The sequence below is a fragment of the Buteo buteo genome, chromosome Z (assembly GCF_964188355.1).
Source record: "Buteo buteo chromosome Z, bButBut1.hap1.1, whole genome shotgun sequence".
Classification (NCBI taxonomy): Eukaryota; Metazoa; Chordata; class Aves; order Accipitriformes; family Accipitridae; genus Buteo; species Buteo buteo.
This window is the reverse complement of record NC_134204.1, coordinates 50917495-51024166: the sequence shown is the minus strand read 5'-3', so window position 1 is coordinate 51024166 and position 106672 is coordinate 50917495. Positions and strand designations below refer to the sequence as shown.

At 40.0% G+C, this 106672-nt stretch overlaps 1 protein-coding gene and 1 long non-coding RNA gene across 11 annotated transcripts; one reads left to right on the top strand and one right to left on the bottom strand.

Moving 5' to 3' along the window:
- Positions 1-5896: 5896 nt before the first annotated feature.
- CDC42SE2 (CDC42 small effector 2) lies at positions 5897-91996 on the top strand. 10 transcript variants are annotated; one of them, XM_075021200.1, is made up of 8 exons: positions 5897-6248; positions 7185-7242; positions 22705-22777; positions 57536-57576; positions 59202-59520; positions 84898-84999; positions 89516-89633; positions 90075-91996. In XM_075021200.1, exons 5-7 carry the CDS (start codon positions 59467-59469, stop codon positions 89612-89614), a joined length of 255 nt encoding a protein of 84 aa, XP_074877301.1. In that variant the 5' UTR covers positions 5897-6248; positions 7185-7242; positions 22705-22777; positions 57536-57576; positions 59202-59466; the 3' UTR covers positions 89615-89633; positions 90075-91996. The 10 variants fall into 10 exon arrangements, with proteins under 10 accessions (XP_074877301.1, XP_074877302.1, XP_074877304.1 ...); XM_075021201.1 differs by lacking the exon at positions 57536-57576 and adding an exon at positions 43049-43127; XM_075021203.1 differs by lacking the exon at positions 22705-22777.
- On the bottom strand, positions 86556-106238 carry LOC142027298 (uncharacterized). Its single transcript, XR_012649076.1, has 3 exons — positions 106103-106238; positions 105011-105066; positions 86556-87159 (listed from the first exon to the last, which is right to left on the bottom strand). It is a non-coding gene; the product is annotated as an uncharacterized LOC142027298 (long non-coding RNA).
- Positions 106239-106672: the final 434 nt, after the last annotated feature.

Genomic DNA, 106672 nt, shown 5'->3' with positions numbered 1-106672 from the left:
ATCAAAAATACCAACAATGTATGAGTTGATGCAATTTACTGCCAGTTACATAAACAAGGAAGGCATCTTAATGGAGTGGCTGATGGCACAGCCAAACACTGCTGCAAGCAGGCTTTTAGTACTACCTATCCATCAGCTGAGTAAGATTCTGTTCACTGCTTAAAAGTAAATAATGAAATTAAACTAGCTACAATAAACACTGTACAGTGTAGGGAAAAATAACCAAAACAGTGGAAAAGATACACTGAAATTTATAAGGTGGAACTGAATATGGAAGCTCCTGGCATAAAGAAAAAAGACCCAGGCACACAAAGCACTGTGTTAGGAAGCTGAGCACACAAGGTAAAAAACTCGTCTCACTGAAGACAGTGGCGCATCTCCATTAAGTCATTCAAGTTCTAAGGTCAGCATCAGGTTGGGGTACTTCCCTGTGTTTAGGAACCAAGAAAATGTTTCATGAAGAGGACAGAATTCACCTTAGAAGCATAAAATATCCCTGATACTGGATACAGCATCCTGTTGTATTTTTTTAAAGTCAGAAATAGAATTATTCTGAAAGTATTAGGCATGGTGGTTTCCTGTTTATGGTCCTTGGGGGGGGGGGGGGGGGGGGCAGAGGCAAATGGGTTTGAACAGCTTGAAGTAAAAAAAAGCAATGGGGATTTATATTGTTACCAGATGAAGAGTTGCCATCTTGTCACTGTTCCTTGGTTAAACTGCCATGGTTCTGCTGCAGGGACAGGCAGGTTTATAGGAGTGAGAATGTGAGTCCACCTAATTTGCAGTTCAGAACAGGGCTGATATGGTTGCATTCAAAAAACAGCGAGTATAAATCTTTAATGGAAGTGGCAATCAAAAACTCCGAAAGAAAAAAGAAGATAATTAACTTACAGAACAAAAACAAGGAAGCAATGTCAGCCTTCAAAGTGCTGGCTGGATGCTAGGAAGGATGATCGTAAATGGTTCAGAGACCTAATAAGTCACTTACGCACAGCTCCCATTGACTTCAGAGGACTTTTTCCCAGATGAATAAAAGCTTCCTAGGAAAATACTTAAACCTAGCGAGCAGTACGAATGAGATAAGTCTGTAAAACTCTCTGTGCCCTTAGCAAGGCAGCTAGGACTACTAACAGCAATGATGAGAAAAATCAGATGTCACAGAGGATTCCAGGGGTTTTCCTCCCATTCCCAGACCATTCTACCCAGTTCCATAGTAGCATGTTGCAAAGCCTGTAAAACACAAAGCTTTTTACAGTTCCTAATGAAATGCCCCACCAATAAAACTATATTTTCATAAATAGGAAAATGAAGTTAATCCCTAGAGCTTCTGAAATAATAATGAAGTTTAAAAGTGTAGAATTATTTATTATTTGTATCACAATAGCAAGTAGAGAAGCCAAACAAATTGGGAGTTGCTTAATACCAGGCAATGTGCAAACAGAGCACAAACATAACAGAAATATGCAACCTAAACAGACCAGACAGCCAGAGGGTGAGAGAGGAAACAGAGATGCATGTTAAATAATTACGACTTTCCAAAGCCATGTACATGCACAGAATCAAAATTAAGGGAAGTTACAGAAAATATATTAGAAACGTAATTACCAGCCCTGGTTCTTGCAAGTGTAAAAAACCACCATTGTTTGTGGGGTTGCACTTCTGTCAGAAAATTATTATTTCTATTACTAGTACTATTATCTGAGAAAATCCCTCTGGATTTTCTTTTGGTGAGCTTCTTTTGTTCAAGGATCTTCTTTTTATCATGCAGAAAAACTCTGAGCTACTTTCCCAAGTTCAGGTCTTTACATGTTGAGTGAGAAGTGACTGAGTCAAGAGGACACGCATTCTTTTCCATTCTCCCCACACTTTCTTCGTGAGTGGTAAATCTGCCTCACGCTACTTGGTGAAAGAGCACTTCAGCTTGTGTTTCAGGTCTCTGGATCTAATTCAGAAAAAGACATATGCTACCTATAAAGCCATAAGGGAGCGGGTATGGTGCATCAGCTTCCACATGGACAGTTACCAGGCCATGTAGAGGGGCTTGTATCCAAAACGCATGCAGATTCAGAGAGTTTGCTGGGACTTCCAGGTGAAACTTCTGCTTGTTCTGGAAAAAGCAAGTTTTTCCCTTACCCAGACTCACTCACAGAGAAGAACCATTTAGAGAAAACACTGGAAAGTGAATATCCCCAGTAGCTTCCTCTTTTAGCAGAGAAGACAAGTAAGTAGCTAGCCTTTCTTCTCCACCTCCATCACCCCCACTCACTGGGCTGACTTCCTTTTAAAGCTGGTGGTTATGACTGGACTCACCTTCAGCCTTGGCCATGAACAGACCCCTCCTTCCTTGCAAATGACTGAGCAAAGCATAACACGTTGCCTCCTGTTAGCTGAGCCACATTAACGGACCATACTCCTGGTTCCTTGCCTGTGGCAACTGCAAAACAAACCACATTTGTCTAGGCTGCCGGGATGAAGGCACACAGTTGCCACAGGTAAGGAATGCAGTTATGGTCAGCTAACGCAGTTCAGTGAATAGCTACCTTAACCGCTTGTAATTGCTGGTCCACACCTTCACTGACTTGTATATGGCTACACTAGAAATAGAGGAATTCCATAGTGTTTATGAGTGTTATACACACACACTGCTATTTAATCACAGCTAACATGTTCATTTTATCGTTCATTTAAAAAAGGAGAACAACACATTGTTATATTTAGAATTATAAAGTAATTTTTCCCTTTTAAAAAGCAATCTCTTTTTTTCACAGACACCATCAAAGGCAGCAATGATGGATTTCTATTTGTGGTGTTTGATACGCCAACTAGCAAGCACCCTGGCCCACAGGGTGAGAAGAATACAATTTATCACCAAAGGTTCACATAAATATTGAGTTATTTCTGCCTGACCATTTTTTCATGCTTCGGCATGAGGCCCTGAGGACAGCGGGAGAGGAAAAAGTTTTTGAAAGATAACGTTCTTGCCTAACTTTGGATATGGAAGAAGTAATTAGTAAAAGTAGTCAGCAATACGGACAAGGCTGTCACTGAGGAAACAAATCAGGAGAATGGTCAGTATTTAGTCAGAAGGACACAAGAGAGATACTTGGAAAGAGGTAAAGACAGCGTGACTATGCTTTTGAGGAACTAACCATAATAAAGCAGAGTAAAATCTGTTGGTCAGAGCACAATCTGTTGGTCAGAGCACATTTGTCCAACTTAGTTCAAACTATTGAAGGCTTAGTTGAGTTTTTTTGCAAGCATGGCTGGCTCTGTACACAGTTTGTTCTCACAAACTACACGATTAGTACTTTGCTAGTAACTATGGCAGCTGAATACATACCATTGCTGCCAGAAGCAGCCTCACATGACTGTCTTCTGACATGTATTTGGCATGCGCTTTCATAAAGCAGATGAATCTCCTGACTCTGCTGCTGGACCTGGAGGGGTTGGCTTCTCACAGGTTCATGCTACTGGGCTACGCAACGTGCCTGTGGGCTCTTTAGTGTCCGTTGAGACACGTGGCAGGGGAGAGGCCTGAAACTCTGAAGATATACCGGAACCATCTAACACAGATGATTGTGGATGCATGCACTTGACACATTGTTGTCCCTTGAGAGGAATTTCTGTGTGGAACAGTTCAAACCGTGTGTTAGCACAGGGTCTGATGAAAATGCCACAACTCTTTAGAATACAGTGGTACTCCGAATGTGGACAGTCCTTCATGGGAATTGTTAATGTGTTAGCAGCTTTGGCCTAAGATTCCTGTGATGCTCCGGTGATTCACCTGCTCCTGCATGAAATTTGGCCAATAAAAGCTGGAAGTTCTTACTTACATCACATGTCTTAAATGCACAACACTGAAGCGACATGTTGCATGGTGTTCCCCTTCTTGGTTTGTACACTTACCAAACCAGGATAATGTTTCTGCAGAAGTTCTCTGTGTAAATATGCCTACTTGCAACATTTGCATTTAACAACACTTTTTTTTGCACAAGCTCAACAGAATTTCTGTTAGCGTGTCTTCTTCAATATTGCTTTGCTCCTTTGCCCAAGAATTTTTCAGGAGTGGAGTCCTGAGAAACAGAGCTTAAGAAAGAAAAGGAACTTGTGGTTAGATCTCTACCCAAACTTTGGATTAAATTTCTGTTTTTACCACACACTATATGTATGACCTGAGGCAAGAATACTGCCTCTTTATGCTGCAATTTCTCATCTGGAAAGCGGGGAGAATAATACTTTCTCTACATCACAGGGTTCTTGTGAAGTTAAGTCCCTTAACAGTAATGAGAAGCTTAAGCAGAATGGAAGCAACCACCACAGCTGTTCTTTGCAGGCATCAGATAAGGGTGTTCATCATCTAAACAAACGCAGCTGAAACACCACGGGCAGGGTGCTGGGCTGGAACTGGTTTCCAGTGCCCCTGTCCGTGCAAGGGGAGATCAGTGGCTGGGCATGCCTCACACGGTGTCCTTCTGAAGGCAAATTAGACATAACCACATCTGGTACCTCGGTGGGCACAATTAAAGACCTCCTAGAAAAATGTCCAAAATCGTAAAAACAAGAGTCTGGAAAAATAACAAAAATCAACCACATTGTCTTACTAACGACAAGAAATCTATATTGTTAATAAGTGTAAATGTCAGGGATTCATACAGACTAAGAGATCAAAAGGTTTTGAATTTTTTTTTTTTTAAATGCTTGATACCCTTCTCAGACTGTTTTATAGCTGTTTGTGGATTTAGGGACAGACCAGGAAATTTTCCACTCTACAACTGGTCCCTCCAGTCTCCTTCCCTGTGATACTGTCCAAATTCAGCTTACTGGCAACTCGTTAGCACTGCTGCATTTTCCATTTTAACCCATGCTGCTGAACCATGGGTGACGTGCAAATCCAGGACAAGCAGTGCACAGGTGAGATGGTGGAGGATGGCAGCCTCTCCCTGCGTGGAGAACTGCAGCTCGGCAGCACCAAGGTGTCACTGGGTAGAGCTGCCGGCCGTACTTTGCCACCCAGCCAGGAACACCTGAACTTGCACGTTTGTCATGTTTCACATTTGAGTCGTGCTTGCCACCTTTAGCTTTTTTCCCCCCTTTTTTTCTTTTTAAAAGACAATATACACCCAGTGGAATGGAAAGAGCTCCCTTCAAGAGCAGCAGTGGTGCCACAGCTATTTTGAATCAGTAAATCACTTATGGGAGTGACGAGCCATCACCTCTCAGCAAGGTCAGGTTCAGGTTGCTGTCACGGACTGAAGGGACTGCCGGGGGGGGACAGGGACGTAGGATGGGGAAGTTTACCAACGCGCAGAGGGGCTTGCTGCCGTTGACAGCCAGGGATCTGAAGCCAGAGCCCCGTCTCTTTTCTTGGAGGTCTGACCCCAACCGCACCAGCTTTCGTGACCCGCCTCCCACACCCCCTCAAGGCCTCTGCAACGACAGCACCGAATTTTGGGCAGCCGGCTACCGAACGGTCAGCCATTTGCGTTACCTGCCCCGGGGCGTGCCGTCTCCTCACGGAGGGAAGGCAGAAAACGCACCTGAGGAGGGGCGAGATGACCCCGCCGGCTGCGGAGGACTCTGGAGGCGCTGGCTTCGCCCGCCTCCGGACAGGGAGAGCCCATCCCGGGGACCACACCGCCGCCAGCCCGGCCCCCGCGGCCCGCTGGGGTTGCGCGATAAGGCCCGCCGTGGCTCCACGGTCGCCGCGCTCCGACCGCCTGACGGCAGCCGCCGCGCCCGGGCGGTCGGAGCGGGGCGGGCAGGGGGCGCTGCGGCGCCGGGCCCTGACGGCGGTTTGAAAGCGCGGCGGCGGCGCGGGCGGTACATCGGTAGGGCTGACGGGCAGCGGCAGCCGTCCTCGCCGCCGCCCGGCCTCCTTTGTCCCTCCCCTCCCCGGCGCGCCCAGCCCAGCCGGCAGCGCGGAGCGGGCCGGCCTGGGGATTCCCTCCCCGCGCCGCCGAGGTCGCCATCTTCACCCCCTACCTCGCTTCGGACCCTGCCGGCCGGGCTCCCGGGAGCGCGGGGCGGGGAGGGGGGGGCTGCGCCGCGCCCGCCCGCCCGCCCGCCAGCCCGCCCGCCAGCCCGCTGCATGTGACCGCCGGGCGGTAGCGGCCTCCTCCGCGGATCTCGTCTGCGTCCTCCTCCGCCCCCAGCGCGGCGGGGACTCGGCGCGGGGCGCCCGGCAGCGGGGGACGGAGGTGCCGGGGCGCGGCGGGCAGACAAAGGAGCGGGCGCCGCCGTGGGCAGCGGTGAGTGGCGGGGGTGCGGGGTCCCCGCCTGTCGCCGCCCCTCTTCCCCGGCGCGCCCGCCGGGCAGGTACCTGCCGGCGGGCCGGGCTGCGCCGCGGCCGCTCCCTTCCCCGGGGCGGGGGCGGGGGCGCGGGCGCCGGGACTCGGGCTGCTGCCGCTGCCGGCGGGGGTGGGGGCTGCCCATCTGCCGCCGCCGCCGCCGCCTGAGACCGCCGGTGTTTCCCGCACCGCCGACCCCGCGGCCGGGCAGTGGCGACCGAGGAGCCCGGGGGCCTGGGCTGGGCCGGGCGGGGCGTTGTGGGGGGGAGCCTCCGGCCCCGTCGCCGCGGGAGCGGGCAGCAGGGAGCGGGCAGCGGGGCTGGCCAGTGCCGCGGGCGCGGCAGGGATGCTCGGCGGTAATCCCGCCTGACACTCGGTCAGAAAGGAGCAAGCAACAGATTTTTTTTTTTTTTTTTGGGTGGGCGATAAGAAAAGGTGAGCAGGGTTTGGGGTTTTTTTATTGTTTGGTCGTCCCCCCCCCCTTGGCCAAGCGGGAGGGCAGGTGCTGCCGTGAGCAGGTGGGTGAGCGGCGGGAGCGGCCGGGCAGCGGGGCCTGGGCTCGGCCTGTGGAGGGCACAGGGCGTGGTGGCGTGCCGGGGATGCCGCGGAGCCGCCCCCCCCCCCGCCCCGGGCCGCCGCCACCCGTGTCCCTGACCGCCGTGGGGAGCCCCGGGGAGCGGCGTGAGGGGCGGAAGGCCGACCTGGGCGGGGGGTGGTGGTGGGCGCTGGGGTATAGCAGCTATGACTCTGTTGTGCATCCAGCGAGGGAGAGTCGTACGTAACACGGTGGTTTGAAATGTGGTGCTTGTCTTCTGGGTTAAGCGTTTGGTTTTCAGGCAGTTATTCAATGTGTGTAACCTTGTGCTCTTACCAAAACTGTAAATCTTACTTCCATAGGGCAGGGGAGCATAAGGTCCTGCGACTTGTAACTCTGATGTTGGATATGCATTAAACTGTAAGTCTTCTGATTTTGTTTTTGAAGTTGGATGGATGAATGGAGTATTTATTTCACGTTTGTGTGAGAAAAACTTCAGAAGTAGTTTAAATGAAACCCTGAACAGACTTTTCCCACACCCGTTGCACGTATATGCCTCCTGGACTGCAATAATTGATTAAAAAATAGAAAAGTAAAGAAAATCCGTAAAGCCTAGGGGGAGGGGTTACCTCAAGCTCTTTTTTAAGGGTTTTTTTTGGTGGTGGTTCTTACTTAATTCTCAAGGGCTGACAGTCAGATTTTAAGCTTAAATCAATGTATAGGGAACACCTGTAAGTGTAATACTAGTATGTTTCCTTATATTTAACTGAAGTAACTGAGGTTCGGTGGTGCTTTTTTCTTGCTCATATGGATTGTTTAGTCAATTTCCTTAGGTAATATGATTAATAATAGCTCAGTGAAGGTACAGATATGTTTCTCAAAGTTGTTTTTTATGTTGTTTAAATATAGATGCAATTTTGAAAGATGTAATAAAATACTAAATTTGTATAGTAATTATTTTTTTGAAGGGAGAAAGGGACTATTGTAATCGTAGAAAGTGATCAGGCAAATGATTGCAACCACTAATGAACTAAGTAGCAGCTCAAGTAAGCAATGAGATAATTCACTGTATAATTTTAGTATGTACATAAATTTAATTGTGTGTCAGTAGTTGCATCTGCTCTCTTAAATTCCCATTAGCTGGAGTGAGGAACTAGAATCTGGATATAGCTGTCCAGATATCTAAAATGAGTTTGCTAAGGGGTAATACTTTCTGGATGCTTTCTGGTTTGAGTAAAGGCTGGTATCCTTTCCGCAGCAGGGAATCAGTTATTCTATGTTCACGGAGCTTCCTAGTGAATTTTCTGTGTATCTAGACCAAAGTTGTATAGATAGGAAATTACAGTGTACGGTCTATAAAACATTATAATGCATTTGTACACCAGAGGAATGAAGAACTCTGAAACTGTTGTCTGAAACTGTTGTCCAGAAGTGTTACAGCTGTGTCATATGTTATCTTCGATTTAAGGGCTGTTTTGCTGAAAAGTAATTGACAATTTACTTACACTGTCATATAACCAGTCAAAATAAATTGTTTTGAAGCTTGCTAGTAGTTCTGACTTTATGAGGGTGTCAGCAGTTCCGTGACTTGCAGTGTGGTGGTCTGTGGGAAGCCTTGTGGACATCGTGGCTTGTCACGATAGGGAAAAGACAGTTAGAAATGTTTTGAACATCCCATCATAGTTTCTGCTGTCCAAAAAATAAGTTGAGTTCATTTAGAAACAGGAAGGGGAGAAGGGAAGTTGAGTGTGCATTCCAAATGGCTTTCTAAATATTTTATTGTGACTTTTTTTAACCTAGATATCACAGCTTTCATTGCAGTGATAAAACATTAACCCTAAAGCAGTGTTGAGAAATCAGGTCATGTCCCGTGGAATCAAGAAGTGTTGAACATCTCATTTCATATTTTTCACTAACAAGAAGCGCAATTGACACTCTTTTACGTTTCTGGAAGAAGTAATGGTTTGTGGTGGTGAAATGATGTTAATCAGCAGTTGCTGCTATAATTCATTGTCCACTGGGGAGGAGTCTGTGTAACACCTGGTAACTTGAGCCAGCCTTTTGGAGCAAACTTGCGCAAACCCTTTAGGTATTTGTGCCAGACCTTTTGACCCTCAAAGGTGGGGTGTGAAGGGGTTTCTTTTCAGTTAGGATTTCTTGCTAGGATTACAATACACTATAAGAAAAACACTTTTTCTTTAGGCTGTTGACATATGAATTACAAGGAAAACATATTTCATTCTGTGGTATATGACTGAGGTGGCAGTTACTTGGAGTTCAAGAAGTTTTTTCCAGCTATTAAGAATAGTGTTGAGACATTTGCTTTGCTTAATGTGATTTATAGACAAGCCTTCAGGCATGAAGCATAATGTGGAATTAAATTACTCAATACTGTAACAACAAAAAAAAAAAGTTACCGTACTTCCTGGATGTACCTTTCTTGCAGGTGGTTTTTTTGTTTGTCTCATTTTTGGTGAACTTAGCTTGTTGTGGAGTGGCAAATTATATGTAAGGTTAGAATACCATAGTGCTAAAGAAGGTCTCTTGCCAGTCTGTTTTGCAAACTCTGTCATGATTTGTGTTAGCTCTATGTGCAGAAACCCACTGGGTTCTGGTCAGTGTCACTAAGTACTTGTATAGAATTAAAATATGACTAACTTTCACTTACTTTTGAAGTAATACATTGACTATTCAACTAGCTTTCAGCAACTTAGTTGCAGCTCTTGATTACGCTTGACAACCTGAGTCCAGGAATGGAACAGCAATTTATCATCAAATTCATTACTGCAACACATGTTTTTACTAGATATGGTTCTAGCTAATATCAAAGATTGTCACCTTACATTAACATGCATCTGAATGACACAGTTATCTTTGGTCGCCACCTTACCTCTGGGTATCTGTTTCTCGCTGTATACCTCTGTGCGCTCAGATAGAGAAAAAGGGTGAAGACTTGTGTGGCCCTTCATAGAGCCTTGTTGTACCTTACTGTGTTGTACTCATTAAAATGTGTTTGCTAGTAACTACCGTATCTGTTTAATATTAGTCTTCTTGTGCATCCTAATCTTAATATTGGCCTGTAAAGCAAGTGACTGAGTTTTAAAAGAACTGGCGATGTTGTGAAAGTGTTAGTCACTGTTTTGATACCTCAAAAATCAGAGAAATGCTTTCTTATATATGCTGAAGGATTGTAGGGAATTGGCTGCTGTTTACTCCACAAATGTAGATGATACATATATGCCTGTTTTCTAATGCAATTTTATCAGTTCTTACAGTATACTTAGCAGGGTTAACATAAGGGAGTTTTTTTAATATCATAGCTTGCTGTAATACTGTTGCATTAAAAGTAGTGAAGCTAAGCGTACATGATGATGATTGCACAACTAAATGATTATTTTTTTTCCAGAACAAATTTTTTAATAGACTAAATGGAGATATATTAGAAAAGCAGGGACATGGCATTCCTTCCTGTAGCCAAGCCTGGGAGGAAAATAAAGGGGTGAGGGGGAGGAGGAATGCTTCCCTGAAGGATGCTGATCCTGAGATGGGTGGGTTGGATTCCTTTTTGTTTAAAAAAAGTCAGTAAATCTGAAGGCTTTTGAGTATTCACAGTCACTTAAAAGTTTCAGGATATTTTGATGAAGCAAGTCTGTCTTGCATGATTAGTGTCTCTTGTTTTATTGCATGATCCGTGATGATGTCAAGAAATAATGACAAATTCAAGGAACAAGCAACCTGAAACAAATGAAGGTGGGTAAGAGAGCAATCAAACAGCTGCACTGAACGTGTTGAAGCGGGGGCTTCACATAAAGAGCAGATCGAAGAGGAGGTTTAGCAGTGGGAGAGCTGGCTGTTACTAACAAAGAGACTATAGGAAGTTAGGCTGGTGTGTGTCCTATTGAGAAGGTCTGTTCTCAGTGCCTGTTACATAGCTGGATAACTCTGAGGACCCCTTTGGTCTCTTTCTAGTTCAATTTTTTGTGTGTGGTTATAAGTGGATGTGTGAGATGAAACTACTAGTCCAAGGGTAATTACTGTCCCAAGAAGAACAGAAGATTTCTCTTGATTGCTTCTCCTCAACTCCAAGAGGAAGAGGAGCTCTCTTGCCTGTAACGAAGGCACAGTTAATTAGCGCAGACCTAATTCAGAGCACTCTTCCATCTTCTTTGTCAGCGTCACATTAACAGAAGGGTTTAGGAGGGAGGTGTAAAGAGGAAGACATAAGGTGTCAATGCGATCATCAGCAGGTTTTGCAGGCTTCTTCCTGAAAACATGACTATACTATATTAACTTCCTCCTCTGATTTAGTTAGCTTTCTGTCCAATCAGATGGGTAATATTTGTCATGAGATGTCAGAGGGAGAACTGATACCTTCTCTCTGCATGTGCAGTAGTGCGTCAGAGTGGTACATGGGAGAAAGCAAGCTGCTGACAGTTGCATTGCCTGAAGAGCTAGGAACTATTCAGCTTGCTTCAAAGTTATGGTTAAGGCATATTCAACAAACAACTGAAATGGATCTCTGTGCATTGTGTTCAATGGATGACTTGCTTATTTGCTTGATGTTGAAACTATGGATCACGGTATAGGCCAACATCTAGTAATGTCAAAGGTCTATTGGATTGCAGTTACCTGAGCACTTGGTACTGTGGTTATTAGAAAACTGTCAGCTCAGTCCTTCACTGGACAGAGTTTGAATCCTCTCTGCACCATAAATTGTAGCAGAAGTGTCATGATGAGGTTTGTTTGCACCGTATAAACCATTGCCTCTACATTGGGGGAGAGGTGCTGGAGGGAAATTGCAATTCATCTTTAGCATAGTAAAGGAGAAACTTTCATCTAAGCAATAAGGGGCTCCTAACACTGGGAGAAGATTACGCACAGTGATGACCACTCCAATAATTTTTCACAGCAAAACTGTTACAGTACTTACAGTTGCACTTCAGACAAGCAAGGATAAAATATTGTAAGTATCTCTAACCATTTAGGCTAAAACAGAGAGCTATTTGTTTTATCAGTATATAAATCACAGTGCAAGGGCAAAATAATGCATGAGTCAATGGATTACAGACTGTGTTATTGTTTGCTGGGTATTTTGGGCTCTTGTGCTTTTTTACAAATTACTGTACAACTCAACATGTTTTTTTCTCACTGTACATGTCTTGAACTTTATCAGTTACTGCACAGAGTTCAGAAATGTTTTCTTAGGAAAAGTTTCTTTCCACAGAATAGAAAGTGTGTTGTCACCAAAGCCTTCCCAGTCAAAATCCCAGTTGTCCGCATAGAAAAAATAAGTGTGTGTATTGGGTTTGTGTGGGAAGGTTTTGGTAGCGGGGCAGGGGGATGGTTACAGGGTGGCTTCTGTGAGAAGCTGCTAGAAGCTTCCCCCATGTCCAACAGAGCCAATCCCAGCCAGCTCTAAGACGGACCCACCGCTGGCCAAGGCCGAGCCCATCAGCCATAGTGGTAGCGCCTCTGGGAGAACAGATTTAAGAAGGAAAAAAAAGTTGCAGGGAGCACAGAAACGGCAGCTGGAGAGAGGAGTGAGAACACGTAAGACAAACAACCCTGCAGACACCAAGGTCAGTGAAGAAGGAGGGGGAGGAGGTGCTCCAGGTGCCGGAGCAGAGATGCCCCTGCAGCCCGTGGTGAAGACCATGCGGAAGACCATGGTGAGGCAGGCTGTCCCCCTGCAGTCCATGGAGGTCCATGGTGGAGCAGATACCCACCTGCAGCCTGGGGAGGACCCCGTGCCGGAGCAGGGGGATGCCCGAAGGAGGCTGTGACCCTGTGGGAAGCCCACACTGGAGCAGGCTCCTGGCAGGACATGTGGAGAGAGAGGAACCCACCCTGGAGCAGGTTTTCTGGCAGGATCTGTGACCCCACAGGGGACCCACACTGAAGCAGTCTGTGCCTGAAGGACTGCAGCCCAGGGAAGGGACCCACGCTGGAGCAGTTTGTGAAGAACTGCAGCCCATGGGAAGGACCCGCGTTAGAGAAGTTCGTGCAGAACTGTCTCCCATGGGAGGGACCCCACATTGGAGCAGGGGAAGAACGTGAGGAGTCCTGCCCCTGAGGAGGAAGGAGCAGCAAAGACAACGTGTGATAAACTGACTGTAACCCCCATTCCCCATCCCCCTGCGCTGCTGGTGGGGTAGGTAGAGAATCTGGGAGTGAAGTTGTGCCTGGTGAAGAAGGGAGGGATGTTTTGAGATTTGGTTTTATTTCTCGTTACCCTACTCTGGTTGATTGTTAATAAATTGAGTTAATTTTCCCCAAGTTGAGTCTGTTTTGCCCATGACAGTAATTGGTGAGTGATCTCTTCTGTCCTTATTTTGACCCATGAGCCCTTTGTTATATTTTCTCTCTCCTGTCTGGCTGAGGAGGGGGGAGTGATAGAACGGTGTTGGTGGGCACCTGGCGTCCAGCCAGGGTTAACCCACCACAACGTGTCTGTCTTTTGAATGAAGTTGGTGATTTCTGTTTTAAAGTTGGTGCCTTTTTCGTCATAAAGTACAGGCTTATCGTTGTGGGGGCGTGGTATGCTTTTCCCTCACTTTCTTTTTGGAAGGGGATCTTCTGTCATCTTTCTTGCACTGACCCACTGAATTTGGAGACTGTTTAAATCTTGTGCAAAAATAGGACTTTCATAAATTGCAGTTGGCTTCCTCGTCAAAACAGTCATACTAGTAACTATTGAAATTTTACATGCAGAAAGTTCTTTGTTACATTTATTGGTTGCTTTTATTTTATGGCTTATGTTCAATAACTCTTGTGCTGACTGATAACATCTCTTTTAATTGGCCCGATGTGATGCAGCTATTCTCATCAAACACTATTTGTTAAAGGAATTCCACCTACTCCTTTAAAGCTTCCTGTGAACAACTTTTCATTTGAGATCAACTACCTATTTCCCCTCTTAACACTTCAAGTGAATGGTATCTTGCCCTGATTTTCTGTACTGAAATCCTTTTCTAATAAGCTGAGTTCTGCCTTAAGATAATAAAAATAAATTAAAGTTGATGTAAGAAAGTAGTTTGAAGTTAAGAGTAGTCCTGTTCACCTGAACTGCATAAACAGATTTTGAGATACAACAGAAACTTTTTTTCTGGCCAAAAGTATGTGTAAGTATTGCAGAAGCAGGAGTTCACCTGTTTTTTTATTTGTGGTGACATACCCAAGAAGTCAATCTATGGTGGACTGAAAGAAAGGTTTAGAAATACCTGTTTTAAGTAACCCCTAATTTTTAAGGGGAGGGAGCAGGGAGTGCTCTTCAAATAATTGCTTTAGTTTCGGTATTTCATGCACTCCGTGCTCATCAGATTTTTTACTTTTTTTTATTCTTCTCAAGCATATGGGGAGAATAATTTGTGGAGCTAATGGAAGACTTAAGTCAGCAGCTATGGTGCATTACTTTGTTTTCTTTTTATTTTTTTTGTCCTATCATCTTACATAGGTGATCTGCTCACAGTAGGAGCATGTATGTCACTGATCATGTCACTGCTACAGCCAGGGTTTGCTGTGTAATCAAGTCTTTTTATTTCATTGTTGAAATAGTGACTTACTTAACAGTGAAAGATAAATCTAGGTGTGTCCAGCTCTGTTACTTGACACAATTGTAACTTGTTTTCTGCTAAGCTGTCTGGTAGTAGGTAAAGCCTTGTGATGCTCTTGAAAAATGTTAGTTGGATTTAAGACTGTACTGAGGTGGATTCGAAGGGGCAGTATGTCAGTGCAGCCACTCTGTTGTGAAGCATGTGATTGACTCTAATCCAGTTTTTCCACATGGACCACCTTCCAGGTCCCGCCATGGCCAAGCTTCCTGTGAGGGCTCTAAAGAAGAGTCTGTAAATTCCTGGGCTGGTGCCTCTTCTTCACCCAGGCATGATTGTTAAGCGGTGCTTCCACTTACCACAGGCCTTTCCTGGGAAGTCAGTAGGAGTGGTAAGGGATGCCTTTCAATTTTAAGTGTGTCAAGTCAAACCCTGGCTACGATGAAGTTAGTGGTGAACCTTTCATTGAGATCCTAAATTTATTACAGTTGTGTCTGTGAAGAAAGTCAACTGCATCTCTGCAAGAATGCATTTGCAAGGGTAATATTGGTCATTACCTGCAGGCAGCATTTATGGTGAAGTCTTGCCCCTTGTATTTCTTCATTAGAATCATAATTGTGTTTAGTTGTATCCCAAGGTGCTTACAAATTAAAGTATGAGACATTATCACTAAATACAGGACAATACAGATACCAGAGTTTGTGGTGGATTTGCTTGTTTAAACCTATTGTTTGGTTGGAGCACAAAGAACCAAGAATTGTCATGGTGGCTCCCAGTCCTGTGCCCTCTATGTTGTCAGGATATCTATGTGTTCACAGTAAGATGATCCTCATTTCTTAAGATGATTTTTTTTCAAATTTCTGTTGAAAATTGTAATTAATAAAAGGAAACTGCATCAAGAGTGATCCTACTTGCGGGAAACTCGCAACAAGCATAGACCTGTTATATCCAAACGAGTGTCTATTTTAGTGAAATAGTATATAAATTAAGAATTCCTTTAAAGAAAATATGTTGTTCTGAAAGTGCCGCTTCCAGAGATAGCTACTCAAATGTTGACAGAGATAACGGGCGATTCTAGATTATGCTTTTTATACTGAATGTATGTGGTTTCTCTTCTAGAATCCTTAGACCTGGTTCCCTTTCTTTCAGGGACAGAAAGCATTAATGTAAAAGCTTTGTTGCTTTGTTTCTACTGGTTGAGGTCATATTAAGATATTTTTGTCAGTGCTCTTTTGTAAAGACAGCTTTACGAAACTATTTGTGGCTTCTTGTCGCTTTAAATGTAACTTAATTTGTGTTTGCATCTATTCAAAGATGCTGAGGGCATTTCAAATGCTGTACTGTTCCAAAATCTCAGGCAGCCAATTTTGCAAATCACCATGGTAATGTGTGTGTGTGTGTGTGGGAGGAAGGCTAAAGTTGGAATCTGCGTTAACAGAATCTGTTAATACAGTGTATGCTCAGTGCCACTAGCACTGCTTGTTCTTTGATGTAGATATATGTTCTTTGCTTAATTAAAACCAAAGTAATATGATGCAGCCAATAATGCTTACAGTCTGATTTTTAATCAGATTTTTTTGTGTGATTCTGAAACTAATCCACTAAAATAATCAGATATATGGGTAATCATTGAGTCTTCTTTCTGTTCAGAAAATGGCATATAAGAATCTTGTAATCCAGCAAAGAAACTTCAAAACGTCTTTGTTGCCTCTCTAAGAACTTATGAGTAGGCTTAAAAGTCAGTGTTTTACAACTAGAGCTACCCACCAAGGACAGTTACTACTGATAGCTGATGTCCTGGTGATTTCTGCCAAATCATTGTGAATGTTTAAGGTTCTTGGTTTTCGGTAAGCCTGTCTGGATGCTTTGGTACATGCAGTTGTTGCCTTAGACACAGAATTAGTTCTGAAGTGTAGTCAATGCTAGTTTAAATAAAAACAATAATTAAAAAAATAAAGATTTTTAAAAGGAACTATGTTCTGTTCTGGAGTGCTAAAACTGATTCCTAATAATTACCCTTATTTAGCCAGTGCTGAAGACTGATAAACTTATCAATTCCTATGAATTTATAGAGAGTCTGGCTATTGCTTTGTGTGGGGGACAGGACAAGTTAAACCTGACGTTTCTTGGCTCTTTACTGCTGTAGTCTAAGTAAACTGAAAAAAATGGGAGACTTGGATGAAGGATGATTTATTTTCCCCGTTACTATATTGATAGTCTTAAATTTTAATGAACTGCAGTAACTTACTAGTTTAAAAATACTGGCCCACTGCTATTGAGAATTACAGAGGCATTGATACTGGTTCAAAATGCAGACCAAGTTATAATGACTTTTGTGTCAGACGGCCTGAGAGAATGGGCTTCTTCACTCTCTCATCGCATAGATAAACGATCAAAAAACCACAAAGAGGGATGTGGAGTTGAAATGCTGTTGCTGCATCAGAGTTCAGATGTGTCAGGGGAGGCTGATGAGAGCTGCCTGTACCACTGGCAGAGCGGAGTAATCGGCCTGCCACGAACACGAACACTCAGTCGGGCTGTCCGGAACTTACACAGTCAGCCGTAGGTCTGAGACGCCCGTGTGTGCATTCACATCACTTGGTGTATTTTGTTTTTACAACGCTATTCACTTGTTAGATGCAATCTGTCATAGTAATAATGCTTATTACTGTGGTATTTTTTCTTCAAAATCCCAGGCCTCCTTTTGAGAGGCTAAGTGTCGGAAGTGATGACTTTAAAAATCCTTGCCTTAGGAAAACAAGTTACAGTTTTTCATGGCTGTTTTTGCAAAGGCTGAACTCGACTATGTAGGCAGTGGAGCGGTTTGTATAGCTAGTGACTTGCTAGGTTGTTACTTGGTTTGTTGAAGGAGATGTTTAATGTCCACCAACAGGATACCTCTGTTTCTAGCTCTTTAAAAGACAAAACTTCAGGGTTGATAGGACTTTAGGCAATGATCTATTGTAGTTTGGGTGGGTTTTTTTGTTCTGTTGATTACCTCAACCTGTCTACTCCTACAGGAGTAGAAGTCTAACCTGTCTTATCCTACAGGATTTGTAGTAGCACACAGGTTGATTGTCACCTTTGTGATTTAAAGCAGACAGCTAAGGGATTATTCATACTAGACTTTGAAGCAAAAATTTAAGTAAATGACATCCTTTATCTGATAAGTCAGTTAAGTTATTCATGTCAGGTTCTCAAAGTCTATGTTGGCACATATGAAAACAGAGTACCTGCTTCTGAAAAGCATTCTATTAAATGCACTTTCCTCCCACCAAAACCCCTGATGGTATTAGCCTCTTTCAGCCGTTTCCTTATGAATAAGGAAAGCCTTTATATACAGCAAAAGAGATCACAGTTAGATTTAGGTTGTATGGCAGTAAAATAATCTGAGAAAGAAGTATTAGCACACAGATAATTCTTCCTTCTCTTTATGAAAGGCTTAGCCTCTCAAACATTGTAATACATACAGAGTTTCTCCATACAAGAAAATCCAGTGTGTCTAATTGGAATTAAATATAAGATTTCACACCTTACATAGCTGAATTTCTGCACTCCCAGCCTCTGACCCAGGTATCTTTCAGTCTTCTCCTTAGTGTGTTCTTACAGTGTTGTCCATTCATCATCCAGTTAGACACACCTGTGTCACTGATGGGCCAAAGAATTTCATTAGAACAGAGAAGAAATAGGAAAGCTTGATGCCAGCACACATATACGTGACCTGGAGGTCAGCCTTCTATGTGTCTGACTCCTAGTAGTTTCAAGAGGATTATTTGCTTTTTTTCTTGGTGAGATTTCTGGACGCCAATGGAAGTAAATGCTAACATTATAAAATTGAAGTGTCTTAATCTTGCTGTCTTCTAAGGATCTCTCAAACAATGTTAGACATGGGGAGAAGGTATTCAGAGAGAAGTTCAAGTAGGCTACGGTCACTAGTCCTTTTCTAGGCTAAGCTGGTGAATGGAGATACCTTCCTCCTTCAGATGTATCTAAGCGTAAACTCCATCTCTACGTTGTCCTCTAAAGGACTCTAATTTTGAGAGTTACATCCCTCTGGTAGGAATGGGAGAAACTAAAATGACCTTTCATGATACTTTGTGCCTCAACTTACATTTAATGTTACATACCTTATGGCTTTTTTGCTTCCAAATATGCACAGCTTTGAACTCATTGACATTTATTAACTCCATTCACATTAATTATGGTTCTACTAAATGAAATGCTAAAATATGCTCTACTGGCTATCTGTAATTTTCAGTATGTATATGACTTTGCCATCGACTGGAATGGAGGGATGATTGTAAATCTGGGTGTATACACTATATATGTCTATAGAGAGATGAAAATTACTTAGCAGGTGCAAAACTAATCCTCGGTATTTTTTCCATTTCTTTTTTTAATGGCTTGCAAAAGGGTAAGTCAGATGTTCTAATGAAGATATTGAAACCCAATATAAAGTTTAGATTATTGTTTTCTTATGGTTAAACTGGTGAAACTGACGTTCAATGTCTGAATTTTTTTTTTGTAATGAAAAGGACTGACTGTTTGCAGGCTATTTAAGTCTTCATCTGTTGTCAACTCATGGCCTCTTTAGCTTAGAAAATACTTTTCCCTAAGACACAAATGCATTTTTAAAGCTTACACTTTACATGTATAGCATCTTCAATTTCTTTATCAAATTTCAACCTGTTCTGTGTAATTAGAAAACAACTTAGAAAATGTTATGGGGCTGCACTAATGATTTTCTCTCTGAATTTCACACACTCAATAATAGCATTAATTTTCTCAAGTCTGTTAATGCTTATGACACTTTTGTAGCTGCCCCATCAAAATAGACTTCTTTGGCATTTAGGTTCTCTAAAAGAATGTGTATCTCTTAGTAGAAGCACTGTACTAATAGATAGGTTTCACCTTTCTAAGGTAATCTGTATGTCATTTATCATATTGATTTGTACTTTATCTTCATTTTCATACATAAGTTTTATACCTAACTTCTCAAAGGCTAATATGACTTTTGAAGCTGTGATGGACTAAGTAAAATAAGAAATCATCTAAGCAGATGGTGTCAGGATAATGATGAAATTGCCTGCTAATGTTGCAACATTAGCAATTTCTTCTAACTGGTTAAATCAGTATTTTAATTATTATTTAGAAATACAGAAAGTATACTGAATTGTTAGCTCTGAAAGCAAGGCTTCAGACAAGCGTAAAGCTTCAAATTCTCATGCAAATGCTAACACTTAGACAATTGCTATTTATAACTGGCATTCTTAATGAATGACTGATGTGGGCAAGTGTGCAATAAGCTGTCCAAACTTTATAGAAAGGTTACAGCTTGATTAGCAGTATGCCTTGGCAGTACCTGCAAACAATCGTTCTTTCCAATCTGCTGGCTGGTACTCTATACCAGTTCATTTAATAGCCTTTCAAGCTAGAAGTCTACCATTTATAGAAGTGGTTTTGTGAATTAAATTGTCCATTAGTGTGTGGGTTTAGTCTACAGGCTTCATTCATCTGGGACTCTAAATAGCTGAGACACAATGACTTAGAACTACTCAACAGATCTCATTTGTGACTGACTTCTTAAAACGTTATTGTACAAGGATGGCTTTCATTGTTCTGTCCTGATGCTCTTAACAGCACAGCCCTAGATTTCTAATGCTACAGTTTAGGACAGTGCAATTCATTTATTTTCTACTTAGTCTGTTTTCCTTTAAGGAGAGGGGTAGAGGAAGGCATTTGGCTTTGAAGTTGTAAATATACATATTCTTATATCTTCTGTTACCTCATTTTTATAAATATTGTTACATACTGAAATGGCTTATGCAGAATTGCAGTCTCTACATGTTTTTAGGATGTTATGTGTGCTACTAATGTGTACTTTGTGCTAACATCTCATCATGGAGAATTATCTGTTTCCTCTCAGTGAAATTTACTAATACAAATCTTGCTCCGCTTTCATTTCAGTTGCATTGCATTTGAGTGAGGAGGTCCATGTTTAACTGCAGTTAAATTAGTTGCTTCTCCTGTCTATATATCAGATGTTGTCCACAGAGCCTTTAACTAGAAGGTAGCCAACTTTCAGTGACAATTCAGTTACAAAATTGACACCTACTCTAAAAATGCATGTTTTCCTTGCTGGCTTTAAGGATTTTATTTGCTTTGTTACTGAACTTGTTAGGCAACCAGTGCAGTGTCATGTGTTATAAGCTGGTTGTTCAGCTGTTTTGTCTGAGGAACAGCTTACTGTGATATGATTATTTTACCAGGGGAGAGAAAAATCATCAGAACTCTGCTTACAGGTATTCTGGGTATAGTCTATGTGGAGCTCAAGCATTATAATATTGAAATGTTTTCCTTCTGTACCTCTGCTGCTGTGTTGATAGCCTCCTGCTTTGCTCCAGCTAGATGTCCCTCCCATCTTTGGGACCTGTAGTTCTCTAGCCCTTCACCCAGTAACTGTACATCTCTTATGTAGTCTGTCAAGCTTATTGTTCCATCAATTAAAGTTTACTTTTGTGTCCTCTTCATTATTCTGGGGTAACTGAAGATAAACAAAGACTAAAAAGCTGTTGTCTTACTCCTCAGCCAAGGGAAGGAGACTCAAATCTCATTCTTTCCACAGACTCTCCTTGTGTCACTGTCAGGGCTATGTAGTCATCAAATGTTATTTTCACAAAGGCAGTTATAGCCAATTACTAATGCTGTTCCTCTTAGTAATCCACTGTTGTGAATTTTTTTGGTTTTGACCACCCAGGTTTCTATCCTAACAAAAGAGGTGATCAAAGCTTTCTGTCTCTTGACATGTAATGCTGTCCAGACAAGTTTCCTCCTTCCCTCTTTTCCTCCTCAGCATTCTTATCTTGATTTACCATTTTTCTGCATTTATAGTCTATTTTACCTGTTCTCATCTGCCTCAGCTCTTTGTTTCTAGTCCATAAATTTTCTGACAGTCTTTTCTGCAAACTACAGGGGTAAAGATAAAAAACCCCTTAATTTTACTTTTTAAATCTGGCTCATGTCAGTCTGAGAAAAAAAAAAACCAAAAAAACCCCCAGAAGACTCGGTTCCGTAGTATGTGAGCAAGGAAGGGCTGAAATGACAAACAAGCCCCCACAGAAAGTTGGCAAGCAAGTGTCTTGCCATGTAGTGTGAAAGATAAAACACTAGGGAGCTCAAGTGTAAAGAGAGTTTTTTTGTTTTTTAAAATAAAATCTACAAAACATTGCCCTACCTTACATAAGAGATGCATAAAATTTAATTTAGTACTCCTTTTACCTTATTTTACATGAACATTTGAAGAGTGAACTGGATTGTTTGAAGTTATCAGCTTTCCTTACATCTTCTGTCTGGTTTGAAGCCTGTTTCTGATAATATGAATGCTGTCTTGACAGTTTGCCATTACAGGTGGATGCTCTCTGAATACAGGGGTGTTCTGGTTTGTTGGGTTTGGGGTTTTTTTTTTTGAGTACAGGTTTATTACCAGTAAATAATTCGCTGCTACTTCAACAGCAGATTCTAGAGCAGTGATTCTTCTTGTCGCTCAGAGCCAGCTCTTATGAATGTATTTCCTTTCTGTTATTGCCTGCAGTACTTGTAATCCATCCTTCCTTTTACTGAGAACTGCTGAACTTGTTAGCAAATGTCAGGGACAATAATTCAGTAACAAACTTGTTTGCTAAACCTCACAGATGTCATGAGACTTAACTGCTTAGTTACACGTTTTTATTGGGCACTTAGTACAAACCAGTTATTTCCTGAACTACCTGCTTGTGATCTGAAGGCTGATCAGTAAGAAGGATTATCTAACTAATCTTGCACACAGAAGTGTTGGAATATACATCTGGTTCAGCACCTTTCCACCAGACCCTGTGAATATTAAGGTTTGACCCTAGCAAAGGGAGCAGCCCAAACTAAGTAGTTACTGCTTTTGAACCCATGCTCCTTATCTACTTCCTTTAACTATGTCATACATATATACAATTTATGTGTATATATACGTATATATTTTAAACAGTGTGTAGACATATTAGGATAAGAATAAAGAGGACCCGGGAGTGCACAAGTCAGTGAAGGTTTCTTCCAACACTGCAGTGAATAAGGCAGCCTCTAATCCTTGAATTAATTCACAAACTGCAGTAGCTCAGTTGTTCTGACATCTGTGGTGCTCTGCAAAGAAGAGTTGGAGAAACGCCAGACTCCCTCTTGGTAGCTGTTTTCTTTTCTTCCTGCTAACATGAAGTTATAATGCTCTTCGTTATAAATAATTTGCATTAGGAGCTGTAATAGATAGTTACTTAACACCATTTTTCCCTCCTTCCTTGCTCTCTAGAATTGGGGATCTCTTCAGTGAATAACTTGCTACTTAAAGAAAGGACTAGAGTAACTGAAGGTGTGAAATTCAGGTAGGCAATACTGTCTGTTTACTTTTCACTTTAAATGTTGAGCTAAACATAGATGACAGATCTATGAATATTCATTGTGGCACCAAAACCATCAAAGCATGATAGGGATTTTAACCTTAAGGAGATTGGATCTGGGTTCATGGCTATTCTCATGAATTCTAAGGAGCATTTCAAGTGCTTCCCTGGTGATGAGCCCCTGATAAGAAGTCCAGCAGAATTATGAGATGCAAATGTCCTTTGAGCTCATAATAAAAACAGATTGATTAATATTCATATCTAGTTCAGACTAACTTTGACAGGAGGTCCAGGTATTTTGTGACCCTCAATTAATTTAATGAATTATTTTTGACAGCATTAAATTGTCTTGTTGCCCCAACAGACTCTGGTATTCATGGTATGTGCTACTGCACATACTTTAGATTTTCTTCCCTAATTTTCTTAAAGTATATTCTTGATGGAATTGCTAATTACTTTGTCAATTTCACATTCCTATTCCTTTGTTTAAAGTAAGGCTTCTAAATAGATCTCCAATACCTAATTTTTCAGTAAGATGACAAAACTTCTTTGGTATTCTTTCATGGGTTTAATAATTTTACTTGCAATTTAGTATCAAATGCTACTGCTTATCCTGATTTGCTCAGCTTTGAAGGACCCATCCAGCTTGACATTACTACTTTCCAATCCCATCAAGTACACCTGCTTTGGTGTGGTGTTAAATTATGTAGATGAATGACCAGTGTTTTTAATCAGCTGAATTTGCCTCCAGCAAAATTCTTGGATAGATCTATTCCTATTTGACTTTAGTAAGTAATATAATCGTAGCTCATTTATGTAGGGTTAATATCTGTGAGTTACATGGAGTACTGACTTAACAGTTAAACCCTGAAATTGCTGCTGGTTTCTTATGAGCTCAGTTCTGTACAGCAACTTTAATTTTAGAAGCTTGTAAATTCTACTTTAATATTCTCTTTTACTGTTCCATATTTTACTGTCTGAAAATCCAAATGAACTGTGGAGAAGGACTCCGTTAGGTACAGTACTTTAGGAAGTGTGCATAAAAAACTCTTACACATGCTGCTTCCTCAGAAAGAGGTGTAACTTGTGGAACACATTGCATGATTCTCCACATTGAGAGCAAAGCCTGCAAAACACTATTTCATTTCTCAGGTACTACATAATAAAGATATTTCTATTTAACCTTATTCTTTGTGCTTCTGAGCACCATTCATGAAGTACGTAATTCAAGTAGCAGAGTTGATGCTTTACCCTAAAAATACTCCGAGTATGCTGCATTTCATTTAAATACTGGTAAATGGCTAACATGACATTTTCTGTTTCCTTCTTTCTCTCTCCCTTCCCCCATGTTCTTTTGACAAGTCTGAAGTGTTGCCAGTACGACCGACGATACTGGACATGTTTGGGCTTATCCTTCATGCTGTGCACTTACTTTCTATGAACACAAGTGGGTTTTTTCAGCTCTGATTTCACTATTACTTGTAAAATCTTTCTGCCAGAGAGCCTGGGGAAGGAAGAGTCTGCACATGAATTTACCCTGGAGAAGTATGTGACAAGGAGGTGGTTTTATTAGTAGCATGTGAAACTGGAAGTGTAAGTGGCATCCCGAAGTGGGATGAGGAGCTGCAGCCTCCTCTGCTGGCCCTGCGGTTCCTCCTCTGGCCTGCTTCTTGCTGCTATGCCTCAGGAGTATCCCCAGATATTTATATATCCACACTGTGAAAAAAATACTTCATTGCAGAATGAGAATGTGGTCTGGGCATGGGGAATCTCTGTCCTTGAGACTCTGTCAGGAGTGGGGAGAGAAGAAGGAAATGGTAATCCAATCAGGTAATTTTAAAATAAATAGAAAACCTACCAACTGAATAAAACCCCACAACCAAAAAACCCATGCTGTGGAGGTGGATGGAAGAGAGGGAAAAGAAGGCAGGCAGTTGGGTAGCAGATGTAGGGGTGATAAGGGCAGGTGAAAGATGGTGGTGCCTGTCTGAAGGAGGTGACTTAGACGAAAACAGGAGGAATATTGCAACTGGAGGAGAATAAGGGCTGTACTGCAAGCAGCAGGAGGGGGGCATGGGCATGGATAAGAGCTGATGCAGGAAGACCAAGTGGGGAGGAGACAGGACTTCTCCTGGAGCACTGGTGCCTGTCAGTGGTGATGCCCCCTGGAGCAGGGGGACACAGGGAGCAAAGAGAACTCCACAGTGCAAAAATCTGTGCATTTCATTCATGTGCCAGAAACAATTGAAGTGCAATGGGTGTTCCCAACCTGTTGGCTGCCCTTTCTGTACATGCTCCAGGAGCGTCTGCAGGAAGCTTCAATCACAGGTCAGGAAGTGCAGCCTTCCTGACTTGCCTCGCTGGCAGCTATGAAATTGGTGAGTGTAAAATCTCCATAAACATCTTACAGTATGTCCTATTCCAGCCTGAAAAAACCCCATTCTTGAAGTCTTAATATCTTTCTTCTTTTATCTTCAGTGTTTTGAGGTTCAAACTGGCAGTTTATAAGACAGTGATGCAGGACAGTGCACCAGGGCCATTCCCTGCCACCTCTTTATCTAAAACCCTGCAACTTTTCCCTCCCCTGTCCCCCTACAATTGTGTGGCTGGACCTGCATCTTCATTCACATAGCCAGTGTTTCTTGTCGCATGACTTTGACCATGTGGTGGGTGGATGTCCCTCCAGTCATGTGAAGGAGAAGGCATTAAGGCTTGTGGCTCTGCATCATAGTTAGTATATTCCTCATCTGGTCTCATGATACTCTGAAACATACACTTTCCAACTGCCTAGAGCAAACCCAGAACAATCTGAAAAAAAGACAAAAATGTGGTTTCCTTAACTTTTCTATTCTAGTATTGCTACTTATCACTTAATTCACTAAAGGTCTAGAATACTGGGGTGGGGGAAAAGGGGGAGGGGGAAATCTTCCTTTTGGAGGTAGTATCAAAATGGTAGGGAATTTTAGATAAATCCTTTTACACCAGTAAACAACTTGAGTTTGTCAAGGAAATGCTTCCTCCTTTCACATCTAGCACTAAAAGCTTCTGCAACACTTCTGCAATACACTCTTGCAGCCGGAAGTCAGCCTAAAATATTAGCAGACTACTCAGAAAAGCCTGCATAGCTTCAAAATCTGAAATATGTCTTTTTTGTTACCTTGCTTTTGTAGTGTATGGTTTTAAAATTTGGTTCATGGGCTGTCTTTTCTGAATAAGATTTTAATGGATTTTAGTTTCCTGTGTAAGGAAGTGTTTAGACTTCATCCACCACACTTTGATCAATTCTGTATCACTCTAATTTTCAATTTAATAATTGATTCATGAAGTTGGAGCAATAGCAAAAAGAGAAGTTTTAGTTCACTTATTTAATTGAAATTTAAATGGCCTGTTCACTTTAGGGCAAAGGAAAAAAATTCACAGAAGATGTTGGATTTTAACATTTTGTTTAGTGAAGGACTTTTGTTCTTCAGTTTAGCTTAACTTCTACCTGCAACTCCCGAGTTCTGATCATTGCATTAATCCTGTAGAATAACTCAAGTAATACCAGTGCAAAACTGTGCTCCTCGGTTACTGCATTTGAGATGCCCATTTACACAAATACATTTCATTCCTGCTGTCTCTTGCACCCTCTGTGTTTGTATCTGATTGTCCTCCACTTCCTTCATTGTTAAACTTGGGCCAAATCACTGGGGTGCAGCAGGATTGTGTGACTGATTCAGCTTCTTACATTGGTCTTCAAAAACAGTTTTGTGTTTTTCCTGAAACATTTTGTTTGCATTTTGAAGTAGAACACAGCTGATCCAATTGAATGATATCAATGCAGAAGTCCACAGCTTAACTTTAGCTGTCACTTTTCACAGTACAGTGGAACATGAGGAACAAAGTCGCTGAGGCTTTGTGCCAATGGAAACGGTAAACCAGAGGGAAGCTAGGAATCAAAGACTGTCAATAAGAATATTGCTGTCATGGAAGCCAACTTTCATTACACCTGTCTGTATGAAGAGAATAGTAAGCAAAACGTAGGATAGGAAAGTGTGTCAGGAATATTGGTTGGTGTTTAAATTGGACACTTAAACTTGTTTGCCCTCCTTTGTGGATAAGCCATCCTGCAGCATAATGGGGAAGTAAAGCATGAGGCCTGCAAAGAAATGCTAGGAATTACACCTGTGTGATGTTTAGTTACTGTAGTTTGAAATATTGAATATATACCCTGAGAGATCTTTCATTTTTGAGGTTTTATATTTAGACTTCTAACTAGCTATAGAATGTACTTTATAATGATATTTAAAGTATCTCTAACAGATTTGGAGGTTCTGTTCTTTAAGTTTGGGGGCTTTTTCTTTCTGGAAGTAGAGTCATATGCTGTCATCTTTTCCTCAAATTGGCTAAGCTTATGTACAGTGTGAAATATGGCATCCTGAAAAACCTATACATGCTTCCTGCCCTCTTAAACACACTCTGTACTTTGCAATCATATTTTTGTTTTTATTTGTAAATTTATGCAGTAAAAGAATCTGCCATTTTGTAATTAAGGCACAAAGCCTAAGAAGCCTAAGAGTGTAATTCTGGCTTTTACTACCATGAATAATCACGTCTCCACAGAAAATGCCCTAAGCCCACATGGTGCGTAACGCTCAGGACAGAGTGCTATCTGCAGTGAGAATGCCAAGGACGAATGTCCTGGAACAACTTGAATGCTGACATCCTATTTCCTGGGATAGCCCAGGCTGAGTGTTAAGAGTCCTTGTCATGAATTGTTTAGTGCTTACTGTCTGTCTTCTGTACATTAGATCCATAGTTACCCTCCGATGTGCAATGCCTATCCATTCAGAAAAGCTACCAGACAGTGTGCGTGTGTAACAGAGTCAAATTAGATTGCTATAGGTATCAAATAATTAAGGAATCCTATTCTACAGCATGAAATTACTTGAGATACTTAAAATCTAGTAAGTTAGGTAGCTCAGAGGCAGAGAAGAGCTCATATGAAGTCTAAGAATCTGATGTTTACAGCAGTCTGGATGCAGAAGTGAACACAAGTGGAGGAGATCTGTTTCCTTTACTATATCTAAATCTTGTTTTTGCATTCCAGGTAGAACTTCTAACCATGGCAACTGTCCATTTTCTTCAAAAGAAGGAAAAGGATAATATTCTTTCCTATATTAATGATCTAATATCAAGATGGAAAGAAGTAGTAATGAACAGATTTTTGCTAATGGCCCAATTTAACTTTCAGGTTAATCTTTGCCACAGAAAATACTCTTCCACTCTGATGTCTTCTTTTGGACCAACAGTTGCTACAGCACACTGAAGGCCATAGGATGGATTATTTTCTAGCTTTGTTTTTTAACTTTCTTTTCAGCTTACTGGGTACTGTCCTAATAGGAGAAGTACTTTAAGCTATGTCCCTTGAAGGAGGGATGTGTTCCAGTAAGCACTTATTCAGGACTTTGGCACATAGATTCAAAATACTGTCTTAAATCTTACTAACATTCAGCTTTGGAAACACAGATTTCACAGACATCTTGCTTCCTTTCTGTAGTTTCACAGACACCTAGTCTGCATGTTTACTCATGTCCAGAATTGTTGCAGTTTCGTTGAGCCATTTGGATGCTACCCTGTGTCCAGGAAAGACTGATCTAGTTTCTTGGAATATGCTTCATTCAAATCATATCGGACTTCTCACAAGACACCATTCTGTGATGTCATTTTCTTTTTCAAATATAATGAGCAAAGTAATTTCTTGCTGTTCCTGCCTCCTTAAGGATGAGCTAATAGCTGCAGCATTTTTCAAGAATCCAATTTCTTCTTTTGACTGAGGCAATTCAGAAGAAGCACATCTTGTCTTGCTGTCTTTCTCTGTATTGAAATGTATATCAGTCTTCAATCCTTCTAATCTTTCTTCACTCCCAGTTATTAATCCTGCCAGGAATGTTATCTGTTACTGAGTAAATTGGGGAGGAAGGGTAAGCAGGCCAATATTTCCATTATTCCTGTTGCATCATAGATCCATGCCTCTCTCTGGCTGGATTATGCATGACCGACCATTCTTTTGAGGCTGGTTTCTTAGACTTGATTCCAAGTATTTGTCAACAGTTATTCTATCAGTCATGTTGGGTCAACCAGCCTGAAGTATGAATCAAGTTCAGAGGCTGAACTGCATTTGCACATCCTGAGTATGTTGACTCATTAGTGCAGGAGTTTGAAGAACTGGAAGACTGGCCTCAAGCGGTAACTTCCTTAAATCCCATTGACCGGCAAAAGAGGAAAGCTGCTTTTGAATTGACTCAAAAATAGTGGTGGGGGAGTTGCAGTGGCTTCATTGGGGTTTTTGTTTGCTTTTTAATTAATGTGAGTGAACTAAAAAATGAGGATGGTAATGACAGCCTAGCCCCCTTTTTTAAAGCAGTCTTTTCCAGTTAGTACCAGTATTGTTGGGGAGGATGCTTTTACTGTGGTGATGTGGAAATGTGAAATACCCTCTCTTAAAGAGGAATGCATGGGTAATAGTTACTTGCTATACATGTATATGAAAAGATGTTAATTTCCTTATGCAGAAGAGGGAGTGGACACGTGGAGAAGCACTGTAATTAATTACTGGGGGGCAGGTGTGCCAGAGGAATTGTTTGAATTGTAAAATAGCAAGCCAAATCTAGTCGAGTAGAACCTGCTTCTCAAAAATCTGGCAGGCTTTGAGTGGAAACTGCTGGGTACTAGGCACTTCAGAAAATCTAACTACCTAACTTTCCATGTGTGTTTTGAGATGCTTCTAACATAAGGCTCCTAACTTGAGATGCCACAAGAGACTGGGGTACTACTATATTGAATATTTTCTGCCTTTCAATGGACTGGACTGTGACTTAACAAGTAAATGTGAAGCCACACTGTGACATCAATCCTTGTAGTCCCAGCTGATTTTAAAGTGCAGACCCCCAGACTAGTTTGTACACAGATGTTATCACTTGATTTATCTGTTGTAGGGAAAACATACTTATGGAAGATGGCTGAAATTACTCATTGTTAACAGAGTTGCCATAGAAGAAAAATATGTTTTACTGTCAAAATTTCATTATTTACCTTCAGATAAGCCACTCTAGAAAATTATTTTGTCAACAAGTGCTTTCCCATAAATACACTGGTTCCTTTGTTTCTGTACCCTCTTTCTTCTGCTCTCCATCTACCTCTTCAATATCTCCTGCACTATCTTTGCCTCTGGGTATTTAGGTATATTTCAGGAAAGCTTCTTAACGTAGTGGGTTATCTGTTGTGGTATCATTACAGGTGCTTTGTATCATTACAAGTGCTTTTGCTTCCCCTTTTTTCAATTTTTTTATTTGTTTAAAAACAAATCTCCTACCCCATTCTTTTATACTGTATGTAAGCTTCAGGGCTGTTTCATGATGTTTCATAGGTGCTTTTGCTCTGCTCTGCCTTGCTTCTCCTCTCCCTCTCTCCTTCCCCCAGTATAACACTATAACCTTTCCAGTTACCTTTCTGTCTCTTCCTGTTCCTTTCAGCCGCTTGTATCTCAAAATAGCTGTAGTGGTCATTACCATTGTGGTGATGCTGTTAGATTGACCCAGAATTTGAAGGCTGCTAGATAATGTTACATTATGTAGTCCTTTGTGGGGTGGCATGGGAGAAAACTGTAACTACTTCTGTTTTAAAAGCAGTGGAAAAAGTTCCTAGCTCTGCAAAAACTGACTGTAGTGCCATTTAAGGACAAGAGTTTGGTATGTGTTTCTAAGGTAGTAGTGGAGGCTCTTGGATGCTCTTTGTTAACTTAATATATTGCATTGCTGTGGCTAGTAACAGCATCAAATAGTAATAGGCATCAAATTCCCAAATGTAAAGCTTTGTTGCAGAAAAGTCTGACTTTGTTATATGTCCTGTAACAAAATGTACTGTAACAAAACATACTGTAACAAAAGTATGTGCTTGTTCCAGTCTCTAGAGATTGATATACTTTCATTTCCATATATGTTTAACAAAGTCACGTAGCATTTACTTACCGGAAGCCTCTACAGTAGAGAAGCACTGCAACTATTACTAATTTGGTATTTCAAACTGAGCTCGTGTGGAAGTGGTTTTTTGTTTGTTTCACTGCTTTTTTGCAGATAGCTGAGAATCCTCTAGAAGGAAGATACATTCACATATATCCAGAAATAATAGCTTGTTTTGCAGGAACAGATTATGTTCTGGGGACATGTTCAGTAACACATTTATTAATAACAAGCACTTATGAAAAGAAGAAACATCCATCACTTCACAAATTAAGAGCAGTAACTTCTCAGAAAATCTTCTGGAAGGCATTTCACTACTTCATTGTCCTGTTACTACTATTTGTACATTTTAGAAAGTTCATTTTTGAGATATTGTTGTTTCAGTATTACAGTAAAATAGGATATTCATCAACAAGTGGAAGAAAGTATTTTAGACTATTTTTTTTCAGAACTTCTGCAAAAATCCCAAACACTTTGTCTTTCCCCATCAAAGTACCAGTACAGAATTAATGAATGAAAGCTGATGACCAGTATGCACAGACTGTTATTACTGATGTTAACAGTGCTGTCTAAATTTGCAACTGTCTCTGATACTAGTATATTATAAAGGAAGTGAAATCAGCATTTGTTTTGAAGTGTTAGTCTCAAGTTGAGGGTGATAGCTTTGTGCACATCTCATTGAAGCAATTGGAATGCTTGAGATAGATATCTATATAAAAATATAATATACACACATACTAGTTAATTTCAAATGTTAAAAAATGGATGTACTAGTGACATAAAAAGAAGATTCACTGTCTTTTGACAAATATCAACATTATTCTCTACTTTGCATGTTCAAGAACTGCAGTTATTTCAGCACCACTGTGTGTTACTCTACCACTCCTCTGACTCTTACCCATCGTTATTCTTCAAGTTACTTCTGGCTTGTGAGCTGCTTAATGTGAAATACACGCGTTGTTTTATTTTATTTTTTTTCTTGGGCTCTAGCAAATGTATATCTTTAACACAAAATTGAAGTTCTTCCTACCAATTGTTCTACCATCCTAATTACAGAGCTATACAACAGGAGACGGAGAAAGGTATGAGATCAGGCTAGGTAAAAGAGTGAGTGGAATCAAGTATTAAAATACATAGTATTACAAGTAAGCATGGTACATGTACCTATTTTTGATCTTATTGTATTCCTACTTTAAATATTTATGGAATATTCACAAGGAAGAAAGCCCACAATTGTAGCTTAAGGCATCACAAATTCTGGATTAGAACTACAACTAACTTTCTGTTGCACTAAAAGTATTTGAATCTTGGCCCTCAAATAATACCAATTGTATTCTTCAGGATCTCTTTATTTAAACTCCTGACCATCTCTTCCCCTTCCATGCCCTCCCCCAGGTTATTAAATGCTTTACACAGAACTGAGACAGTTAACTGTAAGTGTGCTGATTTTTTCAAAATGTGGACTTTTAAAGAAATTCCCTTGCAGAAATTAGGCTTGTTCATCTCTGCCTTCCTTTGTGCCCATTCAGAAATAATCACATGGGGCTCAAAGACCTCAGCAGAAGTACCAAGAGGTAACATGCCAGGGTAGGTCGAACTTGTTTCTCAAAAGGTTACCGCAAAATAGACTAGACTGTCTGCATATGTCCTGTGTCAATACAGCACTAAAATATCATATTTCTGTCTATGGTCCTTCCAGTGTTAGATCACAGGTATCAGCTCATGGGGCAGGTAGCAGCCTTTTAGTTTCAGACTGTCATCATCTGCTGACTCCAAGAGTGCAGCAAGTGCATATCCTTGCCAGGACACTCTGGTAGTGTTATGGGAAGCAAATGCTGCAATTCTCTGTTGCCTTCTGTGGAGACTCGGGCTCCTCAGGGATGGCACAAATCCCAGATGTTTCCTCCACTGTTGCTAAAGAGATAGACCTTCAGGTACAGGACTGCTGATCTGGTAATGGAAAAACTAGCCAGAACTTTAGTTAAGGCCTAGAAAAACTGTGATTTCCTTTCCACCTCTTGCTGTGTAATAGTCTGACACCCTATGTGAGAATGCTTTTGTACCCTATGTACACTATGCATATGCTTATTAATGTAAAACTAATGATCACTTCAGGTTGCTTTCTGTGAAATCTCGGTTTCTGTTGTAAACTATTTATTTGCACATATGCTCAAAAAACATGTTTTGTGAGTTGCTACGTATTGGTACTCAGGGTTCTCACGGAGAGTTACTTTCTTTCTCTTCTCTATTCATTTTCTGCTGTTTAGAAATGAATTTTTTGCCCTGAGGAAGAGGAGTCCAAAGTGAAAACCAATTATTTTTGCCTGTTTTCTTGCCTCTGACACTAGAAATGCTAAACAACTTCTTTATAGGAAATTGTTGACAATATACTGGCATTTACAAGTGAGATGGTACCAAAACTAGTCCAAGAAACAATTAGTTTTTAATTATTTTGAAATTTTTTTTTTTTAATTTATTTATTTAGCTATATTTTCTGAGTGGAACCACTGCCCCTATCCCTCTCCACGAGTGGCACGACTGTGTAAACGTGTTCATAGAATGAATCCAGCTGTTAATGCCAATGAAGACTTAAATTAAGCCCTGGTAAGGCAGTTCAGCGTGAATGCACAGCGCTTCAGACCACAGTGTGCTGTGCCGATTTGGTCGTTGTGTCCTCTTCTGGTTTGTGCCTTCAATCTGTATGTCCCAGAAGAGGCCAGGACTTTTAAACACAACTCCTTCTGGAAGATTAGAAATATTGGGAGACTGTTCTTACTGTTTTTTTGGTTTTGTTTCGTTTTCTTTAAAAAAAAAAAAAAAAACCAAACCAAAACCAAACCCCATCTCACTAGTTCTTAAGTCGAACTGCAGTGTGAATGTCCATCAAGCCGCGAGTAAAGATGACTGGATCATAAATGAGCAGCTTCTGACAGACCCTTCCCTGGAGGGGAGCACCTGGGGGTCGGCAGGCGGCTTAGCCGGGGCACCCGTGCCTTCTGCAGCTCTTCATATGTAAATGGCACGACGGCGGGGAGGGGGGGCGGGCTGCCTGCCTGCTTTCTGGGGGGGGGAGAAAGGGAAATGCTCTATTCTGGCGGTGCTGTGCCAGCTCGCCGGAGCAGATAATGAAACCCTTTGTGCCCCCCTCCAACGACTTGCGCTTCGACGGGAACGGGCCGTGCAGCTGCAACCCTAGCAACAAGGGCCTGGGGGAAAGAATGAGGGCAGCTTCCCAAAGGAGGATGGCCGCAGTTGGAGATGAGCAAATTATACTGGTAGCATAGTATTTAGAAGAACCTGTGTGCCTGTTGTTCTTCGTAGGGTTTGTTTTTGGTTTTTTTTCTGGTTTTGATTTTAATCCTTAGACTGGAATCTGTCTATGTGGTTTTTTAATACGTAGGTAACTGAATGACTTAAGGCTTGCCAGTGTCGTTGCTTGTTACTTTTAACTCTGCCTTGGTTTGGGCTTTAGGAATTTCTTGTATTGAACATAACGCTGTAAGTTTATTCTCATAACAAGTGGTAAAAATTCGTGGGTTTTTTGGGTTTTGTTTTTTGTTTTTTTTTGTGATTTTTAGAGTCTTAACTTGATAGGGTATTTCCTGGAGAATTTACAGTGCTGTTAGTTAAAGAGCATGAAGGAATTTGATTCGAGCTGATTTCCGTAGTATAGATGCACATGTATTTTTGTGGTTTGAGATGAAGCAGTGGTTTGAGAAACTAATTTATTGTAAAAAATGTATATATATGTGTATATATATTCACAGGACTATTTGCGAGATTTGATTGGTGCTGCTTAAATGGCTATGTTTATTGTGACAGATGTTTTCAAGAGAAATTAATGTTAAATATTTCATTTGTAAGATGCGACAATCCAATCTATTTGCATGGGAAGTCCTGTGAATGAATTGGGGTAACACTACTGATGTGAATACAATAGGCTTCATTAATTACCCAGCTATGGATAGTGATTCACCAGCCACAGTTCTGGCTGCACGTCTGGGAGAGAGGCGTTTGTTTGAGGAGAAGACTGAATAGTGAATACCTTAAACCAAATGATCTGTGGCTGAGTGGCAGACAAAGAGGGCTTTGGAGAAGTGACTGATTATCCTGCGTGAAAGGATCGCAGCCATGTTGGCTGGCCTTCATGCTGCACCTTGTATGTGAGCCATTGCCCCTTCATTTGGGGAGAAAAGGGGGAAGTCAAATCCACTTAGGAAGCAAGTGCACCTTGCCGGTGCAGGCGCTATTACTGCATCATGCTTATTTAGTTACTCTAACGAAGAATGGTGATGTGGAAAGTTTGGTTATTTTAGTTCTGTTTTCCAGTATTTTGACAAATGCAGCAGCCATTTTCTGGCAAGATAGGTAGAGATCTTTGTTTGTTTTCTCTTCCACTTTCTTACCTCCTATACACAATCTCTAACATCTGTGCTACAAGCTGATAGTAAGTCAGAGCCCAGAGCAAATGAAGCAGCAGATGTGAGGATTCCTGGATGTTCTCTGATCAGGCCAATGTACTGACCTGGGGCAACGCCAAGCTGGGAGCATGTTCCCTTCCACTGACTCCGCTACACAGACAATGATGTCCTGCAGAGGAGCAGGGTGGAAAGCTAGAACAATGTGATCTTAAACTGTTCAAGCAAGATTTACTGGAGCGTGATAGTAGATGGGATGAGTTACTAATTTCTTGGCTTTCCTGTTTTTTCTTTTCCTCTTGTCTCACTTGTTCTGTATTCAGCCTGAGCAATGAAAGAGGACTGAAGGTGAAAGCTAGCAAGACCATGTTCCCTTGCTAGGTGTATTTGTTGACTTGCTTTAAAGTGCAAAGGGAAAGGTCTGGCACCTATAAAATATTTGGAGACACCTTGAGCCTTAAATTATAGAATTCTCTGCATTTTTGTGAGGGGTAGGGAGAATGAAAGAAATGTTTTGGGCTGCGATAGGATTTGAGGCTGTACTTAAATGCTAGATTTAACAACTGTATATGGGGTTCTTTGCAGAAGTTAGTAGTGAAAGCAAAGTTACAAATTTAAAGAGATTTGACACCCCCTTTAACAACGCTTTCCTTTATTTGAGAAAGATCAACCATAATGGAAAAATATGTTAAAGAGCAACTGTAACTTTTATCTAAAGGCATACTTCTTACATCTTAATCTTAATTTGCAGACAAAAATTGTTATCCCAGGCAAAGGAATTGGTGTGTAGTTTTGGTTATTTTGTTTCCAAATATACACATGATATCTTTGTCAGCAGATTCAAGGAAAATGTCCCTCACTGCACCTACACACAGAAAAGAGAAAACGAACAGTTGTGTGGCATTGGAGGAGATGTGATCTCATTCAAAATAAGGCAACTGTGTATGGTAAACTCAATTGTCACCTTACAACTGTTTGACAGTTTGGGCAAAGTAATTGCTACTTGCTTTTCATTTGAGTTGATTTACTTAAGTCTACACGCAGACTTGATTGTACCCTCCAGCAAAACCCTAGTGACTCATCTCCAGACCTTTCACTGGAAAGGATTACACAAATGAAGTACTATGATGTTATTAAATAATTTACAAAAAAAAACCAAAACACCACCCCCAAACCAAAAAAACTACCAAACAAACAAAATCAAACAGAACTAAGAGAAATGTGAAGGCAGAAGAGACCTTTCTCTTTTTTCCCTTGAACAGAGAGGATTCCACTGAATTTTACTGCTTAAATTTTCAGTGATAATGGAGTTTGCCAGCAGTTCCGTACTGTTCAGAAAGAATGCTCACCACAAAGTTTGCAAAGGTCATTATGAAGATATTTACCAATTGTATATACTTCAAAGCTATTACGATCTTTTCTTTAAAAGTGGCTGCAAAACTCCTTAGGAGTTCAAGGTAACTGGGGAAAGGAGCAGAAGTCTCCATAGGACTAAAGAAAATAGTGGATCTTCTCTCAAAATAAAAAAATCTGCCATTTTAGCTCTTTTGTAAAAGGCAGTGTGCTAGTTTGGGTTATTTTTATCTTTCCAAAACTTGTCTGTTTAATTCGTGTTTCTTGGTCATTTGCCACAGCAGTTCTTGAGAGAAAATGAAGCTGTTGTGCTATTTAGTGCTTTGTATCTCCAAATTGCGGTGACAAACATAGTCTCATTTAAAGGGAAGCATGTACCAGTGTCCATAGGCTTTCCTGACCCTGGCAGTAACAGAAAAGGTAGTGGATTTGTATGTTAGGAAATTTTAATGGTCTGTTATGTTTCTCCATAACAACACCTGGAGCCAGGATGGTCCTTCTGAATAGCTAATATATATTTACTTTGTGGTCTAGGGAACTAAGTATTCGCCAAGAGGAATAACTCTGATTAACTCAGTTTACCTGTCAAGAGTAGAATAAGACAACAGACGACGGAGAACAGAGTAGGTGGTGTTGGCAAAGCATTTTTTTTCAATCTTAAACTTGGAAGCATGTGATGTTAAATCTATCACGCGCTAAGCCTTGTAATTGACTTCACTGTCTGTGGCTTGTTCTGCAGTCTTCATCAGCATAGTTTAGAAAAGAGGTCTTGGAGAAGCCTGAGAGTCCTTCCGGATATGAAGAGCTGCAACGGTTGCTGCTGCCATTTTCCTTACAGCTTTGTCAAATGTGTTACAAAAAGACTGTCTGTTGCGTTGGCTGTCTGGAAAACTTCTGTAGTTGATCTTGAGTAAAGAAACTTGTATTTCCCTGTTTCAAGTGGGCAAATGGGTTTGATTGATGTGAGAAACGGTTGGGTCTTCATGCTTATAGAGGTTCTTACTCTGTGGCAGCAGCATTCTCTTCATAGCGAGGAGGCACAAGTACGGTACTTCATATTTGTTATTCAGGACCTTTCAAGTTTATCAGCAGAAGTATTGTATGTCTAGTGATTGTTTTGGCATGAGAAATAGCATGGTCAAAACACTCTTTATTTTTCAGGCTTCCATTAGGGTTTTCGTTTATGTCAGAAGGTTGGAAAGAAGAGGGCAGTATTTTGTGTGTGTGTTTTTGTTTCCCTTCCTTACCTGTTTGCAAGCAGGTAACTAACTAAAATAATGCAAGAGAGATTGCTTGGAGACAGTATGCCTCTGATCCATACCACAATTGCTGATACTATTTTCAAATGTGTTTTCTTGTAAATAATCTCATTTCTTCCCTTTCCCTTTCCTGCCTCTCAAGTAAGTTTTCCAGAGCTATAACTTTGTACTGAAAGTGTTCATTCAGTGTGGATAAGAAAATACTGTCATGTAATGTGACAGCGGAATTGAAGTGCCCCCAATGGGAAAAGGAATGTAACTTCATTGCTGTGCTGTCTAACAGTGAAAAGATTTTATTTCACAGGGCTAACATCTGCTCTAAGTAGATACTATGTTGACTGTTACAAAATGCAACATTTAGTGAATCTTTTTTCCTAACCATATGTGTGCATGGATGAGAGAAGTATAGATACACTTGAGGAAGGGATGAGAAAGCAAGAAGTAGGTGGGGCAATGTCTGAAGGCCATGCCAGGCTAGTGTGGAGACCTGGAGAACACAGGGCAGGAGCAGGAAGCACGGCCTCCTCTTTCAACAAAACTTCGTGGAATCTAAGTGTAAAAGAACTCAGTAGCAAGAAGCACCTAGATCAAATCACTTTGAAGGGCTGCTCTTCACCTTCATTATACGGAGGAGGTAGACTCACCACAAAAAGGTCACTTGGCTTGTTCTTTCTATTTTGTTTTCTAACTTTTGGCTCTTATCCCCACTGCCCCAGGATTTGATAGGCTTGCTTTGCAGTGCAGTACTGCAGGGAGAACAGAAGCAGGACAAAGTGGAAAAACACTAGAGGCTGAGCATCTGGCAGCTTGATGCACCTTGAGGGTGATTTGCTCTCTTTGTTTGAAACACTGGCAGAAAGATGAAAGTTGCACAAAACTTTAGCTAACACCAGTTTCAGCCCTAACAGCAGCATAATAGTGCAAGTATCTTGGGGGAAGCATTAAGGAGGAAGATGTTTACTAGTTTGGGGTTCACTTTTCCTAAATTCTTGATTCCTCCATCACTCCGGTATCTTTTATTCCTTTAAGATTTCAGCTGTACCAGGTAGATCATCCTACAGAAGCTAGATACATAGACAAGATGGACAGAATAGGTTTTTTTATTTTTTTAAAAAACAAATAAAATACATGCATAGCAAAAATGTCAAAGTAGATTGTGAAGTAGGAAAAACTTCTACAAAGCCTTGATGAATTTATTTAAAAAGAAACCAATATATTGTATGTCTTTACTTGGAATGTCGTACATAATGAAAATAATACTAAAACGCAAGTGATGTGTAATCTCCCCAGACATGCACACCTTCCAGATGCTTACTTTTACTGCTTCCTGTGTCTTGCCTTTTGCAAAGTGAGGAGGTTGAGAAAATGTTGTTTGACAAAGGGAGAAGGAAATTAAGGGGGAGAGAGAGGGATGGTAAAGTGTTAGTATAACTCTGAATCATACGGAAACAAAGGGGCATACATTTAAGACGTAGCTTGCTTAATCATCAGAATAACTTTCTAAGGGTACTAATGGATTCCCCATAATTTGTTTTCTTCAAGTGACATTTCAGTGCCTATTTTAAGAAAAGATCACAGAACAGACGAAAGGTTGAAGATCTTAGTTTTCTTTCAATTATGACATTAATGTCTCTGTGTAGAATATTGGATAATGACATTGTAGAGACCTCTTCAGACTGGAATAACCATCAGTCCATTTATCACCATTTCTGTTTGTATCTAAAAATTCTAAAGCAGGCCATCTTTGGTTTAGCTGGCATTTGTCTATACAACAAACTTTCGAACTTCAGGGTTTTTCCCACCCTGCCTTGGTTTACAAAAAAACCCCAAAAGATGACTGAAAATTTGGCTAAATACAAAACAGTAGAAGCATATTAGTGGCCACAAATCGACTAATGACTTAACTGTATATTTACTTGACTGGTTAAAATTAAGAATCTACTTTCAGCTTAATAGTGCTTGGCAAAGAACAACTGCGTAGAGAACAATTATGCAGAGAAATACAGTTTTTTGACATGGTGATGTATGAGAGAACAGATGCATTAGTAAACGGGATGTTGTTTCTCCAGGTAACTTCTGTAGGTCAGCATTAGTAAGTCACCTTTCTTTCCAAGCTATATTTTGTTTCTTTAGCTTATTTTTCTTGTGTAACTTTTCTCATCTGCAAGGCTTTTGCCTCTGAATTGTAGTCTCAAGCCTTAAGTATAAAGTCTGTATCTTGAGAAAAAGATAAGGTAGTTTAAAATCCTGTTATGTCATACAAAAATTCATTCAAAATAAAATATAAAATTCTAGTGATTTATGCAGACCTGTGTATTAATAAACATTAAGAAGTACAGTGTGATCTGGCACAGCTATAGTCCTGTGTTACCTAATTATAGCAAAGGCGGCAGATCTTCTGTCTCATATTTTTGGGATTATCTTTGCTTGGCACTTGTCTGGCAAGTAAACATTGATAAGTATAACAACTGCATATGTGATATATTAATGTTACCTAAAGAAAAGACTTGCTGTACCCATTAGGGATTTTTAAGAGTGTTGTATAATGATGTTTCGTCAAAGAACTGCTGAGTATATTGCAGAGCTTTTATAAATACACAAGATGAGGTTGACATAGGAGAAAAGAAACTACTAAAAGTACATACTTGATAGGTATCTGTCTGGGTTTCAGCTGGGATAGAGTTAATTTTCTTTCTAGTAGCTGGTATAGTGTTATGTCTTGGATTCAGTATGAGAATAATGTTGATAACACACTGATGATGTCAGTTGTTGCTAAGTAATGTCTAGACTAAAGTCAAGGATTTTTCAGTTTCTCGTACCGAGCCAGAAAGAAGGCTGGAGGGGCACAAGGGGTTGGGAGGGGACACAGCCGGGGCAGCTGACCCCAACTGGCTGAAGGGATGTTCCATACCATATGTCATCATGCCCAGTATATAAACTGGGGGGAGTTGGCCTAGTGGGGGTGGATTGCTGCTTGGGAACTAACTGGGCATCGGTCCGCGGGTGGTGAGCAAGTGCATTCTGCATCCCTTGTTTTGTGTATTGTAATTCTTTTATTAGTATTGTTTTATTATTATTGTTATTGTTATTATTATCATTATTATTTTCTTCCTTTTTTGTCCTCTTAAACTGTTCTTATCTCAACCCATGAGTTTTACTTTTCTTACCAATTCTCTCCCCCATCCCACTGGGTGGGGGGAGAAGTAAGTGAGCGGCTGCATGGTGCTTTGTTGCTGGCTGGGGTTAAACCACGACAGTATCATACTCTTAACTCTCCTTGTGGATACTATAATTTCACATGTCTAGTAGAGAAGTAGTATCTGTGGATACTGCAGCCACTGCAATATATTCATAATGTAGCTTATGACAGTCAGTCTTTCCCACCTAAAGAAGGATTAAAACTAGTTTTTCCTTGAAGTGATAATGTTAGGTGAGAAGCAACATGTTATATTACTGCCAGACCTGCAAAAACCCACTTTTTATGTTTATTCTGAGCAGCAAAATTGAAAAACTGAAAAGATTCCCTTTAAAAAGAATGTTGTGATTTCATCATCACATGGTCTGAATACATGACTTTATAGTTACATTGCTAGAATGCAATGAAAGCAGATATCAAGACAGATGTGCAGAGGTTTTTTAAAATTCATCACAGATTAAAAGTTATCAGCAGTGTATATTCAGTGATTTTTTTTTTTAAGGCAGACCATTCATGTCAACTTCAGAGTTCTGTGAGCAAAGTTCAGAAGTTCTGCTGAGAAACATACCTGTTGCTTTATATTAAAAGATACCATATTTTTATGTATTTCTTGTTCTTTGCAATGCCTGCTCATTAAAATGTAAAAGATTAACATACAGAATTCTAAAAACTAATAAACGTTTGTTGGCCAGTTTTGCAGGGCAGAGAGTTGCCCTCTGTCTTTGGCATCACGGAGCAGTTTCAATGTCCTAGCTCTGTGAGAAAATATACATTGAAATACATAAATGGTGGAAAGCATGTGCTTAGAACTAAGGTGAGTAAGAATATCCTTGGCTATCTTGAGTTATAAAATAATACTATCATTATCATTCAGTTTCCCACACATGTAAAGTGGAAGAGGTCAGAAGACTTCCTGAAAGTCAGACTGCTTGTGGCAAAGCCTATGCCTGCTATGAGCCTCCTAATTGTGTCGTCTTTTTTTTTTTTTTTGGTAACAAATTAAACTAATTCCTGTTAAATAGTTAGCAATACGATTCATGATAATGGGTTATACTCAGATATTTATATGTATGCATGATATCTTTTTACAGTAATTTCAATGAAGTCACTGTGGCACAAGATGAAGAGTTATGCCTGTGTTGGAATGCTGGGAGTATATTAAGTTCAGGAAAAAAAACTTGTAGTTCTTTTACCTGCTTGATAGCAGTTCTCAAAGTTTTTGCCAAGTCTTTAAATGGTTACTGAATCAATTTTATTTTTTTGGTAATGCAATTTTTTAACATATGTTAAAGACCTTTTGATTTCTTTCCCACAGAACATTTTAGAAAAATGGAATGGAAAAGATCTGCTTATTCATCTGTTAATTTCTTTGCCAAGATGTGGCTGTTCATGTGTGGAGTTTTCTTTTGTTTTTTTAACTAATGCTCTGTACAGTTTAGTACTACATGAGTCATGTGCTTGAACTTCCACCACTTGCCTACTGAGAGTGTTCTACAATTTAGAAAAAAAACAGGAAGTGTTTTTCTGATAATTGCCTTCCTTTTTTTCCGCTATAGCTTTTGCCGTTAAGCTATATACTCATTTAACTTGGGTTAAATTGATTAAATCTGTGTTAGAGTAGGAAGGACTCCTGGAGGCTGGGTGTCAGAGTACAGAAGTGCGGATTTGAAAACCTATCTTCAAAAGTATAATTACGCAGTTATATCAACAATGTGATTTGTGCTTTTGGGCATAATAACATTTTTTCTAATTAAAGTTGTGTTTTATGCTTCCATCTATCATCTGAAAGTGTAACCATGCAAATAAAAAACTGCCATGTTTGATAAATAAGATAGATTAGTTGATCTCATGTTTATTATTTGTAACTTAGCTTTGATTTTTCATTCATTGGTGAAACCACTGCACTGGTGTCTTAATGGCTTTCAGTGATTAAAAATACTGACTTAAACAGTAGGGGGCTTTCTAGCTGGCATCAACTAAACAAGAAATTCATGTCTGTCTTCAGCATAGGCACCTCTTCTTCCCCTCAGGGCAACAGAATCCTTCTGTGAAAGAAAAGTGTCATACAGAAGTGTCTGAGTTGGCTGTGTGCTCTGAGCTCCTCTTGAGGTAATACATACTAGTTATTGACAAATAAGTAAATGTTTTATAATAGCACTGTACCCATAAATGCATTTTATGCATGAAGTTCCTAGAATAAGAAGGTGAAAAAACAGATCCTTTAAGTCCAGATATTATTTGTTGTTGTTACAATAAGCTGGAAATAATTATTTTACTTTCAACATGATGCACCTTCAATTCCTTCATGCAAGATAGCAATACACTGCATTGTAGTCTGTATCTTAAAAACAAAGCTAGAGCTAGCTCTTGATGCCCAACTATCAACTGTGTACAGATCAATCCCCTTTTCCACAGAGATGCCCATGAAGGAGGTGAGGTACAGAGCATGTGAGGGGTGGGGGGGAGACATTTGGCAAGGGGCCATGCTCTGAGGTTAAGTGAGTCTGGGTCATGTCTATATGTGGAAGTTGCAGTAGCTAGTCCAGACTTGCTTTCCGTTGCCTGCTCAAGAATCCTGTCTGGTGTGGCTACCACTACTCTGCTTGTGAAAGTCAGCTCCCTCACCTACAGCCACGCTCGGCACCTCCTGAGGTGCCCACACGGGAAGTGGATTAAGTGCAGCACAATGATTATGTGTGAAATCACATCTTTGACAACTGAGCACCAACCTCTTCCTTCTGTAGACATAGTGTATGTGACAAATGGCAAATCTAGTTTCATATCCAGCATATTCTTGGTTGTGGGTTTTTTTTTCTTTCCAGCACAGGTTTTCTGATTTCTTTGTTAATAAGGTAGTTTGGTTTTAATATAATCCACAGATAAGAGACTTTCAAGGGCAGAATTCATAGTGTAGGAACATAACTGTAACTGAAAGCTAATAGGAAGTAAGCAGCAAATGCTGTCTGGCTTTGAGCTAAAGGATGAAATACCGTCATTTGAGGGTGGGGAGGATTGTGGTGTGGTTGTCTGGGGGATTTTTTTTGAGGGGTTAGGATTTTTGGGGAAGGTCTTGTGCTGTTGTGGTAGCTACTTGCTAACCCAGAGTAGAAGGCTCTCCAGTTGGTCATGAGAACCAAGCCTGGTACGCAGAGCTGGACAGCTTGTTAATTTTTGTTTGATGAAATCAGAACCTAGTTAAGACTCCAGATAACATAAGCACTGCAGTTGGCTGTGCATTCACATCTGTTTCTGAACACCTGGTAGCATGATACAAAGTACTGTTTTTCAAAAACCGCATTAAATTGAGAAGCAGATAGCTTTGCCACGAGTTGAGTTTTAGCGTACAAAAAACATCTTCTGCCCACAAGAAGGTTAACAATTAAACCAGTGACTGTGAAGGTAAATTGAGCAAAAAATGTCATGCCATTTAAATCTTCTTTATTGCCCTGGGTAAAAACACAGAGCAGATTTACAACTGTGTGTGCTCTTTGCTTTAGAATGGCTTATTTTTCATGCTGCAGTGTTCTCGCATGTAAAGCAAAACCATTTGCAGTGTAGCAGAGGTAGCATTGAAAGCTGCAGCACTGAGATTTCTGGGAGGAAATCTCTTTCCTTCCACTGGAAGGAAACCTTCTCTTTCCTATCCACTGGTTGGATAGATATTGGAGCCTGAAAGCTAGCCTCCTTTGATTCTTAATGCCTTTTGGTGTACTTTTTTTTTTTTTTTTCCCCTAAGCTTGTGCTTCTAGGAGGAAAAAATACTGTTCTGATTAATTTTCAATTAAGTCATTCACATTGAATAGCTGGCATGACTCTGCTTTGCAAATGTCATGTAGTAGTTCTGCCTCTAGTGAATGTAATTTTTATTGTGTGACATGAGCTTAGTCTAGAATGTATTGGGGAAAGAATAGGAATGGTGTTTGTAGTGCAAAACATGCTTAAGAGCAAATAAATAAAAAGCAGCATTTTTAAGGAAGACAATCAACATCTGATGCATGAGTCTGTCAAAGCCAGTGGCTGAAGCACTTTTGCAGTCAGAATAAATGAGTAAATGTGTTGCAGGTGAATCAGGTTTTTTTACTAGGGAGGAAAAGAAAACCTTAGTAATCTACTTATCCATCCGTTCCCTCCTTCAGCTTTTTAAAAAGCTCTCAGCTGTCTGCACTGGTGGGTACTTGCAGATGTGTGTAACATTAGTGAGGCCGTACCTGGGGGCTGGGAAGCTGAGTGAGGGTCCCTGACCTTGCACCCTGGGGAAGGTTGGTCTGCCTGCAGCAAACTGGATGCCTGGTGGCTGCTCCCACCTGCTGTCGTGCACCCTCGGCCAAGAAGCTGCTCCTTATCTTGCCAATTTACCTACTCATCTGTCTGTCATCTGCTGCTGTCACATAGCCCTAAGTCTTAAACAAACCAAACACTTCTATTTCACAGAAAACTTTAATCATTAAATAAACACAACTGGCAAGGTGGATGTCTTGAGGGTGGACAAGAGACCACCCTCTGAATCCAGATGTATCCTGACAAGTTTGGCTGTGTCCTTGAGGAACAAGTGAGAAGTGTCTGACCAGGTATACTGTCTCAGTCATCTCTTGCGCATTAGTGTAACACGTAGAAAATACTTCCTTTGCATCACGAAGAACAGAAAGGTCTTTAGTTTGAGAAATGTTTGTTTTTATTGCAATTCATTTCAAAAGGAGTGGTATTCTTGATTGTTTTTAGAAATTTGGGGGGGGGGGGGGGGTGTCTTTAAAAAAAAAACCCAAACTCAGAATTTACAAGAGCAGTTGTTGTGAAGCTTTTCTAAACACATTCTGTTAGCAGGCTGTTGGATAAGATTGGATAGTTTATCACATAGGATAATCTCTGCAATTTATCAATGAAAGTTCTTTAAATTGTTGGCAGACTGAATGTGCATCCAGAAAATCATATCCTATCTGTGATATGTCTGTTTTTTAAGAGGATGTATGGAAGTAAAATTTTTAACTACATGCTATACGGGTATTTTCTGTCTATTGTATGAGAATACAGTTTTGAATAGCTGTAGTTAATATAACCAGAAGTTCATTATGGAGTTCAAATAGTGTCATCCTGTGGTTATTTGGTGTCAGAGTATACTTCTCACATTGCCTATTTACTTCCTGATAGCGAGCCACTGACTAAGAATCAATGTACATAAAGTTTCTTTCATATTTAGTAGACAAGCATTGCTAGTTGTTTATGGTTTTGTCATCAGCTTTCAGTTTGGGGAGCTGAGATGAACTGGCTTAGCATTTACACGTATAAACAACTTATTTTAAAACTCCTTGGAAAAATAACTCTTAGCCTTGACACACCTTTATTCTAGGTTTTTCTGTTCACTGGATACCCATCAATGTAGGTAAGCCAAATGCTCCTGTATACATGGGTGTTCCATAGGAAAGCCAAACCATTTGAGATTTACAGTGGTTTTACATTGGCAATAAAACTCCAGGTGACTTAACCACCACTGAGATATGACCCGCAGGGCATTTTCCAAATGGGCATTTTTAGCAGTAATGTACTTGAACTTTTTGTGGGTACACAGGGAACACAATTCAGTGTTTCTTGGCAAGGTAGGCAGGTCATTTCTGAGGAGGCAATTTAGCTTCCTGTGTGTTCAGATTTCAGAACAGCAGTAACTGTTCTGCTGAGAATATGTACTTTGTTAAAATGTTTCTGGAACATTTTTAAACTCCCTTTTTTGTACAGCACTTTGTTTCTTAACTAGGTCAGTAATTCTGGTATCTCCATTGAAATTGCATTTCAGTGTTGGAGATCTGTGCACCATGTATTTTTCTGTTGGGCTGACTGTATGTATGCTTGGCTATTTTTCTACATCTGTTACAGTATAGTGTCTTTTGGTTTTAAAATTGCACATCTCTTTACCTGATTTCTTAAACTTTATTAACTTATAATTAAACTTTATTTGGTACAGTTGTTCATGTTGTCTAGTGTATAAAAAGACCTGTTGCAGGTGAATTAAGAGACATGGTTATGGGGTTAACTAAAATGGTTTATTAAGGATTAAACGATGATCAAATGATAATAAATGATAGAATGAAAACTAAATGGTAATCAATTAAGCAATAGTTGAATGGTAGTTAAGCAGTGATTTAACCCAACTTTCAAGAAGGGTCAGAAGGAAGACGGTGGTAATTAGAGGCCTGTCAGTCTCACTTCAGTGCCTGGTAAAATTATGGAGGTTATTCTGGGAGTTATTGAAAAACACTTCAGAGATGTTGAAGTCGTTGGTCATAGTCAGCATGGATTAACAAGGGGAAAGTCCTGCTTAACAAACTTAATTTCCTTTTATGACAAGGTCACCCATCTAGTTGACCAAGGGAAGCCAGCACATGGGGTTTTTGATTTTATCAAAGCTTTTGATATGGTCTCCCACAGTATTCTTCCGGACAAAATGTCCAGCATACAGCGAGCCAAGTCCATAATACATTGGGTGAACAATTGGCTGACGGGTCGGGCTCAAAGGGTTATAGTAAATGGGGTGACATCAGGCTGGCAGTCAGTTACTAGTGGGGTTCCCCAGGGCTCAATTTTAGGGCCAGTGCTCTTCAATGTTTTTATAAATGACCTGGACACGGGAGTCGAACATACATTAAGTAAGGTTGCCAATGATACTAAATAAGGAGGAGCTGTGGACTCCTTCGAGGGTAGAGAGGCCTTACAGAGAGACCTGGGTAGACTAGAGAGCTGGGCAATGACCAACTGTTTGAAATTTAACAAGAGCAACTGCTGGATTCTGCACCTGGGACGAGGTAATCCTGCCTATACAAACAAACTGGGGGGCAAGAGGCTTGAGAGCAGCCCTGCAGAAAGAGATCTGGGGGTTTGGGTTGACGGCAAGTTGCACAGGAGTCAACAGTGTGTCCTGGCAGCCAAAAGGGCCAGCCGTGTCCTGGGGTGCATCAAGCACAGCACAGCGAGCCGGTCGAGGGAGGAGGTTGCCCCACTCCACACTGCGCTGCTGCGGTCCCACCTCGAGTCCTGTGGGCAGTTGTGGGCACCTCAATATAAGAAGGACATCAAACTACTGGAGTGTGACCAGAGGATGGTGACCGAGATGGTGAAAGGTCTCGAGGGCAAGACTTACAAGGAGCGGCTGAGGTCACTGGGTTTGTTCAGCTTGGAGAAGAGAAGGCTGAGGGGTGACCTCATGAGAGTCTGCAACTGCCTCAAGGGGGGCAGTGGAGGAGGAGGCGCTGATCTCCTCTCCCTGGTGACCAGCAATAGGACACGAGGAGATGGAATGATGCTATGTCAGGGGAAGTTCAGATTGGACATTAGGAAAAGGTTCTTCAATGAGACACTGGAACAGGCTCCCCAGGGAAGTGGTCACAGCACCAAGTCTCTCAGAGCATCTTCAAGGAGTGTCTGGACGACACTCTTAGTCATATGGTTTAGTGCTAGGTAGGCCTGTGAAGAGCAGGGAGTTGGACTCGATGATCCTTATGGGTCTTTTCCAACTCAAGATACTGTATGATTCTATGATACTTTTACACCTAATGTAAAATGTTGTTTACCTCGTTACAGGTATCAGATGCTGGGTAAGGGGTCTCTCAGCCTTGAGAAGTAACCTTGAGAGGTGTCCCTGCTCAAGGGGGAGATGACTGCTGTGCAGCCTGCTGCTGTACAGGAGAGTTCAATGGGCTTGAGAGTGGGCTACAGATATTTATAGCGGAAACTGATTGACTTGTAGTCAAACCCTGCTTTGATGTATGTGCAGGTGTGCAGCTGTAGCAGTTTTACATTTGTCTAGTCCCAGGTCAGACTGGTACTGTTAGCTCCTGATAAGACATCGCCTGGATTCCTTAGTCCCTGTGAAGATATGGCCTCATACAGTTCTCACAGTTTGCACAGCGGGGCTAACTTCAGTCAGATCCCCTTATCAGTGATGCCAGAATGACAAGCAGGTGCATCCATCACAGATTTGCCTAACAACAAACTTGATCTGTATTTCCAACCAAAAAATTAATAAGCAAATATCTGTCATGAAATGAAAATCAGTGAGGATTTTCAAGATTTTGTTTGCAGTTAGATTTTTTTTTTCATACTCTTGCCTTTGTGGAGATAAACATTTTATCATTGTTTTGCAAAAGACATACAAGAGCTCTCTGTGGTCAAGTATTTCTTCCAAAGAGTAAATACTCAAATCCTACAGAATATTAAGGATCATTTGCAGTGATTCTCATCTTGGGGGAGGGTGAAGGAAAGAGGAATAATTCCTCTTAATTAATGTGCAGTATGTGAATCAAGCTGCAGTCTGAAGGTGGTCCCAAAATAGGATACTGAATTATAGGATTTCCTGTATGAAACAACCCTGTATAGGTACTGGTGTTATGGCTATTAACGAACTGTGTCTATATGTGAATATGCAGTGGCTTAGTGTGAACAATTGTAAAAAGAAAAAAAATCTCCTGAAGAGTTTTTCTGCATTTTTCTCCCCTCCCTATAGCTCATTCTGTTTTGAAAAAAGAGTGTTCCTTTCAGGAAGAAAAAAAAGTGCTGTTGACCTGAAAAATGTCATTTCATACTGACTGCAATGCTAATACATGAAATTTTTCTTTACCAGCTGACCCTAGAAACTTTTTTCCAGTTCATAGTTGTTCTCCTTAATACAGACTAGCTGTTTGAGGTTCATAGAGGTAAAAGCTTGTTAGCTTCTAGTTATTTTCGTACTTTCTGTATATAGCATGGTAACCTTAGCCATAGGAATGAAATACTTTGTGATTGCTGCAGTTACTGAATTATAGGTTGTGTGTGTGGCTTCATATGGACGTGTGCATGCACATGCAGTCATGGTATTTGGTAGGCTTCTTGTGTGTGGAAGTGAATAAGAGGGGTTATCTGTGCTGTGGAAGTCTAGAATCTCTGTGCATACTTCTTTCTTAGTAGTTCTATTTCAATTCATTGCTTTCTTTGCAATTGTTTAAGGATTATAGAATTAGGACGCTCTTCTGCATTATGGCATATTTAAATGATGATACATGAACCCAACTTCTTTGTTGCTCTGGTTATATTCAGATTTTCCTTTCCTTTAAGTGACTTAAGAAATGTCTGGAGGCAGAGGAAGGGAACCATCTCTTGCTGTATGCTGCTAGATAAAGAGGAAACCTGACTCTCCTGTCCAGGTGTCACTTCGTGCTGCATCTTACACAGTACTGTGCTAGCAGACCTCTGGCTTTTCATGGGAGAAGAGGAAAATGCCAGGCAATTTATCAGATCCACCCCCTTCCTTGTGCTCCGGTCTGAAAACACATGTAGCTATGGTAAGCATTTTTACATGTATGCATATTTCTGACTAGAGCATTCTTTTTGAGACTTGCTTTGTCAGCATACTGGTGCAGCTCCCTAAGCTTACCTTTAGAGTGAAATCTCAACAGGCCCAGTTAGCACTTGCCACCTCTCACTGGTTCTAAAACTTCTATGCTTCTGACTCTGTCATATGCGCCAGTAAAATCCTGCTTTTCCAGCCTAACTTGGGTGGTATTGCTTGTGTTTCTGCACCATTTTGTGTCTGAAGATGGACTTCCCATGAAATAAACCAAATATTTTAATATCTTGCTTTGAAGTGTCTCGTCAGGAAAAACTGACACCACTCCAGACTAGTCGTAGCCTAACGTAGACTTGCATTATGTGTGGTTGTAGTGTGAGTGTTGTTTAACTGAGCAACCACTAAATGTGGTAGAAGTTGAAGCCAGCAGATGTAATCTGTATTAAGCTGCATACTGGTCATTCAGGAGAATTAATTGGAGCACTGGAAGTACAATAGACTACACATTACAGTAGACTGTACTGCTACCTGGGAACTGGTGCACCTGAGAAGATGGACTGCATGAACTAATAGGTCTCTGCCTATAACTTCTGTAAGTACATACTCCAAACGTCCTAAATTCTATCTCTATTGTAGAGTGATCCACGTATCTCTGAAAATGTGATTTGTCTTTGCTTAAAGAAACTTAGGAACTTTTCTATCTCCCATGTGCATACATGCAGGTACACACACAGAGTTCAAGTTATCTAAAGCAGCTAATAATAGAGAAATTATAAAAGGGCTAGAGAATAAATATGAAGAAATGATAGGGCCTTAAATGCTAGCAGATGAAAAATATGCTGTTCTGTTGCACTTTGAATAGAAAACTATTGCTGTTTTGTTGCTTGCAAGCTACGGAACTGAAAGCCAAAGCAGAAGCATCAGCTCATGCTGCACTCTTCCTGTTTGAAACATCTCATCGCTGTGTGCCAAGGAAGGCTTGAACAGAGGTGATTCATCTGGCTTTTCAAACAGGCAAATGTGCACCCAAGCTAGTGTTACTGGGTGACTGATTGAACTTATCCAGTCCCACAAAATGTGATGCTGCTTTGCTTACTGTAATTGGTTTCATAATTGTTTCGTACTTGAGTGGGAGGTGAGGAAGTGATAGCAGTGATCTATTGAAGTACATTAAAATGTCTTTAGATACAATGGCAGACTTCTGATGCAAGGCTGTCTATCTTAAAATTATAAGTTAAAATCTGCAATAACAGTGTGCCATGTTGATTTTTTTGACATGAAACATTACTGGAATGGTGAGAGTTTGCCTCTGCAAACTCCTGACAGTGTTAATGGTCTTTTCTCCCCTTGTTGCCACTTATTCCTTTTCTCTATCTGAAACCTTCCTTGGAAATTGCTTTGGTGTATTAGCTTTCTGTGGAAAAAGGAATATTATAAATGCTGTGAATAATGCTTTTTTACCTATTGTCATACTAAAAAACAGGTAGTGGTCCCTTGAATATCTTGTATGGTCTGTCACATAGTTTGTCATGCGTATTTTTTTCCCCATAGACTATTCCATTCCTTTTAATGCTACCCTCGTTAAAATGATGGACTCTGGATGCTGATGTGGAACATTTCCTGTCATTACTTTAGACGTCATAAGAGGGGGCTCTTCAGGGAGGTTTTGTTTTTTTTGTTTTGGAGGTGGGTTTTTTTCCCTTCCATTCCTTATGGAAATGGTACCCTGTTCAGAGCCTGCCTTAGACCAATAGTTTGCCTTGTTTATTTTTTCTCTCTGACTGGTATTACCTATTAGAATTAACAAGGAGGTCAGCTGAGAAAAGTGTTCTTTTGTGTTACCTTTAATAGGGCTTGACAGTTAAGAAGGTAATGTTATTGCCCAATTAGAAATTTGACTAACAGGATTTTATTTTTTTTAATGTGAATGGACAGGCAATATGAAATCAGATTTCCTAAACCTAGGAGTGGCATCTCAAAGGCTTCTCACTTGTTCTTAACTGACTATTTTTGTAGGTAGGGCAAACTGTATTATGCCTAGACTATGTCTTTAGTAGGACAAAACATACTTATGTTGTCTTTGGTTTGTCTGCCTGTTATTTAGTAAATAAATTTGGACCATTAGTTTTCTGTTAGTCTGTTTATATTTTCATAGTGCAGAACTATTGGATATTCTATGCTGTGGTTTTCAGAGAAGTAGGTTCCTGTCTGCATATATGTGTGGGAAATATGATGAGCTATGTATGAGCTGTTTCAGAAAGCTGCGTTGAACCCATGTATATTGAAAGCAATTATTCGTTGAAGACATAGGAAGCTTTGAAATGTCAGTGCTGGAGAAAAGTTTACCTGCACTGCTCAGTCACTGACACAGTATTGCCTGTTAAACTTGGTTTGGTCCTGAAAAACTATGCTTTTGTGTTCCAAACTGGACACAGGGAATTTTAATGGGACCGGCGTAATACTGTCTCTTTAATTTGTTGGGTTTGTGCACAAAGTAATACGGACCTTTCAAGGGCTGGGCCACTTAGCTGAAATAATTAAATTTAACTGAATGACTAGAGAGTAAAACTCAGGCAATTGCAGGTGGGGGGTAAAAAAAAAGGGCAGGACACTTGTCAATGATAAAACAAATGTTTGAGCTTCACACTATCACGATGTTTTAAAGATGTTTAAAGGCTCTCTGCTTTAAGTGCCTAGTTGGCACTTGCAAACAACATGATTACTGTCACACTTGTGAGCTGTTCTTTCCTTGAGTAAATGGCCTGCTTTCCTGCCTTCACCTGCTTTACAGCTTCCTCTAATGCTGTCAGTGACCTAATATGAAAAGCCTAGTATTTTTCCTTACAGACTTGCTGTGGTTCCCTTCCTGTATCTTTTGCTGCCTTCCCATGTATTATCTCAGATGGGTACATTTGTTGTGGGGAAACCTGTGGTGGCTTCCTACAAACTGAAAACATAAACAAAAACTGGAGGTGTTTTGGTTCCAGTGAAAGATGAGATTGTTGCTAAAGCCAGACTCCATTCTATTAACAACAAGAAGAATTAAAAACAATCCATCTTCCTCCTTTAAGTAAGCCATAAGAATACCTTCATCCTATTCCACCATTTTCACTGTTCTTTGAAAATTTAATTCAGAAGTACTTGCATAATATGTAGTAGTTCATGGCTGTTAATTTGTGTTGAGCTTGATTTGAAGTACAATCTATTCCTAAGTTTCTTAAGTAAATACACTAATGAAAACCCCTTCAGTATAAATAAGGGCAAAAAAAAGAACTGACTCCCAAATGACCAATAATCCCAAAATAAAACCCTGTAATAAAATCTTATAAAAAACTTTAGTAATAATGTTCAAAACTGTATCATAAAGACATAAATAAAATACCTTTTTACAGAGTCAGGACCTATGCAGTCAGGGTTTGAAAGTGCACAGGAAAGTTGAACTCGAACTTTGAAGAAGCTTTTTAAATGTCTTGAAACTAAACCTGAAAGCACTTGCCGGGCGGGGGGCGGGGGGGGGCAGAATAGATATGGGAAAGTTGAGGAAGTGAAAAAGGGATTTCAGTCTTACTCAGCTTGTGTTGGTGGTGAATGTTGTCCTTCGTCTGGAAGAGTTACTTGCAGCTCAGGTTTCTCAGGATCTGAAAGTGCAAAAGATAATTGGTGCATTAAAAGCAGTGCCAAAGTCCCCAGAAGTCTCTGCTCTGGAGGGGGGAAGGGAGGAAGTGCTTCTCAAGTGCACTGCCCTGGTGAGATAAAGGTTGTGATACAAAATTCATGCGTGAAGGCAACTTTCCCTATAGATCAGGCTTGTTTAGAACCTCTCTTGCTTCTTGTACAGACTGTTTTAGTTCAAAAAATGAGGCTGGCAAGTGAGTAAACACTTCTGGCTTCCTTTGAGAGCTGGAGAGCATCTTCCAGTTTTGCTACAGCAGTAAGTGTATGGAAGCATGCACCAGTGCAACCTCTCTGCTGGTTTGGACACACCTTGATCCCATCCCCACCTCATTTCTTGCTGCCACTTGACTGTATCTGTGAAGCAGCAAGAGGCAATAGTACAGCTACAATAGAGATTTCAAGTGAAAAATATGAAAGAAGTCTTAAAAGTACACCCTGAAATGATTATTTTTCTACTTAGAGCTTGCAGGATTGAAACACATGATAGCTGTTCAGAGCCTTTAAGGCAAAAAAAACAAGAAAAGTATCTTTTATGGAATGATACTTCTGTATCAAGAATGATTGTAAACTACTTTCTTATAAAGTACTTGAGGCTAAAAAACTAATAGTAGTCCTGGTCGTGACTGCATACATGTGCATGTCATAGTACATCATGTCATGTCATGACATACCATGACATGGCATACTTAGTCATGACTTTGTGCGTGCTTCACTTTTTTTTTCCCTTCCCCGCCCTCCCCCCTTTCTCCTTAAATAGTAGTCTGAGCTTTAGAGCAAATCTAGTTAAATTCAGATGTTAACACCTGCAGTCATTTTCTTTCTTTTCCTGTGGTTTTATTTGCTTCAAGTAATTGTCAAAGAGTGTTGTTACCACACTTCCTGTTTGAAGCCATAGTGAACAGTATGCAGTCAAAGGATATAAAGGGTTCACCCTTAACAGGAACTTTTTATAGATGTTTTTTAAGAAAACCAGGCTGTTCTTAAGCTGTATAATTAATAAGTAGCTTTATTGTAATTGACCCTCCACAGCATGCAGCATATTCCTGTTTGGATCAGCTAAGGTAAATGCTCTCTAACCTGCTTTTTGCCAGTAAATGTGAAGAGCTTGGAGGGGAGATTGGTTTCTTTTTTTACCCTTCCTCCTTTCCTGCTCTGTTTATTTCCTGCAGAAAAGCTAATACTGCTTTAATAAGAAAAATTGCTGATAGTGTAAGAGAATGTGCTCCACCCCCACTATCCATTAATGCAGTGCTTGCAGTTACTGCCTTTATGACTGGTATTTAATGGTAAGTAGCAGTTTTGGGTTTTGCATTAGATCAGATACTGTGGAATAAACTTCAGAGTAATGAAAATTACCTTGCTGGTTTTCACTTTAAATTTTAAACATTGTATCCTTTTTAATATCTTCATTTCTTCATGCTACTTAAATTTTCTATAAATGGGATGAAATTGAAGTCCTACATAAGGTATGAAATCCTTAAAATGTCACAAAGTTGTTCAGCATGATAGTCTTGTGTGTTCTTGCAATGTGAATCACACACTCTAAAATAAGTTGCATTCAGAAGGTTTAAATGGGAAAAAACCAAATAGGTGTTTCACCATTCATCACTCTGATTAACTTTCCGGTTCAGGCAGAATAAGCGCCTTGTCTTTTTGGCATGAGCTATATGGTGTTCTGCCACTCTGAGCACCATAAACTGTGTAAAGAGTGAAAATGAGGAGTGACAAAGCTGTTGTCCTGGACTATGTTCTTCAGCCTCTGTCCTCTTCATCTGGCAAATGCAGCAACACTTTTGAACAGTGCCGTATTAAAAGCTTGAACCAATGACAAAGCAGACAACTAATTGTGAAGTATTGCACACGTTTCGGGACCTCATTAATTGCAGCTAGGTTTGGGGTGCAGTCCAGGCTTTGCAGGAACGCTTTCTCACCAGATTGCCAGTAGGCTGGTACGACATAATTACCTGACTGGTAGCTGTAGGTCAGTGTGGTGCTTTTTTCTTTCTTTCTTTATAGCTGATAATTTGGAAAAGAACAGCAGAATTTTCCTGTTTCAAACTTGTTCTTTAAACAAGCAACTAGTAGTGTAAGAGAAGTCCTAGTGTATTGCTGTTGACATCGCAGTGCTGATATGGCTTTTTGCCTTTGGTTTGATTGCTTTTTTTTCTTTCCGTTTTGGTGCAGCAGATTTATACCTGATCTTTTATGTTAACTTGGCCACTGTAAAAATCACTTGTTTAGCAGAGTGGGGGTGTAAAATTCCAGTGCTCTAACAAATACTGCTAAGCTTTTGTTTGCCTTTTAAGAAGTGCACTTACTGTCAGTTCTCTCCAGACTTACAATTATGTCCTCCCACCACCTTTTTTTTTTTTTTTAATTAAAATCAACAGATTGAAAGCCTGCTTGATACTGCTTGCAGAACCATGAAATGAAAGGCAAATGTGGCACTGTACAGGCTATAGAAGATAAAATAAATTAAGAATGAAGATGTCATCAGAGACTATTATTCACGATCTCTAGCTTGGCTTTGTTGTTCAGCAGCTTTTGATTTAAGGGGGGGGAAGTCAGTGTCAAAGAGAACTCTGTCCTGGAGGGCACAAGTCCTGCGTGTTGAGAGGCTGGGTGGAGAAAATCTTCTACATCCTTGAGTATTTTGTAACCAGGAAGAGCCTTCTAGGCTCACGGGATTTTGCACAAGCCCTTCGGGTTTGTTCCCAGGGCTTCAGCTCAACACAGCACTTAAGGCTGCAGCGAGCTGGAGGAGTGCGCCAGCTATCAGCAAACGAGGAGACGGATCGACGAGGAATTTCCCTGCCCTTTCCATGTGCGTCTGTCTTCTGTACACGGGTGTAACAGCAGGATGGAAGTTAACCCTCTGTGAGAACAAGAATTTAATATGTTAAATCTGGACTTTATCAAACAGATTGTGAGGGAGCAATAATATGAGTGTCAGAACTTCAGGAGCTGCAAATCAGAATATTGGGATACTTGCGCAGCAAGAGAAGCCCACCGCAATGTATCCATTTATAGCTCTGGCAGGTTACAATATATTAGACTTCAAAATGCTCTAACTTTGAGTACTTGCTTTCTCAGTTTCTCATAATCTGAGCAGCTAGCATTGGGGGACTATTGCTGCGTTTCAGAACAACTTGGAGCCCATCTTCTCAGAAGTAAAACCACCAAGTTTTACAGAGAGTTAAGCTGTGCAGTTACTGGACTAAAATTGCCAATTGTTACAGGCTTAACAGGAGTTAACCATGTTTTATTTCTAATTTTGTTACATATTGAATCAGACTTAGAAAAGAATTGTGTAGCATGCAAATTCTGAGACTGTAGAGAACAGTATTACCAAGCTTTTCTACGTTAGTCCAGCTCTTGTGATCTAAAGTTCATCAAACTTTCAGTAGCCAGAAGAATTAAGAAAATTATGTGAAGCTACCCAATTATGAAGTGAGAACTTCCTTAGAGACTTTTAAAGTTATTTTCATGTTTGAATTTCACACTGTTTGTTGATAATACCCATGTTTTATTGCAGCTTATTGACACATACATGGGATTTGGATGATCATCTTTGAGGTAGAAAAAAAATCTTCTTTTAAGTAGTTAAAATATGTCATATTAGCACTGTACTAAGACCCTTTTTCTGAAGTGTCTGACAAAAGAAAGCTTGTGTAGAAGAATTTTTGGAGTTTTCTTTCGTTTTTTCTTATCCTCAAGGTGTTCTGTTTAATGAAATTGCTTTGCTTTATATGGTGTTAGTGATAGGAGAAGATAGCAAAGCATTCCCCCCCCCTTCCTACTCTGATCTTTAGGCAAGAAATGCCACAAAAAGGCATATAAACTTAATTTAAACACTACTAGTAGCTTTTTCAAAGCTGGGAGAGACAAGTACTTTTACTGGGGTTTTGCTGTTTAGATGGTGTTACTGCAGCATGCATTTATTTCTTGAAGAGCCTCTGTTAGTCCCTGAAAAGGTAAGAAGTGGGACAGCTTCCCAGAGGGTTTTGACTTAGTATGGGGAAGGTGCTACTGTATTTCTTTATGTTGTATGTTGTAGCCAACAGTGCTGGAAAGTACCTGGCTAGTACTGGCTGCACAGTACAGTAACTTGGCATGTGTGTAGTAAGTGAGGGACCTCACTGTTTATGTGGTTAGCATGTAGAGAACTGATGAAGGCAGCAACTAAGTGGGACTGCTCTGCCACACAATGTGTGTGTATGGACATATACATATGTAGCTTATGTATCCCATGGAGTCTCCAAACCACTTCATACTGTGAGGAATTGCGTAACATGATGATGAATAGTTATGCACACATTTCTACGAATGAAGATGCAGTCGTGTATAGAATTATTAAGGTGTATGCATGTAAAAACTTCTGAGTACTCATTATCTTGCTTTCTCTGCAAGCAGAGTATGTGATAGATAGCAAGATAAATGGCCAGAGTGAAATCTCACAGGAATTTTTATTGCACTCTTATTGAAAGAAACCGGGTTAGAGATTAACCAATAAACGTTATTTTAGCAAAGGAATGGTTGGAATCTGGAGCCTCGGTTATTCCACATGAGGAATTCTAGAGGTTTAAAGAAACAGTTTCAAACTCTACAAATAATCTCCTATTTTGAAGCCAACTGTACATGAAGCAGGAGGGTAGAGAGAGTGGGAGAAAAATAGCTTGAGCTGACCAAGTCCAGCCATTTTGCAAATTTTCCATATACAGAAATTTACCTATTTGTTTCCTCAAAAGCATGCCTTTGCTTGGCAGCTATGCAACGGAGTTGGGGTTAAATACTATTTAAACCTCGTGATGTGAATGGACTGTGTAACTTTTCCATTGAGAAATATGAAGTGTCAGTAGGCACAATTTCCTAGGAAGTTTAAAGTGGTGTGTGTGCAATTTTCACTTTCTAAAATGACATTTGAAAGTTTGAAACAGATCAAACGGAGATGGCTGCTAAAAGATTGGACACCAGTTCTTGATATCACTTTATCTAACCAAAGCTGGAATGTAAGCCTCATGGATTTTTGGTATATGCCATTTTTGGTAGTCACCTTAGAAATAAGCATGTAACTTGTTTCCTAGTGTCTCTTCAGTCTATGGTTCAAGATATTACCAAGAAATCACTGGTGTAGGTGGTTGTCTGGGAGCATGAGATTCTGTATATTCTTTCTTTTTGATGTAATGTACTTTTGTTTTCAGGTTCACGCAGCGCTAGGGACCAAAGAAGCATACATAACATTTCTGTGGTGCTGGGACCAACCTTCTGAAAGAAGACTCTAAAATAACTTTTTGCCTTCAAGTTGTTTGTCCTGGGACTGACGTGTCTTTGGAGAAGAGCTCAACAGAGAAGAGATTTTAGCATTGGAACCATTATAAACCTATTTAAAAAACTGGCTACCTGGAGACAGATTTACAAAGGTTGAGTCCTGCTTTTCATCTGTGTTCCCACATCAGACTGTAAACAATGAGTGAGTTTTGGTTGTGTTTCAACTGCTGTATTGCAGAACAGCCTCAGCCTGTAAGTATGAATATTGGCACTGCTTTGGTTTTGTATAATTAACTACATCATCCACATTCTCAGGTTTTCTTAGGGCTTTTTAAACTAGTGCTGTTTGGCCAAGCTCAGTGAGAACTAAGGAATTAATTAACATCCTGGCTTAGTGGGGACAAAAAAATGTCTGTTCTAGACTGTTGTCACACAGATATTTTCCTGTCCTTAAGATCAAATCTATCCAAAGTCTTTGGAAAGAGCCTTTATTTGTTTGAATTGCAGAAGAGGTGAAAGGAAGGGAAGGGTGAGGAGGACCTAAACTATCATTCTAAAATAAGTAATTTTTGAGTAGAGATCTTTAAATGTCCTGAATTCTGTATGGTGTAAGGCCTGCCTTCAGATATGGCTGGACAATGATGAAGGAAGGAAATTACTCTGTTAAAAAGTCCAGAGTGAAATCCAGTTCTCCTCCACCTTAATGTAATTAAGGATTTCAGCCTTAATTGTTTTGTTAAATTTTAGATGAAACCTTAGGAGAGTGAAGGGATACCATAAATACTTTTTTTTTTTTTTAAAAATAGAATTTGGAATGGCTATTGTGTGAAAAAGTACATAGCAAACAGCTGGATGAAAGAACATTTCAAAGCATACGTAAGGAAGACAGAAAGTACAGAAATATTCTTGGGTTTCATATACTCTAAGTACTTTTAGAGTGTGTTCCGGAGTCCAGTGCTGTTGGGAGAAAGTCTGCCTGCATGAAGGTGGACTTAACCAGGAACATGGTTAGCACTGTGAGAAAAATCATTGTGTGGTATGGCATCCAGATCAAGCTAAATGAATGTATAGAAAGAACGGTCATCTTGCAAATACATGGAACAAAGCCCAGTTACTACTAAAGCATATGCTGGAATTACAGTGACTGAGAGAATCCCAGAGTTAATAGAGCAAACTCACATTAATGTGCTCACTTGATAATATTTGGCTTTAAGGAATCCAAAGGATTAAAAAAACAATAAATCTAATGTTAGGCATTGCCATTGCACAAAGCCTGAATGCCAGACTGATTCTTGGGTAACAACGCAAATATTAAAAGTGTGAGCGTTAATATTGCGAACAAATGAATGCAACTTTTATCTCACTCTTAGTTAAGTAGATTTGTGGGACATGAACTCTGAGATACCATCATGAGAAACTGCAATCCTCTCCTGTTGTTTGAATACCATGCAGTCCTTTAAAATGCTAGCCGTGTCCATATATAGCCAAAGTTATGTGCCTAGTTTCTAGAACATGTATTTCAATTAAAAGTAAGATATGCCTGTTAAAAATCTTAGAGACAGAAAATGGCATATTCTGTTTCTTTGCAAGAATCCTGAGGCTCAGTCCTCATAAAATCTTGACTCAAGCTTTATGATACAGTTAAGTTATTGCCAAGAAATACATGGTATGTTAATACAGCATGTAGTGATCTGTGGGTCATAACTCATGGAAAGGGTAGAAAACGTACTTCAAAAGTGGAGATAAGGGAAACAACCCATTTTTGTATGTTTCTCCCGATCTGGTGGTGTGCATTTGGTTAGAAAATTAAAACCATCCTTATGTTTAAGTAGCATGTTGCTAAGCATTGACCTAATTCCTCAAATCTGCCTTTCAAATATTGTGGGAGCCTTGCTTATTATGAAATGCCAATATTCTTCAGCATGCATCTCAGAAAAAAGAGTTGTGGGCCCTCCTTGGCATGTTTGACAATAGGCACTTAGTTGCTCTTCCCCTGCAGTTACTCTGCTCATTTTGCTGTGTTGTGTTGTACAGCTGTTGTTCTGCTATGCACTGTTGCAGTAAGTGGAGTATTTAATCAGGTAAATGTACATCTGAGTAAGTACAAGAATGTTTTTCCTCTGACAGGTAGCAAAGCATGTACTGTCAGTGTGAGCAAACTGATAAACCAGACAAGTGGTAAGGAAGCAGTTTTGCCCTGTCTCTGCAGGTGTTGTGTGATTGCATGTTTGGGAGACTTACATCCTGAAAAACATGCTAGTTTTTAGCCCCAAAATACTGGTACTTATTGCCCTGTTGTATCAAACGATAGGTGAAACATGCAAACTTGCGTAAAAGCTACTGGGCTATTCCCTACCATGCATTCAATCTGTCACTTTAGTCCACTTTCTCAGGAGAAATGCCTCATCTGCTGAGTTTCATCTCTTTCATGTGCTTTCTTTCATATTGCCTCCTGCATCTCAACTTCTTCATGGCCTGACTAACAGTGTCCCAGCCATGACTATCATGTTCAGCCATTACATATTCAGTGTGCTCCTTCTGTGGAAGGACTAACGTGGTCTTGTAGCAACAATAACAACCACCAGCCTCTTGGGATAAAGACCTTGAAAGCAGGACGTTACTTAATTTGCTACTTGTTCTGATCAATGCTTGAAATGTTCCTTTTCTTTTTAAACTTACATTCTCTGAAACATGATTTTTTCCTCATTATCTTTGTCAGGTGCTGATATCTGGGACACCTTTAATGTCATGGGTAGTGACATAAATTTTAAGCCTCTTCAGTAGAGAAGAAAATCATGGAACTTTTAGTAATTGCATGTTTCTGTGATATTTATAGCTTCCTTTGAGCTAAGGAGTTTTCCTCCTCTCTTGAAATCCAGCATGCAGGAACTGTCTCTGTAGCTTTCTTCAGGCAAAATTCTAGCATATTATAATGGGAATCTTCAGTACGGCATCTCTATTCTTTACAGCTATAGTGCACTTAAAATGAAAAATGCACTGATTGAGTCCTTTCAGTCAATTTTATAGAAGACTATTATTCAGACTGTACACAAAGGCATTTTCTAGGTTATTGCCAATACTCTGTAAGCCTTCCAGACTCACATACTGATGCATTCCAGTGTATTTTCATGGTTTGAACCATGTCTTTTTAGATAAGATTTGCAAACCTTATGGCAATAGGAACACATTACTTAGCTAATTTCACTGCCATTGCTTTGCTGATAGCATACCCCAAAGCAGAACAGTAACAATGTTGCCGTTATATATTAGTAGACTTTAAAAGGTTCCTTAATTAAAAGACAATATCAAGTTTTACCACCATCTTTTATTGAAATGTATCACAGCACAGCTTTTTGTCTTTTGTCAGTGCTAAATGGATGCACTGTGTTGCTGCAAAATAAAACATAGGCTTCTTGGAAAGCAGTGTTCTACTCTCTCTCCTAATGCTACTTTGGTTGCTAAATATTTCACTTGGTGTTCCCAAGACTGCAGTACTCACAATAAGATCATGGAAGGGGCATGTTTGAACATGGGTCTCTGTCCTTTTCTGAAATAAGATGATAAATGAAGAAATTGAGTATGCAAAGAAACAAAACTAAATAATGATACAGTTGAAGGAAGCATGTTTCTGATGGTGGCTTAGGTCTTACTTCGTAATAGCCTGGGGTCTTTACCATAGTAGAATGCAAACAAAAGCCAAGGGAAGATGTTCTCATATCAGCTTCTAGTTTTCTGTTGTCAGATTTGGATTGATAGTATATTTTAGCACAATGAAGTCTTCAGACAACTAGTTGCTTTCATATCTGTTTTCATGATACCAAGGAGGTGATACTAATCTCTTAATAACTATGTTCAGGTTTTCTTGGTTGTTTAAATAGCCTGAATTCAATCTCTTATGATCTGACCTAAACCTTTTTTTGTTTTGACAAGAGTAGCACTTTCTGTGACTGCACCAGGTTTCTTACACCTCCCACTGATAGCCTTTATAGGTTCTTTAAGCTGATCTTGCACTTCCCAGTGACAAGAGTCATCTTTCTTCCCACGCGTTCTGTGTGCTATCATCCCATCCACTGCTACGTTTCAGTAAACTCTGCCAAATCCCCACTACCAGATGCATTGCTTGGTAACAGAAGTTTAGAGAGCCTTTTATCTTGCAGGTTTTCAGAGAACATGTCCATGGTTTCTTTCTTAGGCTGAGCTCTCCGCCTACACCAGGAATCTGTTCTTTTCCTCCACTTTTTTTTTTCATGTTTTGTCCATTTTTAACTTGCAAAGTTAATTTTTGGTCTGAGAAGCCTTTGGTCGTGATCTGGTGCACTCCCACCTGGTTTTGGCCACTGCCCAGTACAGCTGAGCCCTTCAGTTTCCCTTGACCTTGCAGTAAAATTACTGCTCTGCTATAAAAGAATGAAAGTGCTCTCCTCCTTCTTGCACCAAGCTTTGTTCTCTAGTTAATTAGTTTCTGTTTTGTTGCTTGTCTCTTGTTTAGATTATTTCCATTTTGTATTTTGTCAAAGGGCTATTATGGTTTTGATGCATGCTATGCCATAAATGTTTGAAGTGGTTTAGAAAGTGAAGTTTCCTTCGTGTCTTTTTGCATGTATGAAAGAGGACTGACAGATCTGTATTTATAGTGGGGAGCCCCATCTTAAAATACAGGCAGAAAAAGCCCTGCACATATTGCTCTATTTATCAACTGAACTGAACGCTGAGTGCTACAGAAGGCATAAATGATCTTGACTCTGGTTACTTAAGGAAATTAACCACTGGTGGATATTGTCAGCTCTAGGTTTTTTTTTTTTCTGGCAAGGATACATCTACCACTGCAGCTCTTAAAAACTGGAACACAGTAATGATAATGAAGCATTCAGTATGCATAACAAATACAGAATAAATCACCCTCAGTAGGCAAATCAGGTGTTTGCTACTGAAAAAGTACTGGGCCAGGCTCCCTGTTCAGTACAGCAGTGCTGTGCAAGCACAGGTTCTGGCTCAAAATGACTAAAACTCAGGCTCTCTTACTCATTAAATTTGATCAGCCTACCACATTCAGTAAGGCTATGAAAGACTCAAGACGACTCTAGAGAGCCCTCAGATTTCAGAGGTGTCATACTGAGTTACGTATTGAGCTGCCTGTTCAGATGTTTCAAATTCCTTCTTTTTCCTATTCAGTGCTGTTGTAGAAGTAGCCTGAGGAAACACCTTATCAAAGGGGGCAGAGTTAAATAAGCAGCAAAATGCTTGGCTTTTATTTCTCAAACCTGATCTGTTTGTGCTGCTTTCAGCCTAATAAAGCTGCTTTAGATTTTTCTTTTATCTTTAAATTAGCCTCCACACATCTTAAAATATCTGTTCTGATGTTCAAGTATTAAAGCATTTACAAAGAAAACAAAGAAGGAAGTATTTTGTGTTTATGTATAAATACCTGAATGAAAATTAACTGAATATTTTGTGATCCTTTATTATGGCTGTGAAATCTTTAGGAGCTCTTAGCTCTATTGGTGCTATGTATTTAATATAACACTAGTTGATGGGATGGAAAATGGCTCTTTGGGGCGGTGGAAACAAGAATTATGCCATCTTTCTGTTGATGAGAATGTGTCTTGCCATTATCAACATATTTGAAGAAGGACATCATGTGCTTTTAACATCTACAGGCTCTACAGAGGTCAGGCTTTCTGCTTAAACATGGGGAGGAAGTAGATTGTACTCTTTGATCTGGAAACCAGTGTTAGAGCCCTTGAATTGCTTGTTTCTTTTAAATCTCCAAATTTTACAGTAAGAAGACATCTTCAAGAGCAAAACCCAGTATGAGTCACTGACAAAAGGAGCTACCACAAGAAATGGTTGATACTGCCTAGCAAAAGTTGACAGTTTTGCAGCCACCCATGGAGACTGTGCTGAAGCATTTCTGAAATTAACAAATCCAATGTAATTTTTGTCATGTTTTTTTAATGGAAGTTGAAGCTGCAAAGCCCTGATATTTTTGGTGTGCCTTAATTTTAATGCTTGGCAGTTCAGCTATTTTTTCCCCTGTTCTGCTTTTCATGTCAGAGCAGGGGAGATGGGCAAGCATGTAGGTTTAGGGGCATTTCTACTTGCCAACAGCTAGAGGCAGAGGTAACTTGGACATAGTATGAGAGATGTGCACTTTCACTGACTCTCTAGGGTAGTATGCTTTGTGTTAGTGAATAGAGAATTCAGTTGCCCCGAAGCTAAGTGTTCAACCTTTTACCTTTAACTGGTTTTGATATGAAAAGGACTATTGAGAGTAGAAGCTTCCTCTGCTGCTATCTTGCTGTATTTTTATTGTAACTTTTCTGTAATGGATCTGAGATACTCTGTTGGAGATAATTCTGAAGACCAATATGCAACTCTCAAAATACCCATTTTTAAATGGCTATTTTAATGATCTCTGCCTGCACTTACATTTTTACTTCCCAACAATAACTTTTCACAACGATGGAAATTTTCCTTTCTCAGACTGTTCCTCAAACCTTTGCTTCTGCAGTTCCTGTCATGACTCTTACTTATGCGTGAAACATGCATGATATCAAAGTTCCTGTTGAATTATAGCTATTCTTCATGTATTCTCAGAGATCCTGAAGTTATAAGGTACCCATTAAGCCATAGACTTTAATAAGTTATCACTTGCAATGATTTTTTCACTTTCCTCTTCAGAGTGGCTTAGCTGATCACTCTAAAATGCTGACTTTTGTAACTCTGGGTTAATATCCTGCCACGGAGTGAGGAGAATAGAAGAGTTGTGGTTGGGCACAAAAACTGAAGCTCTGAACTGCACTCTGATGCAGATTCAGGGAAGTAATGCCTTTCTGAACCTATTGGTTTTATTTTTGTTTTTCAAATAATTTTAGAGGGGTTTTTAGTTAGTTGGGTGTACCCTCAGGAGGGCTGTAGCTGAGAAAAGACATCGTCTCTTTTTGTGTTTTTTCCCTCAAACAAATGTGTGACACTGAGCAATCTGTTGACATGTCATGCTCGGGGAGTGACCTGACATCAAAAGGGAGAGGCTCATGTGGAATTTTTTTGAATAGTTTTAACCTATATTATCTCTCTTCTTGCAATTGTAAACTCAGCTTATTCAGTGCCAGAAAATAGTGTGAGTTTATAATATGCTGTCTTCAGCAGGCATAAGGTCTTTCATAATTATTTGTTTCTCTTGCTTGTGATATGATATTTTTCAGTGTGAATGTAACTACCTTTTGTGTTCTGCTTGATGGTTTATCCTAAAGGACTACCTAGCTCATAGTTTATATGTTTTGGTACTGGCATGCTCTCAAACCAGAGTATTTTAATTTTGCCTTATCTTTGGTAGGCCTGCATTATGGTTTAGGTGTTTCTAACCTGCACAAGATGGTTTCAGTTGGTAAGTGGCTGCCTTATCTCCAGAGACTGAGAAATAAATTGGGACCAAGTTGTGATTTTTCTTCTAAATTTGCCCAGACCAGCACTTATTTGCCGGCACAGCGTGGCACCTCATGCTCTACTGCTCTAGCATGGTAGTGCTGGCCAGCTGGAGCTCTCCAGACCTGGAGCAGAGGTGCAGAGCCCCTCACATCACCACGCACAGTGGGAAATACGCTTTCTTATTGCAGGCTGCCTTACCTCTGGTTTATGTCCGTCTCTCTGGGGGACAGCACAGAGCTTTGTAGTCTCACTTTGTTAAAAGAACTTGTGACCTTTTAAATTCTTCTACTTATTTAAAAACCAAAAACATTTCTGATGGGCAGGGACTGTGATGACAGCTGAGCGCAGGTGAACGCTATGGAAATTTGTGGCAGTCTCTTATTCTGGCATCAGACTGCTTTAAGCACAGGTTAAAGTCTTGCATCCACTGAAATTCCCAAGTTATGCCACTGACTTTGAGTTCAGTTTTCTTGCAGCTCAGGCCTGATTCATTTGTGAGGTCAGCATTGCTCTTCTTGTTTTACAGCTGGAAGATGCCAGGCAGGTAACTTGGGGAGCTGTATGGTAGTCCATTGGTGGCTTCAGAGCCTCTGACCTTAAATGAGGAAAGAACAGAAAAATTGTTTGGGGTATATAGGATGATGTGGTGAGTAGAGAAAAATGAATAGGATTCAGATAAAATGGAGGAAGACACTTGAACAGGATTGATGAATAGATGTTATTGGGGATTATGCCAGAATGATAGAATTTTAGAGGTGATGTCACATCAGTGTTTTCAAAAAGACAGTTGCATAAACTGTAGTTATTAATCCTTAGCTCATTATGTATATTTGCATAAAATTTGCCTTTTGGAGTGCTTTATCAGTTTTGTGAACCGAAAAGCTGATGCTATCAGGAGTTAAATTATCTAAAGAAAGAACACGTGGCTATGTTCAACTGGGAACTAAAGTTGTTTGTCAAGGGAGTGTATTATTTATGAAATGAAATTACTCTTATGACTCATCAAGTTCCTTTAAACCTAGGGGGCTTCCAAGCCAAGTCTACTTCAGGTAGTTTTCTTGAAACGCTTGAGTAAAATTAATATAGGACAACATGTTACTTAACTCTGTTTGGAACAAATGTTACTTCAAATACAGCTTGCCGTACTCAAGTTACTTAAAAACCATTTAGTTCCTAGGCTCTAGGATGATGGTGAAATAGTAGGTTACTGTTAAAAAGGGGTCAATAAATCCTGCTAGGCACATATTCCAAACAAATCTGCTAGGATATGCGAATGCACACCCATACACAAGTGTGTGCATGTATGTAACATACTGGATTGCTTCTGTTTCTGGTAGTGGCTTGGTGTTGCTGAACTTGTAAAGAGAAAAAAGAAATGCCAGTGCAAGAGTAGGTGTGCTGATCTACAGAATAGCAGGCAAAAGAGCCTACAGGGCCTTTTATTCTCCATGGAAAAATATCAAATGCGTATTTTCTTGTATTAACATCAGAATTAAGCACTGAAAATGAAATGTCTCTTCAAATTGTAATGCAAAGAAAGGAAGATTTGGGAGAGGAAGGAAAAAAACTGCAATGTGTGTAGTTCAGAGAAAAAAGAAACAGACTGGTATGTGAGAGAGAAGAACTGGGGCTACTTAAAAGCAATAATTAAAAGCTATTTTAAAACCTGACAAAGATTTCTAAGCCCAATATGCTATGTGGATATTACCTTTTCTGTAAGCTAACCATGAAGACAGTGCAAATCTGTAAAACACTGTGCAACCAATGCTAGGCTGCTACCAGTAGTATGAGGGAGAAAAGGTGATTAAAGTGGTCATGGTGAAAGCAGTATAGATTATCTGACTGCTGGAAGACTAGAAAGGATGTAATCAAGGATCGTATGGCCCTACCCCTAAAGAAATAAAATACATGCACATATCTCAGGTCAGTGAGATTTAGCTGCTCTTTTTAATTCAGGAATAAAATGCCAACATTTCTGTTATAAAAGGAGAGTAATGTTTCTACACAGAGAAGATAATCAAGATGAAATTTACACATTTTAATACATACACACCTAGATTAAAATCTGGCAAGAAACTGACTGATAGATGTGTGTGAAGATAGATGTGTGTTAGCTGATTTAGTGGTTAAAGAACTGAAGCAAAGGCATACACACTGTAGTTCCTGGTTTCTCTGATTTGTGAAGTATGTTTTGGATGGTGGTTAGGATTTTGGTGTTTGAGGGGTGGGGGAGGTGGGGTGGGGGTTTTTTTGTGTGTATAGGGAATAATCTGCTGAATTACAGCAAAAAACAACTGCCAGAGCATTTTTCTGAGTGCTTGCTTGGGATCCTGCTAACTGTGTTGAGATCCTCTGAGAAAAGGCACTACCAAATAATAAAAAAATACAAAACTCTTGGATGTTTAGTAGTATGTTTTTATGGGGCATGTGTATAATCATCATGATTTTTTTTGAAGGCAGCACAGCTTAAACGTTAAGGCAAAAATTTATTCTAGCTAGATGTTAAAACAAAGGAGGTTAATTATAGATTACATATATATTATTTTTTCAGACTTAACTACTTGGTGTTCATTGTAAACAGCTTTTCTATATCTAAAGAGATTATAATACAAGAGAAGTTTCTGAAGTGCGCAAGACTCCTGTGAAATAACTACTTTGTAACATCTGTCACAATATTTTACAAATGTGAGGGCATCTTGATCATCCTTTGAAGACTGTAAAATTAGTCTCCTTGTATGCTGCTGGTAGGATGCTTCATGTCACCAAAATGACATTCTGCAATACCTTTGTCTCTTGCTCACTGTCTCAGAACTTGATACCAGTGTAAATACTAATTTCTGTTTAATCAGAGTAAACAGAAGAGCTTACATCAATGTGGTCTGTATCTACTTTATATAACAGGAAAAGTGATCAGGTACTGTACGGTACCTTACATTATATAATCACTTGCGTAATTTAGTGTTCCAGAATTAGTCAGCTCACATTATTACCCAGTGAAAAGGAAAGAAAAATGATAAAGGGAATAAGAGGATTTTGTTTGGTTTTCATGTCCTTGTATTTTACATCTAAAAAGGCAGACAAAACTTTCCCTTTGAAGAATGCTCTAAAATACAACTTGAAAACTTGTTTTACCATATGGTTGGTTGTTGGTCAATAAAACATACATTAAGTGATCGACTCTTACAAGGAACCACTTTTGAAAATAAGTAAAACTTCCGGTTTCCAGGTCTGCAAACGCACTGTGGGTTCAGAGAGTCAGGCTGAATCTTTTTCCCACACTGGTATACCTAATTTTCTGCAAGTAATTCCTTTGCTTCAGCTCACTGGAATTTAGTAAATAATTTGGTCGTGCCCAAGAAGGAATAAAATTCAGCTTAGGCTCTTAGCAATGTTGACTCTGCAGGCATTGCAGGAGTATCACTGATGATTTATTTTTTTATGACCAAACATAGCAGACACTTATGTTTGCAGTGCATAAGATAAGAAAAGCTACGGGATGCACTAACTGTGGTATGGTTCATGCTGTTACTGTTCCCCAGATAAAAAGCTACACCTAAGTTTTAGACTGTGTTTTATCCAAGTTTACGTGTTTTAGTTTCTTAAAAAAAAAAAATGAACTGTAACTATACAATCTCAGAACACAGAAGAGTAATCTGAAAATGAAGCCTGCAGGGAAACAACTGGGAAGGGCAGAAAGGTTTGGGGTTCTCAATTTTTTCCTTAGTGATCCCAAAGAGCGAATGTTGAGTGTCTTGATAATGCATGCATCTTTCTGCTTTCTGACTTTTTTTTAGCTTTGCAGCTGGAACACAAAACCCCTTTGTGCTGTTATTAATGGAGAAATTTGTTTGCCCTTGAGTTTTAAAGAATATTAGATTCATAAAGTGTACTTAAAATATATTTGCATTTTCAGTATAGTATGTTAAAATTACCACTTTAAAGCTTTAAGAGATTATGTTTAAAATTGTCTAGAATGATGTTGTAGAGAGAACTAGGGTCACTTCTGAAGCTGTAATGTTTGGCTCTGCATAGAAGCAGCTGGAGCATAAATGATGTAGACATTGTTTTTATGAACAAAAGCTTTTTAAGCTTCTGAAGAGCTATAGCAATTCCTTTTTTTCAGGAGGGACTTATTAACATAACTGCTGCAGATGATTTAGGACAAAGAAAGGTGAGGGAATAGCCACAAGCTTAAAGTGGCAGGATTTTGTAATACTACTCTATTGTCTTCTAGCTATGCAACCTTTGGGTTCCTTTATCAAGGTAACTCATAAATCAGTTTTTCTTTCCAGTAAGAAGAACCCACAGTGTTTGGGTAGAATTCCTGCCTGGATGGCTGTGAAATGACAAAGCTGACTGATACCTTTAGGGGACCAGGACAGAGGTTGAAGTTACTGTATAGAGAAGAGCAAGGAGCAGAGGCAGGGAGGGCTCCTGAGAAGTGAGTAGCATACAGTGGGCTGTAAATGCCAGTAAGCTGAAAGGATGAAATTTGTCTGGCTGTCCGTGCCTGTGCATGTGTTTGTTCCCGCAGGCAGTAAAGAAAGGGATGTGGAGCAAACACCAGAGGGGTCAGCAGGACCACCACAGCCTTCTGATTTTCAAAAATATTTCTAATGTGCTATTTCCGGACATCTGAAGTGAAAGGTTAAAGAGGCTCTGAGAAGCTCTCTGTAGGGTAGCTATAAAGTGACAACTGGTGTTTTACCAGTTCCACAATAAACAACTCAGATTTTGCCTATTAAAAGCGAGACCTTTCATGTTGATGCATCTCTTCTTGTCCTGAATTATTTTGATGTAGTATGTAGCTCTCCGTAGTGTAAAACTTTGAAGCTATGGAGAAGCACATAGGTGGCAATGTCTGTTCAGGACAGCAGTTGTAGGCGGCTACTCTAATGCCTGTGTCCATGGATCTCACAGCACTTCAGGGAAACTCAGTGAAATGGCAAAGTTGAGGTTTGAGGCATAGAAACTGCAGGAATTCTGGCAAGAAAATTAACTTCTTGCAAATTCTGTGCTTTGATCATGGAAGCATGTTTCTGGGTGGTGTAGCCTGATGACACCGTGGCATAGGAAACTCTAAAATAATCTGGTATGATCAAAATTTGGTAGTTGTCATGCTGATGAGCCAGCTGTTCAAAAATAACAGTTTGTTCTATTGGTATAGCTGCCAGTGTCTGCTGGCGACCTGTGTATTGGTAAAAGGTACCTGACACTCAGGCTATGAAACAGGGTGATGGTGGTGGTGTTAGTGTTGTAGCTTAGTTGATGGGTTTTTTGTTTAATTTAGGAACAATAGATATCTTCCTACCAACAATAACTATTCAATTCTGTGTTCATAGCTCTAGTTGTTGGGAAGATGCAAGTTGTGTACCTGTCTTTTTAGCTATTATATGGTTCTATTTGCTGAAGAGCAAAAGGAAAAATATTTATTATAAATAATCTACACTTATGCACTCAGTTTAGAAATTCCCAGCCTGAAGCTCCTTAGAAAAGCTGGTTGCGTTCAGTATGTTTATTGCTTTTTTTCTTCTTCATTCTGACTTTTTTTTTAACTGCCAGTACCTGTAAATCTGTAGCCAACAGCTGATGTTGGCTGTATCTTGTTTTTGATAGAAGCTAACTAGACTTGTGGAACTGGGAAGCAGTTGCCCTGAAGTTGCCAATAATGCAAGAACCTAGAGGAGTCTGAGAGATCTCCATGGTGCTCAGTGTTGCAATGCCAAAGCTTCCCCTATTTTGCTGACTGTTGAAGAACCATGCTTTCCTATTCTTCCTATCTTAAGAAGCTCCTAATTATAGGCTTATTCTGGCAAGACCAGTAGATGTGACACACTAAGAAAGCCACTATATTTCCTGGATTTCTACAGTGGATCCAACTTCAGAATTACCAGTACTAGACTGAAGGAATGGTGTAAAAAAGTATGCAAGCAGGAGCCACAATAATACGGTGATAAAAATTCTGTTCTCAAAGTAATAAATTTATCATAGATAACTTAGTGCAGAAGACCTGCAAGACAAGGAGGGATAGGCTTGCCACAGAAATGGATTAGTAAGAAGAAAGATTTTTCTGAATATTATGAGCAGCCCACACTGCCTCTAAAAATGATTGTGTGATGTGTTGTTGATCCTACTCATGAGTCTGGCAGTAAATTCTGAATAATGAATGTACCTGAGACTTTGTCCTTAACAAAATCTATATGTCTTCTTAGTGCAGCTAATGGAATGGTAAGGAGCTATTGCTACTGCTCCTGTATACTGCTTTTCAACGAGGAGGTATTTAGAACAGCAGAATTTGACAAATAAATTAGGAATATGGGACAATTTCTGACTTGATGAAATTTAATAATTCATGATTGTTTACACTCAAGACCTGTGGAATGGTGGCATGCCTCAGCTAGACTAGGCAAAAGTGCCTGTACATGCTTGGAACTGGTGTTTTCCTTTTGATAGGGGGTTGGACAAGGCCACAAAGATTCCTTTGTTTTGCCAGGGAAAGCAGAACACTCCTTGAAAGGACTTCCTTTTTATGTTCCTTGTTGAACTAAATTAGGTGGGAATACAGTGCTTGACTAAGAAGCTCACAATGGTTGTTTTTCTTCATTGTCTGTCTTTTGAGCCTATGGATTTGCAATGGCATGCCATGTTGATCTTCCTTTGCCCCCATGCTTCTGTTGGGACTTGTTAATTAGCTCCTGAACAACTTCCCTTTCATCTTTTGGGGGTATTTGTCACACTTTGGGCACAGGCTTTTGTGTTGCTGCTCTGTGTCAGATACTATTCTGAATATGTCAAAAGCTGAGCAGAAAGCTATTTTAAGTCTGAGTGCAGCTGTTGATTTGAGAATTGAAGAGTTGCTGTTAGAGTACTCCTCTAGAGATGCTTCAAGCCATGCTACATGTGGGCTTGGCATCTAAGGATCCCTAAAATATCTACTGGGCCATCTATTGCTAAATTGTCTTGGAAGCTTGTTGTGTTGTCTTTTTTTATTTATTTTGTGTGTAATGCCATCATTTCCACATCTGCTAGTGGGATCACCTTTCAAATGCATGACTATTTTTCATAGTACGGGAAGAATATGGGAGGCTGTTCATGCTTTGCTTGTGTAAGTTGTAACACCTTTTTGCTTTGATGTTTCAAGAGTTAGCAAAGACAGACTACATCATAACATATTTTGGGATGCACTAGTTCCAGTGATTTACCTAAAATTAACTGGGTGGACAGATTTCCAACGCTGACAGTCAAATTTGGGAGCTTTGCAGAATTCCTCACAGGAGCAAGAAGTGGGATGGCCACTGAAGCAAACTCATGATTCCAGGTTTATGAATGCTTCTCCCCACTGCAAAATGGGCTACCTGAGGCTGTGTGACAGTGCTCATGTGCTGATGAGGTAACTGGTCAGGATGCCTTTGAAGCAGCAAGGAGTACCCAGAGGTAATGATGAGTTCACACACGTGACAAGTAACTTAGCAAGGAAATGCCAGTGGGAAGACTGCCAGAAAGGTCAGCAGTCAGGAGTGTGTCTTGTACTGTAAAAACTGTAGTGGGATTACTTCCCTTAAAAAAGGATTTGTACAAAAAAAAAAAGGAAGTATCTTCATTCAGAGCAAGTTCATTTTAATAAGACTTCACTGAGAAGTAGTACAGTACACCACTAGAAAACCAGGTGAATAATACTGAAGTATTTCATTGTGTATGTATATAAAGAAACAAGAAGCTGCTGCTATTGGGCAAGCTAATGTCAAGTTTCTAAGGCGACATTGACAGAGGTATTTAAAAGCTGATTAATTCACTGTGTGTTTGTTGACTCTTCATGATATTATTATTAAATATTGTGGCTTTGGTTTTGCTTGTGGCACAAATACTATTGCTTTCACCTCTACTGCTATGAATCCTACTGCTAAAAAATATCAGTGCCCTAACTCCTGAAGATCCATCTTCTCCCAGTAAGGGAATTACTGAGAGTTGTGTGTGGAGGCTTTCTGAAAATACCATGTGTGCCCTGATTTGTTGTCATAGTTGAAGGTGAATCACAATGTGCAGTACCAAACTTCTGCTTGTGAGCACATATGACAATGTGTTTAGAGCTATTGTCTTCAGAGCAGTAGATGTTTTAACTAGGTGGTCCAGACAAAGTATTAGACTTAGTAAGTGATTGGTTTTGTATGGTGAGTGTGACTGAGGATCCTGTATCTGCCAGTGGCTATTACCTGTTTGGAGGTAATATTTCAGTTCATATTTTGTTCTTGTACTTTTTTGTAATGGAGTTTGGTATGTGCATATCATTCTCATTTAGAAGATTATACAGAGTGTCCATAGGAGTACAGAAGGCTTCTGTGTAATGTATCTTATGCAACATTTATGCTTCCATATCGATGCAAATGTGTGCAGACACCTGCACATGCAGGACATAACAAACCTGTTTGTATTAACCAGCTAGCTCTAGGAAGTCTTACTACAAGATTTGCAAGCATGAAATACAATTTCTTGACAAAAGAATGTCAATATGCAGTGTACTTAAGGACACCTGAAGCTTTTGTTTGTGTTGTAGCTGCGGGGGGGGGGGGGATGTGACATTCATTTGGCTGAGCAGGAGGGGCTACATGTTGTAATCCTGACACAAGTCATCTAGAGAACTACAGTGCTCACCATTCCAGATGACCTTTCAAGTATTTCCTCTGTTCTTGTTGGAAAAGGTCAGCGAGTGAAAGGAAAGAGAACTCAACACGATGCAGTTCGCAGTGAGTTAATATCAGAACTTTGGGATTTGCTTTTTTTAAGAAGCTATTAGAAATTTCCAGAAAGTTTGTACTGTGGTGTATCTGTATCCAGAAGGTGCAGTGATAAACTTTGTTTCCAGCTGTGTGGGCTGGTAATAAGTACTTGATCCAAGCAACAACTAACGTGTTGGAAGTTAAGCAGCTTGGCAACTGTAAGAAAAAAGTGTATGTTAAATGCTAAGTTCTGATTTTTGCTGAGATACCGCAAGCCACTATCCACTATCACAGACTTGTTCCTTTCATCATGCCCTGCTGTCCTTATCACTGATGAATTACCTGTTACTCTACAATCAGACAGCATCATCTGTCTAAAGACATTAAATAAGTATGGTTGCTATAGTAGAAAATATAGTATTGCTATCCAAGATGACTGTTTTGGTTTTTAAGTTATGTTAAAGAGGCATTAATCACTAAAAATAATGAGAATAAACTTATTGGAAAGAGAAGTTAGTTTGTGGTATAATGTTACAGCCAAGTCACAAGTTGTAAGTGTCATCTTAAAATTGTGCTAATGTGTATTTTGAAAAGGACAGCACTTAATAGCTATACCAAGGAATGGATTCTCATTTACTATGTGCCTTAAAGTTGGTTTAAGCATCTGGAATGGAACAACTTCCCTTTAATGTGTAAGCTAAACACATTTCTTAAAAGACCTATTGTCTTTCAGTCATTTGACCTCACCTGGCAAATTTTCCTGTTTATTTAGAAAACGTAGGCTACAATTGCCAGTTTTGTCATGTGATGACTAACACCTTCATAATATAATGGAATATTGTGTAAACAGATCAAAAAGTGTAAACTTCAAAAGATTCAAGAAGGTGCCGAATTTGCTAAAAGCAAAAGCATTTTTTTCTCCTACAGCTTTTTCTTCAAAAATATCATACTGGCTATATGATGATACCATACATCCAGCCATTGTTTTCACAGTACTAGTTTACTACATAATGATCCAGTTGCTAGAGAGGGAGTGTATTAGCATTCCAGCTTTATACATGTACATTCTTTTTGTTGTTTTCAACAAGAATCTCTAGGTTCCTAATTAGGGAGGAAAGTGTGGAGAAATGCATCTTAAACACACAATGAACAAAAACAAATACAAGGGACACCCTTACCCCTGCAGCCCCTTTATGTAGGGTTTGATGAAAGACACTCTTTAAGACCTTTTTAGGTAATTTTGATAGGTCAATACTGGGAACCCAGACATGTCACTCAGACCACAGCTTGTCTTGAGAGACAGCCATCCTGGGAACATCAGAATATTTAGGGAGCAGAACAGCATGTATGTGGGAGGACAGAAAGCCACCTCTACAGGGTGATCTGATAGTTCCTATTCTGAGCAAAAACCCAGCTCTTCCCGTGTGTTAGCGTGTGGAGGATCAGCTGGGTGGCACAGCATAGGGACTCCCTTGCTGCTGGCACTCTTCAGAGCAGATAAAAAAAGTAGGAGGATCAAAGAAGGCAAATAAAATGAAGGGTGTTTTCTCTCTTTCATTTTTTTCCTGTAACCATCCAAATCCCCCATTTTGAAATGGTTGACTATCTTGTCTTTGATTAAATCCTTTCCTTAGATTTCTATCCTAGTTTTATCTTTGGCCTGCACTTGCTTTTGAAGTTTCAGCTGACTTCTTGAATACAAAGCTAGGAAACAGCTCTATTTCAACAGGGAGTTATATAGTTGAAAAGTTTAATACATCACTTTGTCCTAAGGGAAAAGTTATGAAACACCTATCTTGATTGGTGGCGAGGATCCCAGAAAGTAAATTAGCAGCTTAAAAGAGCTTGCTTTTTGCATTGGGTTAGCCTGAAATTAACACTAGAATGAATGGTAACAGAAGTTCTCCAAAAAAGGGTTGCTGTTTGAGGGTTATTTGTGAAAGGTCAAACACAATAGCTGTAAGCCTCCATATAAATCTGATAGTTCCTATTTAAAAGGAAAAAAATTAATTAGCAAATCACATACTTACCTAGCACTTTCTTGATAGTGCACCCATACAATGTTGGATGTATGAGCAGACTAGCTCCTAATCATGAAAACAAATGCACTTGGCAGGTGCAGAGGAGAACCAGGAGCGTATTCCTTGTTTGCATTTGTCCCATTGACCACAGGAACAGCAGCTGTGGTGGCTCTACTGGGATTTATTTTATTTTAGGAGAGTTTGGGATTTGGATTGTTTCAGTAAGGAAAGATGTTTTAACTCTAGATCTCTTATTGTGGCAAAGAATTAGATGATGTGGTTAAAAGTTATTATACTTCATTATGTTCAAATTACCCTGCTGTTATTTAAAAGTCAAGCTTGCAAAGAGCTATTGTAGAGAGTGAATTGCTTCTTACTGTATTTGATGCCATTTTAATGACTGAGATAGTAGTGACCGAACAGTCTGAAAAACTGACCCTTATGTTGTGGAGACAAGTTTAAAAGCTGTGTAACTTTCTAGTATTTATGAATTCACGGTCATCTTTCTACTTTGAGAAGAGCAAAATTTTTGGAGATAATAAATGTAAGTGGTCATTCTCTGACCACAGAAAACTCATTCTGCAAAGCAGATCTTTATAGTGTCCAGACGGATTGTTCACTTCTCTATTCACCAGGGAGAGTTTCTCAGTAGGGAGTTCGCAAGTAAATTTATTAAGTCTTGAACCAGGCTTCAGCGAGGAACTAAGTGTTCTTTAGTTACGTTGCCAAGAGAGATAAGCCTTTTTTATGACAGTAATCATTTAAGAAAAGGGAAAAAATATTTTTTATCTTAGCTAGGTTACTGAGCCTGCAAGCCAGCAGTAAGCATTGCTGACTCATTGAAGGCAATCCTGGCAGGTGAATGGGGCCCACTGAAGCCTCAAATGCTACTGTGATAGCCCGCTGTAATGTGGAATATTATGAATACCTTGATTTACACAATCTGCACTCCTGTTAAAGAATTGGGGTTTTTTAAATAGTCTGAAATTAGAGAAGAGTCTGATACAAGATTGGAAAATTAATCTCGAAATTGATGCTTTTACTCTGCATCAAATGAGGTGCCAAAGCGTGGTGTTTTGTTTTGGTTTTCTCTGATTAGGTATCAAGGCTGTTGAGAAGTTAAGATACAAAAGATGTTTCTCATCATTTTATTCAGAAAGGGAGACTATAAAGCACAAGAATTATGCCTCAATAAATGTAATTTCTTAGATTTTTCTGCATGTGAGTCTTTGTGGCAAGCTTACAAATTTTGTAATGAAATAACAGAGGAGCCAAAATAACATGATCTCTATTTTTCCCAGGATGTCTTGTGGAATAAGGAGAGATGATGACAAATTTGAACCAAAGTTCCTCTTCTACAGATAGTTAGAGTGAAAGACAAAAAGAACTGTGTCAAAAAAGGAAGGTGCATCACTTGCCATTTTATATATGGATCACTTCATATTGATTTGGATCTGCTTGGAAACATGTTGCACAAGATTAAGCTAGATAGATCAGCATGCTATTTCCTTTCTAATTTCATTTACTGTGCCCTAATTCTTTTGGAACACAGTTAAACATGAAGTGACAGAAAAATGTCTTGAAATGCAATATAAGATATATTAATATATTCTTATGTAATACATAAATGTATTATGTGCAGTATATTTTTACTGCATATAAAATAAGACAAAACTGTATATATGTATGGAAGCATAGTCATGAAAAATGACACTTGTAATGTTTTGGTAAATGTTACAAAGTTAGCAGTAGGAAAGTGTTATCCTTGCCTTGTGGAGCTTGATGATATTAATAAATAATAATAAAATGTACTCTTCAATAGAAAAGCAACTGTGTCTGTGTTGGTTTTAGAGAAGAATGATCAAAACAAAGATTTACTACTTGTGATTTAAATACCAAAATTTGTTATTCTTAATGTGAGGTGCAAAATTCCAGTCTGCCCCTGCCACTAATTTGTTGCTAGTGTAGATGTGCTCTGTTTGTTCCCTATAGTAGGCTTGCACTAAGGGCAGCAGGTATTCTGTTGCCTGGTTTCTTACAGTTTACTTGATGGAGATGCTAAGATCTAGAAAGCCAAGACAACATACAGCTGGGTAAACAGCATTGCTGTATGGGAAAAAGGGTTGGCAGTTTTTCTTGTGTGTTAAGTGGAGATAAATTAAATGGTAGGTGGTAGGAGAGAAGTGCCATATACAGGAATTTTAATAAAGAAGCATTGTTTTTAGAAACTACGTGTTCACAATGTGGCAATAACTTAGCTCCCCCTCTGAATTTCTTCAGTTTCCACCATGTATCACTTTATGCTTAGGGAGCATGTTCCTCATCTGGACCTGTAATACCACTTCCATTTGAGGGCTGACCGGGGCTGAGATGGAGCCTTCTGCAGGTCAAATCCACACAAGCTTTTGTGTCACAGGGTCCTCTGAAGTGCTCTGTGTCACCAGCATTTCACTCAGACTTGGATTTGGGATATGTATCTAGCAGCTATCTCAAAAAATCTGGTGTAGATTTAGCAGAGCATGCTTTTCTGCTAGCTAAACAGAAAAGATTGCTTTGCTTTTGATTGCCAGCGTATGTAGGTTGGTACTTGACTTTGGGGTACCTTTATATGATATTCTGTTTGACTTACTTTTAGCAGCTTCCAGAAAAATAATTATCAGTCTGCTAGGATCTAAGTGACATGACTCAAATATTTTCTGATCTATTTGAGACCTTGATGTTACTCTGCATGTATTTCTTTTTTTTTTTTTTTTTTTGAGATGTCCTCTCATGAAGGGTAGAGAGGGATGCATAACCATGCAAAGGAGAAAAAATTCCAAAACTTTTCTTTTTTATATGTATATATACAGGCAAAGAACTTGTCTAATTTAGAATTGTTGCCATGAAGTAGCTATGAAGTAGCTTGAACTAGAGAAGCACAGCCCAGCCTCTGGACAAATTTTGGAAACAGTCAAATGTGATCACTTCTTCCCTGCAAGCCAAAAATAGAGGGGAATATAAAGAAAATTTTACATGTCTCTGGAGCCATCTGTGGCAATTATTTGTTTAAAGAAACAAATTACACTTCTGAATTTCTTGCAATAAGTAGTTTATTGAACTATGAAAATGATGTTTCAGTAAAATGCTTGTGGCTTTGCTGAAGGACAGGTTGAATACATGGTATAATTAGTTTAATTTTTTTTTAAACAGATGTTTAAAACTATTTATTGAAAGTTTCAAGAAACTTGCAGGGTTGAAAACTTCTGTGTGATGCAACTGTTGGTGGCTTTCTGAATTCTAATCTTGTACTTCAAAAGAGATGCACCCTGTGTGGGTGCAAAGCATCACTTGCAGATTAAGAATAGAAGAGACATCAATTCCTTACTTCATTACTATGGTAACTGAAATGTGATCCAGTTCCATTGCATCTAGTATATGTTCAAAGCAAAGCTTCTGAGATGGGTCCTCAGACTGCTTCTATTCCTCTCAAACATTTAACACACAAACCCGCATCTCTTCTGCTTAAAAACTATTTATTCTTTTTGTGGCATAAAGATTACCTGGTACGTACTTTGCAATCCAAATTCTACAGACTTTTGTCAAGGGAACAAACTCAGTAAAGTCATTAAATGATGACATTTCATATTCCACTTTCAGGATCCCTTTACGGGTCTTCTCTCATCTCACTTCCATTGTGCTCCTTGCCACCCCTTCCTCCCTTAGTAAAGGGGGCAGTGCCTTGGGACAAGGCAAGGGGGGGGGGGGGGTAAAATACTACAGTTCAAGTTTGAGACCTTTTTTTGCCCATTGATACCAAATGTTTCAGGAACTTGACCCAAACTAACAAGAAAGCTAACAGACAAGTTAGCTAATCATGTGAGCTTTCTTCTACCTCCCCCACCTGCTAAGAAAACATCCACAAGAAACACGGATACAGGACATAGGGTCTCACTGAGTTAGGCTGCCAGTGTTGGGACATATATGTGTTTGGTCAGAAACATGTTTCAAACAAACCTTTAGAAGATAACAAATATTCAGGTGCGTGTATGTCGAAGTCCTTTGCACTAGCATCATGAACATGCAGTTGTATTATAGATCATCTCTATAGTCAGTTCTCATTACTACAATGGTTAGTGGTGTATATATATTCTAAGGCTAATTATTTATGGTATGTTATCAAGTGGAGTTTAGGGCATGGGTGAAAGCTAGCAGGAATTAATTTTCTCTGGGCTCTGTCAGCTCAGGCATATGACTTGCACTAGGAATAAGTATGGAAAGGCACAAGTGACACACAGAGGGAAATGAGCATAACTATACAATTCATTTCTCTTTAAGAGATGAATGTGCTGCTTCTCAGCTTCTTTCAAATTAAATATACTAAGTTTACTGAAGAATCAGTCTGTGTGTTAATTCTTATTGTTCATAGAACAATGGTATTGCAGGTATTCTTACAGGCACAGGGTCTCAGAAAATACCACTTCACAATAAAGTCCTGACCAAGCTAATGTTTATGGTGTCCTCTGTAAAAGCTTTATTATAACCTTTCCAAGCATACTCCCCTACTCCTGTATCCTGTGTTACATTCCTCAAAAAGAGGTGACTTTTTACAGCACTTCCCATGTCCCTTCATCCATGCTAATTGGTCATTTTGGTTCTGGCTGAGGCTGTGTTTGTGGAAATGGCACATCCTAGTAAGAGCAGCTATGCAGTACAGCAGAACAGTTGGTGTTGGGGAATCATGATGTGCATTAGATGTCTCTTTTGTGGTCTGCTTCAGACTGGCTTACCTGGTCCTTTGGCCTCAAATGGTCATTAGCAATGGGAGTGTATCAGCTAGTCTTCCAGTTCAGCTTCACCCAAAAGAAGTCTAATTTGTACACTCCAAGATGACTCTGACATGAAAACTGAAGCATGGTAAATGGGGATTGGTAATGTTGCTTCAAAAGCATGCTCATAATCTAAGCTGAAACACCAATATAAACGCAAACTGAGTTCTCCTGCAGAAAAAAAAAAAAAAAAGTTTTATTTGCTTTCAGAGTGAACTACTTTGTGGTCTTAATATAGCAGAGCATTTAAATACTCTTACACTGCTTCAAGGAGATCACGTCAGTGGGCACATGCTAGGGTGTAACTGGCTGATGACCTCTGATAAGAAACTCGCTTAAGATAAACAGGGTTTGATGGCATTTCACTTCAACTAGTGGTTACTGGTTGACTAGCTGACAATTAGCAGAGAATGACCCACAGTCATTCACAAGATCGAGCACTTAACTCTGTTACTGGCATGCCAGTAATCTTAGCAACAAGAAAACGAGGAGAATAAGTTGAGTTGCCCAAATTGCCCAAAGAAAGAGTTTGGTTATTTGCAGAACAAAGAAACAAAAAATTCTGGAAGTTTTGAGATTGTCTAAGTTTTCTCTGCATCAAAAGCCTGCATTTCAAAACTCTACTAAAACTAAGAAATCATGGATGTATTGTTTAGACACATAAATTACTCTGATTCTGGCTGTTATTTTTTAAAAGAGGGAGAGAGGCAACGACTGTAGAACTGAAAAAATTTTAAGTGTTTTAATTGGAGCGGTGTGTTTCATACAGTTCTCTAGAGCTTCTTTCTGTGTCAGTCACAGCATATTACAATACTATATTATGTAAATACAGCAATATGCATTTAAAATAATCATTATGCCAGTTGGAGATGCTCCTCAGCCTGAATGTGTCAGATGAGCAGTTCTCATCCACTGGAAGCATAAACCTGGTGTGGGGTCTCTCCCCCCAAGTTAGTCATGTATGCTTTACTAGCTGATAGCATACATAACTTAAGAAATCATTTTCTATATATATAAGTGATCTTGACTTCCAGATTGAAATATTAATGCATTGGTGGGACATAGTAATAGATTCTGTTGTGGCTATTTATGGTCCTGTGAACTCTACTAATTTCCTGTTTCCTGTAACTGAAACATCTCGGTTAATTTGCATAAACGTTTTCTCTGTGAAAGCCCTCAAACAACATGAAGATGTTTTTATCGCTATGATTATTTTATTTGGTTGATCTTGTCAAATTTGTTGGGAGTAGAGAATTTACTAATAGTTTTGGCATAGATTGGGTCATTTTGTTTTTCTCTTTCTATGGGAGTTTTTTATGTGTTTCTCTTTACCCTAGCCATTAATATGATGCAGTAAGGTACTGAAACCTACTGAAATCTGAGTTTAGTAATAGGCAAAAGGTACATGAAAGGATTAAATGTGTTTTGCACTTCCTGGCCAAACCCCACAATATATTCTCATAGTTGTGGGTTCTGATTCATAAAGATTTAATCTGTAGCTGTGTTTCAATAGCAGCTAGCCCACTTGTGAGGCATGTACCTTTGTGTCTTGAGTCTGGGTGGTCTTATGATCTCATTCCAGATTAGAAATGGAGATCCCTTTAAAAATGAGACTGAGTGGACTTTAAGATGATGGGAAGCTTTTAACTGAGCTCAAGTAGGTTCTTAGCTATTACACTTTATTTTGTATGACACACCTTAAATTGAGATATTCATACTGTGCTTCATGGTTATTGGGTTTTTTCAAATACAGGATACTGGCATGTGGTGACTGCACACCGTGTGATTTGCTCTGTGTAAGCTCCCTGGTTCTGGCCTAAGAAATGAGGATAGGATTTTCTTGTTTTATTCATTTAGATGCAATGCTTAGCTGGAGGCAGGCAACCAAAGCACCTTTAATTAGATTAAGTCCTTACTGCCTCCAATTTTTCATTTGCGTGTTATTACATTAATAAAATATGAAGCTGTCACTCTGAGAAAGGGGAGGCAGAGGTTAAGCAATTCTTGCCATTAGACAGAAGACACAGGAATAGAGTCCCTAATCTGGCACCCTGCCTTGCTACAAACACGCAGACTGGAAGTTATCTGAGTATACAGGGTTTGGTAAAGATATGTCTGTGACTAACCCTGATCAAACTCAAGGCATTGTTCTGAACATCACTGTGAAGTATATTACAAATAGTGACATAAGTTCCCACAGCATGCAAATCAGAAATCCTGTAAGTTAGTGGTTTCATAGACTATACTAATGATCTTTGATCATTAATTCTTGGTTTGAGTGACTAAATCTAAAATTTGATCTGCCACATCATGATTTAAATATAAATATAGGCAGAAGTTACTGTATGACACATTCCAAGTATTGCTAAATAAACCGTGGAACATAGTAAGGTTATTTACAAGAGTTTTGTTGGCGTAAATGCTAGGAGTGGTATCATTGCTGGTCTAATGATCTGCTATAGATCCTCCAAGTAAAAACAACTGACAGTATTACCAATGTCTTGATTAACCTGGGAATTTGGACTCTGCTTTTTGACTCTATGAAAATATCTTACAGTGTATGAAATACTCTATGGAGAGTTTACTTTGACATTTATGACACACATTGTTTTTGCCTTTTGAATGACTCTCAGTTAGATGGTTTCTTTACCTTCCTTTCAGAAAAGACGACGGCGAATTGACCGAAGCATGATTGGGGAGCCAACAAACTTTGTTCACACAGCTCATGTAGGATCAGGAGACCTATTCAGTGGAATGAATTCGGTAAGCATAAGCAGATGAATATTTCATCTTGGAATACAGGAACACTGTATATGTATATGGTGGCTGAAGCAATGAGGCTTTCAACTATAAGAAAGAATCTCTATAAAACTGAAGAACAACCTGCTAGCATCTTAATTCCAAGTCCTAAACACTTGCATTCAAGGTTATGGAATACCATGTTTAAAATTCCTCTATTTATTGACAATTCATAGTAGATGCTGTATATATTGTACAGGCTATGTCTAGAATACTTTTTAAAAAATCATTCTGATGGCATGTAAAGCTAAAACTAAACTAAAACAGAGGTATATTACTAGAGTATTTTAGAGAAAGCTTTAAAAAGTGTCAATAATTGACTAGATTTCTTACGTTAGATGCTTTAAGTAATTTTAAATATAGTTCATGTAAAACTCTAACTTAGCTTGGTTTATAGTGTACACAAATATTTTTGGTGTCCTTGTTGATGTTTTTCTATACTCTGTAGCCCTATTTGCACTGTGAATTATTTCCAGAGCAAGTAACAGTGTCACAAGGTTTCATAGCTTCCTGTAGGTGATAAGAGCAATAAAGATTTTTATCTCTCTGAAAGTGAAAAACAGAGGCTAAGATGGATACTGAAAATCAGCTTATTATGTCTTTTGCACAGCTTTGTATTTATGTGAAATGTCAATCTGTTTTTAAGGTTAGTAATATGCAATCTAGAAAAGGATTGTATGTAGGTAATGATGAAAAATACTTCTTGACAAAGGAGAAGAAAGAGTTCTGTCAGAGGTATCTGAATAGAGAGCAGAGCTGTAAAGGAAAGAGATGTTTTTAATGTAGGCAAGTCAAGTCATCTGTAGTTTCAACTAGTTTACAGCTTATTGAGATCAGACGAAAACTTTTGTAACTCCGTGTGTATTGGGGAAGGGCAAAGCTAGAAAATCTGATGTGACAAACAGTATACTACATTTTCCCAGAAACAACATAATGGATTGGAATTGATTTGTACTAAAACATCTGTAAGCAAGTTAAATGGACAAACACAGCTTCAACTTGATAAAATTCAGTTAAAGCTAATTACTTACTTAATGCAATGTATTACATTAATATTTAAAGCCTTTATAAAATGAAATAATAAAGTGGTAATGAAGTGAGCAGTTTTCTTTCTTTTTAAAGCATGGCTTTTTAGTTTTTAAATGTTTGTTGTTCCTCTTGTGAGAACCTTCCTCTTTCTCACAGCTGAGCTGCCTTGTGTGGGGTTTGTGGTGACTGCTTGAAGCTTTGCTCTTTCACCTCAGACTTTCCCCCTGCTTGCCCTCACCTTTGCCTTGCATAATATCCAATTCACCTCCAGATAGTAAGCAATCATTATTGTCTCTCTACATAGACTTTTTAATTTTGAATGCTCATAACTGGCTATCTCTTTCCCTCACTTTTCATTTGGATAATGTGCTGCATCAGTGGCCAGAGTGATTTTTCTGATCCCAGATAGAAACAATCTGTATGCAAAAAATAATCCTTTTTGTCCCTCTCTCTCTTCAGAAGCACAAATCTCTACTTTTTCATACTGCTTATTTTCCTGCCTCTTCTGTGGTAACTTGCTGTGCTAATATTGCATCCAGTCTCTTTGTCTATTCTTAGCAGTGTAAATTCCAAGATTATGGTGTTAACCTCCACATGTTTTTCTGCTGATTAATTTCTTTTGAAGTATGGACATTATATTCCTTCGTGAACCTCCTTGTGCCTTCTCTTGTCTGAATGCCTTAGGAGGACCTCCTGCAATTTCATTAGCTTTTCCCATATAAATTTGGTTCTTCACCCACTATCTGCTCTGTGCCTTTTTTCATCAGCATTGTTCTTTATTGCATGTCCTTATGATTCTGAGTACAGTAGTTTTTTGACTACTGAAATATTTTGCTTTTTTTTTTTTTTTGTCTTCTCTGTAGGGCGCCTTGCTCCTTTGTCAAAGGTACGCTTAAACAGTAGGAATCCCCTGTGCACTGTTGCTTTCTCATTCCCATTGCTTTCTTATTTTACCTTCATATTCCATGGTGAAATCTCTCACTTTCTTCTTCTGCTTCATATTCCTCAGTTTAATCTTTGATTTCATGTATTCCATCCTTTTCTTAGTTTTCCCTTGTTTTCTTTGTCAAGGACCATCTGTGCTATTTCCTAATTCTAAAAGGGAGGGAAAGAAAAGGAAAGAAGGAAATTAATGAGATAGATAAGCAGTACAACAGATTGTGTGATCTTTAATTGGTGCAAACCTCTTCCCCTTCTGAAATCTTTAAATCCTTATCCTACCTAAATTACACATAAGAGGGAAGAACCTTGCTGTTATATATCATCAAAGGAAGGCAATAGCATGTTTGAGAAACTAAAAATAATTGCATTTCATGGTGCTTGTTCTCGTAGCTCAGACTGCCTCAAAAGGAGGATGCTTCAGAAAGAATGCCAACTTACAAGCCTACAATAGTTAGACCTGCTTTTTTCTCAGTGTTTTTAACATTGTACCTCTCCTGTATAAGTTTTCATGTACAAAATAGCCACTGAACTGTTAATGTAGTCGAGTTTAATTGGCTGCATTCTATTTGCTTTAGGTGTAACAGCCTCTGCATTTTAGACTGATACACTTCCTTACCCACTAACACAAACGTCTGTATGTGTGACTGAAGTAACAAAGAAATTATTCTAACCTTTAGAAAAAGTAATCATAAAGATTTACACTTTAGCCTTGCAATTTGTGTTGATTTGCTGTTCTCCAAAATTTTAAAATCATATAAGCAAGTTGTCAGGGTGGAAGGTGATACGGCCTGGAGATGGTTTTCTAGCTCTTTTTCACTAGAGGCAGGGTTCATTCAGATTAAATTAATGCCATCCTCAAGTCATTCTTGTGAGTACGTTTACATGTATATTAATTAATTTTCTGCGGGGAAAAAAAATTAAATTCAAACTCCTTTTGTTCCAATGAGCAACAGAAAATGCTTGATGAAGATGACGACCAGCTTGGTGAAATGTGAAAGTTCTTAAACATCACCCCATGAATGTGGTTTGCACTTCTCCACATTTTCTCACTGAGTTTGTAGTCTCTGATGTCAGACCCACTAGAGTATTGGCTCTGAACACTTTCCCCTGAAGAAAAATGTGAATATAGCTGCTTTTCTGCAGCTGTATCACTTATTTGAGCAATGCACCAAGGTAGAAAGTGGTTTTACACTGCACTGCTTGAATACGTAAAAATCAGATCCTTTGGACAGCACTGCAATATGCCACTGTTGAAGAGAAAGATCCCAAAACAGGCTCCTTTTTTGACATTGGTTTGAGAAACAGTATGTAAGAAAGAGTTGTGCTGATTAATTTTGTGTGTGTGTGTGAGTGTGTTTTGCTTTGCTGTGGAAAAGAACATACTTGTTTTGTCTTTGTAGACAGGGAAAAAGTCAAGCATGCTACTTGGAAGTATTTCTCCAGTGCTGTTTTAATACAGCTTTCTAGTGATGTTTTGAGGTCTCTATGAAGGAGCGTACCTGTAATAATTGCAAGTGGTGCCCTGCAGGCATAGGCTTTCTGCAAGTTCAATTTCAGAAGCTGTAGCCTTGAAGGAATATGTTATTTTGTGCTCATTGTGTACTTGTTGTGTACGCTCTGGGGTGCAGAGAGAAAAAGGCCAAACCTTTAAGGTTGGAGTTGGCTTCCTGCAGGCACTTGGAGATGATTATTTTGACTCATGCAACACAAGCAGGAAAGAACTATGGTTTCCCTTCCTTTTTGTTGATAAAGGCAATGAAAGCCACACGGGGATGTGCATGTCTTGGGGCGGGGGGGGGGGGGGGGGGGGCACGGGTCTTTATGTATTTATTTGCATCAGGCTAAAAATATCTTCAAATAAGCTATTTTCAGGGAAGTTGATAGATTGAGTATGATTTAAACAGTAAATGCCCTGCCATTTAAAGGACTAGTAGCAATTAAGGAAAGCAGTGTATGCTGTTACCTAAATAGATAAATAAAAAACCTTCCACAAACCAAAAGCTCCTTTTTGGTTTAGAAAGTCCTTTTTTCATTATCTGAAGTTAGCCATACAGTGCAGATACTATCCAGATATTTTGTAAGTTGTCTATTATATTTTTACTGTAGTGGCGTCAACTTCTCTGGTTTATCATACTTGGAAAAGAACATTTTCCATATAATAAATTATAGCTTGTCAGATGGAGTAGAGTTGGATACCAGTAAGAGATATGATTAATTTTTTTTGAGTAATCAAGTGGGTCAGTGAAAGCCTAAATCAGTTTTATTTGGGAGAGAGGAAAAACTTCTGCCTCAGCATCAGTTCTTCCACCTCTCCTGCTGAGCTGCCTGCAGAAGTGAAAATTCCAGGAAGCCTACGCTGCACATGTCCTCATGCAAAAGTAATGTAGCTTTAATGGTAAAGTAGCACTTGAAAACCAAACCTAAACAGGAAATAAAACTGGAAGCAAGAAGACGCCATAGCTCACTGTCTTTCTTTTTTTCTCTGCTGCCCTTTCCCTTCTGTCTCCAGGTCAGCTCAATTCAGAACCAAATGCAGTCTAAGGGAGGCTATGGAGGTGGCATGTCTGCAAATGTTCAGATGCAGCTTGTAGATACAAAGGCAGGATAACCTTGGGGAAACCTTTCCAGTAAGTATTGCACTCTGCTTTTTAGGCACCTTCAGAGCCGTAGGAAGAACAATCATACTGCTTCATAATTAGCTCCCTATAAATAGCTGTGTTTTTACGATGCCCAATTTTAAAATGCACTTCTGAGTAAAAAATTCAGTACAATGTAAGCATGTTAATTTTTTTACACAATGAACAAGAGATTGTCCTGACTGCATCAGTCTGTCCATAAGCCTGTTTTATACCTATGATGATATTGTAGGCAAATCTTTGCAAGTGAAGTTAGTTGTATAACAAATTTGAGAAGAATTTTGTGGTATGATTAGGGTACGATTTTTGCAACAGTTCCATCCATTTAAGGATAATATGTATGGTGTTAAATCAATGAATAGCAATGTTACAGTAGGAAAATGGTTACTCAGAATGTTCAAAACTCAGTTTAATGTGTTTTCTGTCTTCCAGGTTTATGTGAGTTCCTGTATCTTCTTTCCTGTGTCCCCTCTTTTGCCTTGGTGACTGCTTTCTGTGCTCATGACAAGAGAAGTGATGGCTCATTGTTCACCCTTTGTCATTGCTCCAGTGAAACATTGCTGTTCTGCTCTGATGATGCCATTTATCAGATTGGTCCGACTGTGCCTTTCAGTGGCATGCACACATTGGCCTCTACCAGTATCACGGACATAGAGCTGTTTAGGATTGTTTTTAGCTTTTTGTTTGTTTGAAGGTAAATCAAAGCACCAACCTTAGCTTCCCTCATCCTTCAGAAATACTAATATGCAACATTCTGTTGCTTTTTAGTCTTTAAATCTTTTCTTCACTCAAGTAATTTAGAAATAAGTTTCCATTAATGTCTTCAATCATCCATTGTTCATACCCATTTTTGAAAGGTCTGGGACCTGCAAGCACAGATTATTATTTCATACAAAATCAGCAGAGTAGATGACCGCATGCATTGTGAGGTTGCTTTGTATGGTGGCCCGCTTGGTGCTGGAAGTAAAAAAAAAAAATTGCTTACTGCAGACTGGTGAAAAATTTTGCTGTGGCACCAAGTCATGCCTGTTTCTGAAAAAGGACTTGTAACTTAGCTGCTTCAGAGTTACGTCTTTGTTTTAGTTTTTATCCAACTGGTCTTGAGATAATAAAGAGAGAGCTTGCATTCATGAGGCATTTGTTGTAAATGTTCGGTATATTTATTTTGAAAGAGCTGACCTTGAGACTGTAAACCAGTGTAGTACCGTATCTAAGTGTTGTGGAAGCGCTTTAATCTATTTAAAGAAGAAAAGCATCATGTTTGGCTGCTTCTTTTTCTTTCTACAATGTTTCTTAATTTTAGGCTGTATGGTCATTTCCAGTAGCAGCATGTCAGACTGCCTGCAATATTAGCTGAAAAGTTTAGTAGACCTCTCTAAGTAGTTGGCAGTTTCTGTGTACTAAATATTTAGGGGCCATGGAAGTTGCTACGAGCAACATACTAATCTGGCAGAACAGATGCCAATGAAAACAACACACAGGGTGACTTTTTACTAAGTCAGTAAAATGCCTTTTGCTCAGGTTCCAAAGCATGTTTCTTTCACACGTTGTGAAATTGTATTTTAATATTGCACTGTTTTCAGATTATCTCTGTAAATGGTCCTTTTTTTTCCTCTTTAGTGGTGGTTTGAGAGAAGTCAATGATTTTAGTCCTGGTTGAGTTAAATTTTTATGTGGGGAAAAAAAAACATCCAAGCAAACAAGGCATAACTGAGCCTAGTCAGATCCATTTTTATACGTAAACACACATGTGTTCATAAATATAGATTGCTGTCATAAATGATTCCTTATTCTTTTTCCATCCTTTCCCTGATTTCACATTGCAGTAGCTGTCAGGTTGATTTAATCATGTATGAACCTACCTACTCTTCTCTCTCAGTTTGCAAACAACACACAAAATACAGGGCCATCGAGGTAGTTTGCCTTCCCTAAATTGTATTCCAGTGGTAGGTGTCAGTTATCTGGTTGAATAGTTCGAATTAGGTTGGATAGTCTTCACTGATGTTCAATTGTCTGGGTGCATAAACACATGGCAGTGCAGTGGTGTTTTTTTTTTTAGGTGTCAACAATTCTAATGCCACTTTATCAATGAGTCTTAAATATACTATGATTTAAAAATTATTTTAACTTTGTCATTGGTAATAGGTTTGGTAAGTAAATTTAAGCCACGATCTTGCACTTGTCAAAATGTTTTCAGCTCAATAGCCAGGAAAAAAAAAATTGACATATTTTTATAACAGACATACTTTTTTTGTACATTGTGTTCATTCTTGAATAAAGTCAGTTCAGTGTTGGCTTGTAGATATTAAAAGGAAAGTATTGACTTTGATTCAATAAATGTTTTCTTTCAGTTGGTGGCCTACCCTTTTTCTTTTTCATAACTTACATTTGCATTAGAAAAACACGTGCAGCCTGCAGACAAATTTATGGTGAAAATTCTCTGAAGAGTAACCTATTAGTGTCAATAACTAATTTGCAGACTTGAGCTTTTTTCATGCCACTTGACCCTTTTGTTGCCAAGTGGATTAAACCACAATTTTATTGGAAGTTTTGTTGCATTGATTTAGCGTGTATACCATGGACTTTTGCAAGGATCTTCAAGGGAAGGTTCCTTAAAAAATACATTGGAAACCTTTATATACAGGATTTCTTTCCTTTTGACTGCAAGTGGTATGTGTGCAACTTTCTTGATTGTGATGCAGATTACTGTGGTGATCAGTAGAAGACTTAATTGTACAACTAATCATCCTAATATGCACAACTGCATTAAATATACCTGCAAGGCACAATATTGTCTACTCTGTATTTGGCTCAATTTTTATATTTGACATTCCCAAAGTTAATTCCTTAAGCACTAATTTACTACTTTAAACTTCATGGTAAATTGTTTTGAAGACTGATAATGAATTCTTTAGCTCATGGCAAGCTCTTGAAATTGCCAGTTGAGGAAAAGACATAGTTCTAAAGGGAAAGAAAGATCAAGATAAAGCCATGAGTTACTAAACAACTAGAGGGTTCTTTTCTTTAATTGTTGAAGTTATAGGAGCTTCGTATTGTCCACAAAGGTGTGTCTTGAAGACCAGATGTTTTAATATAACCATCTATAAAAATAAAGAATTGTGACCTCTTAAAGAAGGAGCCAGCCTGTTTACACTTAATCTTTAGTCTGCTTAGCTGCCCAAAGCAGTTGTATGAGTCAATTCATTCCTTTTGTGCCTTTTTTAATTTTTAAGTGAGAAGGTGCTGCATTAGCAACCAAGTCACTGAACATAGTCTTGGTCCCAAGTAGCACTGTACTCTGCCATGATTTGATATACCAAAAAACCCCCACCTCTCAGGTCCAGAAAATTAAGTTGTTAGGAAATCTTGCCCTGTCTACATAATGACACATTCTTACAAAGTACAATACATGTTTCATGACACAGATATTCTGACTTCAGTATTCCTTGTGCTTTTTTCTTTTTTTCTTGAGTGGGGGGAAGAGTCCATTAAATACAATATTGATTGTCAAAATCTAAGTTTTAAAGCTATTCCTATTCTGTGTGTATGCATGTGATTAGGGCCCCTTCCTAGAGCATGGAAAGTGATTTCTGAGCTTCATAAGGATTCTATAGATCTTCAGCACTTTACTGTATTTCGTGATCCCTATCTTCTTTGAAGATCTCTATGCATGTCACTCGAAAGATTTCATTAATTGACTGTAATTTCTCTCTTTATACGCCTTAAAAAAATAAAAAAGTACTATGTCCCCTTCTGAAACTAGTAGAAAGCAGTATAGCATTTACCAAAGAAAGTTTATTAGGTTTTTATATTTGTGAAAACCGTGTAATGAAAGAGGCCTAGGTAGTACACATTCCCACAGATCACAAGCTTTTGGTGAAGATTTCACACTGATTGTGACCCTGGATTTTGCAGTTTGGGAATATTGCATTTATTTGAATTTCAGCAGTAAAATTCCCACTTCTTATTCCATATCCCTTTTTCTGTGATCACAGCTAATCAAAGAAGACTATGCACAATTATGCATATTATTATTGTATTATGCACTATTTACTCTTTAACATTTTATTACTCCCTAAAACCAGTTGTTAACATGATAGAATGATGAAATCTGTACTAAATTGCAGAGACAGTGGTATAATGGAGTTCCATGAGCACAAACTGTTACATCAGGACAAAAACAATTCCAGAGTAAAAGATGTTATAGGCTCAGTATTTGGGATGAGAGTCAGAGGCTTCTTTTGTATTGTCTATAAAAACATGCTGGTTGCAGCCACAGGCTCCTACTTCCCTATACAACTATTCTACTATGGGTAAGATGTAAAAATGATAATCAGCACAGCACTACCTTATTTCTGAAGAAGTTCACCTGCCTGAAACTGATGGCACCTGCAACATGTGCTGCTGGGAAGCTAAGAGGTACTAAGTGAGGGAATTGCCAAGCAGTGAGCAAGATTCCCCAGAATGAGACATAATGAAAATTTAACCTTTTCCTGCTGGCAAAAATATCAAAGTAGCAATAGGTAAATTTTAGATGGTTCTTTCAATGTTTGCTGTTAGGTGATTAGGAGCAATCTCTGTGCATAGACACAATAGGCCAGCATAACTGGAAGTTACTGTGAACTTGGACAAATAATGCTTTCTAAGTGCAAGCCGTTTTTCTTGAATCATCACTGTGAATATATAGCTCTGGGTAGATTCCTTGAAAATCAACAAAACATGACCAGACAAAATGCAGTAAAACATCCTTCTCACTCTTGATAGATGTCCTACCTTATGCAATATTGGCCAATATTAAAACAATATTTTGGTGAGCATATTTTAAAATTTTATGTAATGGAGAAGAATTGCATGTGCTCTTCAGTATTTCAGAAGAAGAAAACCCATTTACTGTCACTGTATTCATGGCATGAAGCAGAGTGCTCATACATGTGCACCTCATCACTTAACATTATTAAATCAGCTACAAATTATTTTAAAATGTGCACTACTCAATAAATAAATTGAAAAATACTTAATTGTATTTCACATCCTGAATAATAATGCTGTAGTCCTGACTGTAGATCCATATACAGTGACTGTGACATTAAAGCTTATTGAAAATCATGTGCTGGCTCTGCCAATGATTAGTAGAAGTACTTCAAAGGCATACTAGTAAAACTGATTGGGACTGGTCCTGTCTACTTACTCTCACAGTCCATGCTAGCACTGACACTGATTTGGCTGCTCAGCTGACTGTATTGGGTACTGATCTATAGCAAAAGTTGGGGGTTTGGCCAAATAGGTTAGTTTTAATCTGGATCAGTTTTTTAGCGCTTATCCAGAGTAAGCATAGGAGTGAGTGGCATGGGATCAGAAATAGTATGTGGTGAGGAACATTGATAGCTTAACCTGGCTGTGGAAAAGCATCAAGCTTTCTGAATTAAAAAAAAAAAAAAAAACAACACAAACAAACAAAAAACCAAACCCCAAAACCAACAAAAAAACCAGAACGTTCAGCCTAGTGACCAAGCTTAGCCACTGCTGGCACTGTGAATCTGTCTGCTGTAAAGCTACTTCTGCTTTTTGGGAGATCTATTTCCATGTATTGGGCTCACCAGCTTTGCCCAGGTTATTCTATTTGGTTTGGGGGCACAGAGCATGTTGAACACATTACCAAATGGTCAACTACATTATCACCAAGAGTCAGCTAACCTCAGGCAATATGATTCATTTCTGCCATCAGTGCTAACTCCATCTATCACCCCTACACAAGACGTGACTTTCTGCCTTCACACAAGGCAATAGAAATGATGAGTTCAGAATTCAAGCAGGTTTCCTATTAAGCCCAGAAAACACAGAGTCCTGGTGGAGTTTGCAATAATGTGCTGAATACCAAGCTTGCTTACTTTAATATGATGCGGAATGGTATAACTACATTTATGAATGACTGAGCTGTCATGCAAAAGGCATATTAATTTGTTATAGCTATTTAAGCATTTGTGGGAGCTTTTCATGGCAGGGATTGTCTACAGCCAGATACATCTTTTTCTCTCCAAAAATTTGATGATCTGTTTTTAGACACAAGATAGTAACAGATCCTATTACCAGAAAATAAAAGTAGACTGTTATGTTTGGTTTATCAGTTCTTTCAAGTGAAGTGGATGCTTCACTTTTGGACTTGGCTTGTAGTAGAAGACTCTCCTGATATGCAATCACACACACAGAGCAGGGCTGGAGATCTGGTAGATAACACTGAAATTAGCTTACTCTGATTTTCCAACAGTTCAAAAAGGTGTTCATATATGCAAAGGTCATGATAAGCTTTATCAGTTCAACAGTGACTTTGAGGGTAGGAGGTTTCAGCATGAAAAAGTGAGCTACCCACTATTGATACATGTAATTTTTCCTCAAAATGCTAAGCAGTAAGAAAGCTTCATACATTGATGTCAGCATTCAGGGAGTGCTGATCTACCAGTGCTCTGCATGTCAGAGTCATGGGCAGTTGTTTCCCAGGAATGTGCTTTGTTTTGCCCATGCTATGCCTTCAGTGCCACAAAGGGGGTGTTGGCTTTTGTTTTGGGGTTTTTGGTTTTGGTTTTGTTTTTTTTTTTGATCTCTGACCATTACATCAGCCTTTGTAGGTTATAATTTAGTTGAAATAATCTGCCAGGTGACATAAAAGTATTTTGCATTTGTGCATTCCTGGTGGGAAGCTCAGATGAATGACTGCTGTTGATACAGCAATGGTGTGAGGACCCCTCGTGCACCACACAGGATCTGGGGTTTATCTTTTCCATTTGCTGTCACTCACCATGATCCCCTACCAAATGTGTGAGGTAGGCCGTTATGCAAGGCCAGTTCTTACAACATCACCTCTAGGAGGAAGATGAGTATTACTTGGAACTGATTTTGAAGTCCTCAGATTTCATGAAATGTGGCAACACCAGGGAAACAGCTATTCTGAAACAGTTTTCCGTAGGAAAGCAGCAATAAAATCTTTACAGTAGCAATAAAACATGCAAAGAATCATAATCCTTGGAGAAGAGTACACTTTCCAGGTGGTTAATGCTAATGTACATTTTGGCATTCCACAGCTTTTTCCACTTGTCACAATTGCACCTATTGGAGCAGTAACAATCATCTTGTGTATGGTGTATGCATTAAGCAGCAGAGATAATGCATGGATATGAGGGCATTGTGCAGTATTTCGATTCATGTGCATAAAGGAGAAAAACATTTCAGAAGGTGGTAACACGGAATCAACAATCACATTTCAGCAAGCAACACTCTGGGTTTGGAAGGATGGAGGACTGTGGGGTGGGCAGATATTAGCAGTGGGTGAGTGAAAAGAAAGGAGTAGGGGAGGAGGGTAAACTTTGATAGGTGTCCAAGCACTGTACCCAGACCAATTGCCCATGGTGCTCTTTTCAAGAAAGAGCTATTGGCGACAGCCACAAAACTGGAGCCCAGTGCAGCAAGGCTTGTTCATTTTTCACTGTTTTAGGTAGTAGGTTCCAAGCCAATTACTCTTTCTGTAAGTTGCAGACAACATTTGGCTTCCAGCTGGCATAAGCAGGACCCGTCATAGCAGGCAGGGTAGGAGCATCCCAGGGGAACAGGGTTGCATGGTGAACAGAGCTGGCAAATGAGACTCTTTTTCTTTTCAAAGTCTGTATTAAATGAAGACTATTTTTCTTAATGTGAACATACATACAATGGTATGATGGATGCCTATGCAGCCCCACATCTCTTAAAAAAACATTCAGAAGCCTGTTTCCAAACCCATTTGCTGGAGCTGGACAACATCAGGATTATATTGTTGCTACAGGTCCAAGTCCCAATATTTCTTTTTATTGACTAGAACCACCCGCTTCTATCTGTTTACATCTATCTGCAATTGCACAGATGCTGTTTTCCTCAGAGACTGCCAAAATGCACCGAGCCCAGTCCTTGGATGGGAATTAAATTACCATGCCATACTCTGGTTAAGAGCTTCCTCACCGATTCTCTGAATCACCAGAGCACTGGCAATATATGGCAGAAGGAAACACTGTGGCTAATGCAACAGCTTTGTAAATCCTGGAACTGCAAAGTTACATCAAGATGACTGCTCAGTAAAACAATCTAAAATAGGATTTTCAGCCTCTTAGAAAACACACTTGTATACCAAACTCAGAGCAAAATTTAACTGTTCTGACCTCCACAGATGCAGTTGCCCATACTGTCCCGAACGTACATGCTATAATGAGACATAATGATTTCTTCTCTGAGTGCCTCTCAGCTTCTGGGGCACGAGGCACTTCTCAGCCACTGTGCGAGACATCCGCCTGCCTCCCACACAGCAGCACTTCAGGCACCCATCTGGCAGCAATTGGAGGCCAGTGCAGCACTGATAGGACCGACATTTTGTCCCAAAGTGCCAAAGCCATTTGGCACGAGAGGACTTGCAACTATTTTTGTCAGTGCTTGCAGGTGTTGCAGGCACCGGCAGGTAAAGCCTGCTGCAAGCACAGTGCCCCCAGCTCAGCCTCTCTGCAGGCCAGCAGGGTCTGCCACAGCAAGATTCGCTCAAACACATGCAACTGCAGCAGCTGCCCTGCTCCAGGGGCAGCTGAGAGCCCCAGCCTCACCCAAAACTAAACGAGTCATTTGCATCACATTCCTGGGCAGCACTGCTACCTTCCTAAGTGCAAATTCACATAGTCTTGTACAGAGCTGAAAAAAACCCTTCTCAAATCAGATTTTCTAAGTGAGGGCATGTAGCTAACTCTGCAAAAAGAAAAGTCAAGCCCTACTCCTCCCTGCCCCCATTTGGCAGGGTTATGCCAACCAACCCAGTCAGCTAATGGCAGGGTGACTAGAGCTGGTTATTATCAATACAATAATCAGTGCTGTCACTGCTTGGAAAACTGTGATCAAATATGTGCAGCTGCTCATTTGGATAGCTTTCCTCAGTGGGAAGGCTATCCACGCCCATGAAGAAAAATCCTCCATGAGACTGACATGCCTTCTAAATTTAAGCCTCTCTATAAGTAAGAAGTTTCCACAGTCTTGTCCAACAAACCATGCCAAAGAGCCCATAAACTGCCCCCCCACTCCCCCAATATTAGTGATCTTGATGTTCATATTACAAGCTGTTTAAAAAGTTGCAATAAATATTTGGATAATTGGAAAGTGGGCACTCACCTCCCTGGATGGGCAATTGCTTTAGATAGCTCATTGTCCCAAGGTAAAGCCAGTTTGACATCACACTGGACTGTTTCCCAATTGAGAACCTTACACTCCAGTCCTCTTACCATAAACGAACCCGTGAATGAGAATGGCCTTTTTTAATCAGGCCAAGAGGATCCAGAATCAGAGGACTGCAAAGAGTTTAAAGGTTTTTTTCAAAATTAAGAATACATTTGCATGGTTCAGGATTTCGTTGCCTTGCTTTTCCCTCTGCACAACCTTTTACCCAAACTTCTAGTACACACATCATCTGCATTTTTATTCCTTCACCGTGTACTACTTAAGGTTTTGGGCTTCTGAGAACTATTTCTTGAGACTTTATGTGCTACTGATGTTGCTTGTTTCCTACCTGAGGTCAATCTTAATCCTCCCACTACAAATGGCATTATAACCTCATTTACATAGATTATCAGGAATATGCAGCAGGAGCTAACGAATTTAAGTGAGGCTTGAAATAACAAATATAGGAAAATTGCCCTAAAACATCTTCTAGAATGCTCTTGAAGTAGCCTTAGCAGTGTTTTGATATTTGGTCGGGAGCTAACATCGTCTAAAGGGTAACAGCAGTGCCACATTTCTTTTCTAACATTGCATCAAGTAACTGGCACCCCAGGCCTCGTCCTCACTTCAGTCAGTAATACTTATTGAAAGGTCACTTCAGAGCTTTTTAGTGAGGTGCACAAGCACACAGGGTATAATAGACACTTTGAAAAAGAAAAACTAATTTTTTTTTATTAACAATTATATAAATCAGTTAATAACTTTTTTCATAAACTAATTGCCCTGTCCCTTGCCTGTGTTCTGTACCCAGAAAGATAAGACTGCTTCAGAAACAGCTGGGTAACAAGAGAGTTCTCTACTGCTTCAAGCAATTACCACAAAGTAAGAAAAAATAGATCTTCTGAGAAAAGTAAAAAGGGTCAAAGCACTCTTGCCAAAAAGCCTCATTTGTTTTAATGAAATCACTTATTTGAACAAGGACTGCAGGAACTAAGCCAGGATAGGACAACTTGTCCCATCAGAGGTCACTGCAACTTAATTTTACTTTGCTAATTTATGTCAGTAAGAGCACTTAGGGTCACCTGGGTGAACAGAGAGAAAACCTTTCACTTCTAGCACAGCTTCAGATACAGCTTTTAGTCCCTTTTATCACAAGTGTTCATTTGATGGGATATAGGAACAAGATCTGTCCTCTGCCAAGCTGCTGCAGAGAGACAGTCCTGTTACCAACATCTTGGCATGATGGCAGAAACACCAAACTACAAAAGGAAAGACTAAGGAACTTGCACAGATAGACGGGATAATTCTTTTTCCTCTGGTCACTGTAAGCAACACCTCCAAGGAAAGTGGGGAGGAGAGCAGAAGGGGAGCTGTTGCAGTCATGCCTGTGGTAACTGGGTGCTCTGTCCACAAGACTGCTCATCTGGCATTTTGCTCACACACACTGATCTGGTATATCAGCTCTTTGCAAGAGGCAGTTCTCTGACTGTACAACCTTGCATGGTTTCAAGAAATATCTCTTCATCTGTGAGTGTGCCTGCATATGATCATCAGACAGGTTGTTTACAACCCCTTAGTCAGCCCCAATGACACAACATTGTCACGCTGATGTAATAACATCTTGAGCCCTTAACTGTGAGAATAGAGGTGTCAAAACCATACCATCTATTTTCCTTACAGACAGGGTGATTAATGGAGGAATGCTATTGTGAATATAGCACCATGTCGTCATTAGATCTAAATGCTTCAGGTCTTGCCATTTTGCTCCTGTGATTAAATGCAAAGTGAATATTGATTTTGCTTGTTTGTGGTTCATTTAATCAGCAAGTGGGTTTGTTTGCATTCATGGGTTATGGGAAGCAACAAAAAAATCCCAGCCTGCCTGGAGGTGAAAGTGCATAAAAATATGTGTGCTGCAGCATCAGTGGTTCTCTTAAGAGCCAGACCCACAGTACGGCTGCCCAGCTGCTCCAAGGCTAAGCACAGGGCTCAGTATAAAAGCCCACAAATACAAGCAGGCTTTGGCAGCAGTTCTTGGGAGTGAGAAAGGGAAAATTCAGCAGCTTCTGCACTTCCAGCCTCCACTAGCTTTCTTTGGTCAGGTAAACCTGCCTCGATAGAGGAAAATGGGTAAAGTCTTTGAAGTGGGCCCACAGCTGGTTCCTGAAAGAAGGAACACTTTGAGGGCAGACACCTAGTCCTTCTGGGCTGATAAAAACATGGCAGTGTGCAAAGCCTCAGCTGGCAGATGACTGTCAGCACCAGTACTCAAGGCAGATGGTAGGCTAAATGATGTGAGCTTGTTGTAGATCATGGAAAACTGATAACTGGCTTTGAACTCTGCAGCAGCCTCCTTCAGAAGGGGCAAAGGACTGGCTTTTGGTGCAGGAGTGACTAAGCTGAATGACACAGCGATGCCTGCTGATGAACTGAGATTTAGTCCATTGCAGGAGCCTTTGTGCAACTCAGATTTCCTGATCAACTTGCCTCTCATCTTGCCATGTAGTCTAAGGATGCATTATGCTGAAAACCAGCTTTCTAGTCCTGCTCCATTCCCACTGCACTTAACCCTTGTGTCAGTTTGCCAGTTATGGTGGGTTAACCTTGGCTCGCTGCCAGGTGCCCGCCAAGCTGCCCTATCACTTCCAACAAGACAGAGGGAGAAAATACTATGAAAAGTTCATAGGTTGATATAAGGACAGGGAGGTCACTCAGCAATTAGGCATGGGCAAAACAGACTTGACTTGCAGAAATTAATTTAATTTACTGCCAATTAAACAGATTAGGATAACGAGAAATAAGAACAAATGTAAAAACACCTTTCTCCCCCCTCCCCCTTCTTCCCAGGCGCAGCTTCACTCCCAATTTCTCTATCTTCTCCACCCAAGTGGCACACGGGGATAGGGAATGGGGGTTGCAGTCAGTTCATCACACGTTGTCTCTGCTGCTCCTTCCTCCTCACTCTCCCACCCATAGGAGACAGTCCTCCATGAACTTCTTCAACATGTGTCCCTCCCACAGGCTGCAGTCCTCCATGAAGTGCTCCAGTGTGGGTCCTTTCCACATGGTGCACTCCTTCAGGAAAAGACTGCTCCGGTGTGGGTCCCCCATGGGGTCACAAGTCCTGCCAGGAGACCTGCTCCAGCATGGGCTGTCCATGGGGCCACAGCCTCCTTCAGGGCACATCCACCTGCTCTGGCGTGGGGTCCTCCACAGGCTGCAGGTGGATATCTGCTCCCCCATGGACCTTCATGGGCTGCAGGGGGACAGCCTGCCTTACCATGGTCTTCCCCACAGGCTGCAGGGGAATCTCTGCTCTGATGCCTGGAGCACCTCATCTCCCTCCTTCTTCACCGACCTTGGTGTCTGCAGGGTTGTTTCACATGTTCTCACTCCTCTTTCCCAGCTGCTGTTGCACCTTTCTTAAATACGTTATCCCAGAGGCGCTACCACTGTTGCTGATGGGCTCAGCTTTGGCCAGCGGCGGGTCTGTCTCAGAGCCAGCTGGAGCTGGCTCTGTCTGACATGGGAGCAGCTTCTGGCACCTTCTCACAGAAGCCACCCCTGCAGTCCCCCACTATCAAAACCTTTCAACATAAACCCAATACATCCCTGGTATTAATCTCTCCCTTATGCCTGAGAGCTTTTTTGAAAAATGCAGTGGGCAGACATACTCTCTTTCACACAGGGTGGACTGGGGAGTGCTAAGCCTTATTTTCTTCAAGACACTGCACAGAACAGGTGCTGTAAGATGTCTGCTACCCCCATACATACTGGCTAACAGATGACCTCCCTCTGGCAGTATAGTGGTGACTTCACCTAGCAAAGCAGTATACAAGGGTTCAGAGCTCTCCGGGCATACTATGAGTGGTGGTGTGAGTCACCGTATAAGTCTCTGCTGCTGCTCTTGGTCCTCTACATGTGTCTCTGGGTGAAGGTTACATGAACTAGTGAGAAGCACACTGACACAGTGCATAGGTTTCTTGTTCCAAGTAAGAGAAAACTAGAAACATGTGAAACTAGACAAAAATAACAGAACTTTGCTTTTTTGCCCTCTTGACTTTGCTTTCTGGCCATTGCAGAACACTCTGCAGCTTCAATGAGGGTTATCTCATATGTCAAACTTAAGGCAACCCCATTTCTCACTGAACATTTGGCTGTCAGTCTTTAAAAGGCCTAAAGTCCTGAAAAATGACGTATGTGAAGAAAAAACCCAGCATAACATTGCTTACACCACTAGATCCCAAACACTTGTTAAACTTCTCTCTGCTACAAATCAACTTAAAACAGTTGGCTTGGTTGAGCTGAGTGAACCCAGGACTCCCCCTGTGCTCCTGACTGCACTGTGAGCCCTTATTCCTCTGGGTTGTGTCTTCCAGCAGCAGATTTTAGCAACCCGCTATGACTAGCTCTGTGATGATGCTCTTGGAGCCCTCAGCTCACAGGAGAGTCAAAAAAGGCAGTAGAAAACAACGTCTCCTCTATAGGTTAAAACAGAGTTGCTGTTTGACACAGTGCCACATGTGCCATATTACTGTCTGCTGTACTCTTCTGCTTCAGCTGAAGCTGGTGGTCCCCATGGTTTTCTGCTGGCAACACCACCTCCTGTTTGCACTGTGTCTCCTCGCTTCTAGCTGTGAGCCTTGCTCCTGGGCATTTTAGCACCAGCTCCAGCCAGAGCCCATGGCCTACCCATTTCCTAACAGACACACTGAGAAGAAGCATTTTACTGTCCTAAGTTAATTACCACCTCAGAAACACAAAGCTCTTCTGCGTGTCCCTTAAGACTGTCCCAGATCTCTGAAGACCAAACCAAAGAAGTAACTAGAGACCGTGCCTCCCCCAGAGCAAGACAGTAACAAGTTATAAAAATACATAACCAAGGAAAAAGCTACATGTTTTCTGCTGCGTTTGGCCCTCAGCAGTAAGCACTAGTTAGCACAAAGATATGGGGGAGGGAGAAGAAAATGCATAACTCAGACTATGATGCTATCCTCTTTCATCAACAAGCCTGGCTAAACTCTGGATCTCCTTCTCTTGCCACCTCTTAGACCTGGCAAGCAGCTGACCTGGCAAGCACCTGACCTGGCAAGCACTGTTGAAAACCATTGTTGGTTTTGGACACCTTCCATCTCTGTTACTTCCCTATAAATAAATTCAAAGAGCCGTTGTATGCAACCACCTTTACTCTGGCCAGGTGAAAGAAAAGGCACTTTTGAACTAGACAGGAAATATACTGGGTTTCAAATATGCTATTCAAGAAGAGTGCACACAGGACAAAACAGTACATGCATAAGCATGCCTGGTTCTCAGGTCATACTCCAGCCTGGTATTTGTTTCCAAAATGTGTGTTGGCTCTAAGCTGCTTGTGAGAGAGATTACAGGAGATGTTATTAAGTAGTCAGCATGACTAGCTTCCAAACTTAGCTCAGGTCTTCCTGCAGTGCTTTGTTCTCACAGCATTCTCCAACTTTCTTGTCCCAAAAGCTGATATAGCAGTGCAGGGGGGACAGTACCAGAACAGCATGAGCAGCCCAGAGCTTGAGGAGTGGGCACTGTGAGAAGAATATCACATTAACAATAGCCCCAAGGCCTCACACTGCTCCAACACTGCCATTTCCCTTGGGAAGGCTCCAGTCCCTCTCCACTTGGAGATGGCAGAGCGAACAAACCTCTCCCATTCTGGGCCCCTGCACTTGCTTTGCCTTGCAGTGCTCCTCCACAAGGACAAGCTGGTTTCTAGCACCACATGTAATAGTTCCCTACCAACACCAGGAAAAGAAGCTTCCCCACCCCACAGCCCTGGCAATGTACACTTTGTACAACAGCAAAGCTCACGGACATGCTTCTTCAATTTGTCACCTAGGATGAGAAACCAGCTCTGTGGACACATCAATTATTTTGAGAGCAGATGTGAAAGCTTCCTGCTCAATTTACAGGGCAAACACCGTTGCAATTCTTGAGGAAGTCATTTACATTTAGGATACTCTGGTCAGTTTCAAAGGGAATAGCTGCCCTGTGCTTGTGCAGCTCTGTTGCCTTTGCCATTTCCTGCACTCTGAAAATGGTGGCAGTGCCACTGCTGGGTGCAATTTCTCCATCAATCTATGTGTAACCTGATTTTCCACTCCCGTGTTAAACACATATCTACATACCTTAGACCATCAGAAGGTGCCAGGCACATTTATCACACAGATGAGGCCTCTGCTCCCTGCAGTAAAGAGAAAATAAAGATAGCACACTGTAAAATAAGCAGCAGAGTAATGTACACAGCAGAAATAGGGCATGAAAAATGTCACACATGCATTTAATCTACCTATAAAACTTGTTTTCTTCTGCCAGACTGTAGCAAGGCAAACTTCAAGGTATCTGTGCAGCAGTTGGTTTGTCCCTCAATGTGCTACTGGCTCCCACACTCCTCCTACACTGGTAAAACCAGTCCAATCCTCCTCTCAAGCTGCATTGCACAAAACATGACTGAATGAAGGTATCAGAACAGGAGCATTTTTAAAGCTCTGCTGAAGTCTGAATGGCAGCTCTGAGCTTGGGTCAGCGGTATCAGAAGGAGCCTCTCTCCCAGTCCCCCCTCCTTCCCCTTCAAGTCCCTGTGTGAGGCTGCTGCCCTGCGTGTCCAACCCTGTGGCCAAAGCTCTGGCTAGGCTGTTACTGCTGCTGCCTTACCCTTTTTATGCCTTGCTTCCCTGTTCTGGTAGTCCCCTTACTTTTTTTTGCTTCATGTGCTGCTCATGATGGTTTTCCTTTCACTCTCTTTGGCACTATTTTAGCCTTGTGTTGTTGCAGCACCCTGTGGTGTGTGTCCCTCTTTCCTGTTCCTCTATGCATGACCACAAAAGGGTAGTGCAAAGCACATACTCTATTTTCTCAACCTTCGACACAGCCAAAAAAAAAGGGGGGAGGGGGAAATAATGAATGAGCATATGGACAACACATCTGGAACTACAATTACTGGTAAGCTGCCCCATAAGTGTGATTACTCCAATATACACAGATTCACACCACAGCTACCAGCAACTATATCCTCTAGGGTTCGATAATTAGATTCTCTAGAAGAGATGTCCCATGACTCTTGTTCGTATAATGCACATTTTTCATGATAGCAATAAAGTACTTGGCAAAAGCTGCTCTGCAGAGGTATGGAAGAGAAATATTTTAGCTACTAGTACACTTTGATCTCTGATGAAATATGTTCTGACCTCTGATGATCAGTTATTTCCATAGCTCATTACCTCATTTGGGTAAGCTTCTCTTGGGTCCCATCTGCTGTAGGGGAGCTTCTTCAGGCTGGGAGTCTTAGGAAGTGGTGCATATCAGGGGTGGAAATTTATGGGTGCCTTGATCACCCATACAAACTCTATGAATTTTTCTTCAGTGCTTGAGAAGTGGTTAGACACTTGAGGACAGATGCGAGGAAGATGAAGTTTTAGTGTTAAGAGCTCTTAAGTCCATGACAGAACACAGAGACTGACAAGACAACAGCATTGTAGATACTACTTTTGCACTTGAACTTCAAGCATTTGTGCAGAATACACTGTTTTCCTCAAACACTGCAGGCCTCTTCTGCAGGCAGTAGTGATGGGAATGTTCCTGTTGCAAAACAAACTGCTAAGTATACAGTCAATTCTTTTCCTTTATTTTCTTTTGTGGTTTTGATTCTTTAGGTAAGTGTTTTACTAGGGATGAGGAAAGAGCACTCTAGGAGCAATATCTCATAAGAACAAATAAATGAGGCATAATGCAGCCAGCTCACAGGACAGATGTGAACTCAGCTGTGGGGCTGAGGATTGTGTGGAGCCTGA

Coding starts and splice junctions, on each gene's coding strand:
- CDC42SE2 (XM_075021194.1), top strand. CDS start 59,467: ATGAGTGAGTTTTGGTTGTGTTTCAACTGCTGTATTGCAGAACAGCCT. Junction 59,521..84,897: donor TTGCAGAACAGCCTCAGCCT/GTAAGTATGAAT, acceptor CCTTCCTTTCAG/AAAAGACGACGGCGAATTGA. Junction 85,000..89,515: donor TATTCAGTGGAATGAATTCG/GTAAGCATAAGC, acceptor TTCTGTCTCCAG/GTCAGCTCAATTCAGAACCA.